At 42.0% G+C, this 125,110-nt stretch overlaps 3 protein-coding genes across 10 annotated transcripts; 2 read left to right on the top strand and 1 right to left on the bottom strand.

The window, feature by feature from the left end:
* Nucleotides 1-14,905: 14,905 nt before the first annotated feature.
* LOC110509626 (multiple C2 and transmembrane domain-containing protein 1) lies at nucleotides 14,906-60,097 on the top strand. 5 transcript variants are annotated; one of them, XM_036967669.2, is made up of 21 exons: nucleotides 14,906-15,856; nucleotides 44,176-44,296; nucleotides 44,554-44,696; nucleotides 44,778-44,857; nucleotides 46,117-46,243; nucleotides 49,335-49,373; nucleotides 51,121-51,285; nucleotides 51,354-51,484; nucleotides 54,360-54,546; nucleotides 54,851-54,944; nucleotides 55,045-55,147; nucleotides 55,769-55,871; nucleotides 56,052-56,153; nucleotides 56,261-56,335; nucleotides 56,411-56,530; nucleotides 56,625-56,735; nucleotides 58,315-58,368; nucleotides 58,528-58,637; nucleotides 58,732-58,841; nucleotides 59,028-59,125; nucleotides 59,539-60,097. In XM_036967669.2, exons 1-21 carry the CDS (start codon nucleotides 15,338-15,340, stop codon nucleotides 59,608-59,610), a joined length of 2,664 nt encoding a protein of 887 aa, XP_036823564.2. In that variant the 5' UTR covers nucleotides 14,906-15,337; the 3' UTR covers nucleotides 59,611-60,097. The 5 variants fall into 5 exon arrangements, with proteins under 5 accessions (XP_036823564.2, XP_090083232.1, XP_036823565.2 ...); XM_090227106.1 differs by having other exon boundaries at nucleotides 54,851-54,949; nucleotides 55,050-55,147; XM_036967670.2 differs by having other exon boundaries at nucleotides 15,164-15,856; nucleotides 51,124-51,285.
* Nucleotides 60,098-69,724: 9,627 nt separating this feature from the next.
* LOC110509627 (toll-like receptor 8) lies at nucleotides 69,725-81,260 on the bottom strand. Its single transcript, XM_021590624.3, has 2 exons — nucleotides 81,180-81,260; nucleotides 69,725-73,415 (listed from the first exon to the last, which is right to left on the bottom strand). The coding sequence occupies exons 1-2, from the start codon at nucleotides 81,194-81,196 to the stop codon at nucleotides 70,322-70,324; spliced, it is 3,111 nt and encodes a 1,036-aa protein (XP_021446299.3). The 5' UTR covers nucleotides 81,197-81,260; the 3' UTR covers nucleotides 69,725-70,321.
* A 29,901-nt stretch (nucleotides 81,261-111,161) lies between these two features.
* On the top strand, nucleotides 111,162-119,800 carry arrdc3b (arrestin domain containing 3b). 4 transcript variants are annotated; one of them, XM_090227105.1, is made up of 8 exons: nucleotides 111,162-111,343; nucleotides 116,570-116,651; nucleotides 116,798-116,945; nucleotides 117,363-117,465; nucleotides 117,690-117,946; nucleotides 118,142-118,286; nucleotides 118,385-118,539; nucleotides 118,648-119,800. In XM_090227105.1, coding segments are annotated over exons 2-8 (924 nt in total). In that variant the 5' UTR covers nucleotides 111,162-111,343; nucleotides 116,570-116,649; the 3' UTR covers nucleotides 118,762-119,800. The 4 variants fall into 4 exon arrangements, with proteins under 4 accessions (XP_090083231.1, XP_021446301.1, XP_021446302.3 ...); XM_021590626.3 differs by having other exon boundaries at nucleotides 111,246-113,056; XM_021590627.3 differs by lacking the exon at nucleotides 111,162-111,343 and adding an exon at nucleotides 112,008-112,227.
* The last annotated feature ends 5,310 nt before the right edge of the window (nucleotides 119,801-125,110 follow it).

Here is a 125,110-nt window from a genome sequence, read left to right as displayed (position 1 = left end):
CATACCTTTTGTTTGGAACATATATTAACACACTCTCAAAAAAGAAAAGTATGGTTAGGGTACAGTTTTGATCCCCGGTGTACAAAAAGGTCAAAGGTACACTTCACAGGTGCACATATAAACTCACATGGTACAGTTCGGTACCTTGTAGGTATGAGAGATTTTTCTACCAGGTACGATCATCACTCCATTTTAAAATATAGGTGTGAACAATGTACTGGTTAGAGCTCATTAGCATGTTTGGGGGAATGGTTAAATATATGTTTATTTGTGCCAAATATATGTTTGGGGGAATAGTTAAATACACTGCTCAAAAAAATAAAGGGAACACTTAAACAACACAATGTAACTCCAAGTCAATCACACTTCTGTGAAATCAAACCGTCCACTTAGGAAGTGCCAGAGCCCTTCAAAAAGACCTCCAGCAGGCCACAAATGTGCATGTGTCTGCTCAAACGGTCAGAAACAGACTCCATCAGGGTGGTATGAGGGCCCGACGTCCACAGGTGGGGGTTGTGCTTACAGCTCAACACCGTGCAGGACGTTTGGCATTTGCCAGAGAACACCAAGATTGGCAAATTCGCCACTGGCGCCCTGTGCTCTTCACAGATGAAAGCAGGTTCACACTGAGCACATGAGACAGACGTGACAGAGTCTGGAGATGCCGTGGAGAACGTTCTGCTGCCTGCAATATCCTCCAACATGACCGGTTTGGCGGTGGGTCAGTCATGGTGTGGGGTGGCATTTCTTTGGGGGGCCGCACAGCCCTCCATGTGCTCGCCAGAAGTAGCCTGACTGCCATTAGGTACCGAGATGAGATCCTCAGACCCCTTGTGAGACCATATGCTGGTGCGGTTGGCCCTGGGTTCCTCCTAATGCAAGACAATGCTAGACCTCATGTGGCTGGAGTGTGTCAGCAGTTCCTGCAAGAGGAAGGGATTGATGCTATGGACTGGCTCGCCCGCTACCCAGACCTAAATCCAATTGAGCACATCTGGGACATCAGGGACATCATGCCTCGCTCCATCCACCAAAGACTGTCCAGGAGTTCGCGGATGCTTTAGTCCAGGTCTGGGAGGAGATCCCTCAGGAGACCATCCGCCACCTCATCAGGAGCATGCCCAGGCGTTGTAGGGAGGTCATACAGGCACGTGGAGGCCACACACACTACTCATTTTGACTTGTTTTAAGGACATTACATCAAAGTTGGATCGGCCTGTAGTGTGGTTTTCCACTTTAATGTTGAGTGTGACTCCAAATCCAGATCTCCATGGGTTGATACATTTGATTTCCATTGATAATTTTTGTGTGATTTTGTTGTCAGCACATTCAACTATGTAAAGAAAAAAGTATTTAATAACAGTATTTCATCTCATTCAGATCTCTGTTATATTAGTGTTCCCTTTATTTTTTTGAGCAGTGTATATATTTATTTGTGCCAACCGTCAGAGGAAGTGTTGGAGCAGTTTAAGTCTTTGATGGTTATACCAATATAAGTTGAGAAATTCCTTTAACACGGCTCTACAAATGTTGTAAGTGATGAGCTGCACTGAAAAGAGGTTATTGTGCAATTTCCAGTAACTTAATGGAAACTTGTTGCCGTGAGTTTGTCCATTTTTAACTCCACACGACTTATCTGTAAGTTATTGTAAAAGTCAAAACTACTTACTGGCAAAACATTGCCAGTAACTTACAAGACACTTGCTGCCACTAGCAATCCTTGCCGGTAGCCCACTTTGCATTCACTGACATTTCTGTTGACAATATGTGACCCGTTTCAGGAAACTAGGCGTATGTCACGACTTCACAGGAGATCCGTTTGAACGTAAAACAAAAACAAAAACATGTTTTTTTTGGCAGAAATACCTTCTCGACATGTGAACTTTCATGTGCCATAATAACAGCTTGTATGCCATCAGCAAATAAGAATAACATTGTTAAATTACGAGCCTTGTTGGTTAAGCCACAGAAAAAGTGAGCAACCTTCTCACTAGCCATGATTGGCTGATATAATGAGTGGGCTGGATATGCCGAGAGAGAAGTTTGGATTGGTCTGCCATATTGAAGGCGTCTGTCTATTTGAGCTCGTCAGTCTGTGTTGGTAATCCTGTCGAACGCAGATTTAAAAAATATATATTGTGTAGTGGCGCTGCATAAGTGTTGCTCTCCATTTTCTGGAGGATCAATTTTTTTAAGCAGTGGAATTAGAGTATGATAGCTAAAGAGATGGAGAAAACACCAGTCTCCGGGTTACATCTTCAAACTAATGGTAACCGTGGTATGGAATTCCTGACAGGAATGCATGTTGATGTGTTCAGGTAAGATAGTCTAGCATTAGCTAGCTACATTTTCAGATATTACACATTTCTAATTTTGACAGAAAGTTGCTTCATTTCAAGCTAAAGTGTACAGTTAGCTAGCTAGTAAAGTTAGCTGGCTTGCTCCCTAGCTGACGTTATTATTTGTTTCCCAGAGCCATTTTTTACTTTTCTAGTTAGAGCCTAATGTTAGCTAGCCACTTTGTTCACTGTTGTTTAACTAGCTAACGTTAGCTGGCTGGCTCATTAGCTAACATTACGTGATATGTGTTATCATAAACACAGTTTACCTAGCTAGGTTCATTGTTTAGCTAGCTAGCTATATGTCTTAACTTCTTAGGGCTGAGATCCTGTTAATGGGATCAATATGACAACAGCCAGTGAAAGTGCAGGGCGCCAAATTCAAAACAACAGAAATCTCATAATTAAAACTCCTCAAACATACAAGTATTTTATACCATTTTAAAGGTAATCTTGTTGTTAATCCCACCACAGTCCGATTTCAAAAAGGCTTTACAGCGAAAGCACCACAAACGATTATGTTAGGTCACCACAAAGTCACAGAAAAACTCACTTTCCCGTTGTTCCTCATGCAGTGTATGATATACCATTTTGTACCTCTGTGTCTCTACTTTTACCCAATGTAAAAAAAAACGCCATTTCACATTTTGCTACATAAGACCGAATCCAGTTGGTGAGTCACATATGCACGTCACTTGCAGCGTACTGTAGCAGCGGCAGCTTATCAGAAGATTGCAGGAGTGACTTATTTGTGGTGCGGCTTTCAGCAAGTTATTTTTAGTAGTGATGGGGAAACAAACTTCCTGAAGCATTGATCATTTCCAGCCAATTAGGTCGAAAATAGGTTCATTGCTCGAGGCTTTGATCAACACGTTGTACGCTAGTGGCACCTGCTGGTCAGAAGAATTTAGAACAAATTATTAGAGACGACACCGCACACGCTGTGTCCTTTTTGTCTTCTACAAAAGCAATACCAAACCAATCAGGTGGTTGTTCGACAAAATGAAGCTTCGGACGCCATTGATCACGTGCTTCTGATGCAAGCATCGGCACACTGCTTCGAAGTGAACTGCTTAGCGATTTTGACACATGCCTCGGAGCTCCAGTATCAAACGTAACATCACTACTTTTTGGTCTCCCATGAGCGGGAATGTCATCCCAGTTAATATGCTCTGTTGAATTCTGTTCACAAACATTGACTGTGTATATTGTCAGTTAACAAGGCTGACATACTGTAAGTGCTAAAAAGAATGTGATGACAAAGAGCCATGCAATGTTTAATTCAAATTTAGTCACCATGTTACTGTAATAGTAACTGACCTACGTACCAGACCGTCGGGTCAGTGAGTGTGACAGATTAGCTACAGTAAGTTACTGTGAATTTTATGATAAACTATTTGCAACTAGTTGATAGTAAAGTATTAATTGTATTATATTTCAGTCTTCTGTGATGTATATGAAGGTTAACAGTGGGATGCATACTCAAAATTTAATACATTTCAACTCTATATCCAACATGGTACAGGCCTCTTCTTTTTTTGAGCACATAACTATGTGAGTGAGGTGAAGACTTTTGCTTCAAAGTAGATTTGTTTAAGACTGCCAAGAGTCACTCTGTGTGACCCTGATTTAGCCCACTGCAATAAAAGGTTAACAGTGCCGCTCTTGAGTGTCACAAGTTCTTATAAAATTGCAAAACTGATAGTGTCAAAAGAGACGCTCAACTTTCAACAACATAACGATAAACCAGTTAAACTGGTACAAAATTTCCACTGACGGTTGGCACAAATACAACATATTTTAGACAGTGCCCCCAAATACGCAGCACATTGCCCCCACCTACATTTAAAAGTGCAGTAATGACTGCACCTAATCCTGTGTTCGTAACCAAGTGGGAAGTGGGAATTTACCTCATACGACTGGGAAAAATCAACTTGAACGGCCCTCCAAATGGTAATTACTAGTAGAAAATGTGTCTATCATTCCTGAGCTCTGACTTCTCCCACATGGTGATCACTGACATCCCATACTAAGGAAATGATCTTGATAACAGCATTTTTGGCAGTTACAAAGTATTCACATAGGTTACATTTTTCCACATTTTCTTGTGTTACAGCCTGAATTTAAAATATATTAAATTGAGATTATTGGTCATGTTACACACAATACCCCACCGTCTAAATATGTTTTAGAAATGTTTACAAATTAATACAAAATGAAAAGCTGAAATGTCTTAATTCAGTAAGTATTCAACCCCTTTGTTATTGTAAACCTGAATACATTCATGAGCAAATTTGTTTTTAACAAGTCGCATAATAAGTTGCATGGACCAACTCTGTGTGCAATAACTACCTCATATATAATTATCTGTAAGGTCCCTTACTTAGTCAAGCAGTACATTTCAAACAGATTCAGCCACAAAGACCAGGGAGGTTTTCCAGTGCCTCGCAAAAAAGGGCACCTATTGGTAAATGGGTAAAAACAATTAAAGCAGACAAGTATCCTTTTGAGCATAGTGAAGTTATTAATTACACTTTGGATGGTGTATCAATACACCCAGTCACTACAACGATACATGTGTCCTTTACTCAAAAATAAGTAAGTGGAAAGGAATGGAAACCAGATGTGTATGATCAAGACAAAACAAAAAAGTTGCCATAGAGGAAGGAAACAGCTCAGGGATATCACCATAAGGCCAATGGGGACTGTAAAACAGTTACAGAGTTAAATGACTGTGATAGGAGAAAACTTAGGATGGATCAACAACATTGTAGTTACTGTTAAGATATTTTATAAAGGTTTAAGATAAATGATTAAATAATTCTACCCAGAAACTTAACCATTAGGATTAGAGGTTATATAGCATGGACGAGGGGTAATTGGAAATGATAACCATTGAGGAAGAGAGGAATGCATGTGTGTGTGTCTAAAGTAAGCAAAGAGGGTCCTTAACCTATGTTTGAACCGACTCAGATATAACTCTGTGGCGATAAAATAAGACAGTGAGTGCCCCTCCAGGGTTTCCATATCTGGGGGGGAGGGGGGGGGGGGGTCTGGAACTGTCTGCTAAGTGGTAATAAACTATGGTGAGACTTCAGGAGTTAATCCAGATATAGTGTGTCATATAGTGCGCTAGTGAGTTGGAATGAACTTTTGAAGCTGCTTTGTCCTGGTTGGTGAGGGGGAGGGACATTTTAAAACCTATGACGTCATATGTAATATATAAACTGATGTACATAGTACTATGAGCAGCGCTCTCGAGAATAAATGCTATTGGCTAATTTTGGTAGACTGGTCTCTGTCTATTTTATGCAAATAAGGATCTTACAAATTCTTAGAAATGGACAGAGTGATTTTAATTGAATTGGTTAATGAACACATATAGGAATTGTTATATTCCTTTAACAGTTACTCAACCATACTAACCTAACTGACAGAGTGAAAAGATGGACACCTGTACAGAATAAAAAATATTCCAAATCATGTTTTAATAAAGTATTAAAATAGTAATGTTATAAAAAATGTGTCAAAGCAATTAGCCTTTTGTCCTGAATACAAAGTGTGATGTTTGGGGCAAATCCAATACAAAACATTAATGAGTACCGCTCTCCATGTATTAAAGCATAGTGGTGGCTGCATCATGTTATGGGTATGTTTGTAATCATTAAGGACTGGGGAGTTCTTCAGGATAACAAAAAATGGTGCTAAGCACAGGCAAAAGCCTAGAGGACAACCTGGTTCAGTCTGCTTTCCACCAGACACTGGGAGATCAATTCCCCTTTCAGCTGGACAACAACCTAAAACACAAGGCCAAATCTACACTGAAGTTGCTAGCAAGAAGACAGTGAATTTTCCTGAGTGGCCGAGTTAAAGGTCTGACAAAAATGAGCTTGAAAATCTATTGCAAGACTTGAAAATGGTTGTCTAGCAACGATCACCAACCAATTTGACAGAGCTTGAATTATTTAAAAAAGAATAATGATAACTGCTCTTCTTGAGGATGTAACAATAGAAGTAGTCGATTATCTACGTGGATACTGAAAAGACTATACAAAAGAGGAATTGTAGCATGTATTTCAATAACTGTTCTGTGTGTGTGTGTGTGTGTGTGTGTGTGTGTGTGTGTGTGTGTCAACAATGGTGAATATGAATATGTGTAGGACAGTGGAGGAAAATGAGTGCGTATATGTTGAATGAGAATGGATGAGTAAGTCGATGTATGGATAGGTGTAAATGTGTCTGAGAAAAAGGGATGGTGCATAGGAAAAGACGTGGGACAAACTTCACTTGGGTGAGTAAGGGTTGGCAAGGATGGGAGGTTGTGACAACCTTAGCTTCGGTGGGAAAAGGGTGGTTAAGGATGGCAGGGTGGGACAAGCTTGGCTTGGGGGGTTAAAGGGGGGAGAAAAGCTGGGAGCGGGAGGTGGAGATGGACAAGCTTTTAGCTTGGGAAAGAGGGAAGGAAGTAAGGATTTATCTATACTACAATGTAATTTAATTTATTTTTGTGACTTGCAAACCAGCTGTAAAATAAATAATAGTTCTGGACAAATTAAGAAGTCAAATAATAATTATTCCTGGTTTGTGATTATATTTCAGATCCAATTGTGGTTATTAGCGAGAGTGGAGATGGGCTCTATTAAAGGGATCAGGGCAGGGGAGCTTGGAGGGCATCAGACACACCCTTGAAGTGGGTGTGGTGCCTCCACTCATCTCACGTTGGTCTCTTGGTGAACCCACTCTCCCCAAGTAGAGCCCCATCAACCATTATACTTTATTTTAATTCACAAGGTATTACAAACTGACCACAGTATTTAAGTGGCAGTCTTTCTCCAATGTGTTTACAATGACATCATCCACAGATTTCTGGCATGTTAGGAGAGGAGTTGGCATTTAAAAGCCCTAAAAAGAAACAGCACCTCAAAGTACAAAGAAGTACTTGCTGTACATTTTATGTTCCTACATGTTCACACCTTTTAAATACTCTATGTAATACATTTGTATTCATACTCTGACTCCCATATCCATGAGATGTCCACAGCCTTCATTTGACATGACTGCTCAAATGTTTTATCTGGTTCTTCAATGACAGACGGAACAGACAAGGTTAACTTTGATTCTGTACAAGTAGAGGCCAGCAACTTCAACTTATTACATGGAATGTGCACAGGTTCTTGAACATTTAAATAGATTGTCAGCAGATGGGTTTTTTTCTGCAAGTGTTACAATTTGTTAAAAAGAATGAAAAATGCAATATTTAAAGAGAAGTTGGGTTGGAGAGATCTATGCTGCCATCTAACAGTGGTAACAGCAGAGGTGTAGGCATCCTGATGAATAAGAATACACACTTTTCCCTTGTATCCGAGCATACGGACCAAGAAGGACGTTTTCAAATGTTTTATTGTATGTTACATTGGGAAAAATACACATTGATTTCATTGTGTATCCCCCCAGGGGCAAACCTGGTGTTTTAGATATAATTCAAGCTATTTTAGATCAAACCCAGACAGGAAGCATTATTTCAGCAAGTGACCTGAATCAATAATTCAGCAAGTTAGACAGACATCGTAATAAAAAGGGGAAATTCAAGGAACCTTCAAAGAGGCTGAAAAAATAACTCTTTACAAATATTTTTCAGGACACCTGGAGATTATTATTTTCAACAACAAATGACTACTCAATTTTTTCTCAAAGTAAGAAAAGCTATTTAAGAATTGACTCCATTTTATTTCCATAAATGCACTCAACAATATACTGTACTGGGTTCTAAAATCCATGATGTAGTGATATCGGATCATTCTCCTGTATCATGCTTAACTACACCAACAGGAAATACACTTAGTGACAGAATATGGAGAATGAACAGAGATCATTTTCAACATCCGAAATGTATTAAAATATGAAAATGAAAAAATAAAGACCATTATCATTACAAATGTAGACACAGAGGACAGAGAAAAGCCAACCACCAAACATTATTTGGGATGCTTTAAAGGCATACATTATGGGAAGGATAATCTCGAACTCTGAAAGAGTTAGACATTTTAATTAAATAAAAATACATCACTATTTTAGAAAAAGACCCCCAAAAATATTTAGAAAGTAAAGAATAAAATACAATTTCTGAACATAAGCAGGAATATGATGTTTTTTTCTTTTGAAGAGAACAACTGCAGGTTAAACTCAAATAAAGCATACTATTTAATGGCAAATAAACCTGGTAAACATCTTGCAGCCCTCACAAAACGAATACATGCAAACCAGTTCTAATTTGAAAAGATAAGGATACAAATGCTTTATTAGAAACAACAACACTATTAATAACAATTTTAAAAGCTTCTATGAAAATCTATATAAATCCAAATTAAATAACAGTTGCATTGATCCTACAGCCTTCTTAGACTCACTAACCCTGAAGCAGATAATCACTCAAAAAGAACACGTGACGTGTTCCAAAAACACATGGTATCACATGATTTCACATCTGGAAATGTCACATGTGAAAAAAGGGGAAGCTGGTGAAATCCTTAAACCAAACTGTTTTGCTGTGGAACTAAATATTAAATCAACTCTGCATTTACTGAAATATATGTTTCCTTAATGGAAAATAAAATACATTTTCAGCTTTTTTCCCCCCATGCTCCACCCTTAATAAAATAACTTGTATGATATGGTTGGTATTGTTAGTATTTATCAGCTGGTAAATAAAGGTGGTGTAATTTGTCTACTTAAGTGCTCGATGCTACATTTAAAAAAATAAATATTTATTGAGCAAACTACACTCTATCTCAGAGGCAATATCCTGACATGGTCTGCTTGGAAGACTACCATGTTATGCTGAAAGGGCAACAGACACTTACGTACAGCTCTGGACATTCAGAATATGGCACCAGCTCAGGTATATGGAGCAGGAACTCAAAACACTTTGAGATAGTTATGGAGAACTAGCTCAGATGATGAGGAATGTTTATTTATATCAGAACTTTTTGAAATGTTTAAAATATTTGTAAAAAAAGGTATTTACAGTAGATTATCATCTATTATCAGTTACACATGCTGTATGCTGCTTTACAAACCCCATCTTTGATTCATGACCTATGCATTATGTAAACAATTCTAACATGTACTGTCCATAACAAACTGTTTATTATAAGATCATTAAGATTATACGATTATTTATACAATAATTGAAAAAGGTTCTGACCCAACAGTGGAGTCACTCAGTGTGTCAGTCACTCTGGTTAGTGTCTACTACTACATTTCTACATGTGGGACTATGTAAAAAGTATAGCTTTGTGCAGTCCTGGCTCACAAACATGTCAAATACACAGTCATAAAAAACAAACATATGCATCAGTAATAAGGTCCTCAATCAGCTTTCTGAATTGCCCTAGAGCATGGTTGGGGGACGTCCGGCATCCGGGCCGTATACGGCCTACTAGATCGTTTGATCAGGCCCCAATTCATAAAAAATCTCTAGATGTCGTTTTTCCACAAAAATACAATTTTAAAAAATCTACCAGACAGCTCTTCATCATTGAGCGCCTGTACATCAGAAAAATGGCTACCGTAAAGAAAAGAAAAGTAGATGTGGAGTGTGGCGTTTTCCAAGACAAATGGACAAATTCATATTTTTTTTGTCAAAGTGAAAGACAAACCTGTATGCCTAGTTTGTGGGGATGCACTTGCAGTAATGAAAAAGGCACATTTGGAGAGTCATTACAGCTCGAAACATGCAAAACTGAATGAGTTGTGAGGACAACTTTGTGTGGATAAAGACATTGCTCTTCAGCGGGGTTTGGGTGCCCAACAAGCCGCCTTTACGAAACCTTGTTTGGTTTGGGAAAATGTTATGCAAGCAAGTTTTGTGGTGAGGGAGCTTAATTCAGAGGGAGAATTTGGATAAGAGTTTCTTCTTGCCACTGCAGATTTGCACCAGACAAAGTTAAATTGTTCCAAACTGTCAGTTTGTTTCGAAGAATCGTCACGGAGCGGATAACTGACATACGACATAAGATATCGGAAAAACATTTATGGACTCTAGTCCTTAAACATTTAAGGAAATTTCTAGTTTTTCTCTTTGGCATGCGATGAAACAACTGACATAACAAATACTGCCCAATTTGCCATTTTGAGTTTGACACCAGGGAGGAATTGCTGTCTTTGGAAGCCATGCATGGCACCACCGGAGGTGAGGACTTGTTTGAGAGACTTGTCTCGGCTATGAGCAAATTTGAGCTACGGTTTGAAAAATGTTAGTGGCCTTACTACAGATGGTTGGCTCGAAAAAGGGGTTAACCTCATTAGGGAAAAAATAAATGAGTTGTCTCAGTCTTGATCCAAGTGATTTAATTGTATGCAACTGCATCATACATCAAGAAAGTCTGTGTGCACAGTCCCTGAAGCCAAACAACGTAATGGCAACTGTAGTGTCGACCATCCATTTTATCAAAAGCAAACGTCTGAACAACCGGCAGTTTAAGGAGCTATGGAGTGATCTTGAATCGGAGTATGGTGATCTGGTTTACCACTGTGAGGTGCGATGGTTGGGCCTTACGGACGAAGTATAGTATGAGGATGAAGTTAAACAATTCATGGAGATGAAGGGGAAACCTGTCGTGGAACTGAGTGATGACATGTGGATGTGTGATTTGGCCTTCATGGTGGACATAACCAATTATCTGTCTAATTTGAACGTCAAGCTCCAAGGGCCGAACCAGCTTCTCAGCGATCTGCTGTTAAATGTGAAATCGTTCGAAGCAAAATTAAAGCTGTGGCAAGTCCAACTAGAAAGGGGTTGGGGTCCTACTCTACAAGGACAAGAGCCTGAGATTATGTCGGAATATACGGGTGAGTGTGGAAAGCTCACGAAGGCATTTTGGGAGTGGTTTAAGGATGTGAAAGTAAACAACTGGATTTGAACATATTTGCAACCCCGTTTAACGTGGAACCAGTGGATGTGACGGATGGCCTACAACACAAAGTCATTTAGCTGCAAAGCAATGACGAGCTCAACACCAGGTACAATAATCTACAAAATGTACGTTAGCGCTGAGCATTTTCCTGTTCTGAGGAGACATGCACTTAAATTTGCATCTGAGTTCGGGACGACCTACTGCTGTGAGCAGTTATTTTCCAAACGGACTCTTGCAAAGACTCGATTCGGCTCAACACTGACTGACACGAACCTGGAAAACTCAGAACAGCCTCACAAGGTGTCGAAAGCGTTCCACATGGATGCTGGCCCATGTTGACTCCAATGCTTCCCACAGTGTAAAGTTGGCTGGAAGTCCTTTGGGTGGTGGACCATTTTTGATACACACGGGAAGCTGTTTAGCTTTTTGGGATAGGGGGCAGCATTTTCACTTTTGGATGAATAGCATGCCCAGAGTGAACTGCCTTCTACTCTGTCCCAGATGCTAATATATGCATATTATTATTGGTATTGGATAGAAAACACTCTGAAGTTTCTAAAACTGTTTGAATGATGTCTGTGAGTATAACAGAACTCATATGGCAGGTGAAAACCTGAGACAAATCCAACCAGGAAGTGGTTGGATTTGAGGTTTGTAGTTTTTCAAAGCTTGGCCTACCAAATACACAGTGTCTATGGGGTCAAGTTGCACTTCTTAAGGCTTCCACTAGATGTCAACCGTCTTTAGAAACTTATTTCAGGCTTCTGCTATAAAGGAGGGGGGAATGGGAGCTGAATGAGTCATGGGTCTGGCAGAGTGTCTCAGGCTCGTGACGTGTGGTCCCGACAGAGTTAGCTCTCGTTCCAGTGCTTTTCTACAGACAATGGAATTCTCCGGTTGGAACCTTATTGATGATTTATGTTAAAAACACCCTAAAGATTGATTCCATACAACGTTTGACTTGTTTCTACGACCTGTAACGGAACTTTTCGAGTTTTTGTCTGGACGTAGTGCAGCACGCTAACAACAAGTGGCTATTTGGACATAAATGATGGACTTTATGGAACTTTATGGAACAAATCAGTAATTTATTGTCGAACTGGGATTCCTGGGAGTGCATTCTGATGAAAATCATCAAAGGTAAGTGAATATTTATAATGTTATTTCTAACTTCTGTTGACTCCAACATGGCGGATATTTCTTTGGCTGGATTGGGCTCTGACCGCCGTACTCAGATTATGCTTTTTCCGTAAAGTTTGACACAGCGGTTGCATTAAAACCTCTTAGGGCTCCCCTGAATTATTTCAACATTTTGTTAAAAATCACGCAACATTTCAACGTCCTGCTACTCATGCCAGGAATATAGTATATGCATAGGATTAGTATGTGTGGATAGAAAACACTCTGAAGTTTCTAAAACTGGTTAAATAATGTCTGTGACTATAACAGAACGTGAACAGAAAGTGAAATCCCAAGAAAAACCTGGTCACAAAAACCCCCAAAAAGTATTCATCCGCCAGTCTCTGAGATGTCTATCGCAAGAGAAAATAGATAACGGTGAGGTTACAGTTCCTACAGCTTCCACACGATGTCGCCAGTACTGCCATTTTCATTGGTTTAAATCCTTGGTGGAATGAGAAATAGGTCCTTCCTTTCGTCCAGTAAACAGGAAGAGACTTATGGGAGAGAGACAAAGGACGATGATTTCAAGAGTAGCTGCTATTGAATACAGATCGCCCAGTGATCAATTTGATCGATTATTAACGTTTACAAATACCTAAAGTTAGGTTACAAAAGTAGTTTGAAGTGTTTTGTCAAAGATTATAGGCAACTTATTTAATTTTAAAAAATGACGTTACGTTTTGGAACAGAGCTTTTCCATGGATCAGACGGGCTATACAAATTGACATTTTGGGTATACATGGACGGATTTAATTGGGAAAAAGACCCAATTGTGATGTTTATGGGACATATAGGAGTGCCAACAAAGAAGCTCGTCAAAGGTAATGAATGTTTTATATTTTATTTCTGCGTTTTGTGTAGTGCCGGCTACGCTAATTCTTTTGTTTACGTCCCCTTCAGGTATTTCGGGGTGTTGCATGCTATCAGATAATAGCTTCTCAAGCTTTCGCCGAAAAGCATTTTAAAAATCTGACATGTTGGCTAGATTCACAACGAGTGTAGCTTTAATTCAGTACCCTGCATGTGTGTTTTAATGAAAGTTTTAGTTTTATCGAGTACTATTAGCATTTGGCATTGCGCACATACACAATCCATGTCTTAATTGTCTCAAGGCAAAAAAGTATTCCTTGTCTCATCCCCTTCATCTACACTGATTGAAGTGAATTTAAAAAGTGATATCATTAAGGGATCATAGCTTTCATCTGGATTCACATGGTCAGTCTATGTCATGAAAGAGCAGGTGTTCCTAATGTTTTATACACTCAGTGTACATTATATGGAGGGACTTCAGATAAGGCCTATCTGTTAAAGGTGGTCAGGGGCAATGGTTGCATAAATCAGTGGCATAGCCAAGAATTTGTTCGTGGGTGGGCCTGCAGAAACTTGGGAGGGGGAAAGCGACTAACTTCCAGATATTTTACAGTTTTTGCCGGGGGGCAAAGAGAAAAATGTGCAGTTTTATAGCTAATCTCATGCTATTTTTTCACTTTTTGCCATGATGCTGAGAGAAAGTGTTACGGTTTTAAAGCAAATTTCCTGCAATTCTACATATTTTGCCATGGGTAGAGCGATAAATGTGCAGTTTTAATGCTCATCGCATCCTTGTGCTTGTCTCCAATCCCCTCCAGGTGTCGCTCATCTACCCCAATATCCCCTGGGTACTTATACCTGTGTTCCCTGTTTGTCTGTTGCCAGTTTGTCTTGTTTGTCAAGTCAACCAACGTTTTGTCTCAGATTCTGCTTTCCCCCAGTCTCTCGTTTTCTCACCCTCCTAGTTTTGACCCTTGCCTTGGACCCTTTTGACCCTTTGCCCCTACTCTGGATTACCGACCTCTGCCTGACCTGAGCCTGCCTGCCGTCCTGTACCCTTGACCCACTACTCTGGATTATCGACCTCTGCCTGTCTTGACCTGCCCCTGTAGCTGTGATAAACATTGTTACTTCAACACAGTCTGCATTTTGGTCTTACCTGAAACGTGATAACTGAGAGAAAATTATGCATTTTTAATGTTAATTAAAGGTCAAATATAGGTGTGTTGACTGTGATAAAGGCACTGTACTATGAACTCTCTTATTTTCTAAATGAACAAATGAAATAGGCAGAGGCATGGTGCAAATAGCCGCAGAGGCACAGTGACATATGCCTCAATGCAGTCATATTCATGGTTTATTGGGTGTGTGGCTTTCAGTTAATAATTTTTGGCAAACCATCCAGTGAGAGTGAATGTCATTCCATGTCATCTGTTCTGTTATATTTAGTAAAATCTGACTAACTGAGTGCACTTCTTGCAATGATTTATATCTGAGGGTTTTTGCATGTGTATGTAAAAAGACAAATAATGTCCCATTTGGAACACTGACATTTAATTAAAGAGCATTTTATTTTTGGTGGGTGGGCCTGGGCCCAACCAGCCCCACCCATGCCTACACCCCTGGATTAAATAGATCTATTTAACCAGCTTGGTATACATTAACAGCATGTCTAGTTTGATAGTAGGCTACTCACATTATGTAATTTTAATTTGATCATTTATTATGCACAGGCATATTAGTTTGTAGTCTACCTGGTGTACAGACAGGAATCTTTTGGCACCCTGCGGGCTGTTGAATACGCTTGTTTTGAAACATCTGGGCAAAATGCAAACACCCCCTTTGCAGAGTAGCCTACCATTCACGGCAAATCAGCGTACTTCCGCGTAAAGCAATTAGGCTACTATCACTCACTCCATTGGTCTACCCTACAGAATTCATCGAAGCAACGTTGCGGTGTCTTCAAAGGAGAAACTGCGTAATGCGCAATAGCTGCTGGTCTCCAGTGCGCCTTGTCAGTCCATCATGCTGTGACACTTATCGTTTCGAAAGCAGCAGCGCACCACACAGAGAGAGAACGAGCAGGAGAGAATGGAGAGAAGTGAAGAGAACGACGATGAAGCCTCCTCGTCCTCGTCCCAGCAAAACACAATGTGGAAACAATTTCAAGCGAGAGCCAAACCCATCCTTAGCCCCAAACTCAGCGCCAGAAACCCAGATGAGAAAAAGGAGAAGGGATCATTGTGGATGTTTCGGAAGAAGAAAAAACACCCTGTTTTGGATCGTGTGATCTCCTCCTCACAGCCCGACCTATTCTCTGAACCGGTGGGTTTGGACTTGCAGGAGTCGCCCCTCTGCGGCAAAGTGGACCCGAGCACCAGCCACAGCTCCAGACAGGCGGGCGAAGAGCCGATGCAGCCCGACACACAGAGAGTCGTTGGCGGCTCGGGAATCCCGAAGCCCACGCTAGTACAGCTGGTGCAATCCCACCACAAGAGCTCCTCGCTGGGGTCCTCGTGCCTGGAGAGGCTGGTTGCGGACCCTTCAGCGAGTGGTAGTGACAGCGATGTTGGAGAGAAGGAGGCACAGCTGGATAAAGCTGACCTGCAGGTAAGGATCAATGAAACAAAGATACCGCTATAGCCTATCTCTATTAGCCCGACATGAGTAATATCTTTGCAGCATGTACATGGAGCCTATAGATATAATGTGGGCTATAGTAGCAATATTGGAGCTACAGGCTATACGTGTACTGTACCACCCCGTTACAATATATTGTAGCTCTTTTGTAGCCTTTATTTAGGGTTCTAGGCTAACCATAATTTCAATTGAAGCTGCTAAACTAAACTACTATGCTGGTGTAAAACAGCACCCGCATCATCAAAGGAAGTTACCTTTAGCTAACAACCAAAGACAACAGTACCTTGGGATGCTCGACCAAACAAATGTGAACAGTTTAATTTGTTTAACAGGTCATTTGGGTAAGTAAACAACCATTGCATAACAATACCTGCAGGACAGGTTGATCTGATGGTCATATGGTTCACCTTTTAGTTGTGTGTGTGTGTGTGTGTGTGTGTGTGTGTGTGTGTGTGTGTGTGTGTGTGTGTGTGTGTGTGTGTGTGTGTGTGTGTGAGCGTGTGAGAGTGCATGCATGATGTGTGTTTTCCAGCTAAGACAACAGCTGCAGCCTGACCAGACCTGTTGACTACAGGTTACAGTTGTGTGTCTTTACACAATGACAAGACAGATGATATTTCATCAAATAAGAAAAACACAATCCCAGGGTTTTGGGAAGGGAGGGGGTAATATAAGTGTAAATATAGTTAGTTAAAGATCTCCTTTCCTCTGAGAGACAACAAATTGGTGCCCAAATGGGTCTGAGATAAGACAATGTAATACCATAGTGTTTCTGAAAAGGATAATGTGTGTGTGTTTGCTGTGTGGGGAGGGGAGGGGAGTAAGAGAAATGCATGATCTAAGAGTATGGAGCCAGATAGCTGCCAAAAGGTTGAACGTGCTTATCGTTAGGATCGCAAGAACAGCCATGTGTGAAACATGAAACGTAAACGTGACATTTCATCTGTGAACATACAAACACCATGTTACGATTATGGTCCAAAAAAATGTAGGCTTGAACTAATCTTGTGTTGCAATTCTGACGTACAATAATACCTTTCAGGGTTTTGTCCGTTTCATCTTACCAACAAAAACAACCTATACCAAACAGCCTGTGCGGAGTGCTACTCGAACAAGCATAGCACAGTATAAAAAAACCGAAGTCAGGGAAACCGGAAAGAGGTATCCTGCGCATCTTCAAGTTAAAAATCTCCATTCTCTAATACTCAGTTGAGTTGACTTCACATTTAGGTAGCTAATGGAATGGATACAGCTGTACCACTAGCTGTATTATGCCTACAACAGTGATGTTTCAGTCCAATAGGTATATCTCTACAGCATGGGCATATCTCTGGGTGACGTGGACATCCCCATGCGTGCACCTTATCAAAATATGACTAATTCAATATTGCACCATCCCATTCTCTTGGCTCTGTCTGCAATCATAACCAGTAGTATCTACCAGGAATAATGAATCATAACTAGTAGTATCTACCAGGAATAATGAATCATAACCAGTAGTATCTACCAGGAATAATGAATCATAAGCAGTAGTATCTACCAGGAATAATGAATCATAACCAGTAGTATCTACCAGGAATAATGAATCATAACCAGTAGTATCTACCAGGAATAATGAATCATAACCAGTAGTATCTACCAGGAATAATGAATCATAACCAGTAGTATCTACCAGGAATAATTAATCATAACCAGTAGTATCTACCAGGAATAATGAATCATAACCAGTAGTATCTACCAGGAATAATGAATCATAAGCAGTAGTATCTACCAGGAATAATGAATCATAACCAGTAGTATCTACCAGGAATAATGAATCATAAGCAGTAGTATCTACCAGGAATAATGAATCATAAGCAGTAGTATCTACCAGGAATAATGAATCATAACCAGTAGTATCTACCAGGAATAATTAATCATAACCAGTAGTATCTACCAGGAATAATGAATCATAACCAGTAGTATCTACCAGGAATAATGAATCATAACCAGTAGTGTCTACCAGGAATAATGGATCATAACCAGTAGTATCTACCAGGAATAATGAATCATAAGCAGTAGTATCTACCAGGAATAATGAATCATAACCAGTAGTATCTAACAGGAATAATGAATCATAACCAGTAGTATCTACCAGGAATAATGAATCATAACCAGTAGTATCTACCAGGAATAATGAATCATAAGCAGTAGTATCTACCAGGACAGGTTATAGCCAAGACTTAAATCAATATTTTGTTTTGTTTCATTCATTGATATGGATATAGCCTCTGCGTGATGGGGTTGTGCAACGCGAATGAAACATAACCAGTAGTATCTACCAGGAATAATGAAACATAGAATAAACTACATGTTTGGGGAATCTGAATTATGTATGAACGCTCTTGGCCACTCAAAATGTTTTAATATAGAATATTTAGATATGTATTTCATCACTCAAAATCTTGCCAAAGCATATTTTGTAGGCGGGGTTAATATGATTTTTAAAATTCAGAACATATTAACTTTGAAACGAACGAGGTAGATGTTAAACGTAGGCTAAGTCTGACATTAGGTAGTCTCCATATAGGCTATTCCCTCCATCACAACACTTTTTATTATAGGCCTCCAATTAAAGAGAGAATCTAGCTCACAGGCCTCTAAGTATAGCCTCTAAATACATCTTAAACTAAATAGTTGAAGAAGCACATGCAGTGGCTGATAGGGAAAAACAGATCTGGCAATAAGAATAGGCTATAGATAGTCTTGACCATTTGGGACCCCTTGGCTATTTCCCTCAGGACAGGTTATAGCCAAGACTTAAATCAATATTTTGTTTTGTTTCATTCATTGATATGGATATAGCCTCTGCGTGATGGGGTTGTGCAACGCGAATGGCTATAACAAGCCTCCATACAGAGTGGAATTAGCAAATACAGCAGTCAAAATGCCTAATATAAGACCTACAGTCCGTGCTCCCAAATCCTGGAAGGAGTGTGATTCATTAGGTTACATGATCACCACAGTAGCCCCACGCGGCTATAAAATATATGGCCATTAAATAACACAACAGCATGGCATACTTAGATAGTGGAATAGGCCTAGCATAAATCACATTTACTTTCTATTTTTTCTGCTCAGGCGGTTATTCTAGACAAGGCTCTTCTGTGTCTTTATAGTATCATTCCCACACAAGTCATTTGCTGAAGGCCCAAGCTTATACTACATAATCTACTGGTATCGAATGCAGTTATTGTTACGTCGAATGTCGTTATCGAATGCAGTTCTTAAACAAGCTCTAGACTTTTATTTTGGAAATGAAACCGGAAGCTTCAAAGCAACTCTAACGTCTGGGCTAGAGTTGCTTGCTTGACTAGCTAACTTCGACTAGCTATGTCCTTCAGCAGATGTCAAAGTTTGTACGTATAAAAAAGCCATCTGTAACTGAGTAAAGGGAGACATAAAGTAATAATTCATAGAATTCATAATCCTAACATAGGGTTTGTTCGTTTACAGATCTAATTCAACTGTTACGTTTCATGTTTCACACATGGCTTTTCTTATCAATCAACTGACATATTGATTTTCTTACGGTCCTAACGATATGTACGTTCAACCTTTTGAAAAACTCTGAAAAACTCTGAAAGAAAGTCTGCCAAGGTGATACAGTGAGAGTCAGACTATTTGACACTACCCACAGGGCACACCACGTCATTTCAACGTGGATCATTTGGTTAATCATTCCTATTTGGTTAAGACGTTGATCAACGAGATTACAACCTATATTCACCCACTCAAAAAGAGAGCCAAAAGTTAGTTGAATTTCCAATGTGTTATCTCTATGCTTGCAACCATGTAAAAGCACTACCACATTTCAATGGAAAAACAAAGATCTGTGGTTTATTTATACAACATATTAATGTGTCGTCACCGCTTCATCTAGTAGCAGAACCAAATGACTTAGATTGCAGTTGAGATTACATGTTACATTACAGTTGATATGATTTTGTGGGACAGTGTAGCCTATATGAATACCCCCCCCCCCCCGCCCCCACGCTAATTAAAGAGCACTTAGAACACTGTTTTGAAACGAGAGACCACATTTGCAGCTGTTTTAGGAAAATCGGGATTGAGTGAAGTATCAGCAAATATGTTGAATAAACAACTGAGCTGACAAGGTATCCCTTTAATGAACATGGAGAGCTTCACAAGCTTGACAAAATGACCTTATATCTTTCAGACTAATACTGCTATTTACTGACTTGTATCGCTTTGTTAGAAGCATGCTTGGGGTCGTTGTGCCTTTGGAAGACCCATTTGCAACCAAGCTTTAACTTGATGTCTTGAGATGTTGTTTCAATATATCCACATAATTTTCCCTCCTCATAATGTCATCTATTTTGTGAAGTGCACCAGTCCCTCCTGCAGCAAAGCACCCTCACAACATGATGCTGCCACCCTCGTGCTTCATGGTTGGGATGGTGTTCTTCGGCTTGCAAGCCGCCCCCTTTTTCCTCCACACATAACGATGGTCATTATGGCCAAACAGTTCCATCTTTGTTTCATCAGACCTGAGGACATTTCTCCAAAAAGTACGATCTTTGTCCCCATGTGCAGTTGCAAACCGTAGTCTGGCTTTTTTATGGCAGTTTTTGAGCAGTGGCTTCTTCCTTGCTGAGCGGCCTTTCAGATTATGTCGATATAGGACTCGTTTTACTGTGGATATAGATACTTTTGTACCTGTTTTCTCCAGCATCTTCACAAGGTCCTTTGCTGTTGTTCTAGGATTGATTTGCACTTTTCGCACCAAAGTACGTTCATCTCTAGGAGACAGAATGCGTCTCGTTCCTGAGCGGTATGATGGCTGCAAGGTCCCATGGTGTTTATACTTGCGTACTGTTGTTTGTACAGATGAACGTGGTACCTTCAGGCATTTGGAAATTGCTCCCAAGGATGAACCAGACTTGTGGAGGTCTACAATTTTTTTTCTGGGGTCTTGGCTGATTTCTTTTGATTTTCCCATGATGTCAAGCAAAGAGGCACTGAGTTTGAAGGTAGGCCTTGAAATACATCTACAGGTACACCTCCAATTGACTCAAATTATGTCAATTAGCCTATCAGAAGCTTCTAAAGCCATGACTTCATTTTCGGGAATTTTCCATGCTGTTTAAAGGCACAGTCAACTTAGTGTATGTAAACTTCTGACCCACTGGAATTGTGATACAGTGAATTATAAGTGAAATAAATTGTCTGTAAACAATTGTTGGAAAAATTACTTGTGTCATGCACAAAGTAGATGTCCTTACCGACTTGCCAAAACTTTGTTAACAAGAAATTTGTGGAGTGGTTGAAAAACGAGTTTTAATGACTCCAACCTAAGTGTATGTAACCTTCGACTTCAACGTGTTCTTGAGTCTTTCCTTTCAGTGATGGGTTCATTCTATTTAGGAGCCTAAACCATTCAAAAGGTAGGGCCACATTTGTAGGAAGATAACAGAAACCGCTCTGTTTATTACAACTGCATCTAGCGGCTATCGTTCTATGAACCAAGTGTACATTTTCTCTTGTGACCCCACTTTCACATGGGGTCGTGATATGATATGATAGCTTCTATATATTTTCACAAGTGCAACGTGACTGTAGAAGAGACAGGTTGGAATGTCGATTCTCATCAAATGAATGGGAAGTTTGACTGAAGTACGGGACACACTTTTTAAATATGTGTTTTAATTTGGTGATAAAATGCGGCAGGTGATTGTTTGTTTGCAGGATTTGGAATTTGCTCTCTGGGCCTGCCGCATAGGCAAGAGTTTTCCCTTCAAACAAATGAAATGGTTGAAAATGGAAACACTTTGCCTTCCCGGCGCGAGGGCTGCTGAAGTGCACCTACTGCCAACAACTCGAAAATATATATATATCTTTTTTTCATGTATCGTTGGGTTTTTTACAGAAATGTTTGGTGATCGACTAGGAATGCCTTGGAGATCAACCAGTCGATCGCAAATGTGGTTGAAATAGTGACCACTGCTGTAGTTGGAAACGTGAATCCAAAACATAATTTGTCACCTTGTCGACAAGTTTATAAGCTATTTATTGTCGTTTCTAAAGTGACATTGAATCGTGTTTGGTTGTCAACTCAAACACATATCAACTTTTAAAGTTGATATATATTCTACTTGGATGGTTCCATCTGTGCCACCGGCTTAGTCTGGTTTTAATTACAGTATTCAGTTTGTCTTCAAATTAGTAATTGTTATGTTGGATTCACGTCTCCATCTCAACCAAAAATCGCATTTAAGAGAATAGGACTAAATCAAATCAAACATAAAATGCACTTTAAATAATGTCCTATTCTTTAACGTAGATTTTAGGTTGAGACAGAGGCGTAACATATAAATGATTCATTTTGTAGACAAACTGGAATTAAAGCCAGACTAAGTCAGTGGCACAGATGGAACTATCCAAGCAGATGATACATCTCCTTCAAATGTTGATATTTGGTTGCGTTGACAACCAAACACAATTCGTAAGCCCTAGGCCTACGTGTTGTCTTATTTGGTTGATTCCTGGGTTGAATTGAAACGATAGCTGTTGATTTGCAAACGCTATGTCGGCCTTAATAGCATCATTGATGATATATGAGCGGAATAACTTTGATAGCAACAGTGAATCTATTTAGTTTTTAAGTGGACATCTCTCAACAATTATTCTCACGATAGCACATTGGTAGTCAGTGACAAATATCATCGCTAAGTAGGGCGTGGTAAATAAAACTCTGGAACTGAAAGGGTAGCTGTAGATAGATCAATTCTCCAGTAGGAGGTGCTGCCCATCCTATATATTTTATTCCAGATAGTGGATATAACATTGAAGATCTGACATTGTTCTATGTGCAAATTCAACATAATTATTTCAAGGTTTGTCTTTGGTAACTATGATGACATAATCCTGTGGTTGGAATTTCACTCTCAAAACAACAGTTTATGTTGATAACTTTTTTTCAAATCCAATGTATTTTCCTCATAGATTTCACATCGCACAACGTTGACAAATGACCTTGAAACAACGTTGATTCAACCAGTTTGTGCCCAGTGGCTTTTTCCAATTTCCTTTGCCTTGTGCAGAACCACCAGCTTGATTTCCCAAGTGTGATTGTGTTTTAGTATCCATTATAGAAATGCACGACGGTTTGCCAGAATGTACTGCGATCGAAGGGAGAGACAGAGAGCAGCAGAAGGAGAGAGTTTATGGATAGAGGAACAGAATGAGAAAGGGAGAGAGAGAGTTAGGATAGAGAGAGAGAGAGAGAGAGAGAGAGAGAGAGAGAGAGAGAGAAAGTTTATGATGAGAGGGACAAAGGGAGTCTAATTTGACCAAATGTGTTTTTGCAGACTGAGCCATATCCATTACATCTGAACACTACAGGCTGTCGGAATTCCTGATCTAGATATATAATCCTACATTTTTATTCTATTCTAGACAAGTTTTGCATCGTACCGGAGAGAGGGAGGGAAGGAGAGAGGGATTATGGAGAGAGAGAGAGAGAGATCATGTAGAGAGAGATCATGGAGAGAGAGAGAGAGATCATGGAGAGAGAGAGAGATCATGTAGAGAGAGACAGAACGAGTAATAGAGAGAGAGATCATGTAGAGAGAGACAGAACGAGTAATAGAGAGAGAGATCATGTAGAGAGAGACAGAACGAGTAATAGAGAGAGAGATCATGTAGAGAGAGACAGAACGAGTAATAGAGAGAGAGATCATGTAGAGAGAGACAGAACGAGTAATAGAGAGAGAGATCATGTAGAGAGAGACAGAACGAGTAATAGAGAGAGAGATCATGTAGAGAGAGACAGAACGAGTAATAGAGAGAGAGATCATGTAGAGAGAGAGAGAGAGAGACAGAACGAGTAATAGAGAGAGACGAGGAGTATTTATGGAGAAAAGGAGTGAGTAAGAGAGGTGTGTGTGTTTCGGAGTGAGGATGACAGAGAGCGTTAAAAATTCCTGTACCACAGGGACATTTCCCGGCAGATTACCTGTCTGAGCCTGCACAGGGGCCAACCTTTCACAATCCTTGGAAAAGGGAAAATAGGTAAATAGGGGTGGATTCTTCAGCAGGTGTCATCACGTTACAACAGGGAGCCTTTGGCTGCCAATAGGGCTCTGGTCAAAAGTATTGCCCTATGTAGGGAATTAGGGTTGCTTTTTACGTGCGTGCGTGCGTGCGTGTGTGCGTGCGTGCGTGCGTGCGTGCGTGCGCGTGTCCCCTAGTGATGCGTGGGTTGACTCATAACCCGCGGTCCCTGCGGTTATAGCCGCGGAGCGGGTGGGTTTAGGGGAAATTAAATATTGTGTGGATGAAGGTGGGTGGCAGGCGGGTTGAATAAAGAAAAAGTGGGAAAAGAGGATGATAGCAGTGCCGGCTGTGTTATATGTGATGATTGTGAGGCGCTACACAAATTCAACAGTCACATGACGGGAACTTCAAATAGGCCTATGGCACATCAAGGGAACTGTAGCCTGATGTTTAGATGGGTTAAATGGAAACTGAAATCTGGACACTGACTGTAGGTCTATGACCTCTCACATTAAGCATTTCTTGCAGTAAAATGACACACCAAATGTACGCTACATTTTTATTTGGGAACAGGAGTGGAGAAATATGATTTATTTCTTTCAGCGTCTTGAGAGAATGGGAACGCGCAGTTGCTGTCTGTAGAGGTGCTATCTTTATCAGAATCATAAACAGGTGGGTGCAGGTGAACAAGCAGCTGACCTGTGCTCCACACATATGTTTGTACATAAACTCAGCAAAAAAATAAACATCCTCTCACTGTCAACCACGTTTATTTGCCAGTTCTTGCTGTGAGATGTTACCCCACTCTTCCACCAAGGCACCTGCAAGTTTCTGGACATTTCTCGGGGGAATGGCCCTAGCCCTCACCCTCCGATCCAACAGGTCCCAGACGTGCTCAATGGGATTGAGATCCGGGCTCTTTGCTGGCCATGGCAGAACACTGACCTTCCTGTCTTGCAGGAAATCACGCACCGAACAAGCAGTATGGCTGGTGGCATTGTCATGCTGGAGGGTCCTGTCAGGATGAGCCTGCAGGAAGGGTACCACATGAGGGAGGAGCATTTCTTCCCTGTAAAGCACAGTGTTGAGTTTGCCTGCAATGACAACAAGCTCAGTCCGATGATGCTGTGACACACCGCCCCAGACCATGACGGACCCTCCACCTACAAAACGATCCCGCTCCAGAATACAGGCCTCTGTGTAACACTCATTCATTCAACAATAAACACGAATGCGACCATCACCTCTGGTGAGACAAAACTGCGACTCGTCAGTGAAGAGCACTTTTTGCCAGTCCTGTCTGAACCAGCGACGGTGGGTTTGTGCCCATAGGCATCGTTGTTGCCGGTGATGTCTGGTGAAGACCTGCCTTACAACAGGCCTACAAGCCCTCAGTCCAGCCTCTCTCAGCCTATTGAGGACAGTCTGAGCACTGATGGAGGGATTGTGCGTTCCTGGTGTAACTCGGGCTGTTGTTGTTGCCATCCTGTACCTGTCCCGCAGGTGTGATGTTCAGATGTACCGATCCTGTGCAGGTGTTGTTACACATGGTCTGCCACTGCACGGATGATGTCCTGTCCATCCTGTCTCCCTGTAGCGCTGTCTTAGGAGTCTCACAGTACGGACATTGCAATGTATTGCCCTGGCCACATCTGCAGTCCTCATGCCTCCTTGCAGCATGCCAAAGGCACATTCACGCAGATGAGCAGGGACCCTGGGCATCTTTCTTGTGGTGTTTTCAGGGTCAGTAGAAAGGCTTCTTTAGTGTCCTAAGTTTTCATAACTGTGACCTTAATTGCCTACCGTCTGTAAGCTGTTAGTTCATTAATAGTTTATGGTTCATTGAACAAGCATGGGAAACAGTATTTAAACCCTTTACAATGAAGATCTGTGAAGTTATTTGGATTATTCAAATTATCTTCGAAAGACAGGGTCCTGAAAAAGGGACGTTTCATTTAATGTGTGTGTTTGCATGCCTCTGCATAGTGTGTGTGTGTGTGTTTGCACGCATGTGTGTAAGAGGCCTGTCATGCCAAATAATGTCCCCCAGCCAAATAGTGTCCACCTCTGCGTCACAATGGGATTCCATAAACTATAAGCGTCCGTAGCTATATCAACGGTGTGATGACCTAATTATTAGAATTTTGGAGATCATTACAGCCTTAATTACGTTCTTTTCATCATCGCTATGTAAACAAGGCTGATTTCCGCCGCAATTTTGCTGTTTAAACAAGTTTTGTTTAGCTAATGGAATTTAAAAAAAAAACCTTTTGGTACCTTGTTAACACTACAACATGGAATCCATGTCTTAAACATGGCTGCGTTTCGTAAATGTAGAAGAAAATGTGTAATCTGCTTGACACGTTAAAGTTACTTACCTTACAGATCAGGAAGTCAGCTAATTTCCACTCCATCCATATGCAAATCGGTTTGATTCATACACTGGCTTGTCTGGCTGTCACGGTTTTATTTTCACCTGCCCTTCCCTTGTCTACACTGAAATAACATAATTTCAGTAGTCCTCCGTTATGATTTTAAAAATAAAATAAAAAAGAAGCTCGTTAGCACACCCTTGTGGTTGAGTATATATGTATCTATTGTAGGTCCTAGGATACAACAATGAATAATGTGGAACAAATAAATACCACCAAAGGACAAGTTACAATAATGAACACCTTGTGAAACAAATGTGAAAACCAACATGGCAATATTTCAGAGTGGAATACATAAACGTTGATCGTTTTTGGAACAGTTGTGTCATTCATTTATTTTCACAGATTTTTTGTGCACTCATAGACTAAAATACTGAATTCTGGTGTGTGGAATATAGAGGAGATGGTTGCTGTGTGGGCGGGAGGTTCTGCCTGTCACTTGTTCTCAATAGCCAGCCTGTCTCAGAACGGGGACTTGAAGAGGGAGACTCCAAAGTCCAGGAACTGCTTGTTCTGTGTTTGCAGTGCTAGTGCTTTTACTTCATCTGTGTATTTCACATATTATGTGCCCAGTATGATAGAGCAAAAAACTTTCTTAGCAGATATTGACAACATGACAACAACAGTAGCTGTAGATGATGTAACATCTGGGTGTTGGGCAGAACCCCTAGGTCCTGCAGAACAGGAGCAGAGTTCAAGGGAACAGGGTAGGAGACAGAGACGTAAACAAGCAAACACACAGGTTACACTTTACTGTGAGAAAAACTGATGGATTAGTGCAGTGTTATAAATGGTAGATATGTACTTTTCAACACTTTTGGAAGGTATAGCCTACCTCAAGCTGGCCCTTCTCTGACTCAGAGCACAGAGAATCAGACTGATCCGAACTCACTTGTTCTGGTGGATGGGATACTTCCTGGGGGGCTCTGACAGTCGATGGTCCTAAAGTCATTTGGAGAGGTAAATTGAAGAGGTACATTTTTATAAGCATAACGACAATTTCTTGCTTTCTCAAATGTCAACCAAAGCTTAACATAGTTTGTCTATTGGGCTTCACTGAAGTGTAGAGTGTCAGGGTTTTCAGTGGTCGACCGTCCAACTGCTCCAACTGTAGAAGATTGTTGGCTTCCACCTAGGTAACCCTAGATAGACAAAGAGAAAAATATCAGTATTCAGGAAACTAAAACTAGCTTCAGGTTATTTTATTGTCTGAGATTTATTTTATATTCACTTTAACAGATGGTGAAATAACGGCGAGGTTTCCCAGGTCTCGCCTTCCTTTCGTTCTTCTTCCAAACCAAGTCATTTGCCCAGATGTCATAGCACTTGGTCCAAGCAACCTTTTTAATGGGTTACAGAAGGGAATTTAGAGTTAAGCACGTACTCCTCCTTTACTGACCTTAATGGGTATTTCCTTGCCCTCCACCCACTTGGTAAAGTGATCGGTCGCCGTCAGACACCAGCTGTTGCCATTCCTGGATTTCGTGAAGAGATCGATGAAGTCCACCGCTAACATTTAAAGTGTTAGAGAGAAGATTTCTTTATACTTACCCGTATCTGTGTCATACAGTATACAGATGTTCATATTTGTAAGGATTCTCACACACACACACACACACACACACACACACACACACACACACACACACACACACACACACACACACACACACACACACACACACACACACACACACACACACACACACACACACACACACACTATAATATTGAACTCTGCTGTGGTCAAATAAAGCAACCATTACAAAACAACTTATCAGTGCAAAATTTGAATTGGGACACTTACCGATCACTTACCAGCATCACTACTCTGGACAGTTCTGACTTAGAATATGTGGACAACTACAAATACGTAGGTGTCTGGTTAGACTGTAAACTCTCCTTCAAGACTCACATCAAACATCTCCAATCCAAAATTAAATCTAGAATCGGCTTCCTATTTTGCAACAAAGCCTCCTTCACTCATGCTGCCAAACACCCTCGTACAATTGACCATCCTGCCGATCCTCGACTTCAGTGATGTCATTTACAAAATAGCCTCCAACACTCTACTCAACAAATTGGATGCAGTCTATCACAGTGCCATCCATTTTGTCACCAAAGCCCCATATACTATCCACCACTGCGACCTGTACGCTCTCGTTGGTTGGCCCTTGCTTCATACTCGACGTCAAACCCACTGGCTCCAGGTCATCTACAAGTCTCTGCTAGATAAAGCCCCGCCTTATCACAGCTCACTGGTCACCATAGCAGCACACACCTGTAGCATGCGCTCCAGCAGATATATCTCACTGGTCACCCCAAAAGCCAATTCTTCCTTTGGCCACCTTTCCTTCCAGTTCTCTGCTGCCAATGACTGAAACGAACCTCATCCCCATACTGTATTTATTTATTTATCTTGCTCCTTTGCACCCCAGTATCTCTACTTGCACATTAATATTCTGCACATTCTACCATTCCAGTGTTTAATTGCTATATTGTAATTACTTTGCCACCATGGCCTATTTACTGCCTTACCTCTTTTATCCTACCTCATTTGCACTCCCTGTATATATACTTTTCTACTGTATTATTGACTGTATGTTTGTTTTACTCCATGTGTAACTCTGTGTTGTTGTATGTGTCGAACTGCTTTGCTTTATCTTGGCCAGGTCGCAGTTGCAAATAAGAACTTGTTCTCAACTAGCATACCTGGTTAAATAAAGGTGAAATATTATTAAATCATGTGCCTTGATGAAACAACTTTGATGGGCTTCAACTCTGGTGCCACAGTCTTTGGCCTCTCAAACTTCTGGCTTGCTAGATAGGGTACTGAGCTGCAAAAAGTGACAAAATGGAAACTTGCGTGCTCTCTGATATGACACTCATTGAAATCATAAACATTTCAGATATAATAGAATATGATTGATAAAAAAAAAGTTATTTCACTTGCCCAGCTGTCCACCTCCTTTACAATTCCCTGTCAGAAGAAGCGTAGGTTGATTTTGGCAATCGTGCTTCACTCCAAAATAGCCAGCATGCATCTCGGTCAGCACGGCCTCCTTCTCCTCCTTAGTAAAAATCACCCTCCTGCCTGGCTGGCCATCCTTCCCCCTTAAGTACACATGATTGTCTGGAATTACCATAATTGCTTACACCTATCAATTTGATTGATCAGGTTTAACTGATACTGTAGCTAGACACCTCAATATGACAGACATATAACTATATCAGTGGAGGCTGCTGAGGGGAGGACGGCTCATAATAATGTCTGGAATGGAGTCAACTGAATGGTAGTTATCAACCACATGGAAACCACCTGTTTGATACCATTCCATTTACTCCATTCCAGACATTATTATGAGCCATCCTCTCCTCAGCAGCCACCACTGAACTATATGTATAGCTAGCAACTAGCTAACGTTAGATGGAAAATGGTTGTATGTAGCTAAATCCGTACAATTATCTAATATAAGTTAACTGCTCAACGTTATTGTGAATTTCTCTGAATGTTGAGCTTCTTTTCGAGATCAGTGGTGTTTTCATAGTACTTCGCCTGGTTGGAAAGATAAAAGAAAATCTCCTTGAGGTATGCCACTGAAGTGCAAGCCACATACAAACAGAAAGCCGCGTTAACAGTTACAGTAGCTTGCTAGCTAGTGTTAGCTAAATAAAACTGTCTGGCAGCTACTGTAGCTGGCTAGCTGACTAGGCAGGCTGAGGTATATAAGTACGATAGCAAGCAACGTCAATCTAAAAACAGCTTCAATTAATTATTCCTATTTAACAATATTTACATATATAAAGACAAGTACAAGGTAAAGAAAGTGTTCTCTTTCCAGTCTCTTTCCGTCAAAAGCATTGACCTTGGAGAGAAATTGTGAGGTCATAATTTTGCAGAGCGAGCATTTATGCGGTGAACTAGAACTGTCCGCATCCTCTTTCCTTCGCGACAGCTACGAGGTAAAATAGAGCCAAGCAACCAGCATAGCAACGAGCGCTTTGGTTCATTACATAATCCGGTCAGAATGTTGCAAATTAGCAACAAATACTAGCCCTAGCAACAGCCCTAGGAACAGCCCTAGCAACAGCCCTAGGAACAGCCCTAGCGACAGAAGCTAGAACTCATCGAATCCCATTGTGACGCAGAGGGGGACACTATTTGGCATGACAGGCCCTCGAACCAAACTACTCCCTATTGACGTGCGGAGTAAGCAAGTGAGGCAGGTACACGGACCAAAACAACCCACATGGCTGTTCTGTGTTCTGCTTTTAATTATGAAAACCTGCTAACTTGTAGAAGAAATCATGGCACGCGATTTGTGACCAAAATCAAACATTGTGTATCTGTATTGTTGTTCTACTACACCACACATTAAATAAATTATATCTCCTCTGCCAAAGTACAATGCATTTGAAAATAATCAGACCCCTTTACTTTTCCCATGTTGATACGTTACATGTTTACTCTAAAATAGATTCAATTGCACATTTTCCTCATCAATCTACACACAATAGCCCATAATGACAAAGCGAAAACAAGTTTTATGTAATTTTAGCAAATGTATAAAAAAAATAAAAAAAACAGAAATGCCTAATTTACATAAATATTCAGACCCTTTGCTATGAGAGTCGGGATTGTGTCGAAGCACATATTTGGGGAAGGGTAACACAAAATGTCTGCAGCATTGAACGTCCCCCAAAAACACAGTGGCCTCCATCATTTTTATATGGAAGCAGTTTGGCCCGGCGGCCAGTCTTGGTGGTTCAGGAAGGTGACCAAGAATCCGATGGTCACTCTGACAGAGCTCCAGAGTTCCTCTATGGAGATGGGAGAACCTTACAGAAGGACAACCATCTCTGCAGCACTCCATCAATCAGGCCTTTATGTTAGAGTGGCCAGACAGAAGCCACTCCTCAGTAGAAGGCACATGGGAGCCCGCTTGGAGTTTGCCAAAAGGCACCAAAAGACTCTCACATCATGAAAAACAAGTTTCTCTGATCTGATAAAATCAATATTTAACTCTTTGGCCTGAATGCCTGGCGTCACGTCTGGAGGAAACCTGGCACCATCCCTACTGTGAAGCATGGTGGAGGCAGCATCAGGGTGTGGGGATGTTTTTCAGTGGCAGGGACTGGAAGACTAGTCAGGTTTGAGGGAAAGATGAATGGAGTAAAGTATAGAGAGATCCTGGATGAAAAACTGCTCCAGAGCACTCAGGACCTCAGACTGGGGTGAAGGTTCATTGGGACATTGACCCCAAGCAGACAGCCAAGATGACGCAGGAGTGGCTTCGGGACAAGTTTCTGAATGTCCTTGAATGGCCCAACCAGAGCCCGGACATGGACCCGATCGAACATCTCTGGAGAGACCTGAAAATAGCTGTGCAGTGACCCTCCCCATTCAACATGACAGACCTTGACAGGATCTGCAGAGATGGAGCAATACAGTACCAATAAAAAGTTTGGACACATCTACTCAGGGTTTTTCTTTATTTTTACTATTTTCTACATTGTAGAGTAATAGTGAAGACGTCAAAACTATGAAATGGCACATATGGAATCATATAGTAACCAACAAATTGTTAAACAATTCTTCAAAGTAGCCACCCTTCGCCTTGATGACAGCTTTGCACACTCTTGGTATTGAACGCTGAGCTGTAGTCAATGAACAACATTCTCACATAGATGTTCCTTTTGTCCAGGTGGGAAAGGGCAGTGTGGAGTGCAATAGAGATTGCATCATCTGTGGATATGGTGGGACGGAATGCAAATTAGTGTGGATCTAGGGTTTCTGGGATAATGGTGTTGATGTGAGCCATGACCAGCCTTTCAAAGCCCTTCATGGCTACAGACGTGAGTGCTACGGGTCGTAGTCGTTTAGGCAGGTTACCTTGGTGTTCTTGGGCACAGGGACTATGGTGCTTGAAACATGTTGGTATGTTGGCTCACATTTAGCCAGCTAAATTTCTATAGCAACGAATTCTTCAGAACTAAACTGTTCCAGGCTGGCAAACTCACGACTAATTCCACTTAACTCCAGTTTCCCTGAATTATATGACTGAGGTTTGACTATTTTATTAATGAAATGTTTTTGTGTGTAAAATAAATACCAATGTTAAAATACACTGAGTGTACAAAACATTAGGAACACCTTCCTAATATTGAGTTGCACACCTTTTTGCCCTCAGAACAGCCTCAGTTTGCCGAGGCATGGATACTACAAGGTGTCGAAAGTGTTCCACAGGGAGGCTGTCCCATGTTGACACCTAAACTTCCCACAATTGTGTCAAGTTGGCTTGATGTCCTTGGGTGGTGGACCATTCTTGATACACACGGGAACTGTTGAGCATGAAAAACCCAACATCGTTGCAGTTCTTGACACACTCAAACTGGTGCACCTGGCACCTACTACCATACCCCGTTCAAAGGCACTTAAATCTTTTGTCTTGCTCTTTCACCCTCTGAATGGCACACATATAAAATCCATGTGTATAAAAATCCTTCACTTCATCTACATTGATTGAAGTGGATTTAACAAGTGACATCAGTAAGGGACCATAGCTTTCACCTGGATTCACCTGGTCAGTCTATTTCATGAAAAAAAGCAGGTGTTCCTATTGTGTATATAACATTACACGTTTAGGAATGACGGAATGCATTTGAAACATCCCACAATACAAACACTTTTGTATGACTTAATGAACATATATCGATATGAGTGGGTAAAACGCTGCTTGTGCATTGACAAGCAAAGCACACCAAAGACTGCATTACCGATAAGCATTCAAACAAAGACAAGACTTCTAAAAGCATATATCACATCGTAGCGTGATGAATTTGCAAGATAACTTTTCTTTCATTTTTTATTTCGTGCTCAAATTAAAATGTGCCACTGACTTGCCCATGGATTGACGGTCCAGCATTGTCTCAATGAAGAGGTCGACGTTCGACTAGCCTCTGGCATCACTTTGAAAGGGAACAATCTGAGCCTCTGCTTCATTCTGTTACCGTGGAATTGCCCTAATGTCTTAATGTCACCTAACACAGTATAAAATCACTGAAGAAAACACTGCTGTCTAATCATTTAAAGCCTGTTTGTTGAAGCGTAAATCCATCTTAGAGCTGTAGTTTACTTTATTGTAAATAATGTGAAGTAAATAATACTGTTGGGTATTCTGTAGAACCCTATTACCATCTTATTGATCTGTGTGAGACTTTAATAAATGTGTGTGTGTGTGTGCGCGAGCATGCACGTGCGCGTGTATGTGTTTTAAGCCCACAGTCTAATCAATGCTTATCTTGGAATTCAGATCGACATGCACAGTAAACAAGAGTGCACTTAAGAATGTCCACCAAAAGTGCAGTAGTTGGAGGCAGCCTTTTCAAAGATGAAAACGGTTAGTATGTTGACACAAGTGTGTGTGCTGGACAACACATTGGGTGTAAACGCTGACACAGTTACAGTCAGCACTTCCTGCTGATGCTGTATGAGCTCAATCCGTGTGTGTGTGTGTGTGTGTGTGTGTGTGTGTGTGTGTGTGTGTGTGTGTGTGTGTGTGTGTGTGTGTGTGTGTGTGTGTGTGTGTGTGTTAGTACTATTTGCATAATGAGTGTAGGCTACATGGTTTTCTGTGCCTGTGTAGGCAGTGGGTTGGTAGACAAATAGCATGGTTGTCTGTTTGTAGTTAGAATTAGGGTTGGTAGACAAATAGCATAGTTTTCTGTTTGTAGGTAGTTGGTGGATAAAAATAAAAATGTGCATAGTTTAGTGGAATTCAATTGGTGCGTGTGTACAGTATATTTGTTATGTATCTTATGTATCACACGCATACAGATACAGATACAGAGCCTTTGAGCGCAAAATCGGTCAGACATCGTGGGAGCTGCGGCTACAGCATCTCAAACAGCAAATGCATATTTCGTGTTCGCGTGTCGGAACTAGGAAACTCTGACACTTTCGACTTGCTAACACCTACATAAGAGTGTCAAAACCCACAAAACCTACCTCGGTAGTTATTATATTTAATGACACCTACATAAGAGTGTCAAAACCTACCACGGTAGTTATTATATTTAATGACACCTACATAAGAGTGTCAAAACCTACCACGGTAGTTATTATATTTAATGACACCAACATAAGAGTGTCAAAACCTACCACGGTAGTTATTATATTTAATGACACCTACATAAGAGTGTCAAAACCTACCACGGTAGTTATTATATTTAATGACACCAACATAAGAGTGTCAAAACCTACCACGGTAGTTATTATATTTAATGACACCTACATAAGAGTGTCAAAACCTACCACGGTAGTTATTATATTTAATGACACCTACATAAGAGTGTCAAAACCTACCACGGTAGTTATTATATTTAATGACACCTACATAAGAGTGTCAAAACCTACCAGGGTAGTTATTATATATAATGACACCTACATAAGAGTGTCAAAACCTACCACGGTAGTTATTATATATAATGACACCTACATAAGAGTGTCAAAACCTACCACGGTAGTTATTTTATATAATGACACCTACATAAGAGTGTCAAAACCTACCACGGTAGTTATTATATTTAATGACACCTACATAAGAGTGTCAAAACCTACCACGGTAGTTATTATATTTAATGACACCTACATAAGAGTGTCAAAACCTACCACGGTAGTTATTATATTTAATGACACCTACATAAGAGTGTCAAAACCTACCACGGTAGTTATTATATTTAATGACACCTACATAAGAGTGTCAAAACCTACCACGGTAGTTATTATATTTAATGACACCTACATAAGAGTGTCAAAACCTACCACACAAGGCAAAACATTCCATAACACCATAGCCTACCTGTCAAGAGTGCGTTTATGTTCTAGAACATTTTTATATAACATGGACCATGTTAAATTATCATTGTAATTGTGCACACATTGATCTCAGACATGCACCTACCCCAATGCTATGTTGCTGATGACTGGGATGAATGCAGGAGCAGATTTCAGGAGCAGGACAAGACACCCTCTTTTTGACTGATGACTGACATAAGGGCATGTAGGTGATAGGCCTGTCTGGCTGATATGATTATGATGGTCGTAATGCTTCATGACAGTGTCATAAAGTGTATTTGATCACGCTCTCCGCAGCCGATGTGAGTAAGACCTTTCAACAGGTCAACATTCACAAGGCCGCAGGGCCAGACGGATTATGTCTTCTGTTGTTGCTTTATTGGTTCCTGGCTTGACTCCTGTCACTGGTTGGTTCCAACTGCAGCGTACACAGACACATGACTGAACAACCGAGAGCTGTCGGACCGCCTCAGCGGTTACATAACTGGCTTAGCACCTGTCAATCAAGAGGTATCCGCTCCAGGGATTATAGCCAGAAGCTAAGACTTCACTTCTCCTCTCCCTCCCACTCTTCCTCCTCCTTCTACTCCTACCTCTTTGTCATCCCTTCATTCAGCTTAGTATCTTTTCCCCTAGTCCTCTGAGCTCTCCCGTCTTTACTGTCATTAAATGCCTTTCTATCACTTTCTCCCTCTTGTTCTGTTTCTGCCTCTAACGCCCTCCATCTATCTTGGCTCTCTCTCAGAGGACACAGGCTATGCTGGTGCAGAGAGTGAGTCTGGCCCTGTCTGTCTGAGGGGGCAGTATGTGTGTGTGTCTCAGATGAGGTCAGGGACTGAGCGGATGTGAGGATGAATTTAGGAGAGGCGGTGGCTGTTTTCTGGATGAGTGGAGCTTGTCGTCCCTAAGTGGTGCCTTTTGGCAGGCCCCTCTTTTTCTCTCTCTTTCCCTCTTTCCTCCTGTGCCAGTTTCTCCCACTCTCCCCTCCGTTCTCCTTTTATCTCCCATTCCCTCCCAGTCTCCACAACCATCTCTCTCTCCTCCTCTCTCTCTCACTTCATGAATGAGGGTTGGCGTTTCAAGGGTTACGGGACGAGTCACATCATCTGACCTCAATATGCGGATGACTGCTATCGGTGAGCTTTAGCTGCTGCCTCCCTGCCTCCTACCCCCTGTTTCCCCATGCCACCTAACCCTTGCTTCCCCATGCTATGGTTTTCAAGGGTTTCGTTGTTTGAATGTGTTACTGTTGGTGGCTCTTCTAAATTGTGGCTTACAGTATTGCTCTATCTTGCACCCAGTCCTTCTGCTGGCTGGATAGGTTCTCTAGTGGATACCTGTCTGGTCATCATGAGACCTGTGTGAAATGTTTTCTGTGTGTGTGTGTGTGTGTGTGTGTGTGTGTGTGTGTGTGTGTGTGTGTGTGTGTGTGTGTGTGTGTCTCTGACAGGTTATCCCCGACACGTTTGAAAACATGTGGGAAATCCAGATGCAGAGTTTGTGTGTGTGTGACTCAGTGGGTGACTCACACTCTCAGGAGATGACTTGATCTGTCAGCTGTCTAGGTCAGGGAGAAATCACAGTAACATCAAAGTGAATGAATCATGTTGGTACACGTGTCCCTCGGTTCCCTAACTGGTTTCATCACACATGTCTGTGCTGGGATGAAGGAGATATGTAATTCTTCTCATGTTTGAGGATTATCGCTATGCAAGCATGGTTTCTGTGTCACTCGACACTCTAACATATGTTTAATTGAAAGGTATACTGCACTTCAAAGTGATTATATTATTCTGTGACTGTGCTCTGTAACATATGCTGAATATGGTCATTTACATAATCAGCATATGCTTTTAATCAATGTACAGTAATATGTGGCCCGTACAGAAACCAAACCCTTAATTCTGGAGGGGGAAATTGCCAGCAACATGCTCCAACCAACCCGTCTGAACCAAATGTGTTTTACTGTAGTTTGTTTGAAGTGCAACACAACAACGCTAATCAAGAGGAACTCGCTAGAATTCATTCTTCCTTCAAGGCTGTGTTCTGTTGTTCCAAAAACAGGTTGCTATATGACCTAGTTATTGCTCAGAACTGCTATCTTGCTGTTTCCCGTTTTAAATATTTGGGAGGCAATATATTTGCTTCCTTAGATAAAACCATTGCCAGAAACGTTAACACTTTAACGCTCAGATTGTAAGATGGCGCCGGAGGGGAGGGCCGCCGTCTTATCGCCTCTCAACCAACCTTGCTATTTTGTTTGTTATTTCGCGTTATTCGTAACTTGTTTTGTACATAATGTTGCTGCTACCATCTCCTATGACTGAATAGAACTGCGAGCGCTCACCTCAGATTAGACAAAGAGTCGGACGGTAGGGAGGTACTGCAGAAATCCAACCAGACCACCATAGTCCCTGTGTCCAAGAACACTAAGGTAACCTGCCTAAATGAGCCGTAGCACTCACGTCTGTAGCCATGAAATGCTTTGAAAGGTTGGTCATGGCTCACCACAACACAGAAACCCTAGACCCACTCCAATTTGCATACCACACCAACAAATCCACAGATGATGCAATCTCTGTTGCTCTCCGCACTGCCCTTTCACACCTGTACAGAAGGAACACCTATGTGAGAATGCTATTCATTGACTACAGCTCAGCGTTCAACACCATAGTGCCCTCGAAGCTCATCACTAAGCTAAGGAACCTGGGACTAAAAACTTCCCTCTGTAACTGGATTCTGGACTTCCTGACGGGCCGCCCCCATGTGGTAAGGGTAGGTAACAACACATCCGCCACTCTGATCCTCAAAACGGGTGCCCCTCAGGGGTGCGTGCTCAGTCCCCTCTTGTACTCCCTGTTCACCCATGAAAGCATGGTCAGGCACGACTCCAACACCATTAAGTTTGCCGATGACACAACAGTGGTAGGCCTGATAACCGACAACGATGAAGACAGCCTATAGGGAGGATGTCAGAGACCTGACCGTGTGGTGGAAGGACAACAACCTTTCCCTCATTGTGATGAAGACAAAGGAGATGATTGTGGACAACAGGAAAAGGAGGACAGAGCGCGCCCTTATTCTCATCGAGAGGGCTGTAGTCGAGGAGGTTGAGAGCTTCAAGTTCCTTGGTGTCCACATCACCAACAAACTAACATGGTCCAAGGACACCAAGACACAAGAGGGCACGACAAAACCTATTCCCCCCCAGGAGACTGAAAAGATTTGGCATGGGTCCTGAGATCCTCAAAAGGTTTTACAGCTGCACCATCGTGAGCATCCTGACTGGTTGCATCACTGCCTGGTATGGCAACTGCTCGGCCTCCGACCGCAAGGCACTACAGACGGTAGTGCGTACGGCCCAGTACATCACCAAGGCCAAGCTTCCTGCCGTCCAGGACCTCTATATCAAGGAACGCCTTAAAAATGGTCAGACTCCAGCCACCCTAGTCATAGACTGTTCTCTCTGCTACCGCACGGCAAGCGGTACCGGAGTGCCAAGTCTAGGTCCAAGAGGCTTCGAAACAGATTCTACCCCAAGACATAAGACTCCTGAACATCTAATCAAATGGCTACCTAGGCTATTTGCATACAAGGTAATATGTACATGCGTACCTACATGTACATACTACCTCAATTACCTAGACACCGGTGCCCCCACACATTGACTCTGTACCAGTACCCCCTGTATATAGCCCTGCTATTGTTATTTACCCTTTGCTTATTTGTTGTTATCTCTTACTTACTGCATTGTTGGTTAATTAAGGGCTTGTAAGTAAGCATTTCCCTGTAATTTCACCTGTTGTATTCCGCGCATGTGACAAATAAAATTTGATTAGATTTGAAATCCATTCAATCTGACCTCAGTATATACAATAATATCCCAGTTGCTTTAATGCTTTAACAGGCAGAATATCAATTGTCAAAATGACTATATTGCCGCGGCTGAATTTCTGTAGTTCAATGCTTCCCTTTTGTCTCCCCCTTCTGGTTATTGGGATACGTTTCATAGTGTGGTTTCAAAATGTATATGGCAAGGTATATGATCACGGATAAATGTAAAACGAGGGAAAGATGTTGGACTATCCGTACCAAACTTTTAAAATTGTATTTCCAGGCACTAGCATTCTTTTGTCCCCTAGCTGAGTATAGAGAGAAATATGGTGTCTCATATTGTCCTGGAAGAGGTGGTCTTCACTGATATGTCCCTTAAACAATGTCAACTACACTTTGGTAGTATTACTGCTCACACTATTTCTATTTGGTACAAAAAAATGTTTTACTATATAACTGGGAATGAAAATGGCATGCCCATGCTGCAGAATTTCACAATAATACCTTGCTATCTGGTGGGGGGCCTTTTGCATCCCACCAATGGGCCAAATGTGGAATCCGTACCCTTGCCGATAATCATGGACAGTAATGGTTTGAGAACATTCCAAGATTCAAAAAATACATACACGTTATCAGGAAACTCCTTTTTTCCCCCTATAATTTACAATTTAGGTCAGCTACTCTGGCCTGTGAGGTCCCTTGAGAAACACAACTACCGAACCATCCAATGATGAAATTTAAAAAATAAATGATGTGGGCTCCTGAAGGGATTGATCTCTATAATACTGTATATTAAATTCATATCCTGAGCTAGCCATTAAAACGTATGGTTCACAGATCTAATTGAATCTGAACAACCTTTTAACTGGAACAGAATTTGGCAAAAACATTACCTTGGCATCCTGTATTCTGAACCATCAATTCGTTTGAAGTTTGTTCACAGACTGTATTTAACACCAAGGAAGCGTTTTACGATGCACCAAGGATGCGTTTTACTGTGCACTATGTCGCCTAAATCAGATAGGCACATTCCTTCAAATTATGTGGGAGTACCCTGCTGTTAAATTCAGGTGCAAAGTAAAACATTTTTTGGGGGGGGTGCATGATTTTAAATATTCAATGCTTTGCATCTATTATGTTACTTAAAATGATGATAGTGCCCTTGAAACTCTCAATCAGTCAGAGAAGATTACTGCTGTGAAAACCTTTTTTAGAGAGAGAGAGAGAAAATTACTATGGTAATCACAGTCTAATTCTTTGATTGCTTTTGTACATTTAAACCTCCTCTGAATTGTTTTTCTCTCCATTTGGTCACAAAGTTGAGCTCACAGTACATTTAGCCAGTTGAAACATGTCTGTTGTCATGTCACAGAGCTCACGGAGATCGCCTATACTGGCTGCTTGTCTCACTAAATAACCAACACACAGACACAGTCTCTCTTCTGAAATACCCTGTACTGCATGTATATCAGTGCCTGCTGATAGGATTGTACCTGATCAGTGTGTATTATAAGCCCAGCAGCGCTCATCTCCTGATTTAGTACCAAAGGCCTGTGGAGATCAGCTGCAGGCAGCTTGTTGTTCACACACGCACAGCCAGGTTGTTTAGACATATGGCTTAGTCCAGAATCAAACCTTATCCATTCACTGTACATAATGCACTACTCAGGGCCACAGCCTGGTTGGTTAGACATACGGCTTAGTCCAGAATCAAACCTTATCCATTCACTGTACATAATGCACTACTCAGGGCCACAGCCTGGTTGGTTAGACATATGGCTTAGTCCAGAATCAAACCTTATCCATTCACTGTACATAATGCACTACTCAGGGCCACAGCCTGGTTGGTTAGACATACGGCTTAGTCCAGAATCAAACCTTATCCATTCACTGTACATAATGCACTACTCAGGGCCACAGCCTGGTTGGTTAGACATACGGCTTAGTCCAGAATCAAACCTTATCCATTCACTGTACATAATGGGCAGGCATACAGACAGGCATACAGACACACAATACAATTGGTTTTGACGTTTGACATTTTTCCATTGGCTCAATTGTACCAGGCCAGTCAAGTGTCTTGTCGTTGTTTGGCCAATACCTCTCTCCTGTTTCGTAGTCTATCGACTACCCCCCCCACCCCCCCCCTCCTAGCCATAGCGAGACTAATCACATCACTCTGATTGATTGTTAGTACAGATCACTATTATTGATCACCTATTGATTGTGTGCACAGAGAGGTTGTGTCTGAGTGATGGTCTATTGTTGATATCATGAGATGGGAGATGTCTGATGGAAAGACTCAAAACACCATGATTGTGTAATGAAACCATGAAAAGTAATGCACCCTAACCGGAGATCTGGTGTTTGGATGTAAACACCAATATCAGTGTTATGAGACAAAGACCGTTTTAGAACAGAATAGAGGTACTCTGGAACGCCCAAAGTGGTTATTCAATCTGAACATTGATTTTTTTGGGGGGTGGGGGGGTCAATGCATGTAAAAGGCAGCATAAAAATACGTTTTTTTTTTTGGGGGGGGGGGGGGGGGGGGCAGACTGTCTCTCATACAATCAAATGGTTAGTAATAAATGCAAATGAGTTATAGCCTAAATGTTGATTAATGATAGCACCCGGTGGAGAATATTTTTGTGGAGTTCCACCTTTTTCAATGCTTTATTTAGACAGAATAGAAACAGGAGACAGAGAAGGAGTGAAAGTGGGACAGGCGGAAAGCGGAAATGGAACCCCTGGGGCAGTAAGATGGTGCATTTCTTTGGAATTGATTAGAATTTTCACACCCTCAACCACACAGCCACACTGTAAAACATTATTCTGGGGTGAATTTAAATTGACAACAACAACAAACAAAAGTACAAATACTTCATAGAAAATGAATGCAAGTTGTTTCAATGATTTTACCCCAAAATGTAAGAATCAATCCAACTTAAATATGTTGCTCAAAATGTAAGTCACTTTTATGAGGGCAACCAACCAAAGAGAGAACATTTAGTGATTGAACTGATTTGGTTTGAATCGAACATCTTGTCACGTGGCTCTTTTTTTTTGTTGTTGAGGATTATGGGTAATTCAAATGTTTTAGACTTTATGATTATTTCACAGAATGTTGTATGCACGTTTGAAGGATGAAAAGTTAACTTATATATGAGTATTAAGCAGCTTGATGTGCCAGGAGGATGAATGGATATCAAAACCATAAATCAAAAATGACGTTCAATGGTGAGACTACCCATTCCCACATTTCGACCTTTTGACGGAAGAGGCAAAGATAGTGCTTGTTGTAAAACCTTCAGTTACTGTTGGTGGGTTGAGCACTGTGCTCAACAAGCCTACCAAAACGGGCAAACGATCAGATGCTGAACATCAATACATTTTTAACATACTGCAGAAGAGCTGTTCTAACGCTGAAACACAATGATAGTGTTTAGAAGATTTAGAGAGGGGAAACAACACCAAAAGAGAAGGTATCTACTTCTGCACTGAACCAAACTCGAAATGCCAAAATAGTGTTTTCAACCTCTTCCGGTAGGGCTCCCAGGCCCTGGGAAGGTGTCACTCAACACTTGATTAAGTGGTGTTACAACACATCATGACATCTTTCGAAAACATCTCGGAAGGATGTGTTTCAGTACTCCAGCAAAGTTCAGTTTTGCCTCCTTTGCGTTGGTGCCAGCTCAGTTGCCACTCGTTTAGGTGTTACAGAGCACTTCATTTTAAGTTGCTGGGTTGCTGACCGCCATTGATTTATGTGTGTCTGTGTGTTTGAGTGCGCCTGGAGGGAGAAAGAGAGAGCGGGAGAGAATTACTATGGTAACCACAGTGTAATTATGTGGTACAGCAATGTATAATCCACGGAACCAAACTCGGGAGACAAAGCCGGCACTGGCAGTGTGTGTACACTGTGATCACTATGTGATCAGGGATGCAATACCGTAGGGTTGGTGTTTATCCCTGGGCTTGGTCTATGTCCTGATCACCAGATTTGTTTTTTTGGTGTAAGTGGGGACAATATATCAGCTGACCCTCTCTTCACCAGAAGTATAATTCCTATAGAACCTGTAGCAGGAAATGGTTGAGTACAGTAGATGCACACACTGACCGGCCTCGGTTAATGCATCGTGATGACAGTGGACCTGGGCATGGAAATGGAGCAACACCGGAATGGATATGAATCGTAGATAAGAAGCTCACACTCAGCTCAGGAAGTCTTTCTCATGCAACATCCTGTTAGTGGTGTCCCTGTAGATGTGCTGTTTCATTGGTTTTCTCTTGGTACATGAGACCCACACTGATAGCTCACTGGTCTGCTCACTGGAAACGCGTGTGCCCTGCCTACACACACGTCCACAGCAGAGGAACGGGACTAAGCTTTACGGTCGCTTTTATGGTGAATATTATGCTCTCGACTGTGTTTGCTAGTGAAAGCATCGCTGCTGTAGGAGCTGTAAGGCTGAAAGCATCACTGCTGTAGGAGCTGTAAGGCTGAAAGCATCGCTGCTGTAGGAGCTGTAAGGCTGAAAGCATCGCTGCTGTAGGAGCTGTAAGGCTGAAAGCATCGCTGCTGTAGGAGCTGTAAGGCTGAAAGCATCACTGCTGTAGGAGCTGTAAGGCTGAAAGCATCTCTGCTGTAGGAGCTGTAAGGCTGAAAGCATCGCTGCTGTAGGAGCTGTAAGGCTGAAAGCATCGCTGCTGTAGGAGCTGTAAGGCTGAAAGCATCGCTGCTGTAGGAGCTGTAAGGCTGAAAGCATCGCTGCTGTAGGAGCTGTAAGGCTGAAAGCATCGCTGCTGTAGGAGCTGTAAGGCTGAAAGCCTCTCTGGTGCAGGAGGTTCCAGGAAGTTGGATTCCTCGTTCCAATGCTGTGTTTTGGCCAACATGTTTTTCAGGATGTCAGGTTTATTATGCTTTGTGTGTGTGCTTTGTGTTTCTCTCTCTCTCTCTCTCTCTCTCTCTCTCTCTCTCTCTCTCTGTGTTTGTTTGTCTGTGTGTGTACGCCTGTGAAACTGTGTGTGTGTGCATGCATGTTTGTGTGTCTGTGTGTGTTAGGTTGTGTGTTTAACGCTGTATTTTTAAACATCTGTCTTCCCAGGTTATGGGTGCCACTGGTGCCTCGGGGGTTAACTCGGACAAAGCTCTGCCCAGCTCAGAGATGTACCAGCTGGACATAGTGCTGAAGAGAGGACACAACCTGGCCATACGGGACAGAGGAGGTACCGAGTCATATACAGTATATCTGTCCATCTATCTTTAGGGGGTTGGGAGGTACAGGGTTGGACTGGAATAATGTGTTTGTAAAAAAAAAACTAAATCATGAAATATCTGTCTCACTTTTTTCTCTCTCTCTCTCTCTCTCTCTCTCTCTCTCTCTCTCTCTCTGTCTCTCTCTCTCTCTCTCTCTCTGTGTCTCTCTCTCTCTCTCTCTCTCTCTCTCTCTCTCTCTCTCTCTCTCTCTCTCTCTCTCTCTCAGGTACCAGTGATCCATATGTGAAGTTTAAGCTGTGTGGGAAGGAGGTGTTTCGCAGTAAGACCATCCACAAGAACCTTAACCCTGTCTGGGACGAGGGGACTAAACTACTGGTTGACAGTCTGCAGGAACCTCTCTATGTCAAGGTAACGAACATGCGCGCGCGTACACACACACACACTCTTAAACACACACTCTAACACAGATGGTGTGTGTTTTCCCTGCAGGTGTTTGACTATGACTTCGGCCTTCAGGATGACTTCATGGGTTCAGCTTACCTCTACCTGGAGTCCCTGGAGCAACAGCGGTACAGTAGGCCTATGGCATCTGTATATCACCTGTTTGTGAACTGTTTTGGCATATACTGTGCATACAGTATGCAGATCACCTGTCTGACAGAAGCTTTTCTCCAAAGCGACTTACAGTACAGCGAGTGCATGCATTTTCAGTCTGTGTATATGACGATCCCTGCACAAATTCAACTCACAACCTTAAGCCACACGAAACCACATGACCGCATTACGTCATTAGCTATTGTGGCTCCCGCGCTGCGCTTTGGTCCAATCCTTCTTCATGCAACGATGAGCGTTACAGAACTACCCACCACAAACGGACCAAGCAGCGTGGTATGGAGGAGCAGAGGGTTCAGGATTCGTGGACTTGGGAGGTAATCCTGGACGGGAGAGGACCCTGGGGGCAGGCTGGGGAATATCGCCGTCCGAAAGAGGAACTGGGGGCAGCTAAAGCTGAGAGGCGGCGATATGAGGCAAGTCAGTGAAGCAGGCACGAGAGGCAAAAGCACCCAAAAGCACACAGGGAGATTGGCGGAGTCAGGCTAAAGACCTGAGGGAAGGAACGTGATACTGGTCAGGCACCGTGTCATGCAGTAAAGTGCACGGTGTCTCCAGTGCGTGCTCATAGCCCGGTGCGCTATGACTGCTCAGTGCATCCTATGCCTGCACTCCGCCCGTGCCGGGCTAAAGTGGGCATTCAGCCAAGTGGAGAGGTGCAAGTGTCAAGCACTAGATCTCCATTGCTCCCCCACAGCCTGGTTCGACCTGTGCCTGCACTCTGGAGGTGCCGGGCTAAAGTGGGCATTCACTGGAGTGGGCACCCTCGTTGCGGGGCCCGCAAAGTGAGTCTAGTCCAGGCCCGCAACGAGGGTGCCCAGTCCGGAGCCAGCAACGAGGGTGTCCAGTCCGGGGCCCGCAGCGAGGGGGCCCAGTCCGGGGCCCGCAGCGAGGTCCTCGCACAAGAGGCGCCACCAAAGTGGGCCAAGCCAGAGGTGGAGCGGGGTCTACTTCCCGCACCAGAGCTGCCACCGCGGATAGATGCCCACCCAGACCCTCCCCTATAGGTTCAGGTTTTGCTGCCGGAGTCCGCACTTTTTTTTGGGGGGGGGGGGGGGTGGGTACTGTCACGCCCTGACCTTAGAGAGCTTTTTATGTCTCTATTTTGGTTTGGTCAGGGTATGACCAAAAAATCATGAACACTTACCCCGCTGTGCTTTGGTCCGATCCTTCTTCATGCTACGACAACGATTGAATGTGATCTATTCCTGTGCAGGGCAATACCAGTTAATCTAACACTGCAGGACCCTCACTACCCTGATGTAGACCTGGGAACACTGGAGCTGACCGTCACCTTAAGGCCTAAAGACGGCTCCATAGAGGAGCCGCACAGGGATGCCACTGTAAGTGTTACACCACCACTTACCCACTGACAACAATTATCACTATAGGAGAGGGTTTTGCTCCAGCCTGGCACTAACACGTTTCATTTTTTGACGAGATGCACGGTAAGGGAACCAGATCACTGCAGTCCCGGAAAAACTACAGGGCGGTGCAGGTTTCTGTTCCAGCCCAGCACTGAACACGTTTAGCTCTGAGGAAATGTAAGGCAGCCAGTAGCTATAGTGTATTGAGGGTCTAGTGGTGCTGAGTCTGTAAACTGTTTGCGTCCAACAGACAAAGGAGGTGGTAAAGGAGCATTGTTGGAAGCCTTATGTGAACAAAGTGAGTATATCGGTAGTTAGCCCATTAGTCTCCTGTAGCATATTCCATACCTGCCAACTCCAATTAGTCTCTTTTAGCCTGATGTAGCCTGGCTTAATATTCCTGCATGCCCTCTCTCCATCTCCCTGACACTCTTTCACACAGATGTAATATCCATCATGGGAATTTATTGGGTTCTTACCCCTTGATTAGTTTTAATTAAAGCCTTAATTACAGCAGCATCTTAGACCGTATTATTTTTTTTTGCATCTGTATCTGGAGCAGTGTGGAACTGGAAGCAGGAATTTGGAACACTCTGTCCTGTTCTGTTATTTTGTGTTCCACATCGGAGGGGGACGAGGGGGGGGGAGGGGGACAATGTATTATGCATGATCTGCTGGGTTAATTAGACATGGACCCGACGGCTACACTAACAACAAAGAAGAAGAAAAAAAGTTGCTTCAACGAACAAGGCAACCAGCTGCAATAGGATTGTGATTTTTCTCAACAAAATGTTTGCGTGTGAAATTCCTGTTGAACAAATTCACAATCTTATCGCAACTGGTTGCCTCACAACTGTATGTGGAAACAACATTTCTCTTCTTTTTTTTTACAGTGTACACAGCCTGGCCTTTCAAGTATGACCCTCTTCCACTCTGGGAGACATTGTGGGGCAGGGAAAGAGAAAAAGGGGTGGAGATAGAGAGAGGGGGTGGGGCTACTGATCAGAACCAGTGTGAAGTGTCTCTTATCAATACTTTGATACTCTACACACCCCTTGCAGTCTTCACATTTTGCTACCTTGAAATAAAATATACAAATTTATAAAAATTCATATAAACATTTTCCCCCACCAATCTACACCATCTACTGAAAGAAATCATAGAAGATTTTCCAAATGAATAAAAAATGTAGATGTCTTGATTGCGCCATTACGGCTGTGAATCATTTTGAATAAGATTCTACCAAACTTGCACAACTTTTAGGGCAACACATATCCATTCATTTGGACAAAATTGCTCCAAATAGTTTGGGAATCATTTTGGAAATCATTGATGGACAGCAATATTCAAACCTTGTCTCTGATTTTCAAGCAGATTTAAGTCAGGACTGAGACACCACCTCTTGGAAAGCCATTCTGGTGGGTCTTTGGCTATACAATTTCCCAGGGTTAGGTTTTCAGAAGACTACGGCAGGTTTTCCACAAACGTTTTACCTGGGCTTTGGCTCCTTTCATATTTATTTTGATGCTGACAAACTCCCCATTCCCTGCCAGTGACAAGCATACCCATAACATGATGCTGCCACAACAATACTTGAAAATACAGAGAATCAACAACATCACATTCACTCCTCATAACTGGTCTGTTTGCCACAAGGCCATTAAGTAATACTGTAATACAAAATGGCAAATACATCTTATTTGACCAGTTTCTCACAGCAGAAAAATAATCCTGCAGCAACAGGAACTGTGAATAATTATGTGGATTATAATTATTGGACAATTTTTATGAGTTGATACGTTTTTAGTTAGGGTAAAATCAAGTCTGACATTTTAAAGTGGAAATTACCAACTTTAGAAGCCCTTCGAATACACTGCAATTTGCAATCAGGACATCTTTGTTTATCACAGGTTTTTAGACATTTGGAAGATATTTTTTCAAAAAATTTCACTTTGAAAATGTGGAATAAGTTGCATAGATTTGTTGGTTTTAGATGTAACATTAAGGCAGCAAAATGTGAAAACAGTGCAAGAGGTCTGTAGACTTTTTGGCCCTGTAGTTGATGGTTTGGCCCTGTAGTTGATGGTTTGGCCCTGTAGTTGATTGTTAGGCCCTGTAGTTGATGGTTTGGCCCTGTAGTTGATGGTTTGGCCCTGTAGTTGATTGTTAGGCCCTGTAGTTGATGGTTTGGCCCTGTAGTTGATGGCTTGGCCCTGTAGTTGATGGTTTGGCCCTGTAGTTGATTGTTAGGCCCTGTAGTTGATGGTTTGGCCCTGTAGTTGATTGTTAGGCCCTGTAGTTGATGGTTTGGCCCTGTAGTTGATGGTTTGGCCCTGTAGTTGATTGTTAGGCCCTGTAGTTGATGGCTTGGCCCTGTAGTTGATGGTTTGGCCCTGTAGTTGATTGTTAGGCCCTTTAGTTGATGGTTTGGCCCTGTAGTTGATGGATTGGCCCTGTAGTTGATGGATTGTCCTTGTAATTGATGGTTTGGCCCTTTAGTTGATGGAATGGCCCCGTAGTTGATGGGTTGGCCCTGGAGTTGATGGTTTGGCCCTGTAGTTGATGGTTTGTCCTTGTAATTGATGGTTTGGCCCTTTAGTTGATGGAATGGCCCCGTAGTTGATGGTTTGGCCCTGTAGTTGATGGTTTGGCCCTGTAGTTGATGGGTTGGCCCTGTAGTGAATGGTTTGCGTATAAAGTATATCCACTTATTCCAACTACTCTACATACAGTGCCCTCAAAGTGTTTTTGCCCCTTGACTTTTTCCACATTTTGTTACATTACATTACAGCCTTAACTCTTTGGCATTCAGGCCAAATAGTTCAATCTTGGTTTCATCAGACCAGATAATCTTGTTTCTCATGGTCTGAGTCCTATAGATGCCTTTTGGTAAACTCTAAGCTGGATGTTATGTGCCTTTTACTGAGGAGTGGCTTCTGTCTGGCCACTCTACCATAAAGGCCTGATTGGTGGAGTGCTGCGGAGATGGGAGTCTATGTTGAATGGAGTGCTGCGGAGATGGGAGTCTATGTTGAATGCTCTTTGAAATAATGTGTCTTATTTCTAGACCATGCTGCTCAAACGGACCTGGAGGCGATCCAGTAAGGTAAAACTATGACGAATAGCATCAGCTCCTATCCCTAGCCATACCCAGTGTGTGTGTGTGTGTGTGTTTGTGTAGCAGCCGCGTCCATCCCAGTGCTGTGTTGTGTTGGTGTTGCTGTGCTCTATCCCCTCATCCCCCTCCACTGAACGGCATCATGAGGGGCCGCAGTGACTGGCAGGTCTGCATACTCACATCCATACCCACATAATACTGTCAGATCTGGCCCTTAGCCGTATGGAATTTGTTGGCCCTCTACTCATTTAGCAATGCGGCAGAGTGAAAAATGTGCAGTTTACAGCTAAGTCCCTGTAATTCTACACATTTTTTGCCATAGGTTGAAGAGAAAAGTTTTCAGTTTTGAATATGATATCTGAGTGAGAGTGACTAACAAAATCAATGGGGGCCCCCTGGTCGGTAATCCGACCATGATTACTACAAGTTTGATAGCTGGCTAGACTAATTTATGAATCAAAAAATGGTAGCTGACATGAGCTAATTGACTGTCAGTGACTGACTGTAAGATAAAAGAAAACTGCCGACGCTCGACCAAATTTCGAAATTGCCCCTTGTGTATTTTACGATTATATCTCTTGACGGTAATTTGAGACGCCGACTGAGCTCCAAAAAAAGACAAATATTTGCCCATCCCTGGTCTACAGTAGCTGGTCAAACAGGTCTGAACGGCATGGTCTATCTAATTGGTTATGCTGGTTTACCAGCATGGTCACCAGCATACTGCCCCTGAACAAGGCAGTTAACCCATTGTTCCTAGGCCGTCATTGAAAATAAGAATTTGTTCTCAACTAACTTGCCTAGTTAAATAAAGGTCAAATTAAAATCAATAAAAAATAGCAGCATAAGATGGACACTAGCACACCAGCTAGTGTCCAAAAAGTGTCCAAAACACAACAAAGGCTGGCCACCAGCAAAACCAGCTCTAGTCACCAGCATATGCTGGTCTATGCATTTTTTTTTTTCTCCAGCAGGGTCAGTCTCACTGCCACACCAGAAAGAACACTGTCCCATTTTAAACACAGAGATAAGCTCTGGATCTTAAAGATTATTAAAACCCTAATTCTAAACACCATAGTTCAGCAAGGAAACACCATGTCGAAATATGTTTCGCCATATATTAAAGAACGAATAATGCAAGTCTTGGCGATATGGGCTCTGCTCCTTCCGGGCAGCTCACTGCCCAAGCAAAGCATCGATATATACAATGAACTGCAAGCAGTGAGCGCGGTCAGCTCCACCAATCCCCCAGCAGGGAAGCAGAACAGGTGGAGACTTGGGGTTGGGAGCAAAATAAGAACAGGCATACTAGAGAATCAGAGGCGCTCACCTTAAATAGACCGCCAAAGAAGTGAAGCGTGATTGTTAATCGCGTCTAATTGGTGCAATCCAAAGCTGATGCGTCAGCGGAGGCGGGCACTCGGGTTCCCCTTTCAGAACTGACTTTGCTTTATCAATGGTGTCACGTTGTGAGTTATAGTACAATCGATAATGTGTCTCTGAGCAGACAGTCTGTCTAACAGCTGGTGCAGGTGATACACTGTGGTGCTGTAGAGCTGTTTGTTGTGGTTGTCATCCTCTCCCATATTTTAGCACCGGGGTCGACATGATGTTGGTGCTCCTGCTTTAAGCACCAGAAGTGATTCAAAATGTAAAATCTATGTAACGGACTTTCTTTCTTCCTTTCCCTCTCTCCATCTCTCTTTCTCTGTCCCTCTGGGTTTTGTCTCTGCAGCAGCAGTCCGTGCGTCTGGCAGAGCTGCACCGTAAGCACCAGCTGTGGAGAGGCATCGTCAGCATCTCTCTGATCGAAGGTCGTGACCTTTGCCCCATGGACCCCAACGGCCTCAGTGACCCCTATGCGAAGTTCAGACTGGGAAACCAGAAGTACAGGAGCAAGGTACAGACGCGACATACACACATGCACGCGCACGCACAGGTCATCAGCGTCTCTCTTTCTCCCCGTAGACCATGCCTAAGACGCTGTGTCCCCAGTGGAGAGAGCAGTTTGATCTGCACCTGTATGAAGAGACAGGAGGAGTGCTGGAAATTGCAGTCTGGGACAAAGATACAGGACGCAGGGATGACTTCATAGGACGGTGAGTCTGTTTGTGTGTGTGTCGGTGTATGTGTTTTCTAGTTACATGTCGTCCCCACTGAGTGTGTGTGTGTGTATTTAACTGTGTGTGTGTGTGTGTTTAACTGTGTGTGTGTGTGTATTTAACTTTCTGTGTGTGTGTATTTAAGGACATTGTTACAAATGCCAAACTCAAGACAGTTGTCGATGACTAGTTGGTTACTCGTTTCCCATTTAACAACTAAAGCCTTGCACAAAGTAAATCACCTCACACACTGGACATCTACAATGGATTCACCAAAGTCTTCAGTCTACCACTGAACAACCAATGCCTTGGAATACTGAGATAATGCTGGAAATCGTATCATAAAGCTTTATCTCCAAGCATATTTTTCGCATAGTGGCCTCAGCTACATTGTTCACCCTAAAAAAAAAAGCAGTCCTTTCTCCCCGTCAGGGAATTGAACCCCGGTCTCCCGCGTGACAGGCGGGGATACTCACCACTATACTAACGAGGAGCTGGTATGGTGAATGTTAAATGTGTGTGTGTGTGTGTATTTAACTCTGTGTGTGTGTGTGTATATAAGTGTGTGTGTGTGTGTATATACAGTGCCTTGCGAAAGTATTTGGCCCCCTTGAACTTTGCGACCTTTTGCCACATTTCAGGCTTCAAACATAAAGATATAAAACTGTATTTTTTTGTGAAGAATCAACAACAAGTGGGACACAATCATGAAGTGGAACGACATTTATTGGATATTTCAAACTTTTTTAACAAATCAAAAACTGAAAAATTGGGTGTGCAAAATTATTCAGCCCCCTTAAGTTAATACTTTGTAGCGCCACCTTTTGCTGCGATTACAGCTGTAAGTCGCTTGGGGTATGTCTCTATCAGTTTTGCACATCGAGAGACTAACATTTTTTCCCATTCCTCCTTGCAAAACAGCTCGAGCTCAGTGAGGTTGGATGGAGAGCATTTGTGAACAGCAGTTTTCAGTTCTTTCCACAGATTCTCGATTGGATTCAGGTCTGGACTTTGACTTGGCCATTCTAACACCTGGATATGTTTATTTTTGAACCATTCCATTGTAGATTTTGCTTTATGTTTTGGATCATTGTCTTGTTGGAAGACAAATCTCCGTCCCAGTCTCAGGTCTTTTGCAGACTCCATCAGGTTTTCTTCCAGAATGGTCCTGTATTTGGCTCCATCCATCTTCCCATCAATTTTAACCATCTTCCCTGTCCCTGCTCAAGAAAAGCAGGCCCAAACCATGATGCTGCCACCACCATGTTTGACAGTGGGGATGGTGTGTTCAGCTGTGTTGCTTTTACGCCAAACATAACGTTTTGCATTGTTGCCAAAAAGTTCAATTTTGGTTCCATCTGACCAGAGCACCTTCTTCCACATGTTTGGTGTGTCTCCCAGGTGGCTTGTGGCAAACTTTAAACGACACTTTTTATGGATATCTTTAAGAAATGGCTTTCTTCTTGCCACTCTTCCATAAAGGCCAGATTTGTGCAATATACGACTGATTGTTGTCTTATGGACAGAGTCTCCCACCTCAGCTGTAGATCTCTGCAGTTCATCCAGAGTGATCATGGGCCTCTTGGCTGCATCTCTGATCAGTCTTCTCCTTGTATGAGCTGAAAGTTTAGAGGGACGGCCAGGTCTTGGTAGATTTGCAGTGGTCTGATACTCCTTCCATTTCAATATTATCGCTTGCACAGTGCTCATTGGGATGTTTAAAGCTTGGGAAATCTTTTTGTATCCAAATCCGGCTTTAAACTTCTTCACAACAGTATCTCGGACCTGCCTGGTGTGTTCCTTGTTCTTCATGATGCTCTCTGCGCTTTTAACGGACCTCTGAGACTATCACAGTGCAGGTGCATTTATACGGAGACTTGATTACACACAGGTGGATTGTATTTATCATCATTAGTCATTTAGGTCAACATTGGATCATTCAGAGATCCTCACTGAACTTCTGGAGAGAGTTTGCTGCACTGAAAGTAAAGGGGCTGAATAATTTTGCACGCCCAATTTTTCAGTTTTTGATTTGTTAAAAAAGTTTGAAATATCCAATAAATGTCGTTCCACTTCATGATTGTGTCCCACTTGTTGTTGATTCTTCACAAAAAAATACAGTTTTATATCTTTGTTTGAAGCCTGAAATGTGGCAAAAGGTCGTAAAGTTCAAGGGGGCCGAATACTTTCGCAAGGCACTGTATAACTATGTGTGTGTATATAACTATGTGTGTGTGTGTGTATTTAACTCTGTGTGTGTGTGTGTATATAACTGTGTGTCTGTGTGTCTGTGTATACAGTATAACTGTGTGTGTGTGTATTTAACTATGTGTGTGTGTGTGTTTATTTAACTCTGTGTGTGTGTGTGTATTTAACTCTATGTGTGTGTGTGTGTGTACAACTGTGTGTGTGTGTGTGTGTATATAACTCTGTGTGTGTGTGTGTGTATATATAACTATGTGTGTGTATATAACTATGTGTGTGTGTATTTAACTATGTGTGTGTGTGTGTGTGTGTGTGTGTGTGTGTGTGTGTGTATATATAACTCTCTGTGTGTGCGTGTGTATATATAACTCTGTGTGTGTGTGTGTGTGTGTATATATAACTCTCTGTGTGTGTGTGTGTGTGTGTGTGTGTGTGTGTGTGTGTGTGTGTGTGTGTGTGTATATATATATACTATATAACTATGTGTGTTTGTGTGTATTTAACTCTGTGTGTGTGTGTGTGTGTGTGTGTGTGTGTTTGTGTGTGTGTGTGTGTGTATTTAACTCTGTTTGTGTGTGTGTGTGTGTGTGTGTGTGTTTTCTAGCTGCATGTCGTCCCCACTGAGTATGTGTGTGTGTATGTAACTCTGTGTGTGTGACTCTTTCAGCTGTACATTAGACTTGTCCACCCTTGCTAAGGAACACACCCATCGGTTAGAGCTGGCGTTGGAGGAGTCCCGGGGCTCTGTGGTGCTGCTGCTCACTCTGACAGCCTCTTCACACGTCTCCATCGCCGACCTGTCACTCACCCCGCTCGACGACCCCATCGAACGCAGGGAGATCATGGGCCGATATGTGAGTAACATTGTAGTAAAAGGGAGTACAACTTAGTCTATTCACCATTATGTTTGCCAACCTGAAAACTCAGGGAAGACATCCGTTCAAAAAAGAGGATTTGGTTAAGTTTACAGGTCGCTAAGGGATATGGTGGTGTAGTGGTTGTAACCTAAAGTCTCTTTCTCTGACCACTGGATCCGTGTAGTACCTCTTTTTGACCAGAGGGTGGAGCAGTAGGACAGATCTCACTCACACCACTCTCTCTCCAAAACGCTGGTAGGAATTAATATTCTGTCTTTCGCTTTCTCTCCCTCTCTCCCAGGGCATGTTCCGGCCCCTGTCTAACCTGAAAGATGTGGGGATAGTTCAGGTCAAGGTGATGAGAGCTGAGGGCCTCATGGCTGCCGATGTCACAGGTAAGGTGTGTGTGTGTGTGTGCGCGCGGAAGTGCGTGTGTGGAAGTGGATGTGTGTGTGTGCATGTGGTTTTAGTATAACTGCCTGCGTCTCTGTGTAGGTAAGAGTGATCCTTTCTGTGTTTTGGAGCTGAATAACGACCGGTTACAAACACACACCATCTACAAGAACCTCAACCCGGAATGGAACAAAGTCTTCACCTTGTAAGTGTCGACTTCTTTCTATCCCTCTATCTCTCCCTTTTCCTTCCATCTATTTACAGTATATCCCTCTATCTCTCCCTTTTTCCTTCCATCTATTTACAGTATATCCCTCTCTCTCCCTTTTTCCTTCCATCTATTTACAGTATATCCCTCTATCTCTCCCTTTTTCCTTCCATCTATTTACAGTATATCCCTCTATCTCTCCCTTTTTCCTTCCATCTATTTACAGTATATCCCTCTATCTCTCCCATTTTCCTTCCATCTATTTACAGTATATCCCTCTATATCTCCCTTTTTCCTTCCATCTATTTACAGTATATCCATCTATCTCTTCCTCTTTCTTTCCATCTTTAAATACCTGCCTCTCCTCTCTTTCATCGATATATCCACCCTCTTTTTATCCCTTTCTCTATTCCTTTCAACTTTGCCCCTCAGTCTCCAACCCAATACAGACCTTTATCAGTAACAGCCTCCTTTCTGTTTCCTTCCCTCCCTGCCTTCCTATCCCTCTCCTTCCCACTACTCTGCTCCCTCCTTCCTTTCCCCCTCCTTCCCCCGTCCTCCTCTCCCTCTAATCCCCTCCTATTACTCCCCCCCCACTCCTCACCTCCTCCCTCTCAGTAATGTGAAGGACATCCACTCTGTGTTGGAGGTGACAGTGTTTGATGAAGACCGAGACAGGAGCGCTGACTTCTTGGGCAAAGTGGCCATCCCACTGTTACATGTGAGTGAGTGAGTGAGTGAGTGAGTGAGTGAGTGAGTGAGTGTGTGTGCGCGTGTGCGTGTGTGCGCGTGTGCGTGTGTGCCGCGCAACTCCAGCACACATCCTTCTTAGGAATGCAAAGAAAGACACATAGCCTGCTCTTACCCTCTTTCACACTCCCTCCCTTCCTCTCTCACACAGATCCAGAATGGAGAACAGAAGGGTTATGTATTGAAGAATAAGGAGATGACCGGACCAACTAAAGGACTCATCTACCTAGAGTCTGACGTCATCTATAGCACTGTGAGTTTACTCTAGTCACCTTCTCTTTCCTGAACCATCCTTTGCTTCCTCTCACCTGACATGTTCCTTCCACTCCTTTTGGGGGTTGTGATTCCTGTCGTCCTCAGGTGAAGGCAGGCTTGAGGACGATAGTTCCACCAGAGCAGAAGTACATTGAGGAAGAACCCAAAGTGTCTAAACATGTAAGTGTGCGAGTGTGTGTTTTACGGCAGGTGATGATGATGACGATGACGAAGACCCTGTGTTTTTCGTTCTAGTTGCTCCAGCAGAACTTTAACCGAGTGAAGAGGTGCATCTTGTTCGTGATAAACATTGGAACCTTCATTAACAGCTGCTTTGAGTGGGAGTCACCTCAGAGGAGCATCAGTGCCTTCCTGGTAGGAAACACACACACACACACACACACACTTTGATATTAAGGTCTACGGGCCTCGTCCAATTAAAGTAATAATCTCTCCCTTTCTCTCTCAGTTCTTTGTGGTAGTAGTGTGGAACTTTGAGCTCTATATGGTGCCTGGAGCTCTGCTGCTGCTGTTGACGTGGAATTACTTCATCACTGCAGGCAGGGAGTCGGGAGACACGGTGAGTGCTGTGGTTCTGTGTAGTGTGTTTCTATAATGTTATCGTTTCTCTCAACAGTGCCTTCAGAAAGTACTCAGACCCCTTGACTTTTTCCACATTTTGTTACGCTACAGCCGTTTTCTTAAATGGATTATATATATATATTTTTTAAATCCTCGTCAATCTACACACAATATTCCACAATGACAAAGCGAAAACAGGTTTTTTAGAAATGTTTGCAAATGTATTAAAAATAAAAAACAGAAATACCTTATTTACATAAGTTTTCAGACTCTTTGCTGTGAGACTCGAAATTGAGCTCAGGTGCATCCTGTTTCCATTGATCATCTTTGAGATGTTTCTACAACTTGATTGGAGTCCACCTGTGGTAAATTCAATTGTTTGGACATTATTTGGAAAGGCACACACCTGTCTATATAAGGTCCCACAGCTGACAGTGCATGTCAGAGCAAAAACCAAGCCATGAGGTCGAAGGAATTTCTGCAGCATTGAAGGTCCCCAAGAACACAGTGGCCTCCATCATTCTTAAATGGAGGAAGTTTAGAACCAGGGAGGTGACCAAGAACCCGATGGTCACTCTAACAGAGCTCCAGAGTTCCTCTGTGGAGATGGGAGAACCTTCCAGAAGGACAACCTTCTCTGCCGCAATCCACCAATTAGGCCTTTATGGTAGAGTGGCCAGATGGAAGCCACTCCTCAGTAAAAGGCAAATGACAGCCCACTTGGAGTTTGCCAAAAGGCACTTAAACACTCACGGACCATGAGAAACAAAATTCTCTGATGAAACCAAGATTGAACTCTTTTGCCTGAATTCCAAGCGTCACGTCTGGAGGAAACCTGGCACCATCCCTACTGTGAAGCATGGTGGGGGCAGCATCAGGCTGTGGGATGTTTTTCAGTGGCAGGGACTGGGAGACTAGTCAGGATTGAGAAAAAGATGAACAGAGCAAAGTACAGAGAGATCCTTGATGAAAACCTGCTCCTGAGCACTCAGGACCTCAGACTAGGGCGAAGGTTCACCTTCCAACAGGACAACAAACCTAAGCACACAGCCAAGACAGCGTAGGTGTGGCTTTGGGACAAGTCTGTAAATGTCATTGAGTGTCGCAGCCAGAGCCCGGACTTAAACCCGAACGAACATCTCTGGAGAGACTTGAAAAAAGGCTGGGCAACAATGCTCCCAATCCAACGTGACAGACCTTGAAAGAAAATGCAGAGAAGAATTTGAGAAACTCCCCAGATACAGGTGTGCCAAGCTTGTAGCGTCATACCCAAGAAGACTCGGATGATGTAATCGCTGACAAAGGTGCTTCAACAAAGTACTGAGTAAAGGGTCTGAATACTGTGATATGTTATTTATTTTTTATAAATTGCAAAAAAATCTAATAATCTGTTTTTGCTTTGTCATTATGGGGTATTGTGTGTAGATTGATGAGAAAAAAAATATATTTAATCAAATTTAGAATTAGGCTGTAACGTAAGAAAATGTGGAAAAAGTTAAGGGGTCTGAATACTTTCCGAAGGCACTGTATGTATAATGTCTCTCTCCTCCCTGTCCTGGCAATGTGGCCTACAACAGGCAGGGGAAGCCACGTTCGAGTGGGAGGAAGAGGAAGAGGAGAAAGATGACAAGGTAACATTTGACCTTCTCTTCATTTGACCTTCCCTTCTCTTTTTGCAACTGATGGAAAAACATTATTGTAAAAAATTAATTACATGATTTTGTATTTTGTTGTTAGGAGCAACCTTTTCTTTCCCTGTAACATTTGCATGCGTGTGCGTATCCTGGCAGGATTCGGAGCGTAAGGGCTTCATGGATAAGCTGTATGCCCTCCAGGATGTGTGTGTCAGTGTACAGAGTGCCTTGGATGACGTGGCCTCCTATGGAGAGAGGATAAAGAAGTGAGTGAGTCTGTGTGTGTGTGTGTGTTTGTGTATCGCCTTTCGACAGCTACAGTGTGTGTCTTCCCTAACATCTCTGTCTCTCTCTCTACAGTACATTTAACTGGACAGTGCCTTTCCTGAGTTGGCTGGCCATATCTGTTCTGTGTGTGGCTACAGTCCTCCTCTACCTCATCCCTCTGCGATACCTTGTGCTCGCCTGGGGTGAGTCTGTGTGTATGTGTGTGTCCCTTGCTCCTTGTGTGTCTCCTGTCTACAGACCCCAAATTGAAGATGCAGGCTAGCCTCAAGGTGGGGTGTAGCTAGTCAGCCCCTGGGGTTCTGACCATTACATCCCTATCATCGTCTCTAACCTGTTCCGACCAGTTTCTTCCCCTCCACTCTTCTCAGGTGTGAATAAGTTTACTAAGAAGCTCAGGAATCCATACCTGATCGAAAACAATGAGGTGCTAGACTTCCTCTCTAGAGTCCCCTCAGACGTACAAGTGGTAGGTGCTGTGTGTGTGTGTGTGTGTGTGTGTGTGTGTTTGTGTGGACATGTTTAACTATACTTGTGGGGACCAGAAGTCCCCCAAAGAATAGTAAACAAACAACAATTTGACTAACTAGGGACATTTTGTTTGTCCCCACAAGGTCATATACTATTTCTAGGGGGGTTAGAGTTAAGGTTATAATTAGTGTTAGGGCAAGAATTAGGGTTAGTTTTAAGGTTAGGGTTAGGAGCTAGGGTTAGAGTTAAGGTTATGTTTTAGGGTTAGGGAAAATACAATTTTGAATTGTGTATCCCCACAAGGTTAGTTGTGTGTGTGTGTGTGTGTGTGCGTGTGTGTGTGTGTGTGTGCGTGTGTGCGTGCGTGCGTGCGTGCGTGTGTGTGTTTAACTCCGACTGTGTATTTGACAGATGCAGTATCGGGAGCTGAAGTTCGATCCAGGACAGAGCCCCAGCAAACGAAAGAAGACCAACCCTGGCTAGACACACACACACACACACACACACACACACACACACACACACACACACACACTGGACTCTGTCTCTGAGGGATTTTCAACTCCCCCATACTTTGTAAATAGGGTACGCAACTGTAAACATTGTAAAACAAATAGTATTGAATTTTTTTATATTATGAATATTTCATCATTACGATTAAGACTAGTGCTAGTTTTATTTGGTATGTTTTAGTTATTGTGGAAGTCACAGCACAAAGAGAACACAGTGTATGTTTTTTTTACTCCTTTTCTTTGTTTGGTCACAATATCATTTTATAAAACGGGTCCAAACACTTCTGAATTTTTAAAATGGAAAGACTCCCTTCTGGAGACGTGTGCTTTCCTCCGACTAGATACCTGGACACCTGTACAAGATCAGCACAGGGACACACTAGCCTCCAGGACTATGTTGCCAGTTATAAAAACATTGTTTTTAATAAAGATTTCTACAGAGATATATACAAATATATGTATGTGTATAACGAAGAGTATGTATTTATATCAAAGAGCATATACGTGTGTACTGTGTATGTTTGTCAAATCAAATCAAAAAAAATATTGATCACATACACATATTTAGCAGATGTTTTTGCGAGTATCGAAATGCTTGTATAACAGAAAGAAATACTTCAAAGTTGCTATTGGCGCCATCTTGGCCCTAGTCTGAATTTCTGCAGGTTTGTTTTTAACGTACAGAGAACAGTGAGTCTTCTTGTAAAACTCTTCTGTTTCTTTGGTCCAGACACATTTTTTATCTGCCATTGAATACCCCGAAGAACATGGCTGACGTTTTACATTCTCCCAACCAATTGTGCTATTTTGTTATTTTTTTGTGCTTTTTTTGTAACTTATTTTTTAAACTTATTGTGTACATGTTACTGCTACCGTCTCTTATGACCGAAAATAACTTCTGGACATCAGAAAAGCGATTACTCACCTCAGTCTGGAAGAAACTTTTTCCTTTAACGAGTCCGACGAGAAGGATATCCTGCTTTCAGTGGAACAGGCCCAGATCAACGCCTTTTGCTTGAAAAAAAGACGCCGGAAAAGGGGCCGCAGATCGGGGATCCTTCTGAGAATCCGGAGGTGAACGAGTAAACTCCCACTGCCTTCCATTCTTCTCGCTAACGTGCAATCAATGGACAATAAAATTGGCGACCTACGATAAAGATTATCCTACCAACGGGACATTAAAAACTGTAACATCTTATGTTTCACAGAGATGTGGCTGAACGAAGATACAGACAATATAGAGCTAGCAGGATTTTCCATGCACCGCAGAACAGAGACGCTACCTACCTCTGGTAAAACGAGGGGTGGGGTGTGTGTCTTTTTGTCAATAACAGCTGGTGCGCGATGTCTAATATTAAAGAAGTCTTGAGGTATTGCTCGCCTGAGGTAGAGTACCTTATGATAAGCAGTAGACCACACTATCTACCAAGAGAGTTCTCATCTGTATTATTCGTTGCCGTCTATTTACCACCACAAAGCGAAGCTGACACTAAGACCGCTCTCAACCAACTCTTTAAGGCCATAAGCAAAGAAGAAAATGCTCGCCCAGAAGCGGCGCTCCTAGTTGCCGGGGACTTTAATGCAGGCAAACTTAAATCAGTTTTACCCAATTTTTATCAGCATGTCACATGTGCAATCCTAGACCGCCTTTACTCCACACACAGAGATGCATACAAAGCTCTCCCCCGCCCTCCATTTGGCAAATCTGACCATAATTATATCCTCCTGATTCCTGCTTACAAACAAAAATTAAAGCAGGAAGTACCAGTGACTTGCTCAATACGGAAGTGGTCAGATGACGCAGATGCTACACTACAGCACTGTTTTGCTAGCACAGACTGGAATATGTTCCAGGATTCATCCAATGCCATTGAGGAATACACCACCTCAGTCATCGGCTTCATCAATAAGTGCATCGATGACTGTACGTACACTTCCCAACCAGTAGCCATGGATTACAGGCAACATCCGCATTGGGGCGGCAGCGTAGCCTAGTGGTTAGAGCGTTGGACTAGTAACCGAAAGGTTGCAAGATCCAATCCCAAGCTGACAAGATACAAATATGTCGTTCTGCCCCAGAACAAGGCAGTTAACCCACTGTTCCTAGGCTGTCATTGAAAATGAGAACTTTGTCTTAACTGACCTGCCTAGCTAAATAAAGGTTAAAAAAAATATGTAAATTTAAAAAATTGAGCTAAAGGCTAGAGCTGCCGCTTTCAAGGAGCGGGAGACTAATCCGGATACTTATAAGAAATCCTGCTATGCCCTCAAGACGAACCATCAAACAAGGAAAGCATCAATACAGGATTAAGATTGAATCCTACTACAACGACTCAGACGCTCGTCAGATGTGGCAGGGCTTGAAAACTATTACGGACGACAAAGGGAAACCCACGCGAGCCTACCAGATGAGCTAAATACCTTTTATGCTTGCCTCGAGGCAAGCAACACTGAAGCATGCACGAGAGCACCAGCTGTTCAGTAGCCGATGTGAACAAAACCTTTAAACAGGTCAACATTCACAAATCCGCTGGGCCAGACGGTTTACCAGGACGTGTACTCAAAGCATGCGCGGACCAACTGTCAAGTGTCTTCACTGACATTTTCAACCTCTCCTTGACCGAGTCTGTAATACCTACATGTTTCAAACAGACCACCATAGTCCCTGTGCCCAAGGAAGCAAAGGTAACCTGCCTAAATGATTATCGCCCCGTGGCACGTCGGTAGCCATGAAGTGCTTTGAAAAGCTGGTCATAGCTCACATCAACAGCATCCTCCCGGACACCATAGACCCATAGTGCCCACGAAGCTCATCACTAAGCTAAGGACTCTAGGACTAAACACCTCTCTCTGCAACTGGATCCTGGACATCCTGACAGGCCGCCCCCAGGTGGTAAGAGTAGGCAACAACACGTCTGCCACACTGATCTTTAACACTGGGGCCCCTCAGGGGTGTGTACTTAGTCCCCTCCTGTTTTCCCTGTTCTCCCACGACTGCGTGGCCAAACACGACTCCAACACTATCATTAAGTTTGCTGACGACACAACAGTGGTAGGTCTGATCACTGACAACGATGAGACAGCATATAGGGAGGAGGTCAGAGAACTGTCAGTGTGGTGCCAGGACAACAACGTCTCCCTCAATGTGAGCAAGACCAAGGAGCTGATCGTGGACTACAGGAAAAGGCGGGCCGAACAGGCCCACATTAACATCCATGGGGCTGTAGTGGAGCGGTTCGAGAGTTTCAAGTTCCTTAGTGTCCACATCACCAGCGAACTATCATGGTCCAACCATACCAAGACAGTTGTGAAGAGGGCACGACAAAACCTTTCCCACCCAGACTCCAGCCACCCAAGTTATAGACTCGTTTTCTCTGCTACTGCACGGCAAGCAGTACTTGAGCACCAAATCTAGGACCAAAAGTCTCAAAAGTCAGCTTCTACCCCCCAAGCCATAAGACTGCTGAACAATTCATAAAATCGGCACTGGAAAATTTACATTGACCACCCCCCTCCCTTTTGTACACTCGCTGTTTGTTTGTTACCCATGCATAGCCACTTCGCCCCCACCTACATGTACAGATGACCTCAACTAGCCCCTGCACACTGACTCAGTACCGGTGCCCCCTGTATATAGTCTCCACACTGACTCAGTACCGGTGCCCCCTGTATATAGTCTCCACACTGACTCAGTACCGGTGCCCCCTGTATATAGTCTCCACACTGACTCAGTACCGGTGCCCCCTGTATATAGTCTCCACACTGACTCAGTACCGGTGCCCCCTGTATATAGTCTCCACACTGACTCAGTACCGGTGCCCCCTGTATATAGTCTCCACACTGACTCAGTACCGGTGCCCCCTGTATATAGTCTCCACACTGACTCAGTACCGGTGCCCCCTGTATATAGTCTCCACACTGACTCAGTACCGGTGCCCCCTGTATATAGTCTCCACACTGACTCAGTACCGGTGCCCCCTGTATATAGTCTCCACACTGACTCAGTACCGGTGCCCCCTGTATATAGTCTCCACACTGACTCAGTACCGGTGCCCCCTGTATATACTCGTTTTTGTTATTATGTTACTTTTATTATTACTTTTTGTTTTAGCCTACTTGGTAAATATTTTCTTCTTGAACTGCACTGTTGGTTAAGGGCTTGTAAGTAAGCATTTCACAGTAAAGTCTACACTTGTATTCGGCGCATGTGACAAATAAAATTTGATTTGATTTGACTGAACTTGGACTGCTAGCAGAATCATCTAGGGAGTCAATGCATTCTAACTTAGAATGCTAAAGGTTATTTTACAATGTCAGTGTCTCGCATGAATCTGAACCTGTGAGAAAGGGCATTTATGTATGTGATATGTGGAGTGCATAGTCATTGTGTGTGTTGCATGAGTGTGTGTCGCATCGCAATGTCAGTACAAAGGCTTGTTGACAGTGTATTTGCATTTATCCCAAGAATAGTATTTTTCTTTAACATCAACTCCATCAAAGGTTTTGTCCTGGTTCTCATGTGATTTTACCTGATCAGGAGTTTAACCTGTGATGTGTGTGTTTATAAACATCCATTGGCTGATCATGGATTGAATGTGAACTGACAGTGTGCTCTTATCGGAGAACACGTCCGTGAAAGGTTTATGACCACAGGTAGATTGAGGTCACTGCACACGTTGGTGGTGTCCACAAAAAGTACCTGATGAAATGAAGAGGACAGAGACTCACACCTGGAAAAGTATATGCTTTGTTTTAATAAAGAATCATTAGAGGAATAGCAGGTTTACAACATGAGCTCGGTCGGCTGAAGCCAAAATCATGAGATCATCATAATGTTGGTGAATGTGAAATACATTTGTAATGTTTCATTTCCTGTCTCTGTCTGCATAGACCATGTTCATAAATTATTGTTGTACCGCTGTGACTGTTAATGCCTGATGCTGAAGGAATTCTGTATGGTCTGCCTGAAACAGTATATAAAGACCATGTAACTGGAGCAAAAATCATTTGTATAGAGAGTCTTACTGTGGGTGTGCCCAGAGGCGGAAGGATCGTGGGAAGATTTCCTGCTAATGGGGTGGCGCTACGTGCACAGAGCCATAATCTAAATATAGATAGCTCTGGGTGTGCTGTTCTCTCTGCTTCATAAACCACGTTTACATCTACAGTTTTTATGTAAAGTCATATCGTATTAAAAAAAAATCACAACAGCTGTGATGGAAACAGGTTTATAAATGCAGAGAGATCATGTGTTCTTTCGACATGGTGGGATCTTTTTGTATTTCGTTTTTTCTTACATTGTTAGCCCAGAAAATGTTAAGTGTTATTACATACAGCCAGAAGGAACTATTGGATATAAGAGTGACGTCAACTTACCAACATTACGACCAGGAATACAACTTTCCCGAAGCGGATCCTTTGTTCTGAACACCACCCAGGACATTGAATCTAATCCCAGAGGCCGACCCAAAAAACGTTGCCGCAGAAGAAGTAGACGGAGCGGCCTCCTGGTCAGGCTTCGAAGGTGTGCACACCGCTTACGAGTATATTAATATTACTCGCCAATGTCCACTCTCTAGACAACAAGGTGGACTAAATTAGGGCAAGGGTTGCCTTCCAGAGAGACATCAGAGATTGTAACATTCTCTGTTTCACAGAAGTATGGCTCTCTCAGGATATGTTGTCAGAGTTGGTACAGCCACCAGGTTTCTTCATGCTTCACGCCGACATAAATAAACCTCTCTGGGAAGAAGAGGGATGGGGGTGTATGCTTCGTGATTAACGAGTCGTGGTGTGATTATAACAACATACAGAACTCAAGTCCTTCTGTTCACCTGACCTAGAATTCCTTACAATCAAATGCAGACCATATTTTCTCCCAAAAGAATTCCCGTCAGTTTTTGTCACAGCTGTGTATATCCCCCCTGAAGCAGATACCACAACAGCCCTCAAGGAACTTCACTGGACTCTATGTAAACTGGAAACAATATATCCTGAGGCTTCATTTTTTGTAGCTGGGGATTTTAACAAAGCAAATTTGAGAACAAGGCTACCTAAATTCTATCAGCATATTGATTGCAGCACTTGCGCAGGCAATACACTGGATCACTGCTACTCTAACTTCCGCGATGCATACAAGGCCCTTTCCTGGCCTCCCTTCGGCAAATCTGATCACGACTCCATTTTGCTCCTACCGTCCTATAGGCAGAAACTCAAACGGGATGTACCCATGACTAGAACCATTCAACGCTGGTCTGACCAATCGTAATCTGCGCTTCAAGATTGTTTTGATCACGTGGACTGGGAAATGTTATGGCAGCCTCAGAGCCTCAATAACATTGATGTATACGCAAACTCGGTGAGTGAGTTTATAAGAAAGTGCATTGGAGATATTGTTCCCACTGTGACTATTAAAACCTACCCTAACCAGAAACTGTGGATAGATGGCGGCATTCGCGCAAAACTGAAAGCGCGAACCCCCGCATTTAACCATGGAAAGATGACTGGGAATATGGACGAATATAAACAGTGTAGTTATTCCCTCCGCAAGGCAATCAAACAAGCAAAATGTCGGTATAGGGACAAAGTGGAGTCGCAATTCAACGGCTCAGACATAAGACCTATGTGGCAGGGTCAACAGGCAATTACGGATTACAAAAGAAAACCAGCCAAGTCACGGACACCGACGTCTTGCTTCCAGACAAACTAAACACCTTATTTGCCCGCTTTGAGGATAATACAGTGTCACTGACGTGGCCCGCTACCAATGACTATGGGCCCCCCTCACCTTTTCCGTGGCCGACGTGAGTAACACATTTAAACATGTTAACCATCGCAAGGCTACTGGCCCAGACAGCATATGGAGCTATGGTGTGTTTACGGATATATTAATTAATTCATTCTCTACCCCAGTCTGCCTATCGCAGTCTGCCGTCCCTACAAGCTTCAAGATGGCCACCATTGTTCCTGTACCCAAGAAGGCAAAGATAACTGAACTACAGTGCCTTGCGAAAGTATTTGGCCCCCTTGAACTTTGCGACCTTTTGCCACATTTCAGGCTTCAAACATAAAGATATAAATGTATTTTTTTGTGAAGAATCAACAACAAGTGGGACACAATCATGAAGTGGAACGACATTTATTGGATATTTCAAACTTTTTTAACAAATCAAAAACGGAAAAATTGGGCGTGCAAAATTATTCAGCCCCTTTACTTTCAGTGCAGCAAACTCTCTCCAGAAGTTCAGTGAGGATCTCTGAATGATCCAATGTTGACCTAAATGACTAATGATGATAAATACAATCCACCTGTGTGTAATCAAGTCTCCGTATAAATGCACCTGCACTGTGATAGTCTCAGAGGTCCGTTAAAAGCGCAGAGAGCATCATGAAGAACAAGGAACACACCAGGCAGGTCCGAGATACTGTTGTGAAGAAGTTTAAAGCCGTATTTGGATACAAAAAGATTTCCCAAGCTTTAAACATCCCAAGGAGCACTGTGCAAGCGATAATATTGAAATGGAAGGAGTATCAGACCACTGCAAATCTACCAAGACCTGGCCGTCCCTCTAAACTTTCAGCTCATACAAGGAGAAGACTGATCAGAGATGCAGCCAAGAGGCCCATGATCACTCTGGATGAACGGCAGAGATCTACAGCTGAGGTGGGAGACTCTGTCCATAGGACAACAATCAGTCGTATATTGCACAAATCTGGCCTTTATGGAAGAGTGGCAAGAAGAAAGCCATTTCTTAAAGATATCCATAAAAAGTGTCGTTTAAAGTTTGCCACAAGCCACCTGGGAGACACACCAAACATGTGGAAGAAGGTGCTCTGGTCAGATGAAACCAAAATTGAACTTTTTGGCAACAATGCAAAACGTTATGTTTGGCGTAAAAGCAACACAGCTCATCACCCTGAACACACCATACCCACTGTCAAACATGGTGGTGGCAGCATCATGGTTTGGGCCTGCTTTTCTTGAGCAGGGACAGGGAAGATGGTTAAAATTGATGGGAAGATGGATGGAGCCAAATACAGGACCATTCTGGATGAAAACCTGATGGAGTCTGCAAAAGACCTGAGACTGGGACTGAGATTTGTCTTTCATCAAGACAATGATCCAAAACATAAAGCAAAATCTACAATGGAATGGTTCAAAAATAAACATATCCAGGTGTTAGAATGGCCAAGTCAAAGTCCAGACCTGAATCCAATCGAGAATCTGTGGAAAGAACTGAAAACTGCTGTTCACAAATGCTCTCCATCCAACCTCACTGAGCTCGAGCTGTTTTGCAAGGAGGAATGGGAAAAAATTTCAGTCTCTCGATGTGCAAAACTGATAGAGACATACTCCAAGCAACTTTATTTATGTTTGAAGCCTGAAATGTGGCAAAAGGTTGCAAAGTTCAAGGGGGCCGAATACTTTCGCAAGGCACTGTAAATGACTATCTCCCCGTATCAATCACTTCTGTCATCATGAAGTGCTTTGAGAGAAGGATCATATCACATCCACCTTACCTGCCACCCTAGACCCACTTCAGTTTGCATACTGCCCCAACAGGTCCACAGACGATGCAATCTCCATATAATATATTACATTACTCATCTCATATGTACACTACCATTCAAAAGTTTGGTGTCACTTAGAAATGTCCTTGTTAATGTTGTAAATGACTATTGTAGCCGGAAATGGCAGATTCTTTATAGAATATCTACATAGCCAGAGGCCCATTATAAGCAACCATCAGTACTGTTTTCTAATGGCACGTTGTGTTCGCTAATCCAAGTTTAGCATTTTCAAAGGATAATTGATCATTAGAAAACATTTTTGCAATTATGTTAGCACAGCTGAAAACTGTTGTTCTTAAAAGCTATAAAACTGGTCACCTTTAGAAGAGTTGTGTATCTGGAGCATCAGCATTTGTGGGTTCGATTACAGGCTCAAAATGGCCAGAAACAAAGAACTTTCTTGAGAAATGAAGGATATTCCATGCGAGAAACTGCCAAGAAACTGAAGATTTCGTGTCTTGTTTTATATTCACATGAAAATATGTTGCCAATTGAATGGAAACCTAGTTATACGCACAACAAAATGTGTTCTAAATCTGTATGTGTATAACGAAGAGTATGTATTTATATCAAAGATCATGTACGTGTGTACTGTGTATGCTTGTCAAATCAAATCCCCAAAATATTGGTCACATACACATATTTAGCAGATGTTATTGCGGGTGTAGCGAAATGCTTGTATAACACACCAAAAAAATACAAACATTATTGCAAAGTTGCTTAGGAGTTAGAAGCAGAGCTGCCATGTCTGTCGGCGCCATCTTGGCCCTAGTCTGCATTTCTGCAGGTTTGTTTTAACGTACAGAGAGCAGTGAGTCGTCTTGTAGAACTTCTGTTTCTTTGGTCCAGACACGTCCTTCAGACAAGGAGGTGTTCAGAAAATGTTGTTGTGTTGTTTGATGCAAGAAACCACTTTACAAAATAAATGGTGTTATTATTCCCATGTCATTATCACAGAGAATCAGACAAATGATGCTACCCTCTGCCTATTGGCTACTTAGCTTATTCAAGCCTGTCTTTAAGACAAAAAAAGCTCTTCATTTAGCTATTTTACTCACTTTTTAAAGATGTAGGAAATAATAGGAAATAATCCCTCCCCCATTGTTGACAACAAATGATCTATAACTGGCTCAATAACTCACTAACTAGCAAAGGATATGAAGACATGAGCACCCGTGGTTACATACAGCTCTCAAAACAAGCGGATCTACTCAGTACCGCAATTGTAAACACAGTCCAGTTCAAAGTGAATGGCACAGGTCTTTTCTTTTGGTGATAATAAATCATTCTGATATTGATACACTTTGTAAAGTATGACTCACTCAAGCCTGCACACCCTGTGGGTCTCTAGGACCAGGGATGGAGAACACTGCCTTCCAGAGTCGGGTGATACTGTAGGAGAAGCCACTGATATGGAACTAGTGGGGTGTACATCATGCCAGTCCTGAACACATGAATCAGGAGTTACTCTGCCACCCAGTGGTTGAGATCAGTAAGATTGTCCTTCCATAGGAAACCATTGTAACTAAGTTTATTAACGTGTCGGTAGACTGGTTTACACCTGTCAAAAACATCTGAATGTAGACAAAATAGGATCATAATACTGTTTTCTTACCAGGTATAGATGAGGTCACGTACATCAACAGTAAACAGAGTCACATGATTTACTATATTGTACTGTAGATGAGGCAGGCATTTTCACAGAGAAGCTAATGTGACCATTGATAATATAATCCTTCACAGGAAAAACAGAAATCAAGGCCTAATATTCTATTATGGATTGTACAGAAAACCATGCAGCCGTTACAATAGGCTATATTGTGTGGGTGTGTGCGTGTGCGTGCGTGCGTGTGTGTGTGTGTGTGTGCTTGTCTGTGTGTGTGTGTGTGTGTGTGCGTGTGCGTGTGCGTGTGTGTGTGTGTGTGTGTGTGTGTGTGTGTGTGTGTGTGTGTGTGTGTGTGTGAAGGGGAACTACACAGTCATGTCTCTAGGAACTGATTCTAGAACACTGCAGAGTAGGAATTGGAGACATTTAAGCTGAGGGTAAGTAAACTCAGCCATGTTTTTGATCGGCTTCCTGTTTTTGGTCAGTTCCTTTCATATCCTTGAGTTCACCGCCCAGTGAAGTATGTGCCGTGTAGTGATGCGTGTGTGGCTCGCTGATCTTTCCGTATGGCTCTCTTCAGGTTGTGCCAGAACCAGCGCTGGGCAGCCGGACAGGCAGTTGCTGGCCACTCCAGAACACTGCGCCTGCAGAGCCGTCTGCGCAGGTGGAGGATGCGTGAGCGTCGCAGAACCTGGGGCTGCAGCAGCAGCAACACCATGGCATCCACACCCTCCTCCACCAGCCGCTGCTGCACCAGCAGGGCGGCCATTTTAACCACACCACGCGACAGGAAGCCCTCTGTCAGCACAAACACCGTTTTCCTGCTCTGTCGCACACTATTGGAAAGGTTATCCATGATAGGCACCCCTGGCATCCAATCACGCTCCTCCAGGCAGAGTGGGCGAACCCTCTCTCCGCGCTCCTCTAGTTCCACCCGAAGGTGGTTCAACACCCAATCAGAGGCCAGCGGGTCTGTGGTGTCATACATGACGAAGGCATCGTAGACACAGGCTGTGTGCTGTAAGAGACATTGGTGCTTCAGCTTGGCCCCACAGTAGTCAAGAATATAGGACAGGTCCCAGTAAAAGAGGTGTGCTGTGAGCGATACCAACAGAACGTGAACGATGAGTAACAACGTGAGGATGCAGAAGGCCATTGCGTTGTCATCCTTCACGCATTCCTCTATGTCGTAACTCAGCACAGACCTGCCCTTCCTCTCCATGGGCATGTCGCACGTCACCCCGCTGGCCAGCAGAGGGATCTCCACCTCATTACTCCTCATCCACAGTTGGAACTCCAGCAAGTCACAGGTGCAGTGGATCGGGTTCCCCTGTAGTGACACCTGCTGGAGGTGGTTCTCAGCTCCAGTTTCAAACGTTGTCTGGTTGATGAGCTCCAGCAGGTTGAAGCTGAGGTTCAGCACATACAGGCTCCTGGCGCCGCTGAGGAAACCAGGCGCTAGCTGGGAAATCCTGTTATGGCTCAGGTCCAGCAGCCTCAGTGAACTGTTAAGAGTGGAGACGGTTAAGGCCACCTGCTCCAGGTGGTTCTTACTCAAGTCCAGCTCCTCCAGATGTGGCAGTTGTGTGAGCATCGTCCAGTTAAAGTCCTCAAGTCCGTTTTTACTCAGAGTCAAGTGTCTCAGGGCCTTGGGGAAGTTGTGGTATACCTCAGATGGGATGTGGCGGAGCTGGTTGTATGACAGATCCAGGGACGTCAGGTTATTAAGTTCTCTGAAAAGATGATTAAAGTCCAGACCCTCGTTCCACATGATGTCCAGGCGGTTGCCCTGGAAGTTCAATTCTTGCAGGGAGCTGCTTGACATGGTTTTATCAGTGAGGGTGCTAATCTCATTCCAGCTCAAGTTCAGAACCTTCAGAGAATCCAGGTGTTCTAGGAACGCTAAACTGTGGTTTAGCCCTGCCACCAGAAAGTAATGTTTATTATAACTCAAGTCCAACACCTCCAGTGCTGTCAGTTCACTGAATGCATGCTCATAGCGCAGGTAGACTTTGTTCTGGGATAGATCCAAGTACTTCAGCTTGGAGAAATGTACAAACTCACTGCCGTTGAACATGTCTCCAATGAAGTTAGATGACAGGTTGAGACAAGCTGTGTTGTTCAGGCCCTGCAGCATATCAGGGTTTATGTGGAAGATGTTGTTTTTGCTGAGGTCGAGCACTGGACCGTACGCAAGACACTCTGGTTTAATGTTAGGCAAATGGCGACGGTAGAATTTATCCTTGTGTATGAAAGGCCCGTACCTGTCTATATCTGGCTCATAGCTCCAGCCATACCCATTCACAGACAAGGCATCTACCCTCTTGGACAGGAAAGTAAGACTGTTCTCTGAGAGGCCAACACTGGATAAATTGTGGAACTTTTCAAAAAGTGAAAGGTCTGTCCAATAAATGAAGTTGGTTCCCAAATTGAGGACAGACAGATTAGCTAAACTGTAAAGTGGTTCCAAGTGATTTTTGTGAAGAGCTGAAAAAACATAGTTTTCTAGGTGTAATGTCTTCAGAGAGGCCAGTTTGGAAAAATTCTTTGAGAGGGTTAAGTTGTGGGAATTTTGTCCAGCATTATTGTAAGACAAGTCCATCACTTCTACGAAAGGTAGCACAGAGAGGAAGTCCCCATTGGCTATCTCCCCAACCAGACGATTAAATGAGAGGTACAGGTAGTGTAAGTTGGTGAGGTTCTCAAACCAGGATGTTTGTAGGTGCTCTAGGGAGTTTCCTGATAGGCTCAGCTCCTGCAGCTGGGAGAGGCTCCTGAAGGCATCTGGGTGGATCTGTAGTGCCCCGTTGGGTGTATTACAGGGAAAGCAGAGGAACGGGGTGTTAGAACACACAGGACAGTTACCCGAAAGGTCTAGAGCGCTCAGATTAGTGAGTGCACTCAGGTCATGCTGTTGAATGTGGGTGATTTGGTTCCGTTCAAGTTTGAGCAGCTGGAGGGATGCGGGGAGAAAATTAGGGATTACTTTCAGTCTGTTAAAAGACAGTGTCAGGTTTGTCAGGTTAGTGAGGCTGGAAAAAGTGTGGTTTTCAATATCCAGGGTCCCACTACAGACACTCCCTTGGCAGTTGTCACTTAAACGGATGACTTTAATTCGTAGAATATCCCTGAAGTCTTCCGGTGTTACAGTCCTGATGTCATTGTACCTCAGAAACAAAATCTGCAACCCAGACGGAAGGCCCCTCGGCACTGTGCAAAGGCCATTACCGTCAAGGAGCAGTGCCTCCAGCTGATCCAGCATGGAGAATGTTTGGTCCTCTATCTTCAATGGATGTTCCTGGGGGTTGAAGTTATAGCTAAGGTCTAGCAGAGTCAGATTCTGGAGGTTCCAGAACGAGGAGCTGGAGAGTGTCTTGATTTGGTTGGAGGACAGGTCGAGCTCTGTGACATTCCAGCTGATATCGTGGGGTACCTGGAGTAGCTTCCTGCACGAGCAGTCATAGGCCAGTGAATGGTTGAGAGAGATGACATCACAGGGTAGTTTCCTCTGAGCCCAGGTCCTCCCAGAGCAGGAGGGGGAGAGACACAGCGACACTAGGAGTAACAGCAGCCTCTGAAAGGAAGTGTAAAGGGGACACCTGTGGGAACAGGATATGAGTATTTCATGGGCTGAAAACAATCTCAGTTCCCTGAAAGAAGGGACCGGCGTAACACAAAGCTACAGACTACTTTAAGATACAGTATTATGCATTTCAAAGACTGTTGAGAATGTGAAAGAATCCAAACCAAAAAAAAGAGTGCTGACAGCCTCGCACTTTTTCTATTTTAAAAACTGAAAATCTGTCTTGACTTAATTTACTGTGCGGGACATTCAATACAATGCTGGGCATTCCTGAGCTACAACAAATCCTACAATCCTGCTTCCCTAACTCTTTTCTAAACACTTTTAAGTTACCAAAAGTGTTATGAAATGTAGTAGGCATACTGTAGTACTTTGATTGCCAAAGAATTCACCAGTTCACATTTTTCCAAGACTGAACTGTTCCTATGCATCACATCCAAAATCACACTGTAGGCAAATAAAACACCATTCAGATTAAGTTTAAGCAGACCACTCATGAACCTGCCATTGACCTGTCAAGGGTTCGTCATGGTGCAGTCAGGGCCCGGAATCCACAAAGCATTGACCAGTGAGTCAATCTAAGTAACATAGTTAAAATATCCCCTTCAAAATCTGTCAGTTTAAACTATATATTTTTAAAAAATTTACATTGGCTGTATCTCAATTCACCACATCCGCCTATGTCGATCTTCCACATCTACAGGGGAAAGAGCTACAGTGCTGTTTGTCAGACCAGGAAACATGCCGAAAATCGGTCCTCTCACTAAACTTCTGCAGCATCTGAATGGTTGAAGTCGATAATGCTGATGTGCCAACTTTTGTCTGTGGCGTCCGAACCGTTTGGGCTACAAACTAATATATGTTCTACTACAGTACCACACAAGCGTCACGGGACTCAGCTAAAGGTAACCTATACAAAATTAATGGAAGTATAGCGGTAGTTTTGTAGCAACAACAAAATAAATAGCGTTAAATATGAGCTTTTATCTCCTAGAGAAAGGACAGACACTTTTATGAGTTGATTTTACTCCTGGCAGTAACATGAGTTTGTCTGGGCAGTATCTTAACATCATCCTAAAATCTACTCTGAGCTGGACGTTTTTTTGTTGTAAATCTTAAAACGGGTTTTAACAGGATTCCATTTTTTTACTGTATTTTTTGCCATTTATGAATGTGTTATTCAATACACCCAATGGCTTACACTTGCAATGAGGCAGCGCAAGCTGTGTCACCTCAGTCAACCATGGTGAATGTGAGTGTACATCAAATGTTGCGATGGTAAAACGTTTGATATAATTTTCACCTGCCCTGATCACTTTGCCAACTCTTAATTATTGCCTAATATGTTGGCATGCAAACGTTCTTTTCTTTTTTTCTACCAATTCTGATTGTTGTTACAAGCAGAATGTTGACAATTACCATTATATCAACACCCTTGTCAATCCCATTTAACAACTCGAAATGTCACTTGCAAATAATGTTGCATATAACATTTGAAAGGTCTATAATATTCATCAAACATAATCAAAGTGAACATAAGCCCTACACTCAAACAATTAGGGGTTCAACAAGGGTTCTTCTAAGATGCTCAGAGTTCTTTGAAGAACCTTAGGGTTCTTGGCGCTGGAGGTGGAGGAACCTCCTCAGTTGGTGGGGGTTCTTGCAGGAACTGCCCAACTGAAACATTTGAATATGAAAGGACAGCAGGTGCAGGCGCTTAAATAAAAAAATGTAAAGATCTCCTCAATTTAAGGTATGTATGATCTAAATCGATGTTGTTTTATGATGATACCTATATTTCAATATTTGTGCAAATCTTTCTAAAACGGAAAATGAACACAATTCAATGGATATCAATCAACAAAGAGGTAAGAACATGTAGGCTATAAGAATATGTTGAAGGCTGGCTGTATTGGGTGCAGATGACTGAACGACTCACTTTTGTGTCTGTGTCTGCAGGTATACAGACGAGGAGGCATGCGAAGGTATGTCTATTGGTATGTTATGCAGATCACATGTACCATCCTGCTCCCTTGACTCTTCACTGAAAATCCAATAGGCCTCTACAATACGGACAAGGTATGTGTATGAAAACCATCATCAACAGTTTTTTTCATTCGCATTTACCACAAAAACCAAAGTATGAATACTGTCATGTGCACATTTTGTTAAACATCTGTATAATTACTATTCTTTGGGATTCCCAGACTTCACCCTCCCTACACCTCTGATGAATATAACAGGAAACCTGTTTGATCACCATGCACTGGAAGATCATTCTGACTATGGATACGGAGAACGTCAACACATTAACGTCAACACGCCAGAGGAAAGGTGAAAGGGGGATACCTAGTCAGTTGTACAATTGAATGCCTTCAGGATATACCCATTGGACTTGGGGCTCTGCTGGGAGTATACCTCATATTTGCATGTTTTTATTCTGCTTTGCCACTAAAAATTATAATAAACACTCAAATATTGTATTATTGATGTTATTGTTATTAATATTAATAATAGGGGGGTAGTTCAAAAATTAACCCCAAAAGGTTCTTCAAAAGGTTCTTCCTTTTAAAGGGTTCTTTGAAAAAAATGTATAGGGGTTCCCCCACAGTTTCAATTTGAAGAACCCTTAAAGGCCACTCCAGGAACCTTTTTTTTTTAGTGTAGATGCCATGAACTGCCCAATTTAGGCTTGGTCAATTTAGACATATATTTTAACTACATAATGTTGCGCTCCAAATGGATAACTTGAGTTAATATAAAGTAGGTAATTAAATAATTCAAAAAACGTGTTTATTAGCCTAGTGGTTATAAGTATTTAGGCATATCATGTAAAATAGACCTCATGTGTTAGTCAGGGCAAAGCCCCACTTTTTTTGTGTGTGGGGGGGGTGCTTTCCTGTTTTGCATGTTATTTCGGCATTAATACATATCACACATCAGTTTGCAAACAATGTGGGAAAAAAGAACGGCCCATGTTCTGAATTCTGTTGCTGTACATTTCAAAAGTGCTGAAAAAATAGTTATAGTGACTATGTCCGTCCGAGCTCGCTCATTAATGTCGAAATGGAAATGCCTCTTATCCGCTTGTCGTCCCCTTACGCCATAGTTTGTACATCTCAATTCTCAGTAGAAACCACATTTGTTTAAGCAAGTCAGCCATATCAGCTATGTTATTTTAAAAGGCAGTAAATGAGGCTGAATGAACTGTTTCGCTGCCAGACGAGGCTCCGCTGAAAGCCAGGTGTAGCAGTGGTAAGGTGTTGGGACTGCTGCTGGCACAGTTTTATGTACAGTAGGCCCTAACAGTTTGGGGGCACCGTTTGTCACCGTTACAGTGCAATTAATGTAATGTTTAATATTGTTGTGTAGTGGCTTTGCTGGCATGCATCCCACATTTTTTTGTTTTTTTTGCCCCACCAAGATTTACAGGCTAAAATCGTCACTGCAAATGATTTCCTTTACCGTGATGTACGATTGCCAGGTAAGCCTACATATACATTTAATTGTGAATGTTTTGCGGAAAGTACTTACGTCAACCCACAAGGCGGTTAGCACATCATTGCGGATATGTTGTGTTAGTGGCTAACCAGGGATGGGATAATGTGAGTGTTGTGTTGATTAAATAGTAGCTGTCTGATAGGCTACTGGGTGAGATTTGTTCATGACAGTTTGCGGTGAGAATTGCGTGTACTTTCAGAATTGTTTGGCGAGCTACTCATTGGTGGGCTGCGAGCGACTGGTAACTCATGATTGACCTGACATCGAACAATAGCCTACTGTGGTCATTGTTCAAGTCAGAGAGCAGAAATTGTCATCGAAATGCCATTGAACTCATGAATCACAGGTAGGCCTATTTTAACACATACAGATTTTAAGTGTAAAGCATAAGGAATACACACATTCAGAGATAACCTATCTAAACATAAGAATGTAGACACCCCTTCAAATGAGTGAATTTGGCTATTTCAGCCACACCCATTGTTGACAGCTGTAAAATCGAGCACACAGCCATGCAATCTAAATAGACAGACATTGGCAGTAGAATGACCCGTACTGAAGAGCTCAGTTTCTTTCAACATGGCACTGTCATAGGATGCCAACATTCCAACAAGTATGTAAGTGCTGTTATTGTGAGGTGGAAACATCTAGGAGCAACAATGGCAAAGTGGTGGGCCACACAAGCTCACAGAATGGAACCGCCTAGTGCTGAAACTAAAAATCAAACTACCTCTGGAAGTAACGTCAGCACAATAACTGTTCGTCGGGAGCTTCATGAAATGGATTTCCATAGGCGAGCAACCGCACACAAGCCTATGATCACAATGTGTAATGCCAAGCATTAGCTGGAGTGGTGTAAAGCTCGCCGCAGTGGAAATGCGTTCTCTGGAGTGATGAATCACGCCTCACCATCTGGCAGTCTGGGGCTGTTTTTCATGGTTCTGGCTAGGCCCCTGAGTTCCAGTGAAGGGAAATCTTAACGTTACAGCCTACAATGACATTCTACAAGATTCTGTGCTTTCAACTTTGTGGGCCTTGGGGAAGGCCTGTTTCAGCGTTTCAGCCTGTTTCCTGTTTCAGCGCGACAATGCCCCAGTGCACAAAGCGAGGTCCATACAGAAATGGTTTGTCGAGATCGGTGTGGAAAAACTAGACTGGCCTGCACAGAGCCCTGACCTCAACTCCATTAAGCACCTTTGGGATGAATTGGAACGTCGCCCAATATCAGTGCCCAACTTCACTAATGCTCTTGTGGCTGAATGGAAGCAAGTCCTCGCAGAAATGTTCCAACATTTAGTGGAAAGCCTTCCCTGAAGAGTAGAGGCTATTAAAGTAGCAAAGGGCGATCAACTCCATATTAATGCCCATGATTTTGTAATGAGATGTTTGATGAGCAGGTGTCCACATACCTCTGGTGTTGTCGTGTATCTATTTTAATGTCTCATTCTTTTATCTAAGTGTCATTGTCAAGTGTTGTTCTTTCATAATGCTGTCAGAGAGTCGTCAGAGAGAAGTAGTGGTCGGAGGGGCCTTTGCTGGGTAATAGGCCTATAGCACAGTAAGAGGAAGTTGTCTAACTTCCTGTGATGAACTTCCACATTCAGACAAAATACTTTCTATCTGTCTTTTTAAAATGCTTTTTAAAAAATGCTACTGTTGTTGTCAGGATTCTTCTTTTCACAACCCGATGGCATATTGTACTGAATCATACAAGTTTGGTTGTTAAAAGCTGTATTTTGGTTACCCTTATCAAAACTCCATCAATCCCATTCAACAACTGTCTAAATCGCTTTTGGCACAGTAGGCCTAGGCATCAAGTCACTTGCCGATAACCTTGCATAAAACGATTGAAAGGTCTATCATTAACCATCGAACACTTAGGCCCCAGAGGCTTTCAATTGCCCAACTTGTACCTTTACTTGTAGGCATGCCCAATTTATGCATACTTTTTAACGACATGATATTGTGCTCCAAAGGGATAACTTGAAAGAACATGATGTAGGTCAGTGGTGAAATCAAAAGAAGCATTAGTGACTATTTATTAGCCCAGTGGTGATAAGTGTTTAGGTAAATTCAGCAACAAAAAAAGAAACGTCCCTTTTTTCAGGACCATAGTCTTCAAAGATCATTTGAAAAGCCCAATATACCTTCACAGAAAAGGGGTTGAACACTGTTTCCCATGCTTGTACAATGAACCATAAACAATTAATGAACATGCACCTGTGGAACAGCCGTTAAGAAGCAAACAGCTTACAGACGGTAGGCAATTAAGGTCACAGTTATGAAAACTTAGGACACTAAAGAGGCCTTTCTACTGACTCTGAAAAACACCAAAATTAAAGATGCCCAGGTCCCTGCTCATCTGCGTGAACGTGCCGTAGGCATGCTGCAAGGAGGCATGAGGACTGCAGATGTGGCCAGGGCAATAAATTGCTATGTCCGAGACTCCTAAGACAGCGCTACATGGAGACAGGACAGACAGCTGATCGTCCTCGCAGTGGCAGACCACGTGTAACAACACCTGCACCGGATCGGTACATCGAACATCACACCTGCGGGACAGGTACAGGATGGCAACAACACCTGCCCGAGTTACACCAGGAACGCACAATCCCTCCATCAGGGCTCAGACTGTCCGCAACATGCTGAGAGAGGCTGGACTGAGGGTTTGTAGGCCTGATGTAAGGCAGGTCCTCACCAGACATCACCAGCAACAACGTCAACTATGGGCACAAACCCGTCGTCGCTGGACCAGACAGGACTGGCAAAAAGTGCTCTTCACTGACAAGTCGGGGTTTTGTCTCACCAGGGGTGATGGTCGGATTTGCGTTTATCGTCGAAGGAATGAGCGTTACACTGAGGCCTGTACTCTGGAGCGGGATCGATTTGGAGGTGGAGGATCCGTCAAGGCCTGGGGCGGTGTTTCACAGCATCATTGGACTGAGCTTGTTGTCATTACAGGCAATCTCAATTCTGTGCGTTACAGGGAAGACATCCTCCTCCCTCATGTGGTACACTTCCTGCAGGCTCATCCTGACATGACCCTCTAGCATGACGATGCCACCAGCCATACTGCTCGTTCTGTGTGTGATTCCCTACAAGACAGGAATGCCAGTGTTCTGCCATGACCAGCGAAGAGCCTGGATCTCAATCCCATTGAGCACGTCTGGGACCTGTTGGATCGGAGGGTGAGGGCTAGGGCCATTCCCCCCAGAAATGTCCGGGAACTTGCAGGTGCCTTGTTGGTGGAAGAGTGGGGTAACATCTCACAGCAAGAACTGGCAAATCTGGTGCAGTCCATGAGGAGGAGATGCACTGCAGTACTTAATGCAGCTGGTGGCCACACCAGATACTGACTGTTACTTTTGATTTTGACCCCCCCTTGTTCATGGACACATTATTCAATTTCTGTTAGTCACATGTCTGTGGAACTTGTTCAGTTTATGTCTCAGCTGTTGAATCTTGTTATGTTCATACAAATACTTACACATGTTAAGTTTGCCGAAAATAAATGAGGTTGACAGTGAGAGGACGTTTCTTGCCCAAAATAAATATTATTTATGGGTTGACTATATAGCAATATCAAAACATTATTTCAACCCCAAATAAATTGCCTATCTATGTCACAGGAACCACTGACTTGCTGCCTTTTTATAATCAAGACACCTGCTGGTAGCTCTTAACTGGTTAGGACAGCTCATGAGGTCTTTTAAATATCTGTCAACTAGGTGATGGCTTTGTCTAGACTGATCCGTGGAGAACGGACACCAAATTAGATTTGATTAATGTTGGTCCATGGTCCATGCGCATGTTGCTCTTTTCTAATTGGTTAATTTATCCGTCCGCCCGTCAAAAATTCAACTCATCTGGGACCTTATAACGGTTGTGTAAATTGCACATTTAATATCTGCGTTCGCCATTTCTGAAAATACTGCATATGTACAAAAATATTGAGATGTATAAACTTGGCGCACGCCATACGCTTCTTTCCCGTTATGAATTAGACCTATCCTGAAACTATCCTGAAAATATCTACATTCTCAGTAATTTTCTAGTCTGAGATGCTTTGTGGATATGGCCCCAGTTCTCAATATACAATAGTCTACCGTGGTCATTGTTCAAGTCAGAGAGCATAAATTGTCATCGAAATGCCATTCAACTCATGAATTAAAAGTATTTTAAGGCATACAGATGTTAAGTGTAAAGCATAAGAAATACACACGTTCAGAAATATCTATTTTCATGTCTGATTCTTTTATCTAAGTGTAATTTTCCTTACCGGTGTTGTTCCTTCATAATGCTGTCAGAGAGATGTCGGAGACTAGCAATGGATAGATGAGCCTCCTCTGTTCAATATAGCACAGTAAGAGGAAGCTGTCTAACTGCGATGAACTTCCACATTGAGAAAATAATTTTTCTGTCTTGGAAATGATTTCTTATGTGGAATGTCAAAAATACTAAACGTTACAAATTGTTCCCCTGTTCGGGTCAACTAAAACCAGGAAAAACTCTTCCCCCTATTAGAAGACCTGACCATGACAAACTCCGGTTTACAGTATAATAGATTATATCAGGGGTCACCAACCTTTCGTAGGATGAGAGCGACTTAAATAAAACAATGAAACCCAGGTCTATAGTGTACAAGATAAAGTAGTGCACTATGTAGTATATTTCCCAAAATTCTGTTCTCAGTTTTATTTTTCACAATTGTTCACAGAGTACTGCTTAAATCACATCAGAATACTTTTTGGGGGGTTCTGGAAGAAAACTAAGAAAAGTAGATGTTGGAGTGTAATTGCACATCTGACACTTTTAATTTGGCATCTAGCTAGTGAGGAATGTGCCTTCTAATGTGTCGGTGTAGCAATGGTTCTGTACTGCTACTCCTCATTTCATGGCAAAGTTTGCAAATAACATATAATAGAAATACTTATATACTTCTGCCACATTGCAGTTAGCATTAAACCGAGAAGGATTTGTGGACTGTATTTCTGTCAACCCACAAGATGGTTATGACATCGCAAAGTAATAAACAAATGCGCGCGCCACACAGACAGACAGGGACAATATTGCTGGAAATGAATTGGCAGATATTTTGTGTTAGGTTTGCCTTTTTAAGCCAACAGTGGCTAACCAGTGGTGGGATAATGTAAATGTTGCGTTGATTAGATAGTAGCTGGGAGCTTGCGGTGTCTGATACATGTGAGATTTGCTTATGAGTTTGCGGTGGAACATATGAAAACATCAGAATTGTTTGGCAAGCTACTCATAGGTGGGCTGTCGCGAACGACCTGTTAGAGACCCCTAGTTTATATCATATCCTTTGACCAGTTCACATATCAACTATTTAGTCTATGATGAAATGTTGTTGGCAGGATGTTCTTCTTTTCACAAGCAGATGGCACTAAGGGACCATGGTGTCGTCATATTCGGTTGGAAGGTTCATATAGCCAGCAGGCCTTTTATCAAAACCAATTTTTTGGACCAAATGTTAATAACTTCTTATGGCTGGGGGGCAGTATTGAGTAGCTTGGATGAATAAGTTGCCCAAACTAAACGGCCTGCTCCTCAGTCTCAGTTGCTAATATATGCATAGTATTATTAGTATTGGATAGAAAACAATCTAAAGTTTCCAAAACTGGAAAAATATTGTCTATGAGTATAACAGAACTGATATTGCAGGCGAAACCCTGAGGAAAATCAAACCAGGAAGTGGCTTCTATTTTGAAAACTCCATGTTCCATAGCCTGCCTTTGCTCCATTTAAAGGGATATCAACCAGATTGATTTTCCTATCGCTTCCTCAAGGTGTCAACAGTCTTTAGACATAGTTTCAGGCTTTTATTTTGAAAAATTAGCAAGAAAGATAACATTGCGTCATTGTATGGTCGGGTGCCAGTAGCGTTTTGAATGCGCAACAGAGTTTGGGCAGCCATTGCCTTTCCATCTCCAACTGAAAAAGACAGTTGCGGTTGATTTATTATCGATTATATATTTTTTAAAAACAACCTGAGGATTGATTATAAAAAAATGTTTGACATGTTTCTGTGGACATTACGGATACTATTTGGAATTTGTCTGCATTGTCGTGACCACTCTTTCCTGTGGATTTCTGAACATAACGCGCCAAACAAACGGAGGTATTTTGGATATAAAAATTATCTTTATGGAACAAAAGGAACATTTGTTGTGTAACTGGGAGTCTTGTGAGTGAAAACATCCGAAGATCATCAAAGGTAAACGATTAATTTGATTGCTTTTCTGATTTTCGTGACCAAGCTACCTGATGCTAGGAGTTCATAATGTTTTGTCGAGCGATCGATAAACTTACACAAACGCTTGGATTGCTTTCGCTGTAAAGCATATTTTCAAAATCTGACACAGCAGTTGGATTAACAAAAGGCTAAGCTGTGTTTTGCTATATTACACTTGTGATTTCATAAATATAAATATTTGTAGTAATATTATTTGAACGTGGCGCTATGCAATTCAGCTGTTGTTGATGAAAATTATCCCGTTAACGGGATGGCAGCCATAAGAAGTTTTAAGGGTAATGTGCAACAGCGGTCATTATGGTATGAACACAGCAGGGGACCAGGGTTAACCTGGAAGGTAGCCTGGTCCCAGATCTGTTTGTAACAAGTGCGCTGAGAGTCAGGAAGCCAGTACAGGGAGTGGGTGTTTTAATAATATATATATTATTACAACCACGAAACACAAACAACACACCGATATGAAACAGTCAATAAAACCTGAGGAAAGAACCAAGGGGAGTGACAGATATAGGGAAGATAATCAAGGAGGTGATGGTGTCCAGGTGAGTGTCATGAGGCGCAGGTGCGCAAGACAATGGTGACAGGTGTGTGGGATAATCAGCAGCCTGATGACCTAGAGGCCGGAGAGGGAGTATACCTGACACTGTTTGTGTTGTTGCCTACTTCATTGTCATTTTCAATGTTTGGCATTCCATAAGGACTATTTGGTTGAGATGTTGATTAATGACATTGCAACCTATATTCACTCACTGAGAAAGCCAAAAGTTTGTTGAATTGAATACTCCCATCAATTTAAAGCATGTTATCACTATGCTTTCAACCATCTAGAAGCACAACCAAATTCCAATGAAAAAACAATGTCTGATTTTGGTTTAGTTGTCACCCAAATGTCTATCACTGTGCTTTCAACCATTTTAAAGCACAGCAAAGTTCAAATGGGAGTACAATTACAGATATTTTGTTTATTTATACAACAGAATGTGTCATCACTGTGCTTCATCTAATAGCAGAACCAAATTACCTGTATTGTCTTTTAGATTACATTAAATAGACAAGTACAAGTGATCAATACCGTTTGAGATGTTGCACAGATTATTACAGCAATTGTGAAGATCTCCACAGACCTGTGACAACCTACACATGCTACCTTGAACATGCACACTTTATATGATTACATAAGAAGACATTTATAGTTACAGTAATCTCAAAATGTGGCCATGGATGTTTTACACATTTTAAGGTTGAATCTTACATTAGTTTGTAAGATAGCCTTTTGTCTATTTACTGTATTACAAAAGCAACATTGAATTGACCTCGGACAGCATTTTACCTGGGAAGCCCAATTCCCCATTCAAACGGTTTCTAAATACACAATTAAATTAAAACACAGACTACCCCTTGCTAATCAGGACACTCTTGGGAATGTTGATTCACGGAAACCTGGCAAAAGTATGTTTGTAGTGTAGCTAGACACTGAATGGCTCTGAATTCAATGTCAGCATGCAGTCAAAGCTATAACCACTTTTTGCAGCTAACTAGTGCTCTCAAATCGTATCCTGATGTCGACAGCAGATAGGAGTTTTATTCATAATATTACTATTGTAATTTAGTTGGCAAACATGTATTTTGAGAAAATAAGTTATATTAATTGGCTAGCTAGCTAGCATTAGGAACGTTTTGTTGTCAAGACTGAGACCAAGCTAACCAGCTGAGCTAGCTAACAATGTAACAAAGTATAATTTCAAAAAATACTCCCATCAATTTAAAAAGAAATACTCCATCAACAAGCTCTGCATTTCAGGAATCACAGTAACAAGTACTCCAGTCGAACTTGTAAATTATTTAGCCATTTAAAAAAATACATTTTAAGTAAACGTGTTTTTGCCATAGCCATCACTGGCTTTCATGCGATTTAAACGTGAGCAGGTTTGAGGTTAAAGACACGACAGTTGCTATCCATTGGAGTGCTGCGATTGGTTGCCCAAAATTTGGGTTCGGGGCTTAGCGAAGGATTAATTGCGTTTGGTTGACAACAAATAAATATCAACATTTGTAGGAGATATATCTGGAAAATTAATTAAATTAATTACTGTGAGATTCGACGTTGGATGATCATAAAAGATTATCTCAGCAACAAAGATGTACCGTAAACGCAACTGAAGGTAATAAGAAACTTGTCTGATAGAAAACGGCCCATGTGGCATCAATATTAGTCAGAAACTTTATTATTCTAGTGTCAAAATTGACAACAAAGAGTAAATAGGATAATTTTGGTCACTAAGTCAGTCTCGTCCAAAACAGAGTTTTGTAAATGAGTTCGTCATGACTTACTAGAGGATTGGGGCTCCCGAGTGGCGCAGCGGTCTAAGGCACTGCATCTCACTGAGGTGTCACCACAGACCCTGGTTCAATTCCAGACTGTGTCACAACAAGCTGTGATTGGGAGTGCCATACAATTGTCCCAGTGTTGTCTGGCTGGGGTAGGCTGTCATTGTAAATAAAAATGTGTTCTTAACTGGCTTGCCTAGTTAAAAATAAATCAATTGGGTTTTGATTGTGACAATGCTCACTTACCCACTAACACAGGATACACAGCCTTTGATGATCAATTCAATCCTACTGCAGAACACACAAACAGTGAGACAAATCTACCCGGCACTGCAGTAGATCGGACTTTGTTTAAGACGCCACACATTTTTTTTTTACTTGGAAAAAAAAAATGCACCAAATGCATTAGCTAGATGTAAAATTGCAGGACTAAAATCTCCTCTGTAAAAGCGTCAACATTGATGGCAGATTTATTGAGTTCTCAGATTCATTCTGATTATTTAGAGGAAGTGACACTTGCATCATGTGATGCAAACTCATCATACTGGCTGCATTTCTGCCTGCTTGAAAGGCGAATAGGTCAGATACACATAAAAACATGAAATGACCCCATTGCTCAGAGATGCACAAAAACGTAATAACATTCAAAATGGGTGAATCTTTCCTTTAACTGCTCTATCCTTTAATACCTTGCTCTCCTGCTTGCAAGCCACTCTTCCCTAGAGGTTCTGCATTCTCCTGTGCCCTGAACCATGCAGCCCTCTCTTTGTTGGATAGAGGCATCTAGGACAGAATTTCCCTTAAAACATCAAAACTGTACTTATAAATCCTTGATCAAATCCTTATGATTTGAGTTGATAACCTAAATAATATTGACCATATTGCTATCTCTTTTGTTAATTAACAACATAAATAAAGACAACACATGTCTTACATTGTCATGAATAAAACATAACAATAAAACATAACAATATCAAGTCCAGGTCCTAAAAACTTATGAATGGTGACAAACAATAAAGATATACATGTGTCATTCGGAGTAACACACTACATTGTGGTATAACAGTTATCCCGAATGACAGCTTTTTAATGTCATATTTCACATCAAATGTGATATCAAATAAAAAAATAAAACAACATTATAAATGCTTTTAAGCGTTCTACTGCATGACACAAGATTTTATATCATAGTGCAACAGTGACCGAATACCCTAACCGAAAAAAACAGGCTTCTGGCAAACAGTTGTGGCAAATCTTTGGCAAATTTGCATCAAGTTTTGTGGCAAATTGCAGAGGTAAAATTGTGGCAACTTGTGAACTTCTGGCAAACTTGTGGCGAACATTCTGTTTGCTGCAAACTCAGTATGAATATGCAAATTAGATCAGGTTTTTGGTTACTGTGTGTTAAACATTGAAATGTATTCACATAAACAAAATCACAACTTTAAATGAACTTACTTCACAGAGAAAAAAAACTAAACATGCTAAATGTATTAAATATACTAAACATGTATTCAACATCTTTAACAGTTAAAAATAAGTCCAATACAACTTCAAATAAATCAGCATGCTAATGAAGAAAAGGGAAGACTGCATATTTCCCAAATAAATGGTTTATTTAATATTTTTATGGATCTACAACATTTATATGAGAGAAATGGGAACAGTATGGGGACCTTAGGATGTTTAAAGGGACAACTACATAATTATTTACATGAGTCAAGTGATAACTGAGCAATAGTTTTCAACCAATGGAAGTTAAAAAGATAATTAAAAGTGTTTTATTAATTAAAACAACAAAAAATAAATCAAACACAGTTCAGAACTATTGCCCTTTTGAGTGAACTTTGGAGGTGATGGCCCTGTGAAAGTCCTTCTTCCAAAGCTTGTTGAATGCATGCACTGAAACAATCAGAAAACAAAACTAAATTAGGACACTGAAAACAATTCATGAACTCATGTGGCATTTAAAAAGGTAGAAATTGAGCTATGCCTAAAATGACAAATCATATTATTTTTTTCCAAATAAATTATTGTTACTCTAAAAATAAAGTAAAAAATAATCAAATTTTGGTAGTTTTGACAAACCAGCGCTTGGTCAATATTGAACAAACACAGCATTGGGTTAATTCAAACCAGCAGGTTTGGGTTGTGCTTATAACCTATTGCCTTGGGTTGAGTGCTTGACCCAACTGCTGGGTAATTTAGACTACAGGACATTCGGAAAGTATTCAGACCCCTTCACTTTATCCACATTTTAGTATTTTACAGCCTTATTCTAAAATGGATTCAATCGTTTTTTCCCCTCATCAATCTACACACAATACCCCATAATGAAAAAGCAAAAACAGGTTTTTGAAATCTTTGCAAATGTATAAAATAAACTGTAATATCCCATTTACATAAGTATTCAGACACTTTACTCAGTACTTTGTTGAAGCACTTTTGGCAGCGATTAGAGCCTAGACTTCTTGGGTATGACACTACAAGCTGTATTTGTGGGGTTTCTCTCATTATTTTCTGCAGATCCTCTCAAGCTCTGTCAGGTTGGATGGGGAGCATCACTGCACAGCTATTTTCAGGTATCTCCAGAGATGCTCATTTAGGTTCAAGTCTGGCCTCTGGCTGGGTCACTCAAGGACATTCAAAGTCTCGAAGCCACTCCTGCGCTGCCTTGGCTGTGTGCTTAGGGTTGTTGCCTTGTTGGAAGGTGAACATTCGCCCAAGTTTGAGGTCCTGAGCATTCTGGAGCAGGTTTACATCAAGGATCTCTCTGTACTTCACTCTGTTAATCTTTCCCTCGATCCTGACTGGGCTTCCAGTCCCTGCCGCTGAAAAACATCCCCACAGCATGATGCTGCCACCACCATGCTTCACCGCAGGGATGGTATTGGCCAGGTGATGAGCGGTGCCTGGTTTCCTCCAGACGTGACTCTTGGCATTCAGGCCAAAGAGTTCAATCTTGATATCATCAGACCAGAGAATCTTGTTTCTCATGGCCAGAGTCCTTTAGGTGCCTTTTAGCAAACTCCAAGCAGGCTATCATGTGTCTTTTACTGAGGAGTGGCTTCCGTCTGGCCACTCTACCATAAAGGTCCTTCTGGAAGGTTCTCCCATCTCCACAGAGGAACTCTGGTAGAGTGACCATTGGTTTCTTGGTCACCTCCCTGACCAAGACCCTTCTCCCCCAATTGCTCAGTTTGGCCGGGCGGCCAGTTCTAGGAAGAGTCTTGGTGGTTCCAAACTTCTATTTAAGATTGATGGAGGACACTGTTCTTTGGGACCTTCTATGCTGCAGACATTTTTTGGTACCCTTCCCCAGATCGGTGCCTCCACACAACCCTGTCTCTCAGCTCTACGTACAATTCCTTTGACCTCATGGCTTGGTTTTTGCTCTGACGGCGCCGGAGAAGATGACTGACGTTTTACATGCGCCTAACCGATTGTGTTTTTCTGTTCGCTTTTTTTGCGTTGTTTGTAACTTATTTTTTAAACATATTTTGTACATAATGTTGCTGTCTCTTATGACCGAAATATCTTCTGGACATCAGAACAGCGATTACTCTGGCAGATGCTTTTTTTTCTTCCTTTAACGAGTCTGACGAGCCTAACGTGAACGACATACTGCTTTCCCGGGAACAGGCCCAAATCACCGTCATCTGTGTGAAGAGACGACGGACAAAAAGAGGACAGAGGTCGGGCTGCCTTCTGAGAATTTGAAGGCGATCGAATAAACCCCCCTTGCCTTACATTCTTTTAGCTAACGTACAATCTTTGGAAAATAAAAAAATCGACCACCTACGAGGAAGATTAAACCATCAACGGGACATTAAAAACAAATATATTATGCTTCACGGAGTCGTGGCTGAACGACGACATTTTCAGATGGCTGGTTATACGCTGTATTGGCAGGATAGAACAGCTGCGTCTGGTAAGACAAGGGGTGGTGGACTTTGCATATATGTAAACAACAGCTGGTGTATGACATCTAAGGAAGTCTCGAGGTTTTGCTCACCTGAGGTAGAGTACCTCATGATAAGCTGTAGACCACACTATCTACCTAGAGAGTTTTCATCTGTATTTTTCGTTGCTGTCCACATACCCCCACAGACCAATGCTGGCACTAAGACTGCAATCAATGAGCTGTATTCCGCCATAAGCAAACAGGAAAACGCTCATCCAGAGGCGGCACTCCTAGTGGCCGGGGACTTTAATGCAGGGAAACTTAAATCTGCTTTACCTCGTTTCTATCAGCAGGTTAAATGTGCAACCAGAGGGGAAAAACACTCTGGAACATCTTTACTCCACACACCGAGACGCCTACAAAGCTCTCCCTCGCCTTCCATTTGGCAAATCTGACCATAGTTCTATCCTCCTGATTCCTGCTTACAAGCAAAAATTAAAGCAGGAAGTACCAGTGACTCGCTCAATACGGAAGTGGTCAGATGACGCAGATGCTACACTACAGGACTGTTTTGCTATCACTTTAGCAGGAAGCACCAGTGACTCGGTCAATTTAAAAAAAGTGGTCAGATGAAGCAGATGCTAAACTACAGGACTGTTTTGCTATCACAGACTGGAACATGTTCCGGGATTTTTCCGATGTCATTGAGGAGTACACCACATCAGTCACTGGCTTTATCAACAAGTGCATCGAGGACGCTGTCCCCACAGTGACTGTACGTACATACCCCAACCAGAAGCCATGGATTACAGGCAACATTCGCACTAAGCCAAAGGGTAGAGCTGTCGCTTTCAAGGTGCGGAACTCTAACCCGGAAGCTTACAAGAAATCCCGCTTTGCCCTGTGACGAACCATCAAACAGGCAAAGCGTCAATACAGGGCTAAGATTGAATCATACTACACCGGCTCCGACGCTCGTCAGATGTGGCAGGGCTTGCAAACCATTACAGACTACAAAGGGAAGCACAGCCGAGAGCTGCCCAGTGACACGAGCCTACCAGACGAACTAAACTACTTCTATGCTCGCTTCGGGGCAAATAACACTTAAACATGCATGAGAGCACCAGCTGTTCCGGATGACTGTGTGATCACGCTTAGGGTTGCAAAGGGTCAGAAACTTTCCGGTAAATTTCTGGAATTTTTCCATGGTAAGTTAAGCCCAGGAATGTTGCTTAAATTAATCAAAAACGTTAGCTTATAACAGTGAATATTTTTTGTGGGATACACATAAGGCAATCCTAGGTCTTGTGGCATATATTGGTTTAACTATCCCGATTCAATGGAATTGCAACCCTCTGCATGCACAGTGTATTCTTACATCACATCTACAGCTGATTCTCAAGATCTTTCACACTAAAGAGATGCTATTGGCCCACAGGACTACATGTTTTCTGGTAAGTTTTGATTACAATACTGGGTGGGGAGAATATATTTTATACGACATACATGATTTTTTGTTAACTAGTAAATAGTAGCCTACAGAAATGTGTGTTTAAATAATTTCTAACTTGTTAATTAACATTTTCTGCTAGTTAATTTTTGCTACCATGTGGGTTTTAGCTTGTTGAGCCTGCTAACTGAGGAGTGCTAAGTCACCTGTTTCCATACATGTTTCGTTTTAAAATATATATCTTACAAAGGAGTTGTTTAATCTAACTGCTTAACTATTTATGTTGTTTTTTACTCATTTTTAAAAATCTTTACAGAAAAATGGCACGGAAACGATCAGATGTGTAGAGACATTTCACTGCAGATAATGTAGATGGAAAAGCTGTGTACATTTGCAAATACAGTGCCAAATCATATGTGAAGAATGCAACAAAGATGCAAATCATAGAGAAAGCAGACTGTATTGCAATCATCTCTGATGGGTGGTCGAATGTTTGTGGGAATAATTAACGATATCATCTCTACCCCTCAAACAGTATTCTACAAGAGCACAGACACAAGGAACAACAGACACACCAGTCTCTACATTGCAGATGAGCTGAAGGCAGTCATCGATGACCTTGGACCACAGAAGGTATTTACACTGGTGACAGACAATGCTGCGAACATGAAGGATGATTGGTCTAGAGTGGAGGAGTCCTACCCTCACATTATTACACCCATTGGTTGAAATACATAAAAAAGCGTGAAGAAGATCAACAAGGCCTATGGTGTCATCACTATCGTGTCTTGCCACCTTGGCCTGGATGAGAGCAAGATTCTTGGCAGTCTGGCGAAGTACACTACCAAGCAAGGGCTTTGGGATGGAGATGCAATATGGCAGTTGTGCCAACATATCTCATCAGTCATCTGGTGGAAGGGACTTTGCGGATCTGAGGCTCTTTCCCCTGTTGCCTCCATCATCCTCCAAATCCCACCAACATCAGCTGCCTCAGAGCGCAACTGGACCTTGTTTGGGAACACACACACCAAAGCACGCAACAGGCTGACCAATGCAAGGGTTGAAAAATTGGTGGCCATCTGGGCAAATTTGAGGCTTTTTGAGCCTGACAACGAGCCATCTTCAACAAGATTGGAAAGTGACAGTGAAGATGAGGCCTCAGAGTCTGAGGTTCAATAGGTGAACATTGAGGAAGTCCAGGGAGAAGACATGGAAGCATGAGAGGAAGACAACCAAAGCTTTAGATTTTAGACTATCATTTTACAGATGTATATTGAAAATGTTTTTGGGAGATGAGATGGATCATTCAATATTCCTTTTCTTTTGTTGTTCAGTGAAATCATCCCTTGTGAAGAGTCAACTCATTTAAAGTTCAATTTGTAACTAAATTGTTTTTTAATTTCTATTGGAAGGATTTGATCATTTGCAATTATGTATACAATTATGTATACGTAAAAGGTTTATGTTTCTGTCTCTATATTATATGGTACAAATATCCAATGCAAAAAACATCTACATTTAAATGGTATTAATATTAATTCCCATATATTCCCAGGGAAAGTTTCCACCTCTGAATCTTCCCCAAAATGTGCAACCCTAATCATGCTCTCCGCAGCCAATGTGAGTAAGACCTTTAAACAGGTCAACATTCACAAGGCCGCAGGGCCAGACGGATTACCAGGACGTGTACTTCGAGCATGGGCTGACCAACTGGCAAAGTGTCTTCACTGACATTTTCAACCACTCCCTGTCAGAGTCTGTAATACCAACATGTTTCAAGCAGACCACCATAGTCCCTGTGCCCAAGAACACTAAGGTAACCTGCCTAAATGACTACCTGGTAGCACTCACATCTGTAGCCATGAAGTGTTTTGAAAGGCTGGTCATGGCTCACATCAACCCCATTATCCCAGAAACCCTAGACCCACTTCAATTTGCATACCGCCCTAACAGATCCACAGATGATGCAATCTCTATTGCGCTCAACACTGCCCTTTCCCACCTGGACAAAAGGAACACCTATGTGAGAATGCTATTCATTGACTACAGCTCAGCGTTCAACATCATAGTGCCCTCAAAGCTCATCAATAAGCTAAGGACCCTGGGACTAAACACCTCCCTCTGCAACTGGATCCTGGACTTCCTAACGGGCCGCCACCAGGTGGTAAGGGTAGGTAAAAACACATCCGCGACGCTGATCCCCAACACAGGGGCCCCTCAGGGGTGCGTGCAAAGTCCCCCCCTGTACTCCTTGTTCACTACACGGCCAGGCACGACTCCAACACCATAATTAAGTTTGCCGATGACACAACAGTGATCTGATCACCGACAACGTCGAGACAGCCTATAAGGAGGTCAGATACCTGGCCATGTGGTGCCAGGACAACAACCTCTCCCTCAACGTGATCAAGACAAAGGAGATGATTGTGGACTACAGGAAAAAGAGGACTGAGTACGCCCCCATTCTCATCGACGGGGCTGTAGTGGAGCAGGTTGAGAGCTGCATGTTCCTTGGTGTCCACATCACCAACAAACTAACATGGTGCAAGCACACCAAGACAGTCGTGAAGAGGGCACAACAAAACCTATTCCCCCTCAGGAGACTGAAAAGAATTGGCATGGGTTCTCAGATCCTCAAGAGGTTCTACAGCTGCACCATCAAGAGCATCACTGCCTGGTATGGCAACTGCTCGGCATCCGACCGCAAGGCACTACAGAGGGCAGTGTGTACTGCCCAGTACATCACAGGGGCCAAGCTTCCTGCCATCCAGGACCTCTATACCAGGCGGTGTCAGAGGAAGGGCCTAAAAATTGTTAAAGACTCAAACCACTCTAGTCATTGACTGTTCTCTCTGCTACCACACGGAAAGCGGTACCGGAGCGCCAAGTCTAGGTCCAAGAGGCTTATAAACAGCTTCTACCCCCAAGCCATAAGTCTCCTGAACATCTAATCATATAGCTTCCCAGACTATTTGCATTGCCCCCCCTCTTTCACACCGCTGCTACTCTGTTATTATCTATGCACAGTCACTTTAATAACTCTACATGTACAAATGACCTCAATTACTTTGACTAACTGGTGTTCCCGCATATTGACTCTGTACTGGTACCCCCTGTGTATAGTCTCGCTATTGTTATTTTGCTGCTGCGCTTTAACTACTTGTTACTTTTATTTCTTATTCTTATTCTTATTTTTTAAACTGCATTGTTGGTTAAACTGCGCCGAACACTGTTGTATTCGGAGCATGTGACTAATCAAATTTGATTTGATCTGTGGGACCTTATATAGACAGATGTGTGCCTTTCCAAATCATGTCCAATAGACTCCAGTCAAGTTGTAAAAACACACGCAAGGATGATCAATAGAATCAGGATGAACCAGACGTCAATTTTGAGTCTCATATAAAAAGTGTCTGAATACTTATGTAAATAAGGTATTTCACCTTTTATTTGTAAATCATTTGCAGAAAATATCTAAAAACCTGTTTTCACTTGGTCATAATGTGGTATTGTGTGTAGATTGATAAGGGGATTTTTTTTAAATGCATTTACGAATAAGGCTGTAACATAACAAAATGTGTAAATAGTGAAGGGGTTCGAATACTTTCCGAAAGGACTGTATATTGCTGGATTAAAACAACCCAGTGTATTGGGTTGTGACATAAATCCAGTATATTGGGTTGAGGGCTTGACCCAACAGCTGGGTAATATATGTAATCCTTGGGTTATTTTCAGTCATCCTAATTTCAATTTTGCTAGCATATTTTTGCCTTCTATACCATCCCTTTCCGACATACACAATCAAGATACAATGATGAATTTCAAATAATTAATTTCTATTGCATGCATTTTAGAACATACTGTACATCACGTCAGAGAATGTACAAGAATATATACACATGTTAAATAGCACATTGAAGCAAAGCCATATTATCTAAATATGTATTTCACAATATTTCATAAAATAGGATTGATTATGAGAATTGATTTATATTATTTAATGAACCAAACAGTCCAAACATCAGACTAAAGCCTTAGCTGAACTTGATGTGTTTATTTTGCTCCTTTGCACCCCATTATTTCTATTTCTACTTTGCACATTCTTCCACTGCAAATCTACCATTCCAGTGTTTTACTTGCTATATTGTATTTACTTTGCCACCATGGCCTTTTTTTTTTGCCTTTACCTCCCTTATCTCACCTCATTTGCTCGAACTGCTTTGCTTAATCTTGGCCAGGTTGCAATTGTAAATGAGAACTTGTTCTCAACTTGCCTTCCTGGTTAAATAAAGGTGAAATAAAATAAATAAGTAAAAATGTGCACACTCAGATTGCAATTGGAGAGAAACAACGCCTGAGTGCGTGTGACACAGTCTGTCTTGAGGGGTTATTAACGCAGATCTGTCTATCAGACAGTGCCAGAGCTATTCAATAGATTTTCACATTCACGGAGACACTTCGGCTATCTTAGGTGACAGCACACACACACACACACACACACACACACACACACACAAAATTCTGTTTTGTCATATAATAATGGTCTCCATTTGGGTCGAGTTAAAGCACTGTTACACAGAACAAGCGTAAAATATTACATTTGAAGGTCTCTTTACTAATGACTTGTTGCTTAATAACTGTATCATTCACCAAGCACTTTTCACAATCCCCAAAAATGTCATATTTGTATTTAAAATAAAATGTGATAAAATGAAAGCGTAACAGAATGCGCTTCAGTAGTTGAACTAAAGGCAAATGAGCCACATACCGTTGTTACTGTAGGCACAAAGCAGCCACGAATGCATAAAAAAACGAACTAAAAGAATAAAAAATAAAAATAGGACTTAGGAAGCTCACATCCAATGCCCCAAGCAGTGTACTTTGCTCCACTAATGACTGTAAACCCCTGTGAGCAGTCCCCAAGAGCCAACACAAATGGGTAGGGTCTGGTCACCTCTGCCTGGTGGAGGTACTCAACCATGTTGGACCCAACCTGTTAAGAGCAATCTTTAGATTTTAGAATATGAGAACTTGTGCAAAGCATGGAGGCACACTAACAATACCATCACACACTTCACTGTATGTTGTATATTTTATAGTCATTTACATCAATCAACACCCAATCCTTACATCTTCCATTAATTTTTTGGCTGGGGGTCATAGGTTAATTTATACAACACTAACCACATTTCCATCCAACCATTTCATGCGGATGAATAACCTGACTCATGGAAAAAGTCACGACCTGGCTGACCGGGCTGATGGGAACATGAAGTGCTGGAACAATTTTATAAATGCCTACAGACAATTTGTTCGTTCGACATGTTGGGATAATTTTGTGTTGTTAAAATGAATTGTGAGAAATGGCGGTGGAAACTCCTTTATGGGAAAATATTTATACAATAACCATCAAATCGAAGTAAACTTGGAGTCACGCGATGATATGGTGTGCGGTCCTCCCACTAAAACACAGGAAAGCATGCAGTTTATTAAACTACAGATTAAATAAATGACGAACTTCACAGGGTGGTGAATGTGCAAGGTGAAGAGCTTGATGCTCCTTTCCAATAAATGTTGAGGGTCTTATTCTGGTAACATGATGATAAATGCTTGGCTCCTGTTTTGTCAAATGAAAAATAATATTGCTGTTATCCATAATAATCTCATAATGTAGGTAGCCTACCCCCACTGTGTGTGCAAGCTGTTGGCTAGAGGGCATGTGCCAAGACCAGAGTGGGCACATTTGGTATATTTATTCATTTATTTTTTATTTCACCTTTATTTAACCAGGTAGGCTAGTTGAGAACAAGTTCTCATTTACAACTGTGACTTGGCCAAGATAAACAAGACAAAGCAGTTCGACACATAATACAGAGTTACACATGGAATAAACAAACATACAGTCAATAATACAGTAGAAAAAGTCTATATAAAGTGTGTGCAAATGAGGTAAGATAAGGCAATAAATAGGCCATGGTGGCGAAGTAATTACAATATAGCAATTAAACACTGGAGTGGTAGATGTGCAGAGGATGAATGTGCAAGTAAAGATACTGGGGTGCAAAGGAGCAAGATAAATAAATACAGTATGGGGATGAGGTAGTTGGATGGGCTATTTACAGATGGCCTATGTACAGGTGCAGTGATCTGTGAGCTGCTCTGACAGCTGGGGCTTAAAGCTAGTGAGGGAGATATGAGTCTCCAGCTTTAGTGATTTTTGCAGTTCGTTCCAGTCATTGGCAGCAGAGAACAGGAAGGAAAGGTGGCCAAATGTGTTAAGGCAGGGTAAGATAGATATAGGTCTGTAGCAATTTGGGTCTAGAGTGTCTCCCCCTTTGAAGAGGGGGATGACCGAGGCAGCTTTACAATCTTTGGGAATCTCAGACGATACGAAAGAGAGGTTGAGTAGGCTAGTAATAGGGGTTGCAACAATTTCAGATGATCATTTTAGAAAGAGGCTCCAGATTGTGTAGCCCGGCTGATTTGTAGGGATCCAGATTTTGCCGCTCTTTCAGAACATCAGCTATCTGGATTTGGGTGAAGGAGAAATGGGGAGGCTTGGGCAAGTTGCTGTGGGGGGTGCAGGGCTGTTGACCGGGGTAGGGGTAGCCACGGGAGAAAGCATGGCCAGCCGTAGAAAAAATGCTTATTGAAATTCTCAATTATAGTGGATTTATTGGTGGTGACAGTGTTTCCCAGCTGGGAGGAGGTGCTTTTATTCTCCATGGACTTTACAGTGTCGCAGAACTTTTGGGAGTTTGTGCTACAGGATGCAAATTTCTGCTTGAAAAAGCTAGCCTTAGCTTTCCCTAACTGCCTGTGTATATTGGTTCCTAACTTCCCTTAAAAGTTGCATTTCACGGAGGCTATTCGATACTAATGCAGAACACCACAGGATGTTTTTGTGCTGGTGAAGGGCAGTCAGGTATGGAGAGAACCAAGGGCTAGATCTTTTCCTGGTTCTACATTTTTTGAATGGGGCATACTTATTTAAGATGGTGAGGAAGGCCCTTTTAAAGAATAACCAGGCATCCTCTACCGACAGGATGAGGTCAATATCCTTCCAGGATACAGTGCCTTGCGAAAGTATTCGGCCCCCTTGAACTTTGCGACCTTTTGCCACATTTCAGGCTTCAAACATAAATATATAAAACTGTATTTTTTTGTGAAGAATCAACAACAAGTGGGACACAATCATGAAGTGGAACGACATTTATTGGATATTTCAAACTTTTTTAACAAATCAAAAACTGAAAAAGTTGGGCGTGCAAAATTATTCAGCCCCTTTACTTTCAGTGCAGCAAACTCTCCAGAAGTTCAGTGAGGATCTCTGAATGATCCAATGTTGACCTAAATGACTAATGATGATAAATACAATCCACCTGTGTGTAATCAAGTCTCCGTATAAATGCACCTGCACTGTGATAGTCTCAGAGGTCCGTTAAAAGCGCAGAGAGCATCATGAAGAACAAGGAACACACCAGGCAGGTCCGAGATACTGCTGTGAAGAAGTTTAAAGCCGGATTTGGATACAAAAAGATTTCCCAAGCTTTAAACATCCCAAGGAGCACTGTGCAAGCAATAATATTGAAATGGAAGGAGTATCAGACCACTGCAAATCTACCAAGACCTGGCCGTCCCTCTAAACTTTCAGCTCATACAAAAGACCTGAGACTGGGACGGAGATTCGTCTTCCAACAAGACAATGATCCAAAACATAAAGCAAAATCTACAATGGAATGGTTCAAAAATAAACATATCCAGGTGATAGAATGGCCAAGTCAAAGTCCAGACCTGAATCCAATCGAGAATCTGTGGAAAGAACTGAAAACTGCTGTTCACAAATGCTCTCCATCCAACCTCACTGAGCTCGAGCTGTTTTGCAAGGAGGAATGGGAAAAAATGTGAGTCTCTCGATGTGCAAAACTGATCGAGACATACCCCAAGCGACTTACAGCTGTAATCGCAGCAAAAGGTGGCGCTACAAAGTATTAACTTAAGGGGGTTGAATAATTTTGCACGCCCAATTTTTCAGTTTTTGATTTGTTAAAAAAGTTTGAAATATCCAATAAATGTCGTTCTACTTCATGATTGTGTCCCACTTGTTGTTGATTCTTCACAAAAAAATACAGTTTTATATCTTTATATTTGAAGCCTGAAATGTGGCAAAAGGTTGCAAAGTTCAAGGGGGCCGAATACTTTCGCAAGGCACTGTAGTTCTAAGTATTGTGAGGTTTCCTCAACTCTTTTCTTTGACTCTCTGGGGGATGTGAAATCAATTGGAGAGGCTGAGAGGGAACAGTGTGATGACCCTATTATAGTTGGAGATTATTTATTCTAGTGAACCCCTTAAATAATATGTCTCCTGGGACGGATGGTTTTACAAAACTTTTTCTCAACATTTAGCCCCCTTTCTGTTGGAGTTATTTTATGAAAGAAAATACTCTTAAAGATAAATTGTGCTCAACATTTCTTATAAAATCCAACTTCAATTTGGAATTTCATCCCTCATATCTTCTCCCATTTTGGTGGCTTCAATTTTATGTTACTTGGCAACTAAACTCAGCAAAAAAAGAAACGTCCCTTTTTCAGGAGAATGTCTTTCAAAGATAATTCGTAAAAATCCAAATAACTTCTCAGATCTTCATTGTAAAGGGTTTAAACACTGTTTGCCATGCTTGTTCAATGAACCATAAAAAATTAATGAACATGCACCTGTGGAACGGTCGTTAAGACACCAACAGCTTACAGACGGTAGGCAATTAAGGTCACAGTTATGAAAACTTAGGATACTAAAGAGGCCATTCCACTGACTCTGAAAAACACCAAAATAATGATACCCAGGGTCCCTGCTCATCTGTGTGAATGTGCCTTACGCATGCTGCAAGGAGGCATGAGGACTGCAGATGTGGCCAGGGCAATAAATTGCAATGTCCGTACTGTGACACGCCTAAGACATCGCTACGGGGAGACAGGACGGACAGCTGATCGTCCTCGCAGTGGCAGACCACGTGTAAAAACACCTGCACAGGATCGGTACATCTGAACATCACACCTGCGGCACAGGTACAGGATGGCAACAACAACTGCCCAAGTTACACCAGGAAAGCACAATCCCTCCATCAGTGCTCAGACTGTCCGCAATAGGCTGAGAGAGGCTGGATTGAGGGCTTGTAGGCCTGTTGTCTGGTGAGGACATTCCTTACATCACCGGCAACAACGTCTCCTGTAGGCACAAACCCACCGTCGCTGGACCAGACAATACTGGCAAAAACTTATTTTCACTGACAAATTGCGGTTTTGTCTCACCAGGGGTGATGGTCGGATTCGCATTTATCGTCAAAGGAATGAGCATTACACCGAGGCCTGTACTCTGGAGCGGGATTGATTTGGAGGTGGAGGGTCGCTGCCGTGGCCAGCGAAGAGCCCGGATCTCATTCCCATTGAGCACGTCTGGGACCTGTTAGATCGGAGGGTGAGCACTTGGGCCATTCCCCCCAGAAATGTCCGGGAGCTTGCAGGTGCCTTGGTGGAAGATTTGTCAATATCTCATCTCACAGCAAGAACTAGCAAATCTGGTGCAGTCCATGAGGAGGAGATGCACTGCAGTACTTAATGCAACTGGTGGCCACACTAGATACTGACTGTTACTTTTGATTGTGACCCCTCATCCCTTGTTCAGGAACACATTATTCCATTTCTGTTAGTCACGTCTGTGGAACTTGTTCAGTTTGTCTCTGTTGTTGAATCTTTTTATGTTCATACAAATATTTACACCTGTTCAGTTTGCTGAAAATAAACGTAGTTGACAGTGAGAGGACGTTTCTTTTTTTGCTGAGTTTAACATTGATAAAATTCAAAATTATCTGCTCTTCATAGACAAGTAGTCTTAGCGTGGTCGTTCATATATTGAGAGAAAAAAATCCCCGCATAGGTGTTACAGGAATGTAACATGTTTTAATACCCAATTAAAATTCAAATTAAACACTGTCAATTCATAAGAATTTGTAAAACCCTTATTTGTATAAAATGGACAGAGACCAGTCTTTGAAATCAACCAGCTGTGTTTATTCTCGTGAATACTGCCCATGATACATTTTATCACAGGTTATAAACTGAAAATGACGTCAGCGTTTTCTAAACTGTTCCGTCTCTTCTTGACACTGGTCCAAAGGCTGTATAGTTCTCAAGCCTTCCCACATCGTCTAGAGCCAAGGTCAGCCTGTGTAGATAAGCATTCTAGCCAGTCTGGCGATATAGTTCATTCATTTCTACCAAGGAACAGACAGTCATTGTTCTAATTCTTGATTATATTTACACACATTATATTCAGTACTAGGATTAAAAAGAAAATTCATACATATACAGTAACATAATAGTATTCTGATTAGTCAGTCCTGATTGAAATGTATACATAATTAGTCATTATTGATAAAAATTCCCTTAACAATAGGTATTTCATTTGGAACAATAAGGATCTTTTGTATAGAAACAAGCCTTTATTTTTTAAGAACTGGTTCAGTAATCATATCCTGCTGGTGAGTCAACTTTTTAATGCAGAAGGATTGTTACTCAATTATAAGGAATTTTTATCTCGTTACAATATCTCTGTTACACCTAGAGAGTTGGCCATAGTCTTTGATGCCATTCCATCTGGAACTCTCATGTTGTTTAGAGGTGTAGCCAGACCTCACCTTCTTGACTTACCCTTACTTAATCCAGTTGACTCACTAATAGGAAAAACGTGTTTCTCCTTGCTCCCTCAGAACAACAGATATATACGTGCTTTATTTCAAAGGGATATTGTATCCATTCCTTATGTCACAACTTACTGGAATACATTTGTCAATAATGTCTGTTGGAAAAAAAGTCTGGTTATTACCACACAAATACCTGCTTGTTAACAAGGTCAAAGAGGTCTCTTTCAGAATGATCCAGAAGTATTACCCTGTGAATCATTTACCTAAAGAAACTTTTTTTAAAAATACATTAACAATAACTATACTTTTTGTGTTGAGCATACAGAAACAGTTTCACATTGGTTTTGGCATTGTCTTACATGTAAAACAAATTATGGAAAGATATTCACAGTTTTATAATCGTTAATATTCTTGGTGGACTTTTGTTTGTAATGGGAGAATGTTCTGCTCGGTTTCCTTAACTATAATAAGGATAAAGAAAAACTATTTTACATAAAGGTAAATTCACTAATAAAAAACCACTCTCCGTGTTTTCTATAAGGAATTCGAGCAGTACATCAATACCATTCAACATTCTACTAAAAAAAAGCTGTTAAAACAATGTGTTTTTTTAAGATCTTTGTATAATCTGTCATTTGTTGTACCCCCTAGCATATGTTATCATTGTCTGTTTGTATGTATACTGATTTTTCTGCAATATATACAGATTTTTTAATCAAGATGAGCTAGCTACTAGTTTTTAAAACTTCTCATGGTTGGGGGCAGTATTGAGTAGCTTGGATGAATAAGGTGCCCAGAGTAAACTGCCTGCTACTCAGTCCCAGAAGCTAAAATATGCATATGATTAGTATACAGTGCCTTGCGAAAGTATTCGGCCCTCTTGAACTTTGCGACCTTTTGCCACATTTCAGGCTTCAAACATAAAGATATAAAACTGTATTTTTTTGTGAAGAATCAACAACAAGTGGGACACAATCATGAAGTGGAACGACATTTATTGGATATTTCAAACTTTTTTAACAAATCAAAAACTGAAAAATTGGGCGTGCAAAATTATTCAGCCCCCTTAAGTGAATACTTTGTAGCGCCACCTTTTGCTGCGATTACAGCTGTAAGTCGCTTGGGGTATGTCTCTATCAGTTTTGCACATCGAGAGACTGACATTTTTTCCCATTCCTCCTTGCAAAACAGCTCGAGCTCAGTGAGCTTGGATGGAGAGCATTTGTGAACAGCAGTTTTCAGTTCTTTCCACAGATTCTCGATTGGATTCAGGTCTGGACTTTGACTTGGCCATTCTAACACCTGGATATGTTTATTATTGAACCATTCCATTGTAGATTTTGCTTTATGTTTTGGATCATTGTCTTGTTGGAAGACAAATCTCCGTCCCAGTCTCAGGTCTTTTGCAGACTCCATCAGGTTTTCTTCCAGAATGGTCCTGTATTTGGCTCCATCCATCTTCCCATCAATTTTAACCATCTTCCCTGTCCCTGCTGAAGAAAAGCAGGCCCAAACAATGATGCTGCAACCACCATGTTTGACAGTGGGGATGGTGTGTTCAGCTGTGTTGCTTTTACGCCAAACATAACGTTTTGCATTGTTGCCAAAAAGTTCAATTTTGGTTTCATCTGACCAGAGCACCTTCTTCCACATGTTTGGTGTGTCTCCCAGGTAGCTTGTGGCAAACTTTAAACAACACTTTGTATGGATATCTTTAAGAAATGGCTTTCTTCTTGCCACTCTTCCATAAAGGCCAGATATGTGCAATATACGACTGATTGTTGTCCTATGGACAGAGTCTCCCACCTCAGCTGTAGATCTCTGCAGTTCATCCAGAGTGATCATGGGCCTCTTGGCTGCATCTCTGATCAGTCTTCTCCTTGTATGAGCTGAAAGTTTAGAGGGACGGCCAGGTCTTGGTAGATTTGCAGTGGTCTGATACTCCTTCCATTTCAATATTATTGCTTGCATAGTGCTCCTTGGGATGTTTAAAGCTTGGGAAATCTTTTTGTATCCAAATCCGGCTTTAAACTTATTCACAACAGTATCTCGGACCTGCCTGGTGTGTTCCTTGTTCTTCATGATGCTCTCTGCGCTTTTAACGGACCTCTGAGACTATCACAGTGCAGGTGTATTTATACGGAGACTTGATTACACACAGGTGGATTGTATTTATCATCATTAGTCATTTAGGTCAACATTGGATCATTCAGAGATCCTCACTGAACTTCTGGAGAGAGTTTGCTGCACTGAAAGTAAAGGGGCTGAATAATTTTGCACGCCCAATTTTTTAGTTTTTGATTTGTTAAAAAAGTTTGAAATATCCAATAAATGTCGATCCACTTCATGATTGTGTCCCACTTGTTGTTGATTCTTCACAAAAAAATACAGTTTTATATATTTATGTTTGAAACCTGAAATGTGGCAAAAGGTCGCAAAGTTCAAGGGGGCCGAATACTTTCGCAAGGCACTGTATTTGGATAGAAAACCCTCTGAAGTTTCTAAAACTGTTTGAAAAATGTCTGTGAGTATAACAGCACTCATATGGCAGGCAAAGACCTGGAAAAATCCAACCAGGATGTGGGAAATCTGAGGTTTGTAGTTTTTCAACTCATTCCCTATTGAAGATACAGTGGGATATTGGCCATATTGCACTTCCTAAGGCTTCCACTAGATGTCAACAGTCTTTAGAACCTTGTTTGAGGCTTCTACTGTGAAGGAGGGGGAATGAGAAGGGAATGAGTCAGAAGTCTGGCAGAGTGCCATGAGCTGACCATGCGCGGTCACGTGAAAGTTAGCTTGCGTTCTGTTGCATAACTACAGACAAAGGAATTCTCCAGTTGGAACATTATTGAAGATTTATGTTAAAAACATCCTAAAGATTGATTCAATATTTCGTTTGACATGTTTCTACGGACTGCAATGATACTTTTTTACTTTTCGTCTGCTCGTGCGTCATGAATTTGGATTACTGGGCTGAACGCGCTAGCACAAAGGAGGTATTTGGACATAAATTATGAACTTTATCGAACAAATCAAACATTTATTGTGGAACTCGGATTCCTGGGAGTGCATTCTGATGAAGATCTTCAAAAGTAAGTGAATATTAATAATGCTATTTCTGACTTCTTTTGACTACACAACATGGTGGATATCTGTTTGGCTTGTTTTGGTCTCTGAGCGCTGAACTCAGATTATTGCATGGTGTGCTTTTTCGGTAAAGCTTTTTTTAAATCTGACACAGCGGTTACATGAAAGAGAAGTTTATCTAAAGTTCCATGCATAACACAGAATTTATGATGAGGATTTCTGTAAATTGATGTGGCTCTCTGCAAAATCACTGGATGTTTTTGGAACTACTAAACATAACGCGCCAATGTATACTGAGATTTTTTTTATATAAATATGAACTTTATAGAACAAAACATACATGCATTGTGTAACATGAAGTCCTATGAGTGTCATCTGATGAAGATCAAAGGTTAGTGATTAATTTATATCTATTTCTGCTTTTTGTGACTCCTCTCTTTGGCTGGAAAAATGGCTGTTTTTCTGTGAATAGGCACTCACCTAACATAATCCCTTGTGGTGCTTTCGCCATAAAGCCTATTTGAAATCGGACACTGTGGTGGGATTAACAAGAAGTGTATGTTTAAAATGGTGTAAAATACTTGTATGTTTGAGGAATTTTATTATGAGATTTATGTTGTTTTGAATTTGGCGCCCTGCACTTTTACTGGCTGTTGTCATATCAATCCCGTTAGTGGGATCTCAGCCATAAGAACTTATTAAAGCAATGGAAGATTAATTGTTACAAAGAATGAATGTATGGGCTACATTTATGAGAATAATACATGTATTTACTTACCTTATCAATCTTGAAGACAATACAGTAATGTATCCCCCCAAAAAGTGCTATGAGTGAGTGCACAACAAACATATTGCATTACTGACCGAGTCTGTAATACCAACATGTTTAAGCAGACCATCATAGTCCCTGTGCCCAAGAACACTAAGGTAACCTGCCTAAATGAATACCGACCCGTAGCACTCACGTCTGTAGCCATGAGGTGCTTTGAAACGCTAGTCATGGCTCATATCAACACCATTATCCCAGAAACCCTAGACCCACTCCAATTTGCATACCGCCCCAACAGATCCACAGATTATGCAATCTCCATTGCACTCCACACTGCCCTTTCCCACCTGGACAAAAGGAACACCTATGTGAGAATTCTATTCATTGACAACAGCTCAGCTTTCAACACCATAGTGCCCTCAAAGCTCATCAATAAGCTAAGGACCCTGGGACTAAACACCTCCCTCTGCAACTGGATCCTGGACTTCCTGACGGGCCATTCCTAGGTGGTAAGGGTAAGTAACAACACATCCACCACGCTGATCCTCAACACAGGGGCCCCACAGGATTGCGTGCTCAGTCCCCTCCTGAACTCCCTGTTCACTCATGACTGCATGGCCAGGCACGACTCCAACACCATCATTAAGTTTGCCGATGACACAACAGTGGTAGGCCTGATCACCGACAATGACAAGACAACCTATATGGAGGAGGTCAGAGACCTGGTCCTGTGGTGCCAGGACAACAACCTCAGCGTAATCAAGACAAAGGAGATGATAGTGGAGTACAGGAAAAGGAGGACCGAGCACACCCCATTCTCATCGACGGGGCTGTAGTGGAGTAGGTTGAGAGCGTCAAGTTCCTTGGTGTTCACATCACCAACAAACTGACATGGTCCAAACACACCAAGACAGTTGTGAAATGGCTTGAAAAAACCTATTCCCCCTCAGGAGACTGAGAAGAGTTGTGATCCTCAAAAGGTTCTACAGCTGCAACATTGATAGCATCCTGACTGGTTGCATCACTGCCTGGTATGGCAACTGCTCGGCCTCCGACTGCAAGGCACTACAGAGGGTAGTGCGTTCGGCCCAGTACATCACTGGGGCCAAGCTTCCTGCCATAGACTGTTCTCTCTGATACCGCACGACAAGCAGTAGCGGAGCGCCAAGTCTAGGTCCAAGAGGCTTCTGAACAGCTTCTACCCCCAAGCCATAAGACTTCTGAACATCTAATCAAATGGCTACCCAGACTATTTGCATTGTCCCCCCCTCTTTTACGCTGCTGCTAGTCTTTTATTATCTATGCATAGTCACTTTAATAACTCTACCTTCATGTACATGTTATCCCCATTTACCTTGACTAACCGGTGCCCCCGAACATTGACTCTGTACCAGTACCCCCTGTATATATTCTTGCTATTGATATTTTACTGCTGCTCTTTATCTACCTGTTAGTTTTATTTCTTATTCTTATTCATATTTTTTAAACTGCATTGTTGGTTAGGGGCTTGTAAGTAAGCATTTCACTATAAGGTGTTGTATTCGGCACATGTGACTAATAAAACTTCAATTGATTTGATATCTGAAGTAAAATAGAATGGTTAACACAGCTATAAGCCTGTTTCCACCAGGCTAGGTTATGAAGGTGAAACTGTTTTGACCTTTAACCCGGTCAAATGTCACCAACCTGATTCAATTTTTACCCCCTGTTCCATTTATAGGAGTGCTCACAGCGAGGGCATGTCTGCGTGAAGCTGAGCCTCCCCTTGCTGGTCTTCTCTATGTTGCATGTTCGGCATGCTAGCTGGACATCTCTCGAACCACTGCAGCAGGCAATCCTCATAAAGAAAGCACTTCCTCATCTTATGAGGTATTATTAACTGGGAAGGCATGTGACAAGGTGATACAATAGACAGCGGTAAATTGCATTTTGTTATAAAGAAAGGACAAAGCTTTTTGTTAATGCACTTCACAACCAAAATGACTCTCCTATTTGTATCTGCTTGGCTGGGTAATTAATCTACTAGTTGATCAAACTGGGTATTTTTTAATACAAGTTTTCACATAACACACATTACCATTGTTGATGAAGCCATCTGTGTCATCGGGGCAGTAACTCGGGTCAAGCTAATGCTAGCTAGTCACTAGTTACGACAGCAAAAATGTCACAAAGGCTGCCTATTTCTACAATTGATCTTGTTAAAATGTGATTTTAAACCCTAACCCTAACCACACTGCAAACCTTATGCCCAACCCCAACCTTAAATTAAGACCAAAAAGCAAATGTATGTTTTCATTCATTTTTACGATATAGCCAATTTTGACTTTTTGGCTGTGGCAACTAGTGGAAACTCTAATTCTATGCTTTACAGATGTAGACTGACTGTACTGCCAGATTGGGTCAGGGGGAGCAGGCGCTCCGTGTTAAACAAAGGGGGACAAGAGATTTGAATTGTTTTGCTCTCAAGAAAAGGGCTCCATTGAAAGGAGTGATTCCTGGGGTAGTGGTAAATGTGAAAGTTGAATCTAAGATCCTCAAATGAGTACAATATGTTATGTTTGGTATGGTTACATAAGACAGAAGGTTAGTTAAGGCAAAAATGAAAGCACGGTGGTTGGTCAGGGTGGATGGGTAAGCGTATAACGCGAACATCTAGTAACCCAAAAGTTGCATGTTTGAAGCTCATCATAGACAACTTTAGGATTTTGCCTAATTAGCAACTTCTTACTACTTTTTACCGACTTTGCAGCTACTTAGCATTAGCTAACCCTTCCCCTAACCTAACTCCTAACCCTAACCATAAACCTTAGCCTAGCTACGGTTAGCCACCTAGTGAACGTTAGCGTTCGCTACCTAGTTAATGTTGGCCAAAACTAATTGGAATTTGTAATATATATGTTTTTCGATTTTGTAACATATTGTACAAATTGTAATTTGTAACATATCATACGAAATGGATGATGGAGATTGACAAATTAATACATACCATACAAAACATTAGATATTTTACAAATTGGCATGTCCCGGATTTACATTTACTATGTTACATCTATACCTGAGTCCAGGTTGCAGCATGGGAATTCCAAGGTAGCGGTCCAAACACTTGAAAGACACACCCACATCCACTTAAGGGAATCCTGTCGCCATCTTGGAGGGCGGTCCAAATGATTAGCCAAGCAAGGGAAGTTTGCAACGTAAGCTCTGCGATTGTACAATTATGTTCACTCCGGGGCCTGGAACTCCCCATAATTCAATTCGCGACGATTGTACATCCGCTAAGAAAAGTCAGTGAAAACTTAAAAAACAACATCAAGGGAGAAGTCAACATACAAGTGTAAATAAAAATGAATGCAAATAAGTTCGAAAGTGTGCTACTAATGCACATGTTGGCACAAACACCTATCATGAAATGTAAATATGTTTTTGTTTGGTTATCTTTTGGAAATTGTAGAAATAAAACATGTTCCTTCTTCAGAAGTTCCAGCTAGGCAGGCTAACGTTAGTTAGCTAATTAATTTGCTAGCAATCATACAGTAAGTGTATATTAATAATTAAATATTTAATATAAGTAGACATGCACTCATAATTGACTGTAGCGCATATAAAAGCACCCACAAGCTACTGAAAGGCTGAAAACACAATCATCGAGGGATGAAGGAGTGATGAATTTCCGGCCAAGGGTGATCCATTTAAAATTCATTCCTTCCTCCCTCGCCCCTTGCCCTGCAAGTACATACTCGTCAGACGTCATGAAATGTCATCAGAAGTGTCTACTTAATTTGAGGGCTGAGGGGATAGGGTGTGTCTTTTACGTGTTTGGACCGTAACCCATGTCTTTTTTCGATGAACCGGAAATGTTGGCTCCATTCACCTAAAAGAGCCGTTCAGATGGCTCCCAAACAGCTCTTCGTTAAACATGTATGAAAAACCATGAAAAATAGAAGATGTCTAAACTGTGAGTTCAAATACATTTTTAACTGACGAAATTAGCTCGCTGGTGTTTTTTTTTTTACACAATGCAAAAATAAAGTGTGGACCATAATGAGGCTCTCTCGTCACTTGGACCTTTTGTTCCTGCAATGAGGAATTACCATCTTCCGACAATGTTTTTATAACGTATCTATAGATAATCGTTCAAAAAGCAGTAGCCTATAGCCTAGCTCTAGGCCTATGCAAATCAGGGAGCCAAATGAACGGCTCTTTCACACATGCGATTTGGTTCCCGACGTTCACCAAAAATATCTGTTCAAAACGAGTCGTTAATTCGCGAACGACCAATCACTAGCTCATACTAGAAAGCAGAGGACACATTAGAAAGGATCGCACTGGGAGGATGCGAGGAGCTACCGCTGACACACATACGAACCGCCAGCGAGAAGACCACTGACCCAACCCGCAGCATTATCAATAATAGCGTTACATAACCAGCAGTATAGACAATACACTTGTTTGAGCTATAAGACCTAAATTGTAATGCGGTAGTTAGCTAGCTAGCTATGCTAACATTACCTAAAACGTTATCTAGCCTGCCTTGCCTAATCAAAAGTTAGGTACCTAGCTACATAAGCAGCAATAACGATATCTGACGTCGTTAGATAAATTAAACATTCCCAAGTTCTCCAATGTCACCCCACTACTCCGCACATTCCACTGGCTTCCAGTTGAAGCTCGCATCAACTGGGACAGCAGAAGTCATTGCCCATCTTCAAAAGACACTTGAAACCATACCTCTTCAAAGAGTATTTCAAATAATCCCCCTCAAATTGATTTGCGCATGGCTCTTGCCAAAAGGGGGCATGATTTGTTGACATATTTGTAATTAAAACGCAACATTAATTTACTCGTTGTGACTCAACTGAGGTTCCAAACTCCTTTTCAGATGAGACTGACTTCATGTCAAATTATCCTATTTAAACTTTGTAGTCAATTTTGGCACTAGAATAAATGTTTCTGACTCATTTTGATGCCACATAGGCTGTTTTCAAAGGGATGAGTTACTTTTTAGGGGCAGTTTCTCTTTAAGAGTTTTGAGACCTGGAGGCTCATACTAGTGATGCAGCCTGGTCTCATAGAGTAGACGAAACATAGTAAAAGCAAATCCAAGACCCTAAAATTAGTACAGTATGTTATGGTTACAGGAGACAGAAGGTTAGTTAAGGCAAAAATTAAAGTACGGTGGTTGGTCAGGGTGGATGGGTAAGCGTATAACGCAAACATCTAGTAACCCAAAGGTTGCATGTTTGAAGCTCATCATGGACAACTTTAACATTTTGCCAAATTAGCAACTTTGCAACTTCTTACTACTTTTGACCTACTTTGCAACTACAGTACTTAGCATTAGCTAACCCTTCCCCTAACCTAACTCCTAACCTTAACCCTAGCCTAGCTAAGGTTAGCTACCTAGCGCACGTTAGCATTCGCTACCTAGTTAATGTTAGCCACAACAAATTGGAATTCGTAACATATATACCTTTTTACGATTTCTTAACATATTGTACAAATTACAATTCTTCACAGATCATACAAATTGTATTTTGTAACATATCATGTGAAATGGATGATGGAGATTGACAAATTAATACATACCATACAAAACATTAGATATTTTACTAATTGGCATGTCTGGATTTACATTTACTATGTTACATCTATACCTGAGTCCAGGTTGCAGCATGGGAATTCCAAGGCGGTGGTCCAAACACTTAAAAGACACACCCACATCCACTTACCCTCGCTTTATGCCCTTGGGGAAATCCAGTGGCCATCTTGGAGGGCGGTCCAAATGATTAGCCAAGCAAGGGAAGTTTGCAACGTATGCCCCTCAGCCCTCGTTTTTAGTCGGCTCTGCGACTGTACAATTATGTTCACTCTGGGGCCTGAAACTCCCCATAATTCAATTCGCGACGATTGTACATCCGCTAAGAAAAGGTCAGTGAAAACTTAAAAAACAACATCAAGGGAGAAGTCAACATACAAGTGTAAATAAAAATGAATGCAAATAAGTTCGAAAGTGTGCTACTAATGCACATGTTGGCACAAACACCTATCATGAAATGTAAATATGTTTTTTTTTTGTTATCTTTTGGAAATTGTAAATAAAAAATGTTCCTTATGAACATGAAAACGTAAATGAATAATTCTATATTTAATGTAAGTAGACGTGCACTCATAATTGACTGTAGCGCATATAAAGCACCTACAAGCTACTAGTGTCTGAAAACACAATCAAATCAAATCAAAGTTTATTTGTGAAATGGTTACTTACAGGCTCTAACCAATAGTGCAAAAAAAGATATTAGGTGAATAGGTAAGTAAATAAATAAAACAACAGTAAAAAGACAGGTTATATACAGTTAGGAGGCTATAAAAGTAGCGCGGCTACATACAGACACCGGTTAGTCAGGCTGATTGAGGTAGTATGTACATGAATGTATAGTTAAAGTGACTATGCATATATGATAAACAGAGTAGCGGCTGGGTAAAAAGAGGGGTTGGGTTGGGGGGGGGGGGCAATCATCGCGGGATGAAAGAGTGACGAATTTCCGGCCTATGGTGGTCCATTTAAAATGAATTCCTTCCTCCCTCGCCCCTTAAGCGTATTCTCGTCAGACGTCATGAAACGTAATCAGAAGTGTCCACTTAATTTGAGGGCAGAGGGGATAGAGTGTGTCTTTTGGACTGCACTTCATGTATTTTTTCGATGAACCGGAAATGTTGGCTCCATTCACCTAAAAGAGCCGTTCAGATGGCTCCCAAACAGCTCTTCGTTAAACATGTATGAAAAACCATGAAAAATAGAAGATGTCTAAACTGTGAGTTCAAATACATTTTTAACTGACGAAATTAGCTCGCTGGTGTTGTTTTTTTACACAATGCAAAAATAAAGTGTGGACCATAATGAGGCTCTCTCGTCACTTGGACCTTTTGTTCCTGCAATGAGGAATTACCATCTTCCGACAATGTTTTTATAACGTATCTACAGATAATCGTTCAAAAAGCAGTAGCCTATAGCCTAGCTCTAGGCCTATGCAAATCAGGGAGCCAAATGAACGGCTCTTTCACACATGCGATTTGGTTCCCGACGTTCACCAAAAAGATCCGTTCAAAACGAGTCGTTAATTCGCGAACGACCAATCACTAGCTCATACTAGAAAGCGGAGGACACATTACAAAGGCTCGCACTGGGAGGATGCGAGGAGCTACCAGCCACTGTTACCGCTCACACACACATACGAACCGCCAGCGAGAGGACCACTGACCCAGCCCGCAGGGCGCAGCCTCTATGCTGGGCAATAGAGTGGCCGTGGGTGGTGTGTGTGGGGATTTCTAGATGATTTCTTATACGCTCTTTCTCTAACACCATGGTGCTGGGCAAGGTGAAGACATTAGCCGTCTGCTTCGACTATCTCAACGACAACAATGTTCCCGTTTACTCCGGTGGCGATTCGGTATCCGGCAGGGTGATCATCGAAGTCGCAGGCGAGGTTCGCGTCAAAATGCTGAACATAACCGCCAGAGGAGTAGCCAAGGTGCGGTGGACAGAGTCCCGCAACGCTGGGGCCAACACTGCCTACACTCAGAATTACACCGAGGAGGTGGAATACTTAAACCATAGCGACACGTTAATAGGAGAGGAGAGAGGTAAGGGACAACCACATCATAATTACCACTCATTCTCACAGAGATGTGTTGGCAACATTTTGAGAGTAGGCTTTATGGGTAGTGTTGGCCTAGTTCAGGTTGTTCTGAAATAAATGGATAACCTAGAAATAGAACACGGTTATACATCACCGGATTCCTGACATGTTAGGGAGCTCTGCAGTGCCATTGCTGTGGTTATAGGTTACGCCATGTGTAAGTTACGAGTGATGGTGGGTTCAATTTCACATAAACTGCACAACACACACATCACACATTGATTGGAACAAATGTCATGATGTGTGCCCCCGTTGATGAGTTATTTCAGTCAGGTGGGATAGTGGTCCTGATGCGACCAGATAGTCCTGGTGTAACGCATAGGTTTTCCTCGTCCAATTTAGTCTGTTTAATAACGCATGATGGAACATAAATATGACATATATTTATGTTGTATAGTGACACATTACAATTTATGTAGATTCTACAGTATTTGTTTTTTTTAATTCAGATTTAACAGTCATAACAAGTTGTTAACGCCTTTGCGTTTTATGTGGCGAGGGAAGAAACCGTAGAATTTAGTCCGAATGTGACCTTGATTGGGCCAATCTAACCGAAAGCGGTTGAAGTTGGAATATTTTCGACGTTTTATGACTGTTTAAGTTGTACAATTTTATCAGGAACATTCTTTCGCTGATAACATCCTGAAGTTTACTCCCTTTGTTAGAAGCGGTTCAAACCTGTTCACAAACTGGCTGAGGGACTCACGGGGGGAGACAGACCTCTGTCGCCTCTGATTGGTCTGAACTCCCACGTGTATATGGGATGACGTCGTTGCGTCTGAGGAAATGACAATTCGAAAGCATGCAATTTTGTCATCAATTTGCTGTTGTTACATTTCCATAGTGTACTGTAAAACGAATATATATATATATATATATATATATATATATATATATATATATATTGCCTAAAAAATACATAGGCCTTTCCTCATAAAGTAATTGATATGTTACAACAATTACAGTAGTACTGAGGTTGAGGCTGAGGTTCAGTTTCAGTCTATAACAACAGTCCCAGTGATATTTGCATAATAGCTGTTCTAGTGGGACATGTAAACGGATACAGCTAGGATTAATTCAGCATCTTTACAGGGCATAACAACACCAAGAGATTTGAAGGAAAAACTATCCCATGGTTAGTATACACTCGTAATAAAAATACACTCTTGACATAAGACAGCAATACAAACATATATATGGCAGAGTAAGTTCCTATCTCATAATTAGGACAGTAAATGCACCTCTGTGTGGGCGAATCAGGCTGTCGTTGCCAGGGTGATGTCTGAGAGCTGAAGCAATATTTTCTCCAGAGCAATTGTATCCACCACAATATACCATCGCCAAGACCTCCAGCAGAAGATTGGTTGTCTTCTCGGCGACTCACCGAACCTACCGGTACCCTAAATTCAGAATAGCCTTTACGAAAACAACGTTAATCGGTAGGGTTCCTTACAGATGTAGGATCTTCGTTTGATCACCGTCTTGAAGGAGGACCTTCCTGCAATGCAGGACAGTTTTTACTTTTGGTGTATTTGAGGTTTCAAAGGGAATCTGAAGTTTGTAATTTCCACTTTGAAATTTCAGACTTGATTTTCCCTTGTGAACCAAATGTATCAACCCCTACCAAAAAAAATTATATTAATTATAATCCACATAATAATTTGCATTTCCTGTTGCTGCCGGATTGTTTTCAGATGTAGCAACCTGGCTCAAAATAAGATCCTAAATCTGTATGTAGCTGGCTGGTAAATGATGTCATGTATGTGCTGATTATCTGTTTACCTCAGAGGTGTGCAACAGATTTGAACTGGAAAGCTAAATGTTGTGTAGGCTTGTGTTCCAGGCCCACACTAACTCACCCTATTGGACTAATTGTGGTTTAAATAGTACATCTGTGCAATGCAGGACATTTTACATTTGTAGCGTATTTGAAGTAAAAAGGCTTCTGAAGTTTGTAATTTCCACGTTGACATTGCAGACTTTATTTTCCCTTGTACTGATCCCGGCAAAGAAATGTCAATGAATAACGATCCATATAATAATTCACATTTCCTGTTGCTGCAGGATTACTTTCCTGTTGTAGCAATCTGGCTCAAATTAAGACCCTACATCTGTAGACCCAGGTGTGTTAGTGCTGGGCTGTAGCTCTCCTGGACCAAAGCTGCCTGCCGGCTACACTGCTTTTATCTCACTTGGTGTTGAAGTACAGTGCATTCGGAAAGTATTCAGACCCCTTCACTTTTTTCCACATTTTGTTACGTTACAGCTAAAATTGATTGAATAAATGTTTTTCCTCGTCAATCTACCCCATAATGACAAAGCAAAAACGTGTTTTTAGACATTTTTGCAAGTGTTTATTCGTTTTTTAATGTTTTCCTAGTTTTTGTTGCACTGTAATAACCCTCATTGATGCTGTGTGTTGATTGATTGATTGCCTCTGATGAATTTGTCAAATAAAACATGCTGTTGGTTTTTTAATAAAGATGCGTAAATGTACCTGCTCTCGAGTCCCTCTTTATTTACCTCAGATACTACAGTCCATCTCTGCTGGCTCTCTGTTTTGTCTGTGAGAATAACATGGCTGCTTCTACTGCTGCATGGCATGAGGGTTTTTTGGTGAAATCTCTCCCCCTCTGTCTCTCCCTCCCTTTCTCTTTCCCTCCTCCCTGTATATAGCTCCCTGTCTCTGTTCCCTTTTTCTTTCTGTCTCTCCATCCTCCCGTATAACAGAGCACACGGTCATTCATAAAGGGCCTTAGTCGAGGGGCGGGACCAGGTTAGCTTTGTTCCAATGGGAGGCCGAGTAGTAATGTGTCTGTTGGAGTAGCCGGCTGAAAATCCACTGCTCATTCTGGTTCATACCGGTATGCGCCTGCTCTCCTCACTCTGCCGGTGTGACTTGACAACCACACACACCCACACACAATGTTCTCTACACACACACACACACACACACACACACACAATGTTCTCTGCTGACAAGATAACATGCGGGAGTGCCGAGGTGGCAGGAAACAGATCTATACACACATCAACATAAACATTTATCGATGACATGTAGATTGAGGAAGTGAAAGGGGATTCGTGCTTCCTCTGCCTGGGTGTGTCTTCTCCGCTTTGTACTGTCTGAAATGTTCATGGATTAATGGACATTTTGTATTTCACGCATCGATGACATGACTGGGTAATATTGAAATGTAATACAATGACTGGGTTGTATGTGCTATAAAGTACTTTTCTATGTGTCAGTGTTTTTTTTAATGTGTCGTACAACATTTATTACTGGATTTATTATCTTGGTGTTGCCTTGGACTGAGGCACTTGAAAGCACTAGGCAACTTGAAATCGCAACATGATACAATGAAATGAAATGGTGGGTGCGTGTCTATGCGTGTGTACACTGGGTGTGTGTGTGCGTCAGGTATGGTATTTGGAATCTTGTTCTCCTGTGTTTCAGATGAAGACAGTCCAGAGGAAGCCCTGACTGTTCTCAACACAGGATTACACGAGTTCGCGTTCAGCTTCCTGCTACCACAGATGTACGTAACAGATGGACATACACAAACCTATAACAGCCATAACATAAAATCCGAAACCCAAATATGGAATCATATCTAAAGATAGACCTGTAAGAAGTCTAATCCTATGAACCAATTTCCTCTCTCCCCTCGTCCCCCTCTCTCAGGCCCCTGGCCACGTCATTTGAAGGGAAGCATGGCAGTGTGAGGTACTGGGTGAGAGCAGAGCTCTACAGACCATGGCTGCTGCCTGTCAGAGTCAAGAAAGAGTTCACTGTCTTTGAACACATTGACATCAACACACCACTGCTACTGGTGAGGAATACACACAATTCAAATGGGGACCCACAATTCAGTCCCATTCAAAATCTTATTTTCCCTAACCCCTAACCCGTACAATTACCCTAACCCAAAAAACCTAACCCTAGCTCCTAACCCTAAACCTAGCTCCTAACCCTAGCTCCTAACCCTAAACCTAGCTCCTAAACCTAACCCTAGCTCCTAAATGTAACCCTAGCTCCTAACCTTAAACCTAAACCTAGTTCCTGACCCTAAACCTAACCCTAGCTCCTAAACCTAATTCTAACCTTAACCCTAAACCACCTAGAAATAGCATTTGACCTTGTGGGAACAAACAAAATGTCCCACGTGTACACCCCCCCCCCCCCCCTACACACACACACACAAGCTGTCACACAGGGCAATTTGTGACTGCCATTTCTGTGTGTATAGGCCCCTCAAGCTGGCACTAAGGACAAGACCCTGTGTTGCTGGTTCTGTGCCTCAGGACCCATCTCACTCAGCGCCAAGATAGAGAGGAAAGGATACACACCAGGTGAGAAATACCTGATTGGCTAATGATGATTTCCGCTCAATCTAACCACACACTGCTCAGAATGTTTCACAACACAACATGCTCAAACCCCAGAGGGAACATACAGCACTGCAGATATAAATACTGCGCTGAGAGATATTCTCAGGACACCACACACACACACAGTCCCATACTCACCCCCCCCCCCCACATCTCAGCCTTTTTCTCCTCTCCTCCTCTCTTAGGTGAGTCCCTCCAGATCTTTGCGGAGGTGGAGAACTGTTCGTCCAGGGTGGTGGTGCCCAAGGCAGCGCTGTGCCAGACCCAGACCTACTTCGCTAAGGGCAAGGCTAGACAGCTCCAGCAGCAGGTGGCGGCCCTGCGTGGGGACACCCTGTCCCAGGGGAAGAGCCAGAGCTGGGAAGGAAAACTGCTCCACATACCCCCGGTCTCCCCATCCATCCTGGACTGTCCACTCATTAGAGTGGAGTACTCACTGATGGTGAAGAATGATAATAAACATAGTATAGTTGATATGGTAATACATGTGTTAATATGGGAGAATATGAAATAAACAAATACCTCCTAAAATCTAACCGGTTTAGCAGGTACTTTCCTGTCATGTATTGTATTGTAAAAGTTAGTGCATCAAAATGTGGGCCGTAAATAAGATAATATCCATCTCTCCCCCTCTCAGGTGTATGTGGACATCCCTGGGGGGTTGAACCTGTCTCTGTCGTTGCCGTTGGTGATAGGGACCATCCCCCTCCACGCATTCACCAGTCGAACCAGCAGCATCAGCAGCTACTGTTGTACCGTCAGCTGGCCAGAGAGACCTGAGGGTACGACATATACCTGTGTGTGTGTACTGTGTGTGGAGTGTGTGTACTGTGTGTGTGTGTTCTCCCATGTTAATTGCATGTCGTGTGTGTTTTCACAGCTCCCCCCAGCTACAGTGACCTGGCGGTGACAGAGGAGCAGAGGCGAGGCTGTCTGGAGCGCTGTGAGGGTTCAGAGGTCAACCAAGAGGGCCAGGGAACGCTGCAAGCTTACATCACAGAGTTCAGATTCCAGCCCCCACCTCTCTACTCCGAGGTACACTCACCCACACGCAGATGCACACACACACACACCACGCATGCACGTACATACATACACAGTATTGTAGGTCAAACTGGCCTAATCTCTCTCTGTGTTCCTCAGGTTGACCCTAACCCAGAGCCGAGCTGTGGAGGTCAGGAGACCCGACCCCTGACCCTCTCGCTGAGGACAACACTGACCTGCTCAGAGCAAACAGGCAACTACACATACAGATGAATCCAACATGGCCACCATTATAGCCCCCTACTGGAGCCAGTCACCTACAGATGGATCCAACATGGCCACTGCTACAGACCCCTGAAGTGGGACCAACATGGCCGACTCATCCTTAGTTTCCTCAGGATGGGGTCCATTGATGTTAACAGACACAGGGATGTCAGCTGCGAGAGACACTGTGTGGAGAGGCCAGGAGATGCCTCAGTCTGACCAACATGGCGGTTTTCTGCTGGTCAGGATGAACAGATAGTGCCTAGACCCAGCTTCTGATACATATGACCATTACATGGCACATCTAAGACTAGCAAGGAGAAGAGAGGAAGAAGAAAAGGGAGAGAATCCACTGTTGGACTGTTGGAAACAGTGGTCAGGAATCTCCTCCAGCCTCAGAGTGAATTTTGCACATGCCTTTCTCGTTGTTTGTCTACTTAACTTCCACAGCTTTTCTTCCTCAACGCTCATATATGCTGCAACGTGGCCGTCGTTTTCTTACCACGTAACCCGAAACCGAACACAGACTCTTTTAGAACAAACTAGGAAACAAATGAAAATATATGTGTTTTTTTTTTAGATGTGTTCATGTGTCTTGGGTTTCTTGACTGGGGTGAAATGCATGGTGAAATGACCAGTGTGTGACAGACACAGGTGAAGCACTCACTCCCACTCTGTCTTTCTGGTGTCTTTCCTCACTACACCCTCCACAGATACAGTGCCCTACAAATCACCTGTTTGATTGTAGTATATGGACATATGACACAGAGAGAAGCTCTGTGTCACATAAGATGGAGAGCAACAGACGGATGTAAAAAAAAATATATTAAAAAAATTGTTGAAAAGGTCAATTGTGGTTTTGAAAACAAAATGAGTCCAACCGAGATTGTAATTCAAAGATTAGCTCTACTTCCAAACTGATACACAGTGCAAAATATTTTTGTATTTGTTGTTTTTCTATGTTTGTGTACGTGACACTATTATTGCCATTACGGAAATTACTGCAATCACGATCTTCCTTTGTATGAAATAAAGAAGTCCTTTTGTAGAGAGCGTTTCAGCTGTGTATGCCTTAGTTCCGTGGAGGGTTATTGGGCCCCACTATCACTGTGTCTACACAACATTACGGTTTGGAGAGAGAGCTGTCTGTTCGATCTGCCTCTCATGGGCTCTTGTCTCCCGCCCTCTCTTCCCCTCTATCCGCTCTCTTTCTCCTCCCTCTCTGTCTCCCTCTTTCCATTCCAATGTCTGAGAGACAGACGGGACAAGGGAGCATTGTCTCCTCCAACACGCTCTTTCGCTCCCTTTCTCACGCACACATACATGTACACACACACACAGCTCTACAGGCAGACAATCCGAAACAGACATGCGTCATGGGTCCCAGGAATGTTCACATTTGTAAGCACTCAAATCAGCAGTAAGTATCTTACCGCACACAAAGAGAACAGATGTTGGCTAAGGCTAATTTTAAAGACTAACCTAGTTCCATTCTGGGGTCTGGACAGATTCTGTAGTTTAATCTCTGACACTACATCTAATCTGATCTCTATCCATCCATGTTCGCTCTTTACCTCTCTAGCCCCATTTTCTAACATGCATCCTTTGGCTTTGTCCTGATTTTATCCACATTCTGTTTGTGACCACATTTTCTGACAGGTGTAAACGATTAAAAGACCGTGTCTGGAAATCTTAAGTGTAGACAGATCTGGACAGTGGAACCGTTTAAATCATGATCCCACCTTCTAAAATCATTGACAAGTGGCACCATTGAGTTATGGCATCAATATGTGTCTTAAAATAAATAAATACATATTATTAAAAAAAAACAGCTGTCAAAAAGTTAGCATAAAGGGGAGGTACCAGAAAATCTGCTCACAAAACGGACACAATGGATGGATGCGAGACACATTTTATTACCATGTGTAGACATATTTTGGAAAATGTCGGCACAATCAGAATGTGGACAAGATTTCAAGAATTCACAACAAAATATATATATATATAGTTTTTAATAAGGGTACTAAGCTAACATATGGAATTGTTTTAAAATGGTTATACCACGGATTATTTAGCTGTTTGATTTGGAATTTAAGGAGCCATTTTGGTTTCCCACATTTTATTTTATGATCAAATATCGAATTTGGCCTTTACTACTGTAGCCCATAGAAATGCATTGTATAACACATTCATAAATGGCAAAAAAGACAGTCAAAAAATGTGTCACAGGGGACATCATGAGTGGCGCAGCGGTTTAAGGCACTGCAGTGCTTAAGCCGTCACTACAGATCCGAGTTCGATCCCGGGCTATAACGCAGGTGGCCATGACCCTGGAGACCCATGAGGCAACGCACAGTTGGCCCAGCGTTGTCTGGGTTAGGGGAGCGTTTGGCTGGCAGGGATGTCCTTGTCCCATCACGCTCTAGTGGCGGGCCGGGCGCATGTACGCTGACACAGTCGCCAGTAGTACAGTGTTTCCTCGGACACATTGGTGGGGCTGGCTTTCTGGTTAAGTGAGCAGTGTGTCAAGAAGCAGTGCCGCTTGGCAAGGTTGTATTTCGGAGAACGCATGACCTTCGCCTCTCCTGAGTCTGTACGGTTGCAGCGATGGGACTAACTACCAATTGGGGAGAAAAGGGGGTAAAACATTTAGTTTTTTTATCATAAGGAATAAGGTTCTGAGGTGTCTGTCCTATATCCAGGAGATATAAGAAAGCTCAGAAAATATAAAGAAAAATTTGGGACACATATTTAACGCCTTAATTTTGTTGGCACAAAACTACTTCCATTCGTTTCTATGGGTTTCCTTCAGATGAGTTTGTTGCTCAAACGGTTCGGACGCTACAGACAGAGGTGGGCACATCAGCATTACCGTCTTCAGAGGAGTCCGACACGCACAGTTGTAGCTCGGCCACAGATGTGGAAGGCCAACATAGGCCTTAAATTAGAGACTGATATCTCCAGCTTAAATTGACATATTTTGATGGGGATTTTTTATTATATAGTATATATTTTTTATATTATACATTTTTTTAAACCTTTATTTATTTTTTGTCATTGAGATAACATCTCTTTTCCAAGAGAGACCTGGTCCAATAGCAGCAGGGGGAACAACATTTCAGACAAAACAAATTACATACACTAACACAACATTAAACGTGCATAAACGCGAAAGTTTTGACTAAAAACAGCTGGCCATATTAGATCAGGACAGTGTCATACTTAATTATACCAACAGAAAATAAAGTTAGCGGCGGAATATGGAGAATGAACAGAGAGAATCTTCAAAATATAAAATAAAAAATGTAGACATAAACAGCAGAGAAAAGCCGTCCCAATATAATCTGGGACGCTTTTAAGGCATCCATTAGGGGAATAATAATCTCCTACTCTGCAAAATTTTAATCTGAGTTAGAAATTAAAATGAAAGAAAAATAAATCACTATTTTAGAAAAAGCTCATAAGGGATTGGCTGGCCGGGATGTCCTTTACAAGGTAAATAAGAAAATAAAATGTCTGAATTTAAGCAGGAATATGATCTTTTACTTTGGAAGAGCGACAACAACTACAGGTTAAACTCAAATGAAGCATACTATTTAATGGCAAATAAACCAGGTAAACATCTTGCAGCCCTCACAAAACGAATACATGCAAACCAGTTATAATTTTTAAAGATACAAATGCATCAATTAGAAACATATATGAGATAAATGCCATTTTAAAAGCTTATATGAAAAGCTATATAAATCGCAAATAAACAACAGTTGTGACAATAAAATAACCACAAAGCTCATAAGCAATAGAATGGCAAATGTCGTCCCAGACTTGATACATATCAATCAAACAGGGTTTTATTAAAAATAGACATTTACAAACAAATAGAAGAACATATTTCAGTTTAATACAATACACAATATATTAATATAGATTTATCAATAATGGCTGTTGATGCCAAAAAGGCTTTTGACTGTATTGAATTTCTATTCAACACTTTGGAAGCCTTCAACTTTCCAGCTGAAATAATACATTTCATAAAAATATAATATAAATGTCCTAAAGCAAAAATATACACAAATAATACATTATCTGATGAAATTGCTTTAGAAAGGGGTACAAGACAGGGATGTCCTCTTTCCCCCTCCTGTTTGCACTGGCAAATTAACCACTTGCAGAAAGAATTAGACAGGACACAAAACGAACTAGTATCAGTATTGGTAAACATGAATATAAACTAAACTTATTTTCAGATGATCTTCTGATATACCTGACCAATAATTGAAAACTCAATGCCCTCCTTGCTAAAAAATCATTTCAAATACTTAAAAATCTCAGGGTATAAAATGAGTTTGGAAAACAATGAAATAATGGCAATAGGAAAAATAAAAATATTAACTCATGATCTACAGCAATCCTTTAAGTGTACCACAAAAAATATCAAATTCTTAGGATGCTTAGTAAGTGACAAGAAACAACAAATATATAATGACAACTTTATCCCATTTCTTAACAGTATAAAAGCAGATATAATTAAATGGAACAATATTCCCATAAATCTTACAGGTCGAATAAAACTCTTCGGAATGGCATGGCTCCCAAAGTTGTTATATTTATTCTCGGTAATACCAAACCTTTACAGAGGGTGGTTTTAACCTTCCAGACTTGGAATTGTATCAACTCACCAATCAGGGCTTTTACTTGCGACATTTAAAATAACAGATAAATAAAATAAAATATAGTTAAATGCACTAATGAGGAATAATGCTTACATCTTGAAGATCTGCATGCTCATCCCCAGAAACTTTTTATGTGTATATTCTTTAAGGATAAAGTTAAGAACATTAACAACTTCATAGTTAAGAACACTATAACAGTATGGAAGAAAATGAAATGTATTCTACAAGAACAAATATCATTCCTTAAAAACACAACCTAATGGAACAATCCTTGGATAGCTTTTCAGAATTCATCTATAAATTGGTCCACATGGAAAACTAAAGGCATAGAAACCATAAATGACTTAGTAATAGGAAATACATGTATTTCCATGACCGAATAAAAAAGCAATTTTGGACTAACCAATGTAGATATTTTGAAATAGATCCAACTTAAATGTTTCATTTCCATTTTTTTGTTTTGTTTTTGGGACATCAGAGCAATCTCGAGGGAACTCTATTTCAGTCAAAAAAAGGATGTTCATATAATAGGTAAGATATACAAAACCTTGTAGAGAGCCTATCCAACTGACAACCTCTTAGAAAAAAATATAAACCAAGACTTAAAAATAACTGATATTGGCACAAGATGGAGGGAATGTTGGAACAAGTCCAAAAGTTATGGGCGTAGTTAGAAAGTTGGCTGTCAGAAGAATTACAATGTAAATTTACTTCTATTGCAAATGTCAATACATGGCATATGAGGGTGCAGTGATTATGAGGGTGCAGTGATTATGAGGGTGCAGTGATTATGAGGGTGCAGTGATTATGAGGGTGCAGTGATTATGAGGGTGCAGTGATTATGAGGGTGCAGTGATTACTTTTCTCGTCATTGATCTTGAAAAAACGCTTACTTAAGAACTGGAAATCAACCAATCCTCCATCGTTAACACAATGGACAGGTAAAATGCTTTATTATCTAAATGTTGAAAGTGCATAGGCAACAGAGAGAAATAAAATGGTGCATTTTGAGGCCATGTGGCGAAGAGTGATGCGGGCGGGGGGTGCGAGCAGGTGGGTCTGGGCAGGGGAGATATTGTGGATGTTTGTGTGCGTCTGTATGTTGTAGTTTGTATGTGGATGTTTTGTATTGTTAATCAAATATATTCATAAATAAAGCATTTTAAAGAATGTGGACAAGATCAGGACAACGGATGAGTGCCAAGTATAAACAAGGCTTCTGTCAAGTCATTTATTTCTTTCTTTCTATCTATTCATCCCTCTCCTTCCCTACCCATCTTTCTGATTCTCAGGGTTAGGTCATACTCTGTATACTATGGCAATACTGTAATGGGCACTGCAGGATAGAGTGACAAAGATCTTTAAAAAGTTTGCTGATGAACCATTCCCAATCACACGCATGCACACTGTAATGGGCACTGCAGGATAGAGTGACAAAGATCTTTAAAAAGTTTGCTGATGAACCATTCCCAATCACACGCATGCACACTGTAATGGGCACTGCAGGATAGAGTGACAAAGATCTTTAAAAAGTTTGCTGATGAACCATTCCCAATCACACGCATGCACAAACGCACCCACTCACACACAAACACATAGAGAAAGGCCCTAGCCATAGAGTTTCTAAACCAAGAGGCGCAACATTGCGGGGACGCTTGCTAAGCAGACCAATCAAACCAGGCTGG

The sequence above is a fragment of the Oncorhynchus mykiss genome, chromosome 29 (genome assembly GCF_057628025.1).
Source record: "Oncorhynchus mykiss isolate SJ-2025 chromosome 29, ASM5762802v1, whole genome shotgun sequence".
NCBI lineage: Eukaryota > Metazoa > Chordata > Actinopteri > Salmoniformes > Salmonidae > Oncorhynchus > Oncorhynchus mykiss.
The sequence above is the reverse complement of the archived record's forward strand: the minus strand, read 5'-3'. Positions and strand labels throughout refer to the sequence as shown.

Coding starts and splice junctions, on each gene's coding strand:
- LOC110509626 (XM_036967669.2), top strand. CDS start 15,338: ATGGAGAGAAGTGAAGAGAACGACGATGAAGCCTCCTCGTCCTCGTCC. Junction 15,857..44,175: donor TGGATAAAGCTGACCTGCAG/GTAAGGATCAAT, acceptor CTGTCTTCCCAG/GTTATGGGTGCCACTGGTGC. Junction 59,126..59,538: donor TCCCCTCAGACGTACAAGTG/GTAGGTGCTGTG, acceptor TGTATTTGACAG/ATGCAGTATCGGGAGCTGAA.
- arrdc3b (XM_021590626.3), top strand. CDS start 112,777: ATGGTGCTGGGCAAGGTGAAGACATTAGCCGTCTGCTTCGACTATCTC. Junction 116,652..116,797: donor AGCTTCCTGCTACCACAGAT/GTACGTAACAGA, acceptor CCCCTCTCTCAG/GCCCCTGGCCACGTCATTTG. Junction 118,540..118,647: donor CCCCACCTCTCTACTCCGAG/GTACACTCACCC, acceptor TGTGTTCCTCAG/GTTGACCCTAACCCAGAGCC.